Consider the following 144179-nt stretch of genomic DNA (forward strand, 5'->3'; position numbering starts at 1 on the left):
GGGTGTTTAATCTGTTGAACTGTTTGTTTTTGAAAGTTTGACTCCTTTCATTTATGATTCTAGGTGAATAGTACCTAAGAGGTTTTTGCTTAGGCAAAAAGATCAGTTCCTTAATCTCCATTTCCGTAAGTGAAATTTTCTACAGTCAGAGGCTGTCTTGAACTGGGAGGAGGGAAGCTGTAAGAATGGATTAGGTTAGACTCTTCAGTGTGTTCATATCTCCAAGCCTGGAAATCCACACCATGGCTCCTTCTCCGGCTGTCTACTGAACAAACATATTAATGCTTTCTCAAAATTATATGTAACGGGTGTTCTACTGACCTTAATGATTCACCGTGAATGTGAGACAGAGGCAGGAGCCCCAGAGAACCAAGGTCAGCTGACATGGTTGACACGTTGTATGAGATTTATGACTCTTTGCCCTCTAGAGCAGCATTTGGCCAGTGAACGTCCATCACATGCATGGACAGCGTAGTTTATTTTTGGAAAACAAAACAAATTGAATTTTTTTTTCTCCTTATCTTTTCAGTTTTCACTCTTGTCTTCCGCTCTATCCCCTCATCTTGCAATGGCCTATTTTTTCCGGGGGAGCCATGGAAGCTGAGGGCTTATGCAGTAAGTGCATAAGCTAAGCACATAAGACTATAGGGTGAAAGTCAGGGAAAGGATTGGCTTGGGTCATGTGGGAGGCCTGGACAAGGAGTATTCTGGCACCCCTTCAAATCAATGTTCTTTAAATAGCTGACGGCAGAGAGAGGCTTGTTTTCTAGTCATACAAGATGTATAGTTCTCCATGGTCAAAATGAATTCATTATATGCACTGAACATAATAACATTTTCATGTATTTGGAGTTGTCTTTCATTTCATGCTTCTTCCACCACTTATAAATTGAATAGTTAGTCACTCACTCACCAAGCACACAGGTAAATAACAGCTGCAAAATCTTGTTTGAAATATATTTACAAGCCCCCCCCCACCCCCCTCCAGTTTTAATGTCGTAAAAGTGTTTCTAACTTTTTGGAAGTTCTTGTTCTTGCTTCATTTTTCTTTGGGGAATTTCTGAGATAGACAACCTCTTGTAAGACATACTCATGGCTTTAAAAGGTAGAAAATAACCATCTGTCCCTGAAAACAGTGTTAGACATTTAGAGAAATCCAAACTCAGGTCCTACCCCCACCTCTTCTCCCTCCCGGCTTCCCTGAAACAGTGTGCACACCTGTATCCACAGCCCAGTGGGAACCCAGCGCCATTTTACTAACATGCAGGCAAATGCCCAAACTCAAAGTGAAGCTTGAGTCAAGGCTGGGTTGGAGGCCGGGAGGCATGAGTGAAACCTCTTGCTTTTCCAATTCCAAATCTAAATCTTGGAGAGTATGCCAGGAGGGAGAAGAGTGAGAATGAGGATTAGAACCAGACTCATGAATTGAGGTCTTAATAGCTGAGCATAAGTCCATTTACCTAATCAGGTGCCAGGATGAGGTTGGCCTGACAGACCCACAGAGTTGGGAAGAGGGAGAGGAGGAGGATTAGGTCCCCTTATCAGAGGTGGGGTGGTCCCCCCCGCCCCCCCCCCCGCCATCCCTTTAATTTTCTTACTACAGAGGGAGAAAATGTGCCCAACAGTCTGTTACTCCTAGGCATAGGAAATAGAAAAACATTCAGGCCTATAGGGTCCCGGGGTAGTATAAATAGTTAAACATTTGACTACTAACCAAAAGGTTGACGGTTCAAACCCACCCAGAGGTGCCTCAGAAGACTGGCCTGAAGATCACAGCCTTGAAAACCCCATGGAGCACTTCTACTCTGCATACATGGGGCCAGCGTGAGTCAGAATCAACTTGATGGCAACTAAGAACAGCAACAAGAAGGCCTTCGGGAAACTAAAGAGACCACTCTCTACTGAAGTGTCTCCAGGAGCTAATAAGAGGGTAGACAGAAGGGCAGAAGCTTGGGTGGAAGTTTCCTCCTTTACCAGCTCTGGCAGGATGCAAAGAGAAAGACTGAGCCACCCCCACCCCCACCCTACAGCCCCATTATTTTCTCTTAAATAACGAGGCTTAATAATCAAACCTTTGTTCAGCCAGGGCTGTCCAACTAGGCTGCCCCTCTTGGAGGAGGTCAGCAGGTCCCTTAGTTCCTACCACTGCTCCTCACTACAACTTCCTCAGACCAACAGGATGCATGGTTCAGCTGTTGCTCCCAAAATTTTCTGTAATGAGTCAGAATGGGTCCTTGATCAGTTTAACTTCAAGGTCACATTGCACCCTAGGCTAAATATCCACTCCCTAGTCTATTTCCCATCTAAAATCATACTTAGTCATATTATCCAAAATTGGTCAACAGAGATTACTTTTAAAAATTCAAATAAAACAACAAAGAATTGCAGAGCATTGAACAATAGAAGCCGTTCCCATTATTAAATTCTCAGAGAAATTAAAGTCCAAAACTAATTCCCCTTCCTATTGTAAACTGAACTCCAAAGACCTTAAAGTCCAGAATACTCTCCGCCCTAATACCCTGAACGTTGCCCCATAAGCCCACTTCCTTTAGCTTTCAAATTTTCCGGTCCTGGAGTAACTTGTGACGCTCCACGCATCTCTTTCTCTGCTGCAAGGGACTAAGTCGCTACTGTTCCCTTTCTTTGTTTCCATTTTTTTTTTTTTTTATTGAGGTCAAAATATAAACACCAAAACATTTGCCAGTACAACTTCCGCATTTACAATTTAATGATATTGATCACATTTTTCATGTTGTGCCCACCATTATCACTAGCCTTTTCCAAAAAGGAAACCCTGGTGGTATAGTGGTTAAGTACTACAGCTGCTAGCCAAGAGGCTTGCAGTTTGAATCCGCCGGGCACTCCTTGGAAACTCTATGGGGCAGTTCTACTCTGTCCTATAAGGTCGCTATGAGTTGGAATTGATTCGATGGCAGTGGGTTTGGTTTTTTGTGGTTTTTCTCCAAAATATTCCACCATCATTAACATAAACTCAATGCCCCCCAAACATAAAGCCCCCCATCTCTCTCCCTCCCCCGTCACCATTAATAATCTTTGCTTTCTATATATTTGCTTATTTCACATAAGTGAGATCATACAGTATTTGTCTCTTCGCGACTGATTTATTTCAAGCGGCATAATATTTTCAAGGCTTATCCATGCCGCGCCATGCATCAGAGCTTCATTCCTCTTCACGGCTACGTAACATTCCCTTGTATGTGTAAAACCGCATTTTGCTTATCCATTCATCTGTTCGTGGACATTTCTGTTGCTTCTACCTTTCGGCTATTGTGAAAAGTGATGCAATAAACATTGGTGCACAGGTTTGTTCTGTTGCTTATCATTCCACTACTCCTTTCAAGCAGGCCCAGGTTATTTCCTAAATTTTAACCTGCTACTTAAAAAAAAAAAAAAGACCACACCCATTGCAGTCCATTCCAACTCAGAGTAACCCTATGGGACAGAGTAGGACTGCCCCATAGGGGTTCCAAGGAGCGCCCGGTGGATTCAAACCTCCAACCTTTTGGTTAGCAGCTGTAGCACTTAACCACTGTGCCGCCAGGGTTTCCAACCTGCTACTTAGGTGGGTCCAATTCTTCGTCTAACACAGATAAACTTCCAACAGCTGCCTTTTTTTCCCTTTTTTGTTTTTTTATTATTATTTTTCCCCCTTGGCTCACGCATTTGTTTCCTGACTTACTCCTCAGACTCTCTCTTAAAGGGCTCCTATCATGAAAGAATGTTAGCGTGTTCTGCTTCTACCACAACACGCTCAGTTCACATATCGCCCGAGTGGAGAAATTCTGTGCAGAAGGGCCTCCTCCCTTCAGCTTCAGTCCCTGCTTGGTCACCTGTTACTGTTCTGACTCTCCTTCGGTGCCAGTTGTATTCCCTGTGTCTTAAAAAAAAAAAAAAAAGTTTAATGCCATTCATTTTCCAGGCATATTTCCATATAACAAGAATCATACCTGCTTCCCCACCTAAAATGTCTGTGTAATCTGGAAATAAATAAGGCCTGAAATCATATCCACACAACCACAAACAGTAATATAATACTGCTGTTTTCTGAGCCCTTATTATGCACCAAGCACTGGCCTAAGCATTTTATAGGTATTAATTTACTAAACCTTCACAACAATCGCACAACAGGAGTACTATTACTACCTCCATTTTACAAATGCAGAAACCAAAGCACAGAGAGGTTAAGTAATTTGTCCAAGGTCACACAGCCAATAACTGGCAGAGCCCCTTCTTGGTCTTCCACTCTCATATCTGCCTACACTTCTATTACCTACCAGTTCTTCCATAATATAACATGCTTCTATTATTTTGACATGGTCTTCTTTCAATGCTTAGAAATTGGGTTCTGTTTTTAAAATGTAAAAATAAGGATTTACGACTATCACAGCCCATCCTGCATCGTAAACATAACTAATTTCTTTTAATAGGGTTATGCCTGTACGATTCCACAGGGAAAGGTATTAATTAGAGTTAGATTCTGTAATTCCTGAAAGATAACCTCTATTATGAGCATCAATGGACTGTGTGCTTACCAGGCTTTTCCACGTATACATTAAATTTAAATCCTTAGTTCCCAGTTAATTTTTACTACCTAACTGATAAAATATTATCTGAGCATGCACTAAAGAATACATTTTTGAAGCTTAGGGAGATTAGTCATTCATACTGTAACAAGGATATTTTAAACAGAGCCAGTTATTCCTTCAGGAAAACCATATTCAGATCAAACTAATTTCCTAAATGATATAAAAGGAGTGAGCAGCTTTGAGGTGTCTTATGTAACTGAGTGCTGACGGCTTGGGACTAGGTGATGGAATGACAGAGGAAAGGGAAGCGGAATCTTTGAAATGGTAAAAATTATAATTTAAAAATCATGGTAAATATCACCTGCCAGGTATTAAAATGATTAAAGAGCTTATTTTTTTTTCCACACTCCTATTGTGATAGGTTTTATAAACAAATAGTTTGAAGTACACTAACCTGTTAAGCACCAGTAATTAGTTGAGAAAAACAAACATTTGTGACGTTCTTAAAGCGAGAGTAAACCCTGAGGGAATTCGATCCTCTGAAATTATGCTAAGTACACACTAAAATAATTCTGGGAGTCTCCTAGCCCAAACTGAAAAACAAAACAAAAAACTTTTAGATTTTTTTCCCTGTCTTTCTATCACGATAACTTCTATGACAGCTAACCGCCTGCATTATCGGCCAACAACATAGGTGGACCTGGCGATGAAGCCCTCTGCAACATTTTGGGTTTCAGCCAGAAGAATTAAGAGTCTATAATACCCGTGAATGGAAAGGGTACTGGACTGGCTGGCAGTAGCTTTGCTGCTAACTAGTTCTGAAATTTGGCTTTTCTCACCTCACCTCTTTGGACTTTAGTTTCCCAATTTGTCAAATCAGAAACGACTGATAATCTCCAAGGCCCATCCTAACAACTCCTAAATTTCACACTTCTGAATTGAGATGGCTTTGAACACTTCTGTGCAAAGGAGACTTTGACATTTAATCCCATGAAATAAACTAAAAATATGTGGAAGCCAGTGGTATGAGGATAGGGTAATATTTTTTAATACCTCTGAATAGATTTTCCATCACTGTTAGTTTCTCTCTTGTACCCCATCTGCCATCAAGACTCCGAGGAAGGAAGTAGACCAAATGTATTCTCAAGAACCAAGAGAATACAGTACATAAGGAAAGTTCCTGACAGGAAAAACCCGGGACATAGGAGAAGGGGGAAAACCCACCCTTTCTAGCCCTAGGGGAGCCCTGGTGGTCCAGCAGTTAAGAGGTCGGCTGCTATCCAAAAGGTCAGCAGTTTGAATCCACCAGCCACTCCTTGGAAACTCTTCGGGCAGTTCTACTTGGTCCTATAGGGCTGCTAGGAGTTGGAATCGGCTCGATGGCATTGAGGTTTTGTTGGTGGTGGTGGTGGTACAGCCTTAGGGGATGACGGAAAAAAGAAAAGGGGACAAGGAAGAGGTGGAGAAAGGAAATCATATCCAATGTGCTTCTTTCCCTGGAGTATTCAGAGACATGGTGAAATGCAAGAAAAATGGGGATAGAGGTTTCCTTCCCTAGGCATGCCTGCGAGAGGCTGAGACCCCTTGAAGTTCTTCTTTCAGCTTGACAGCAAGTTCCATACAATGTAGGAAGAACAGTGCAAACTGGTGCCTGGAGGTGGCTCAGCAGACAAGCCGGAAGTAAGGCTCCTGGCTCATCAAGGCCTACTTGTGGTATTCAGGGAATCGAGAAATGCCCATGTGTCTCAGTGAGAAGACAGAGAGGCACGGAGAGGATCAGTGGACCTGCAGAGACCTGGGGTCAGCACAAAGATGTTGCAGTGTGCGGGGCAAGTGGCTAAAGTTATGGACTTGAGCAAAAGGAACTAGCATGATACCTCAAAAGGACAGAAATGGCCAGTTTTACCTCTGAGGCTAGCGATCTTGCTATGGAACACACCAGCCACTAGATATCAAAGAACAAGACAGACACACAAGCCTGTGTGGCTCAGTGGCCCTCCTTTGATGTCATGTAAGCCTCCTCATCCCTCAAAGACACTACCAGCCCATTAGTCACTGTGTGAGTTTAAAAAAAGGCATACCCTTTCTCAAGAAATGTTACTTCCATCTTTCAGAAAATTGTCATAATATACTGATTTTGCTAAAACAAGGCATCTTAGCACCGCATGCCAGAGATTCATCATAGCAAGTTTAGAAATCTAGGATGCTGAAGATGTGAAAGACACCCACGTAGAATGAGCAGTATCACTGCTGATGTCAGATGGATCTTGGCTAAAGGCAGAGAATACCCGAAAGATGTTTACCTGTGTCTTATTGACTATGCAAAGGCATTTGACTGTGCAGATCATAACAAATTATGGATAACATTGCAAAGAATGGGAATTCCAGAACAGTAAATTGTGCTCATGAGGAACCTGTACATAGACCAAGAGGCAGTCATTCGAACAGAAGTGGTTTAAAATCAGGAAAGGTGTGTGTCAGGCTTGTATCCTTTCACCATACTTATTCAATCTGTACGCTGAGCAGATAATCCAAGAAGTTGGACTATATGAAGAAGAACGGGGCATCAGGATTAGAGGAAGACTCATTAAAAACTTGCAATACGCAGATGACACAACCTAGCTTACTGAAAGAGAAGAGGATTTGAAGCACTTATTGATAAAGATCCAAGACTACAGCCTTCAGTATGGATTACACCTCAGCATAAAGAAAACAAAAATCCTCACAACTGGACCAATAAACAACATCATGATAAACGGAGAAAATATTGAAGTTGTCAAGGATTTCGTTTTACCTGGATCCACAATCAATGCCCATGGAAGCCACAGTCCAGAAATCAAACGACGTATTCCAACGTGCAAATCTGCTGCAAAAGACCTCTTTAAAGTGTTGAAAATCAAAGACATCACTTTGAAGACAAAGGTGCATCTGAACCAACCCAGGATATTTTCTATGGCTTCCTATGCATGCAACACAGGAATGGACAATGAATAAGAAGACCAAGGAAGAATTGAATCATGGTATTGAATATTGAATATACCATGGACTACCAGAAGAGAGAACAAATCTATCTTGGAACAAGTACAGCCAGAATGCTCCTTAGAAGCGATGATGATGATGTATTTTGGACATGTCAGCAGGAGGGATCAGTTCCTGGAGAAGTACACCATGCTTGGTAAAGCAGAGGTTCGGCAAAAAAGATGAAGACCCTCAATGAGACGGATTGACACAGTGGCTGCATCAATGGGCTCAAACATAGTAACCATTGTGGGAATGGCACAGAACCGGGCAGTGTTTTGTTCTATTGAGCGTGGGACCACTATGAGTTGGAACCTACTCTACAGCACCTCTTTTTCACTGACACTCTACTTTACCAACCATGATGTGCTTCTCCAGGGACTGGTCCCTCCTAAAAACATGTGCAAAGTATGTGAGACTAAGTTTTGCCATCCTCACTTCTAAGGAGTATTCTGGCTATACTTCTTTTTTCTTTTTATTTACTGTGAAAGTTTACAAATCAAGTCAGCCTCTCATATGAAAAGCCATACCCACCCCACCGGGCATACCCAGCTGCTCTCCCCCTAATGAGACAGCACATTCCTCCTCTCCACCTTGTATGCCCTGTGTCCATTCAGCCAGCTCCTGTCCCCCTCTTCCTTCTCATTTCGTCACCAGACAGGAGTCACCCACATAGTCTCATGTGTCTACTTCAGCCACGAAGTTCACTCCTGACCAGCACCGACCCTGTAGAGTTGGTTTTGGGAATGGTTCCAATCTTGGGTTATCAAAGGGTCTGGGGACCATGACTGTCAGAGTCCCTGTGATCTCATTCAGGCCATTAAGCATGGTCTTTTCAAGAGAATTTAAGATCCGCATCCCACTGTTCTCCAGCTCTATCAGGGATTCTGTTGTGTTCTCCGTCAGGGCAGTGTCTGGATGCACTTCTTGCAAGACAGGTTTGTTTGTTCTTCTGGTAGTCCGTGGTATATTCAATACTCTTTGCCAATACCATAATTCAAAGGCATCAATTCTTCAGTCTTCCTTATTCATTGTTCAGCTTTTCCATGTTTATGGGAAAAAAAAAAACAAAACAAAAACCCAAACTTGCCGTCAAGTCGATCCCAACTCATAGTGATCCTATAGGACAGGGTAGAACTGCCCCATACAGTTTCCAAGGAGCACCTGGTGGATTTGAACCATCCATATTTCGGTTAGTAGCTGTAGCACTTAACCAGTATGCCACCAGGGTTTCCAGTGCATACGAGCCTATTGAAAATACCATGGCTTGGGTAGGACACATCTTAGTCCTCAAAGTGACGCTTTAAAGAGGCCTTTTGCAGCAGATTTTCCCAATGCGATACGTCGTCATTTGATTTCTTGAGTGCGATTTCCATGGGCATTGATGTGGATCCAAGTAAAATGAAATTCTTGACAGGTTCAATCTTTTCTGTTTGTCATTATGTTGCTTATTGGTCCAGCTGTGAGGATTTTTGTTTTCTTTATGTTGAGGTGTAATCCATACCAAAGGCTGCAGTCTTTGATCTTCAGCAGTCAATGCTTCAAGTCCTCTTTGCTTTCAGGGACCATAAATATTCAGAGTTTTTCAGTTGTTTTATAACAGCCCCCCTCCTCAAGTAATTTTTTTGAAGAGGAAAACTTAGATCTAAGTTTCTCCGTTATCTGGACCAAAGAGAGATCGTCTCAATCTCATAAAGCTTTTTCTAATTGAAAAGGATTAGGAAATCCAAAATAAGTTCTTCCTTAAAAGAAAAAAATTGAAATCTAGAAAGGCAAAGTAATTTTCCTATCACGTATCAGATCAGGGACTCAAACACACTACACAATACTGGCTCACCTCTCCCCCTGCACCTTTCCCCTTCCCCAAATACAGAGGTCTCTCCCTCTCAGGGTAATTTATCATTTATCTTTACAATTATCTATGTCAAAGCCAGGCAACGACTGATCAAACTCAAATGAGAGAGAAATCACTCAAAGGTCTGAAAATTATAGAAGTTGGTAAACTTTCCACATACAAAAAAATTATAAACAAAGGAGTGGGGGGAGAATTGAGAAAATATATTTTTAGTCATTACAACAGCTAGGGGGGAGATTCCTTAGCCCCCCTTGGGGAGAGATTACGCTGAAGGGACCAGATACAGATACAAAAGATAATTCCTCTTGGGGGTTTTTCTTTGAGTTTGCGGGGTCTAAAAAAAATTTTTTTAAGTCATATAATCACAACCTTAACACATTTACTTCACCCCAGTTTTTTTCAAGCATTATATAAACCACTTCTCCGAGAAGCAAACTGACCAAAGGTCTATTGCATATTGACCAAAAACCCTTTTAAACACTTGGATGACTTCTCTTAGACTACGATTAGGAACCGAGTCCAAACTTGGATCACAAGTTTACACCTCAGTAAAATAGATCTCCAAGGTTTGCAAATACCCTCAGCTTGGCTAAAGGGTACAAAATCTCTAGCGCTCCCTACAGGTCAGACTTTGAACCTACCTGCCACCAAAAAAAAAAAAAAAACCCAAACCATTGCGGTGGAGTGGCATTCCTACTCATAGCGATCCTACAGGACAGAGCAGAACCGCCCCACAGAGCTTCCAAGGCTGTAAATCTTCACGGAAGCAGACCTCCACATCTTTTTCCCACAGAACAGCTCGTGGGTTCCGACCGCTGACGTTTTGGTACCTACCACCCCCCCCCGCCCCCCCCCCCCCAAAAACCCCACTGTTGTGGAGTGGATTCCAACTCATAGCGACCGTACTGGACAGAGTAGAACCGCCCCATAGGGTTCCCAGGGCTATAAATCTTCACTCTTCCTGCCGCGTTCCTACCACAGAAAACCCGAAATACCGACGATCGACTCCTCGTTTCACTTTTCTTTTCTTAAAAATCGGGTGACGGTGGCCAAGAAAGGGCTGAAAAAGCGAACCGATGGATTAATCACTTCTCCCCATTACATCAGCAGCCCCCGCCCTTTCCTCCGAGCACCTCCTCCTTCAGAATCGTCGCTACGCACCAGCGCTCCCTTCGCCCACCCCCCGCTCTATTATATGCCCCGATACCTCCCCATTATCACCCGCCCCGCCACACTCCCCCTTTCCTCCTTCCCCCTCCTCGACCCGGAGGGAGGAAACCCGAGAGAGGAAACAGGGCGTTGAAGGAAGGGCCTTGGCGATAAGAACGGAGGCCTCATTGGCCGGCCGGCTGCACGGGCGCCTCCCGTTGGCTGCTCGGCCGGAATCCCCGCCCCTCCACTTCCCCGCCCCTCCCCCTCCCCCGCCGCCCTCCCCCGCGCCCCCGGCCAGCCCCGCGGCGGGGAGGGACCGACTGGGCCAGTGGAGGCTCCGGCAGTGTCAATGGCTCCTCCTGCCACGGAGCAGCAGCCGAAGCCGCGGCGACGGGGCTGAGGAGGAGGAGGAGGAGGAGGAGGAAAGGCTCCTTTAAGGAGGAGGAACGACGACGCCTCTTTTTCTCCGTATCTCCTCCCTTCACACTCATTTCCCCTTCGCCGAGGAGAGCAGGGGGAGGAGAGAGAAGAGACCGAAGAGAGAGAGAAAATTCCTCACAGAAATCTCTTTCAGGGGGTGTGGGGGGAGGAAGAGAGGAAAAAAGCGCCGGGCGCCCCTGCTCCCTCCCTCCCTCCCTCCTCTCCCTCCTTCTCCCTTCCTCGCCCGCCCGCCCGCCCACTCCCCCGCCGCCGGAGACGCCGCTCGGGAGTCGGCGGGCCCGGGGTCTGTCTCCTCAGCCGCCGTCGCCGCGCTTCGCCTCGGGAGCCCCAGGCGGGCGGACGCCCTTTCTTTCTTTCTCTCGCTCGGCCCGTCTCTCTGCCGCCGTCCCTCGCGGCCGCCCCGCCCGGCGGCCTCGGCCTTCCCCGCGCGTCAGGCCCGCCCGCCCGCCGCCCGCCCGCCCGCCCGCCGGCCTCGCTCGGTCCCCGTGTCTCTCGGCGGCCTCTCTCCGGACTCGGGGTCTCGCTCGCCCTCCGCCCGCGCCGTCCCCCTCCCCGGTCCCCTTCCTTCCTCCCCTCCCCGCCCCTGCCCCTGCCCCGAGCTCGCTGCGCGTGTGTGTGTGTGTCCCTCCGCCAACGCCGCCACCTCAGCCCGGCAAATGAACTCCGTCCGAGCCGCCAACCGGAGACCCAGGCGAGTGTCGCGGCCGCGCCCGGTGCAGCAACAGCAGCAGCAGCCCCCGCAGCAGCCGCCGCCGCAGCCGCCCCAGCAGCAGCCGCCGCAGCAGCCCCCGCCGCCGCCGCAGCAGCAGCCGCCGCCGCCGCCACCGCCGCCTCCGCCGCTGCCTCAGGAGCGGAACAACGCCGGCGAGCGGGGTAAGGCCGCGCTGGCTCCCGGCCGCCCGCCCGCCCGCCGCCGCCGCCTCGGGCTCCCCGCAGGCCGGGCACCGGGCGGGCAGGCACCGGGCACCGGGCACCGGGCGGGGAGTCCCGGGGCGGGCACCGGGCACCGGGCGGGGAGTCCCGGGGCAGGCACTGGGCACCGGGCACCGGGCGGGGGCGGCCTGCGCGCCCCGGGGTGGGAGACCGAGGCTGAGCGCGGGCGGCTCCCCGGTGCCGCAGTGTCAGCCCGGGCCGGGCCCCGGCCGCCAGGAAAAGCCGCGGCTTCTCCGCTCGGCCGGGCTCACGCTCAGGCCGCGCTTTGTTTGGTTTCGGGGGGCCCGGCACCCTCCGCCCCCACCCATCCCTGTGGCTTCTGGGCTCGCTCCCGGACCCCGCGGGAGCCTGTGGGCGGCTGGGGGGCAAGCGGAGGGGGGACTTCCCCCTTTTCTGGCGCCTTCCCCGGCTTCGTCTCCCCCTGCTCAGGGAGGGTGGGGAACGGCCGGGGGGACCGGCGGTGGGCTTGGCCGGGGCACTTGTTTTCCCCCTTGGCTCTGTGCTCGCCGCCCCCCTTCCCGTGGAGGAGGGGACGGGGATCCGAGTGGTCCGTGCTGTTGGCCGGGAACTTGTTTCCCCGACCCCCCCTCCCGAGTCACGGGGCAGGGGGGCAGCGACTCCCCTCCCGGCCCCACAGTGTTTGCTGCGCAGTTTGCCCGTAGTTCCAGAACCCCTGGGAAGGACCCGTTAAATCCAGACCTTCCGATAAATAAATAGAGAGCCCATCGGCCATTTCCAGCCCCCTCCCTCGCGTGCTGTGCAGTTACCCTTCCGCGCTGGCGGCACCCCTCTCGCCGTCCTCCCCAGCGACCCCCCAAGCCCCGGTGCTGCCCTCCACGTCTCCTGGTGGGCTTTGAACGCCCCTTCCTTAGAATGGGCCCCTGGGAGTGTGTGTGTGCGCGTGCGCGCCTGTGTTTGTGTGTGTGTGTGTGTGTGTGTGTGTGTGTGTGTGCGCGTGTGCGTGCGCGCGCGGTGTCCAAGGCCTAGTGAAATGTGTCATTTGGACCCAACTGTGCAGCACTGTCTGGTAACCACCATTGTCTACGGGCTGAGGCTCCCCGGGGTTGGATTGCTGCTTTAGCGAAAATCATGTTCAGTTCTACTTGGAAGATGTGGGTATCTGGGGGGGGGGGGGTTAGGAGGTGGGGGTGTTGCTCTTTGGTCTCCAAACGTAACTGTTCTCTTTATTAATTAGCTGCTCCCGGCGGGGGTGGGGGTCACTACCATATTTATGTGTACGGTTGTTGTTTGAAGGAGAAGGGGAATTGTTCGGAGACATTTTGCTTGTTTTAGTTGTCTGGTTAAGGTGAAATTTTACATGCGTTGGTTGTCACACCTTTGACGAAAGGGGTTGTGATTAAATGCCTTTTAAAAATTGTACCTTTCTTTAAACACTGTTTCATTGTTGTGCTTGACCAAAATATTTAACAAATGAAGGAGGGCGATGTTAATCAGAGAGATAGTTTAAAGGGTCTTCAGTAGTCACTGTTAGCGTCCTTGAGAAAGCAGTTTGCTGTCTGTTGCTTGAAAGAATGTGATATTTCGAGCCATTTGGGGGTCTTGTGCAACGTAATTGGTAAATGTGTTTTAATGATTCTTTGATACATTTACCTTTTTTTTTGTAAATTCGAAAATATTGTAGTTTCATCGTTTACTTTAATATGTGCATATCAAGGTTCTCTTGAATTCCATTCAAATAATATTCAAGTATCATTCAAGAATTGGCACTATATGTAAGAGAAGTGACAAAAAAATTTTGAGGAAACAATGACGCTGGGTTGAAATCCTAGCGTTTAATATTAAGGATTCTCTTGCTAGAAGTAGGGTTTTTTCAAGATGTACTGACTTGTTAATGACATTAGCGCTGAGTCAAAAGGTTTCAGCTGAACTTAATTTAGTCCCTTTGTGTATTTTTAAATGTTTATTCTGAATCTCCATTTTATGATTTGTGTGTAATTTCCAACTTAATTGAGGTAATTTTATCTTGGACACTTTTCTTCAATTGTTCAAAATTATTAGCTACCAAAGTCTTTTTCCATTTGAAGTAAAGTGATAAAATGACTTGGTTGTTGGCAGTCACGTGTGAGAGTGTCAGTTTTCTTTTCATTGATGTTCATAAACTGACTGACAAAGATGTTCAGGATTCAGAATTTCAGTATGTAGCTAACGAAATGGTAAACCAGATTCACTGTAGAATGGTTGCTTTGCTGCAACTAGTAGAAACTCTTCTGGAGACTGTGTTGGCACCGAGGGGAAAAGAACTTGCTGATTAGCCTTCAGGGAAAATAGTATGGGTCTTTTAGAGAGCAAATAAATGCCTCGAAATGAGTAAAACATTAAGACAAATTAAAAGACTAATAAAGATTTTGCCGGCTTTACGTAAAAATATCATTCCTGAAACGTTGGCATGTTGATTACTTTTTAAAAGTGTACCATTAACATAATTACCAGAAGTGAGCCAAGAAGAATGCCCTTTATTTTAGAAGTTTTATGGTGCATACCCAGTGTCAACATTTTTAGTTTGGAAAAGAGAGGTTTTGTTGTTTTATTTTTTAAGAATATGCCAGGTTTTACGATTTTGACAGAGTCATTAAGAAACTACCAATAGCTGACACATTTTTTTTTTTTTTAAACTTTTTACCAATGTGATGGATCTGTAACTCTTGCAGGAGAGTCTTGGATAGTCACATAATAGTGGATCAGACCACTTGCTGGGTTAGGGAATCGAAGTGAGACTCACTTGAGTTTGTTCAGTCTGTATATAAAACCAGTTATTTTTTTTTTTTCATATAAAGGGCGGACTTTAGACTTTTTAGTGGTGGAAAAATAGTTACAAGATAGTATTTTTTCAAGCAGAAATTCTGTCAGAGCTGCTTTTTGGTTACCTCCTCGCCCAGAGATTGTTTACTCACTGTCACTGAGTTGATTCCGACTCATAGCTACCATTTAGGACGGAATATAACTGCCCCATAGGGTTTCCAAGGCTGTAAACTGCCACATCTTGCTCCCATGGAGCGGCTGGTGGGTTCGAACCACTGGCTTTCCGATTGGCAGCCAAGTGCTTAACCACTGCACCACCCCAGGGCTCCTTAAAGGTTGTTTAATAATTGGTATCAAAACTTATTTGACATATATAAAGGTGGGGGGTTGGGTGCTGTCAAGTCAGTTTCAACTCAGAGTGAACTCTTGTGACAGTAGAACTGCCCGTAGGGTTTTCTAAGTGTAACCTTTACTGGAGTGCATCGCCAGGTCTTTTGATTAGCAGACAAGTGCTTAGCCATTGTGCAACCAGTTGTATATATATATATGTACATGTGCATGTACATGACATACAGAGAGAGAGAGCTCCTTGTGGAGCTCAGTTCTAATCTTAAATACGTGGGGTCATCATAAGTTGGAATTGACTCGAAGGCGACAAGTTAGGTTTGGAATTGGTGTATATATACATATATATATATCTTTTAGATGTAATGGCAGATATTTGAAGAAAAAAGAAACTGAACCTTAACAGCGTATAGAGTGAAATCTTGTGAGAATGCTTCGGAGACTTACATGGAGGAGGATTTCTTACCCCCGACGTAGGAAGCTATTGACCTGGGTGTTCCATGCAATGTTGTCTTCATTTATGTTATCTGAAATGGCCACTGTTTTAGGACTGAATACTGTGAGTCAGAATCGACTCCTCAGCATCGAGTTTGGTTTTTGTTTTGTTTTTACTCATCATTAGCCTTTTCAGTCTTTTAATTTAAATTCCTAAGTTTGGGATCTCACATACCACTTTGAGTTAATAGAAAGTAACTTGTGTTTCACATAGGGAAAATTTGATAATATATTCCATGACTTAATGAAACTGAAAGTAGTGTGGGGATGGATTTTTGATGTTTGTTTTGTTTAAAAATCCTAAAAGGATTTAGTTTTTGCAACCTGTTCTGCTGAATTCATCTTCTTTGACGTGGAAATCTATCTGGTAGTCTTTTTCTAAGAGAAATGTGAGAAAACGCTTACAGGTCTACAGAAGTACTGTGTATTCTGGTCAGTAGCTTTTGGTGGTTAAATTTGAATTCTTTGAATAGGTTATAGATGCATGTGATTTAAAATTCAAAAGTCCCCTCCTACTCTTATCTTCCAGCTATCAAATTATACCTGGTATCAGCCACTATTGTTAGTTACTCATTTATTATGTTGTAATTAGTAAAAGATGAAATTTGAGTTCTGAAAATAATATGGAGTTCTTGAAAATAGTTTTTTTTTTTGTTTTAGTTACTGGAAAATAGTCAGGGCTGTTTTGAAGTGCTGAGTTTTTAACTGTAATATCATTTGTAGTTTAGTAAATATGTTGTTCAATGTCCTAGTCAATAATGTAATGTATTAGTGGATCTTACTAGTAATTTCTAGCCTGAAATAATCTTATGGAGTAAAACACAGTCTCTAATCCTACATTTATGGGATAAAAATCTCACCTATGGCTCTTGAATTCTAGGGTTTTGTTTTGTTTTTAATGAACTTATTAGAAGAATTTAGTACGTGTAGTATTACATAAAATATTCCTGATGGAGCCATATAGTTATACTATACAGCAGCAAGGATACTCCTTAGTCTTGTATGCTAATTATACCTTTTCTGTGGACTGTTCTACCTTATGGTGTTTTACCCTCAGGTTCTACCTACTACTTATAGAATAAGGAACCTTTCTTTGTATCCTTTGTAGATGGAGGAGTTCTAGCCAAGGAACATGATATTTTCCTGTTTTAAGAATTAAGTACTGTGAGATTATATTAAAAAGGGGGGGGGGAATAAAAACATACTCTTCCCGTCTAGTAGCTAAACCTTAAAAAACATTAGGAAATACTTACACATTCCACCAGAGCCCTGGTAGCACAGTGGTTAGAAGCTTGGCTGCTAACCAAAAGGTCGGCAGTTTGAATCTACCAGCTGCTCCATGGAAACCGTGTGGGGCAGTTCTGCTCTGTCCTATAGGATCACTGTGAGTTGGACAGCAGTGGGTCTGGTTTTTTTTTTTTTTTTTTAATGCATTCCATCAGAGTAGAGTTGTCACCAACTTTTTTGTGAAGAGAGCCTACTTTTTTATTTTCTGAAAGCTAAGAAATTATTTGAGAGATAGAAATGAGGTAGTATCAATGCTGATGAGTCCTAAAGATGTCTGTATATTGCTTTTCTCTTTTTTATGAGAAGTCTGGTGAGGAAAGTCCAACCAGCTTAGAGACCTACCAGTTAAGGTAAGAACCACTAGTAGTAAATAGATCTTGACCTGTTAGTGAGGACCCCTGAACTTAGATTTGGCAGACAAAGGCTAGTAAACCCATTGCTGTTGAAAATGGGTTTACTTTTTTTTGACGGCAAGTAGAGAGTATTTTCTTAGTTTTTATTTTCCTGTTTGTCTTGATATTGAAAATAGCCAGACTACAATAATAAATTATTTCAACTTGAGGCCTGCTGTCTCTTACTGTTCCCCTGTTTGTCCCTAACTAATAAGTTACTCTTCCTTTGTGCCTGTCTTGCCCCACTTGTATAAGTGTCATTCAGTTTTAGACCTTCCTTTTCACTGATTTATCAGCCCTTTGAATTATATTCTGGTCTTCAAAAAACTCCAGTTAGTATGTGAGATTGTTAACAAGGTACTCCCCAAATAGTAGTCATTGCTCAAGAGGATGAAATTAGGAAGAAGTGAAATATAAAGGATGAGACAGTTGGGTAGTATAATGGAAGAGTTCAGAGTTAGGGCTAGATAACAATAGAACCTCTGAGTCTTACTTCATAAAATGGGGATAACAGTTTCCTTATAGAATAATTGTGAGGATTAGAGATAGTAAAGTATCTAGCACATGGTAGATGCTCAGTATGTGACAGCTCTTTGAAATATAAAAAATAATAATAAAGGGTGGGATCACCTGTATGTAAACTGAAGCAATAAAACATACATAAGTTACTAGTTTCTGGCATACCCCAAAATGTCATCTAGGTGGCTTGGTATAATCTCAGAGAGTCTGGTTTGTAATTGTTAATAAGTAATCTCATATCTAATGAATTGAAATATACTTAAAAGAAAGAATAAGAAAAAGAAGAAATATGGGATGTTTGGAATAAATATTGACTGTTTCTGCTGTGTGCTAGCCTGTTGCAGACCCTCTTTCTTATATTCAAACAAACAAACAAACCGGTTGCCATCAATTCTGACTCATAGTTACCCTGTAGGTTCGAACCCTCAGCCTTTTGGTTAGCAGTTGAGTCCTTAACCACTGCGCCACCAGGGCTCCATTCTTATATACTCTCTTATTTAATTGCCTTACATTGGGCAAATCTACTCCAAAAGACTTCTTTAGAGTGTTGAAAAGCAAAGATGTCACTTTGAGGACTACGATGCCCCTGACCCAAGCCATGGTATTTTCGGTTGCCTCATATGCGTGCAAAAGCTGGACAATGAATAAGAAAGAATGAAGAATTATCAATGCCTTTGAATTATGGTGTTGCCAAGAATGTTGAATTTACCGCGGACTGCCAAAAGAACAAACAAATCTGTCTTGAAAGAAGTACAGCCAGAATGCTCCTCAGGAGCAAGGATGGTGAGACTTCGTCTGTGTGTTCTTTGGACATGTTATCAGGAGAGACCCCTCCCTGGAGAAGGACACCATACTTGTTAAAGTAGAGAGTGAGTGAAAAAGAGGAACACCTTCCACAAGATGGATTGACGCAGTGGCTGCAACAATGGGCTCACACATAGCAATGATTGTGAGGATGGTGCTGGACCAGGCAGTGTTTTGTTCTGTTGTACATAGGGTCACTATGAGTTGGAACCGATTTGATGGCACTAACAACAGCATCTCATTTAATCCTTTTAGCTATTCTGTAAAGTGCATGTTGTTATGCATCTTTACAAATGAGGAAACTGAGGCTTGCAGTCACACAGCAGTGAAGATACATAGTAAGTAGCACAGAAGAAATTCAGAATTGGCTTATATCACCCAGTCTTTCTATAAACAAGGGGAGATACGGAAGTACATTTGTAAATGTCTCCATCACTTGCAAGGGAAGGAGTAACCTAGCCCTTGCAGCAGACCTGTCCCCTGTCCTATTCTGTCTGTCCTTAAGGAGATGAATACATTGGTCTGATGCCACTGATTGTTGAATCATCTGGTTTCACATTTTCTAAGTAACCATCTGCTCATAATTTTACCTCTCATGTAGATTTCTCTCGAAAAGAGACTATACTGATTGGCCAGCATGTTTTTCTAGCATGTTGATGAGATCACTAAGCTCAAAGAAGGGTAGATTTCCCCTGAATTACTCATAAGTTATGAATAAAGGGTGTTAAGTTTTCTAGCTCATGGTTATAGACTGTACTGTTTCAGGAGGGAAAAAATGTGGATTAAATTACCATTAGACTTCAGTAGTAATTTTGACTGGTTAAGGACCAAAGCTTGGTCCCTAACATGTGTAGCTTGGGGTCTTTATATACATTTGGTTAACACAAGAAATGTGCTTAAACTTAATCCTTAGAAAATAGAGAAATGAAACCAACTAACTTCCTTTACATAATTTATTTTAGTTGAAGGCAAATATTTAAAATAGTTCTTTTACTTTGAAAATGAATACATTAATTGCATTTTAAAATTTTAAAACACTCAAAATAAGATACAGTGTTAAAGCAAGTGTAAGTACTGTATGTATACACAAAATCTAATGATTTGGAATATTCTTCGAAGAATATTTTCTTACTCTTCCAATTTCTAGAATTCCAACTGTAAAATGTTTTGCCCTTGTAACTTATGGAAGACTGTGGGGCTATATGTTCAAAAAAGGAGGGGGTAAAAAACCACTCTCCCATATGGTGGCTAAACTTTAAAAAGCATTAAGGAGTACGTCCACATCTCATGAGAGGACAAGTGCCGTTCTCTTTCCCCCCCCCCTTTTTTTTTTTTTGGTGAACAGAGCCTACTCTTCTATTTTCTAAAAGTTTAGAAATTATTTGAGAAATACAAATGGAGTAAGAACCCGTGCTTTAAATTTATTTTCCTGGTAATGATGACTGTCTTAGCTTCACCGTCTTCCCCTAGTCAGCAGCAGCACTCATTTTCCAGATGGCTAAGTTGGGTTGTGGAAAAATCTTTGACTGTTGAAAGTTTTTCCTTAGTATGGAATTAACTGGCCACAATGTGGGTTCAACCTTTGGCATTGGATTCTTCAGTACTGTGATATAACCATCGGACTTGAATCAGTTTAGTCTTTCCTTATTTGCTAACTCTACTTGCGTTTAGATAGGAGAATTATTTTTTACAATAAGTATTGATTTTTAATCTGACATCCATAGTACTTAACATAGTATATATAAGAACATCTGATTTAGCAGACTCTAATGCTTAAGAGGAAGTGGGGGTATGTAACTCTTCTTTTTATTTACCTGTTACATTTTGAGATGAACAGCATTGGTGTATGTGTCATTAGTAATTGTTTCATTCCATACAATTGATCATACCTTTTTGGGAAGAAAAAAAAAAACAGACTTTAAAGAGAATTAGAAGTGAATAAAATTTAGCAAATGAGAAGTAGGAGTCATTTCAGAGTTACTATAGCAGAGGAGAAGGATCAAAGACGACATATTTGAAAGAAATGGGTGGTGAGGTGGCAAGTGTTTTATTTTGAAATCTTAACATTTTTAACAAAATGATCTTAAGATAAAGGGAATTGTGGAGTTACTCATTTCTCTGGTTCACATATAAAACCAGCTATGTGTTATGATCAGAGTACTCAGTGAACTCATTCACAATTGTGTGTGAATGACTGATACCCTCACAGTCCTCGGAAAGGCATTTGCGTTTTTTAGAGACTGATTGCTTAGCCAAATTTTGTTATTTTAGGCCCAGTAACTGGGTTTAAAAGAGAGAGGAAGAAGTCCCTGGTAAGCACTCAACTACCAACCAAAAGGTTGGTGGTTCAGACCCACCCAGAGGCTTCTCCAAAGTAGGCCTGGTGATCTTATTCCGGAAAGCCACAGCCTTGAAGACCCTGTGGAGCAGTTCTACTCCGTACAGGTGGGGTCGCCATAAGTCCTCTGGAGTTGACCGGACGGCAGTTAACGACTGAAGAGAGAGGAGAAGTTAAGCTCCTTGGAAAAAGATTGATCTCAGAAGCAGATGAGCACTTCTAGGGAGGAGGAGAGTGGAGAATTAGTGCAAGAACCACTTACCTTGCACGTTTATTACTTTTTGAAGTTTTTTTTCCCCCAAAATAACTAATTTTAGGGTAAGGATTGGGATAGAGAGAAGCAGAGTTGGAGCAAGTAGAAGTGGCAGTACGTATGGGTCATTGAATTAGTGGTCATTTGAATTAAAAACTAAACGCGCGCACACACACACACCATTGAGCGCCCTCTCAGTCACTGCCCCACCCCCATTTTCTAACTGCTTGAATTAGTTTTACCTGTTTTGAACTTCATGTGAATGGAATCATCCCATATATACTCCATTGTGCCATTGGCTTCTTTGGCTTGAAGTTTGCTTGTGAGTTTCACTCATGTTGTTGCTTGTAGCAACAGTGTGTTCATTCTTGTTACTATATAATATTACATTGTATGAATATATTACAATTTATCCATTCTAAAATTAATGGACATAGAGTGATTTTCCCTTCTTGGCTGTCAGGAAAAGGGCTGCTATGTATATTCTTACATATATATTTCGGCAAATATGTACACATTTCTGTTGAGTACACTCAGAATATAGGTCCTGGGCCCATTAATTTGTCTTTTGATTAAAGGTTTTAGCAAGGATTTTTTTAGTTCAGGTTATAGATGCTATGAGATTCTTCTCTATTTTATATGTCAACATAAATCATTGCTTATCTTTTCCCAAAAGTAAAATTTCCATTTGCTTTATAAAAAATGGAGTATAAAACAGCTCTAAGACAGATATGACTATGGCCTCTCGTAATTATGTTGTTATGCCAGTCAACCTGAAAAAAATGATTCTGTTTCAAATATTAGTGTATTAAGTGCTTGGTTAACCTTTTTCCTTTAGTCTTTTGTTATGTCTGCTCTTACATCCCTTAATGAATCTGGTGTTATGATAACAGCTAATTTTTTTTGTCTCCAAAAAACAGTATAAAGAAGGCTACCATGTTTGTTCCCATTTTCATTTTTTGCATATAGCCATATTTGGTATTAAAATTCTGAGTTATTCTATAGATATGTTATTGTAAACTTTGTTTTTGTGCTGCAGTTTTTCATATACAGATTTGATTCTCCTAAGCTTTAGAAAATACAATTTCAGTAGATTTTTTATCTTTATTTTTTGGAAGTATACGATTTCTGAATCCAGAGAACATTTTACCAGTAGTTGGAAAGTTTACCCATCAACTTAATATAATTTAATTTTCTCCCAAATTGCAAGTTGGGGTTTTTTTTTGGGGGGGGGGTGGGAGGGAGTCTTTTTTACATTTAGGAATTAAGAAAAAAAATACTGTGGACTTTAATATGTGGTTCTGAGCCTTCATTAAAAAAGCTGTTGTTTTCTTTTGCTGTTGAAGTGGCCATGAGTATTTATTTCTTCACTTTGGTTTGGAACCCCGTTTCTTACACCTTTTAATAAAGCTTATCCTTTTAACGCCTGTGGGGAGATGCTATTACTAGGTGGTTTATTTCATTTTATTCTTTCTGATTTTCTGCATGTCATTGATTACTCTTTATTGTCTTACAGTCAGCTTGTTATAAAATTGTAAAACTGTCACAGAAAAATTGGGGCACGTTTTACTCACACAGATGTTTTCCCAGTCCTTGGCCAGATCTGTCCGTTCCTGATGTATAGAAGGAAGGTATTGCCTCTGCCAGCATCCTTGATGAGTTCTTCCCCAATGAAAACTTGTACTAAAGTGCTAGTGTCTTAAAAGCTTGTATTCCCCTGAGAATGACAGATGGGACTCTCTTCTTCAGGAAGTGCTTGCGTAAAATTGATGATATAATAGCCTTAGATAGCAGAGGAGAATTTCATTATTTTATGTTTGCTCTTTTAGCCCGCACTAGTCGAGTGTTAGTTAACGGACTGGGCTTGAGTCAAGTGTTAGTGTTAACCGTTGTTGTTTCTTGTCCACAAAGAGCAGTATGGAAGAGACTTCCACCTTCTTTTTCGTTTTCTTGTCTTATACCTAGCTGCATTCAGTAAATGGGAATAGGGAGCCAGAGCTGCTTCTGAGTGGTGTTTTTTGTTTGTTTTCCTCTCCTCGGAGTGGTTTTTTAATCTCATTTCTAAATTAGAGAATTGACTAAGGCAATTTGTGAGATGCTCAAAAATTCTGTGTCATTTGAGTTGCCATTATGTATCAGTGAGGTCTGAACTTGTCAGATGTAAACTACATAGACATAGTTCTTGCCTTCATGAAATTTATGGTTGAGTTAGAGATTGAGTTAAATAACATTTAAGAGCAGGATGAATTGTGAATAAGCCTGTCAGTATGTTTTCATTGTTTTCTGCTTACACTCTTCTAACAAGTAGAAATCAACTTTTCCATTGATGAGGATAATTTTTCTTTTGAGCCCACATGTTTTTCTGCTTAGTAATTCATATACATATATATTTTCAAGGATGCGCGCGCACACACACACACGGTGGAGCGAATGGTTAAGCACTTAACTACGAGATGAATGGTTGGTGTTTGAACCCACCCAGAGGCACCTGGCAGTCTGCTTCCAAAAGGTCACACAGCTTTGAAAACCCTATGGAGCAGTTCTACTCTGCACACATGGCATCACCATCAACAACAACACATATCATAAGCTGGAGTTTTATTTGTAACCTTTTCCTTAGATTGTGTGCAGGACCAGAGAGTTTCTTAGAGAACTTTCTGTGAAATGCTGTTAAGATCAAGGTTTGTTACAACCACTCAGTAGTCTGGTATATATTCTGCCCTTTAATCATTGATTGAATTATTTTTCCTGCCACACTTCAAAAATTGTTGCAGCCCAAAGATTAAGCCAAGTTATAGTATTTTTATGTAAGTGATTAAGAAAATACATGCCTAGTGAAGGAAATTACTTGCAAAGTTGGAGCCATTTGTCATTTTCATGGTATTGTACTTAATTTAATTACATTTATTGTTTTGTTCTTATATCCAGAAATTGAAGGTAGGAGGACAAGTTTCAATTAAATTATGTTACTGGTGTCTAAGCTGCTCAATTGCAGAGATAAAACACGTTAAGTTTCCTCATAGCATCTGCTACCCTGCATACCAACTAGTTGTCGTAACTCCCAGGGTATTTTCTGTATCTTCCTGATTCTTAGTATCTCTGTTCCTACATTGCACCGGGAATCTGTCCTCTATTTCTGAGTCATTTGAGAATTAAGATTTGAGACCCTTTTAGTTGGATATTGTGAGTTTGTCCACGGTCTGTTAAGTCTCTGGTTTTGAAGGCTAGAAAAATGTCACACACCAATCACACACATGCATTAGTGAAACTGGGACTATACACTTCTGACTTGGTAGAATGTTAGTAGTGTCTTGGGATGGTGGATTTGAGGTGATTTTTGCACTTTTTCTGCATTTCATTGTTTATCAAATACTGTATATGGAATCTGGAGGGAAGGAGGCTTGTGGTTTTGAAAAAGACCTTTGATAGTTCTGATTGTGATGTGAACTCGTACTACTTGGTTTGATGATATAGTCCCCATGTCGTGTCATTTTAAATTTGAATAGAAGCTTAAAGCTTTACATTTTTCAGTGTTTTAAATGCTTATTCATTTATGGGCATTTTTAGTTTTCGTATTCATGGAAACCTTAGGATGATAATTGGCTCTATCCTGTCTACGAAATAAGGAGGATAAATGATGATAAAAATCAGAGTTCATTAAGAACAAAATTTTATATTTAGAACTTAGCTTGAGCCAGTTATCCTGCCTTTCTAGGATAAGTTTGTGAATATTTCATCAGGAAATTAGGTTACGTTATGGTAGTAAATATATACAAATAATAATTTGCTTACATGTCTGGCTGAATGATGGGAGATGGAAATTTAATATGCAAACAGACTGAATAATAAGAAAGAAAAAAGAAATTTATTGTCGGCCACAACAAGTGGTTGTTTCTTTTACAGGGTACCAGAAGTGATATGGACTCATGTCTGTTTAATAATAATTTTTTTTTTTAATTTTGCTGTGCTTTAGGTGAAAGTTTACAGTGCACATTAGCTTCTTATCCAAAAGTTTATACACAAATTGTGACATTGGTTGCAATCCCGGCATTGTGTCGGCACTCTCTCCCTTTCCCTTTCCACCCTGGGTTCCCTGTGCCTATTTGTCTGGCTCCCCTGCCCCTTCTGCCTTCTTATCTTTGCTTTTTGGACAGGTGTTGCACATGCCTCCTGTGTTGTTATTTGTTTTACAGATGTGTCTAATCTCTGGCTGAAAGGTGGACTTTGGGAGTGGCTTCATTTCTGAGTTCGCAGGGTTCTGGGGGCCATAGTCGCAGGGGTTGCTCCAGTCCCTGTCAGACCAGTAAATCTGCTCTTTTTGTGTGTGCGTGAATTTGAATTTTGTTTTACATTTTTCTCCTGCTCTGCCCAGGACTCTGTATTGGGATCCCTGTCAGAGCAGTCAGTGGTGGTAGCCGGGCACCATCTAGTTTTTCAGGGCTGAGGCTGTGGTTCATGTGGTCGATAAGTCCTTTGGACTGGTATTTTCCTTGTGTCTTTGGTTTTCTTGCTTCTCCTTTTCTCCAGATGGAATGGGACAAATAGATGTATCTTAGATGGCCGCTCACAAGCTTTTAAGACTCCAGACGCTGTTCAGCAAAGCAGGATGTAGAACTACGTTACGCCAGTTGACCTCATTGTCCCGAGTCAATGGTCTCCAGCCCTCAGCCCTAGTTACTCCGTCCCTCAGGGTTTTTGGATGTGTCTAGGAAGCATCTGACTTTGCTTTGGTCAAGTTGGGCTGAATTTCCCTAAATTGTGTGTCTTTTCCCCTTGACCAGAGCTACCACTTGTTTACTATCTAGTGATTTCCCTCCCCGCTCCCCTCCCTTGTAACTATTCAAGATTGTTTTTTTCTGTGTATAAATCTTTTCTTGGGTTTTCAAATTAGTGGTCTTATCCAATATTTGTCCTTTTGTGATTGACTTACTTCACTCAGCATAATGCCCTAGAGATTGATCCATGTTGTGAGATGTTTCACAGATTCATCATCGTTGGTTATCATTGTATGGTATTCCATTGTGTGTGTATGTACCATACCTTGTTTATCCATTCATGTGTTGATGGACATGTAGGTGGTTTTCGTCTTTTTGTTATTGTGAATAATGCTGCAGTGGATATGGGTGTGCATAAGTCTATTTGTGTGACAGCTCTTATTTCTCTAGGATGTATTCCTAGTAGTGAGATTTCTGGATCATATGGTATTTCTATTTCTAGCTTTTTAAAGAGGCCCCATATCATTTTCCGTAGTGGTTGTACCATTTTGCACTCCCATGTTGGTTTAATAATTTTGTGTGTAGGATATTCTCTTCATAAAATTGGATCTGGCTGTGAAGAAATCAACTGTTACCAGTTTATGAAGTGTTGAAACAGATTGCTAAGGGAAATCGTTTTCATCATTATCAACAAAAAACAAACTTCGCTTACTAAGCTATTATATTTCAATAAATTTTGGATTATGAGCTCTATTGTGCTTAAGAATAAATGAGAAGAAACTGCCCATGACTTTCAAAAACTTTGGGCCTTTAAAACTTAAGTTTAGTTATTAGGTATTGAATTGACTTGTCTCACACTCACTTGAATTGTCTTCTGACTATCGTGACTATTTTGCAGGCTTCTACACCAAGAGAAAACAAGCATTTTCTTAGTAGAAATACACAAAAAAAACCTTCATTAAAAGAGATTAAGTTTGCTTTTTGTTTTTTTAAGTAGAGACTACTTATGTAGTTTTAGGGCAAATCAGCCATTAAGTGTAGATTCTAGGTAGTAATCAACATAGTTTTATGAAGAGCTGATCACGTCAGATGTATTTAAGTGATTTTCTGAAACAGTGACTTTTGGTAACTGAAGAAAGAACAACAAAAGCAATATAGCCAGATTTAAATAAAGCTTTATTCTTTTATAGAGCAATAAAAACACTATTATTGGTGTTTCGCCAGTTGGGGGAGATTTTTTAAAGTTGTGTTATATGGAAGCTGTAACTTATAAAAACAGTGTTAACCATTTGCAAGTAGGCACTTGGTAAACAGCTGTTTCTGTTTGCCTTCAGCTTCCTTCTCCAGATCCAGGTTTGTTCATATGATTAATTATTTAGGTTACTGAACATATTAATTTCATAGATGATTAAAAAAAAAAAAAACAGATGAGGTTAACTACCTTAGAAGCCAAGAACAGAGATCAAATTACTTTGGATAATCTTTTTTTTTTTTTTTTTTTTTTAAGAAACCGAAACAAATAAGTAGATGCTTAGAAATGTCTAACCAGAACTAAGTACAGCAGAAACTGAGCTGGGCTGTAGTTGAATCACTATAAAGTGTGTGTGTGTGTGTGTGTGTGTGTATGTGTGTGTAAACACATGATATTGTATCAGCAATAAAACTTGTAAAATGTTAGAATACTTGGAAGGTTATGTCTAGTAGAAAATTTTAACTTACCCTCTTTCACATGGTTGAACATAATTCCTGCAAGAAAAATGTTGCTCGTTTATTGTCTGTAGGCTTAGAAGATAAAACCCAACCAGTTAGCTAGAGAAAATTAATTTAAATATCTTACTTAGACATGGTAAATTAGAAATTGAATTATAGAATATTTGAAATAAAAGGAACCCTACCTATAATTCTTGAGGTTTATTCACTTTTTGTTCAAGGTGGCATTTGGAATCAGAAGCCAGGACTTCTGACCCTGTGGCTAGCGATGATAGTGTTACCTCTTCTTCCAGACTCCTCTTATTCTGTTAATTTTTCAGAGTTCAGTGAGTTGTTGAACATACTAACCTGACAACCATTTCTGTAGTTCCCCGGGTGAACGAAACAAAAACTAATTTTGTTTAGAATACTTAAGTTATTCTGTAACTTAAAAGGAATATGCAAGTGAAATTATAGCTTCAGTTTCCTGTTAGACTGATTGAATTTTTTGCTTTGTTTTTAGCTGTGATTGATTGAAAATGGCAGCTCATTTATTCAGTGTCAGGAAATCTGTGTCGATGATGGATTCATATGATGATTCCCAGTGGAACTGATTTCACATGTTAAATGGTTAGTGCTTTTGAAGAGGTAAAGCAAAAGCTCTTTCCATTGTGAATGCAGGTGTCCATTTATGGTAATGGTGATGTTTCAGATCGATGAGGAGAGATTTACTGTTCGATAAATGATATCGAGACTATTGGTGATTCATTTGGAAGGACATTCAGTTAATTCCCTACTTTATTTAATACCAAAAAGTACATTCTAAGTGATTAAAGAGCTCAACATTAAAAAAAAAAAAAAAAAAGAATTAGAAAGTACTTCTTTCTAAGCAAGTTAAAAAAAAAAAAATCCAAAAGCCATAAAAGGAAGGTCAAGAAATTGACTACGTACATGAAACAAATTTAAAGTTCTGTGCAATGAAGAGTGCTGTAAACAAATTAAGGCACATGAGAGACTGGAAGAAGAAAATTTGCAGCTTATCTAATATACCAAAACCAAACCCGTTTCCGTCGAGTCGATTCCGACTCATAGCGATGCTATAGGACAGAGTAGAACTGCCCGATAGAGTTTCCAAGGAGCGCCTCGCGGATTTGAACTGCCGACCTCTTGGTTAGCAGCCGTAGCACTTAACCACTATGCCACCAGGGTTTCCTTGTCTAATATACAAGTGATTAATATCATATGAGTGTGTTTGTCATCTAGTGCTGCTATAACATGTGGATGGCTTTACCAAAGAAGTGTATTTCCTCACAGTGAAGTAGGCTAAAAGTCCAAATTCAAGGTGTCAGCTCCAGGAGAAGGCTTTCTCTCTCTGTTGCCCTTCTCATCAGTCTTCCGCTAGACTAGGAGCTTCTCTACGCAGGGACCCCGGGTCCAAAAGACACACTCTGCTCCGGGCACTTCTTTCTTCAAGGGATGAGGTCACCCTGTCTCTCTGCTCGCTTCTGTCTCTCTTATCTCAAGAGATTGCCTCAAGACACAGTCCAATCTTGTAGACTGAGTCCTGCCTCACTAACACAACTGCTGCCCATCCTCCCTCATTAACATCATAGAGGCAGGATTTACAACATAGAGGAAAATCACACAAAACCAGGAATCATGGCCCAGCCAAATTGATAAACACATTTTTGGGGGTCATAATTCAATCTATGACATGAGTTTTTATAACTTTTTTTTAAGAGAGAAATATTACTAATGGAGCTGAACTCCGTTTTGAAAAAGCATCCTCTGGCCCATTCTCCTCCTCACTTTCACAGTTCCTAGAAGAAGTCACTATTATGAATTTGATATGAAACTGTACATTCCGTTTTTAAATACTTCCACACCTACTTTTGCACGTGTAAACATTTAGTTTTTATAAGGAGTTATGCTTGTTGCCTTCAGTATGTTTACAGTTCAGTGGGGGTACTAGACAGGAACAGAGACTGTTCCCTCAAAAGATATTTAACATACACATGTCAAGTGAATAGTATAGACCATGCATGTCTGGCAACCTGGAAATTGTTAAGTGATTGCTAAGTGAATTAATGAATACAGAGGTATACAAAATATAAAGGGAAAAAGCGTTTTTTTGTCGTCTTCTGTCCTTTTACTCCTCAGAGGAAAATCAACTGTTGTGCATGTGTGTGTATATACCTTTTTCATTAAAAAGATATCACAGTGTAAATATTAATCTGTAACTTGAATTTTGTTTTTCACTTAAATATATCATGGCCATTTTTCTGTCAGTACATATAAGGTTACTTCATTTATTTTTACAGTTGCTGAGTAGACTATTGAATGTACTACAATTTATTAGCTATTCTATTGATTAATATTTAAGTTCTTATTTTCTGCTATTATAAGACGGCAGTGAACATCCTTGTACAAATATGTTGACATGTGTCACAATTTCGGTAAATAGGTTCATAAAAGTGGGTTATTGGGTTAAAAGGGCATTTGCATTTTAAAGTTTGGTAGATGTTACCAAGTTTGTTTTAAGAAGAAGGTTGTATGATTTATAATTTTACCATTAGTAATTTAGATTAAATGTTTCCGAGCGAATGAATAAACACATAAAATAATTCAGAGTAGAGGGGAAACAAGTTGTAGGCCTATGTGGTTTGGAAAGACTTCCCAGAGAAAATGGATACTAAAGTAGATCTTGAAGAATGACTATGCCACATATAGTGGAAAGGTAAAAGAAAGATACTTGCTATCTCATCATCTTAGGAGTTTAATCATTACTTCCCACTTATTTCCAACTATGCTAAAAAAGGCTGCAGCCCTGGTGGTGCAGTGGTGCAGCGCTACAGCTGCCGACCCAAAGGTTGACGGTCCGAACCCACCAGCCACTCCTTGGAGACCCTATGGGGCGGTTCTTCTCTGTCCTAAAGGGTCACTGTGAGTCGGAATTGACTCGATGGTTTGGTTTTTTGGGTTATGCTAAAAATGACTAAAATAATAAGAAAGCACGAATGGTGGAATCTCCTAGAAGGATGATGCAATAAAGAAATAGTCCATTTTTTTAATTGTATTTCTGTTTTCTTATTGTATTGTCCAGGTATTGCATCTTCGTTCAAGAAAGTATAAAGGAAGATAGGAGGCATTATCTTTTCAGTCAGTCTGGTTTTAGCTTTCCTTGAACACAGTTGAGAATTCAGAATTTTTTCATTTTTCTTCCATAATGCAAAAGAGAAGAAAATAGAAAGGAAGACATTTTACAATTATTAGACAAATAAAAAGATTAATGGAAAGAGAGAGATAGCATTCTAGTTCTGAGCTGCCCAGCATAGTGGTCACTAGCCACATGTAACTATTTAAATACAAATTAATTAAATAAAATTTAAAATTCAGTTTCTCAGTCACACTAGCCATGTGTCAGTTGTTCAATTAGCCTCATTTCACTATGGCTACTATATTGGATTGTGAAGATATAGAATCGTTTCCTCACTGCAGAACGTTCTGTTAGATATTACTGCACTAGATGTTAATACTGGTAGTAAAATTGATTCATATAAAGTAAAATCTCAGACCATGAGTCTTCAGATGATCGTATCCTGCATGAATTTTCTCAGACTCAAGAATCGAATACACATTTATTTCTAAGGACAAAAAGAAAATACGGTATTCTCATTCAGTCGTTTAACAGGAAGGCTCCATCGTGCAGTATTTTGCAACATAAACCTGGACCATCCCCTTTTGTTAAAAAAAATGTCCTATGGCAGTGTTCTTTTATCTTTTATGATTTTTGCATTGTAAAAATGTGCTTGATACAAAGAGGTTTGCCATGCTTAAATTCTTACTATTATTTCTGTTAAAGTTCTTCTTCACTATAGCTTTATTTTTCTATGACTTATTTGTTAAATGACCTAAAAATTTTTACAGGGGTCCATTGGGCCCAGGTAATAAATGGTATACTGAGTCTGCTAACTGAATTCTCAGCTGTGTTCAGTGGTATACCGAGTCTGCTAAGGTCGGCAGTTCGAACCCACCAGCCGCTCCTTGGAAACCCTATGGAGCAGTTCTGCTCTGTCCTACAGGGTAGCGATGAGTCGGGATCGACTCAATGCCAATGGGTTTGGGTTTTTTTTTTTTTTTTTTTTTGAGTGTTAACGTACGAGAAAAAGGCAGAAAAAGAGAGTAGGGAGTAAAGAAAAACAGGGTAAATGTAATACCAAAATAAAATATTAGAAATATAATTAATAAAAAAGAGTAGACCTGTGTTAAAAAGTTACAAGTTTTAAAAACCAGTCAAAGCAACAGCTACTTATAAGAGGTATACTCAAAGCGGGTGGGGAGGGGACACAAATTAAAAGTTAAGGAATGGAAAATTGGTAAATTGAACACATGGTTTATCTTTGCTTTCTCTTGAAACACTGTAATATTACAGTAAAATAAGTTTTTAAAGTCATAAGCCCACAAAGACAAAAAAGGGAGCAAAGAGACAAAAGAAGTCAACATTTGGGAAAGTGAAGAGTGGGGAATGAGCGGTAACTGAATTGAAGTTAAGCTTGCAGGAATGGAAGCTGTAAGAACCAAACCAAATCATGCCAAAGAACCCAAGACAGACTCAGGAATCAGAAGCAGGAGTACCTTTTACGATTGGTTGTAGACAAAAAACCAAACCGGAGAATTGGTTCCAACTCACAGCAACCCTTTAGGACAGAGTAGAACCTCCCCATAGAGTTTCCAGTGAGTGGCTGGAGGATTGGACCTTTTGGTTAGCAGCCATAGCTCTTAACCACTGCGTCACCAGGGCTCCCTGAGTACTGGTTGTAAGGCTTTAAAAAGAGCAATTAGGCTTTCCTGCATCCTGTGCAACCGGGCATTTGTTTGCTTCTTCCCCATCAAGGCAGAAAACTAAAGGTTTATTATGAGAGATAAGACACAAGTACAGATGCAGGTAGAGCTTTCAAACCTAAAATGGTGATTAAATGGAAAGCCTGCATATGAAAATTTGAGAACTCCAGCCTTTTCCCCTTTTTACCTCAGACATGAGCTTTTAGATTTACTCCTTCCAGGGAAGAGATTAGAAGACTGTTGTTGTTCTTGTTAGTTGCCTTCTCAAATTCATGGTCACCCTATGTGTGCAAAGTAGAACTACCGCATAGAGTCTTCAAGGCTGTGACCTTTCAGAAGCAGATGGTCAGGCCTCTCTTCCGAGGCATCTCTAGTGGGTTTGAACTGCCAACCTTCTGGGGAGTAGTTGAGTACTTAACCATTTGCATCACCTAGGGACTCCTGATTAGAAGATTACCATCTGGAAAAACTAACTTGTTTAAGACCATGGGCTTACCAGTACTGACACGGAAAATTAAGTAATCAGCTGCTGACTGAAAGGCTGGTGGTTTGAACTTAACCAGCAACTCAATGGATGAAAGACCTGGCAATCTGCTCCCGTGAAGATTACAGCCTAGAAAACCGTGTTGGGCAGTTACACCCTGTCACGTGGGGTCACTGCCAGTCGAAATCAACTCAACAGCACCTAATAACAGCACTTTATTATTTACAGTAGTGTTTCTCAAACTTTTTGGTCTCAGGATATCCTTTAACCACTTAAAAATTACTGAGGACACACTAAGCTTTTGTTTATGTGGGGTATATCTATCACTAAACCCTGGTGGTGTAGTGGTTCAGAGTTTGGCTGTTAAGCAAAAGGTTGGCAGTTATAATTCACCAGACCCACCTTGGAAACCCTATGGGGCAGTTCTGCCCTGTCCTATAGGGTCGCTATGAGACGGACTTGATGGCAACGGGTTTTATTTACTGTATTATAAATTGAAACAGATTGTTAAAATATTCCTTTAACGGCAGCAATAATGAACCCATTATACATGTTAACACATTGTAGGTTTACAAACAACATAGAGTTGTACAAAATAACCATTTTCCGAAGCAAAAAAATTTAGAGTGACATCGTTTTACACTTTTGTAAATCTAATGTAAGGCTTGGAAACCCTGGTGGCATAGTGGTTAAGAGCTACAGCTGCTAACCAAAAGGTTGGCAGGTCAAATCCACCAGGCGCTCCTTGGAAACCCTGTGGGGCAGTTCTACTCTGTCCGATACGATCACTGTGAGTCGAAATCAACTGAGTGGCAATGAGTTTGGTCTTTTTTTTTTTTTTAATTTAAACCTTAGTAAAAAATCAGCTAGATTTTAATATCTGCTTCTACATTTGGTCTTTTATAATATCTCATGTCATGTAGACTCTGGAAAACTCCACTGTGCACTTGTGAGAAAATGAGAGTGAAAAAGGCATATGTTAGTATTAATTATGAAAATAGTTTTGGCCTTACAGGACCCCCTGAAAGACTTGGTAATTCTCAGGAATTTTCAGCCCACATTTTGAGAAAGTTGCTCTACGCTGAAGCCCACCAGTCGTAACCTCACACAAAATTTCTACGCTGAAGCCCACCAGTCATAACCTCACACAAAATTTCTAAACAGCATTTGTTGCCTTATTCTGATACATGAATGGATAGCCAGAGATTACCATTTGTGGATAACCTATAACTGGGAGCCAAAGCAGAAAGATGGAAACAAGCAATTGGAAGAAGCAGAAATGACACAGGGAGGAAGAAAACATGAAAGAAACTAATAGTCTCAAAGAACTAAAAGAAGTTATTCTATTTATGAAACAGGAACTGGAGGCTATAAATAAGGAGTTTTAAGAGAGCACAAACTGATTTCTTGAAAATTAAAAATATCAGAGTAGATATAAAATGTGGAAGATACAACTATAAAGTAATAGAAATGTTGACAGATACCGTTGTAATGTAGGAGTGGGAAAGGACTTCATATACAAAATTTCAAAAACATTGCATAAGTTAGAAAGTGGGATGATTTGTTTACATCAGAGTTGAGTTGTGTGCATCGAAGGGACGTCATGACAGAATGCAAGAAGATATTTGTAAAATGGGAAAAACAAGGTACAACATCTAGAAAATTGAAAGAACTCTTGAAAATCAAAAGGGAAAAGACAGCCACACCATTATTAAAATACGTAAAGGCTCTAAACAAGTAGTTTATGGAAAGAAACAACCCATGGAAAGAGAAACCCTAAAACTAATAAGCCTATGAAGAGATGCTCAAAAACATTAGTTGTCAGAAAAATGTAAATTACCACAGTGAAATATGACTTTACACCTATTACATTGGGAGAACAAGAAAAAACTGAATGCATTATCTATTTCTGCTTAACAGATTACCCCAAAATTTAGTATCTTAAAACAGCAGGCATCATCTCCAGATACTGAGGATCAAGAATACGGGAGTGGCTTAGCTGGGTCATCCTAGCTCAGGGTCTGTCATGAGGCTGCAGCCAAGCTGTCAGCCAGAGCTGCAGTCATCTGATGGCTTGACTGGCTGGAAGATCTGCTTCTGAAATGGCTCACTCACACAGCTGTTGGCAAGAGGCCTCAGTTTCCTCTGGTTGTTGGAAGAAGGTCATAGTTCCCAGGTGCATGAGCCATTCCACAGGGCTGCTTGAGTGGATCCGTAAGTCTGTTCCTTATGACATGGCATCTGGCTTCCTCCAGGACGAGTGATCTTTAAGAGAGAGAGCAAGCAGGCAGCCACTGTGCCTTTTGTGACCTAGTCTTGCAAGTTGCATACTGTCTCTTCCTGTTCATTAGAAGTGAGTCATTAACCATTTCAGTCAGCTGGCCTAATATTGATCTTGGTGCTTCTGTTCTGCCATCTAGTTCATTATGTAGTGCCTGGAGTCTTAAAAGCTTGTGAGCAGCTGTCCAAGGTACAACTGGTGTCTATTTGCTGGGAGCATCAGAGGAAGAAGGAAGGTCAGGAATAGGTGGAGGAAATAGAAATGCGTTCATTCACCTCCATGAACAACTACTACTTTGCTATGAGACCAGAAGAACTGGGTGGTGCCCAGTTCCCATTACTGAACATTTAGATCAAAGATTTCATAGAAGAATCCTGATCAAAAGGGAGAAGACACAGAACAGAATTTCAAATTCTCATGGACTCTAGACTTTCTGGAGCTGTGAAGGTTGGTTGAACCCCTGAAACTCTTGCCCTGAGATAACCTTTAAACCTTAAACCAAAAATATTCCCTCAAGTCTTCTTAAAACCGAGCAAGTCTTCTTAAAACCGAGCAATAGTTTAGCTTAATTAGTAAAAAAGGCCTGCCATGAGCATTGTGCTCTTTTAAGAACTATCTATATGGGATCAAACTGACAACAGCAACTCAAAAGATTAGACAGGCACCTTAGGGGGCAGTGAGTTTATGTTAATGATAGAGGAAGAACTCAGAAAAGGAGGGTGGGAATGGTTGCACGACTCAAAGAATGTAATCAGTGTCGCTAAATGGCACATGTAGAAACTGTTGAATTAGTGTATGTTTTGCTGTATATGCTCAACAACAAAATAAAATTCAGGGGAAAAAAAGGGCAGGATTTATGGACCCTTAAAATAGCAGGCAAGTTTTTGGATAGTCTTTTCCTTCTAATGTGGAGCCGTGGTGTCACAGTGGTTAAAGCTCTCAGCTGTGAACAGAAGGATTGGATGTTTGAGTCCACCAAGAGGTGTCCTGGAAGAGAGGCCCTGTGTGGTAACCCACTTCTGAAAAATCAGGCACTGAAAACCCAGTGGGGCAGGTCCTCTGACACATGGGGGGGTGCAGTGAGTCAGAGTTCACTGTATGTAGAGCACTTCCGTTATAAACAGCGAAAAATACAAAAATATTTGATACCCAAAGTAGCCAAGGACAGTATAAGAAAAACTATAACTTAATCTTACGAACAGGGATGCAAAAATTCTTGAGTAAACTGTTAACAAATCTAGTTTATATTAATTAGTTTATATTAATGAAAGAATACATCACAATCACTTGAGGTCGATCCCAGAAATACGAAGTCAGTTTAATACTAGAAAACCTACTACTGTAACGTGTCACTTTAACAAATTAAAGGAGAAAGAAGTACTCAGTATATTCATGGAGGAGCCAGTTATTAAGCAGCTACCATGCACCGGGAGTTAGGCATGATGGTATATGAACCAAAGTTCTGTTTTCATGGAGTTTACGTTCTAGTGTAAGACAGATTACCAATAATTTTAGGTGATATGATAAACGCTATGAAGAACCATCAGTCAGGGTAAGGGAGACAGTAATAATCATTGCTGATAATTATCCACACATTAAATATAAATCCTCCATCCCCTTTTTCTTTCCGTCTCTGTACTAGTTGAATGTCTTCTGCAGTTTGCTGTTTTCCTAAGCAGAGCCCGAAGACCTTTACTGTAAAAGAATCAGGTGATTAAGTACTCTAACCCCAAAAAAAACCAAACCCATTGCCATCAAGTTGATTCCAACTCATAGTGACCCTATAGGACAGAGTAGAAGTACCCCATAGAGTTTCCTAGGAGCACCTGGTGGGTTCAAACTGTCAGCCTTTTGGTTAGCAGCTGTAGCACTTAACCACTGCGTCACCAGGGTTTCCAAGTAAGTACACTAATACAGAAAATAAGGTGATGTGGCTGAAATTGACTTACTGGCTGCAGGGTCTCTGTCATGTGATAACTCAGGTTTTGTCAGTTGGTGTTTAAAAGTTTGAAATTTCTGTTTAGGAATGATAATATAAAATGTATAGAAGCTATGTTGGCTCTTGGTAAAAACTTGAAATTTGAGGACTGCCCATATGTGTGTGTGGATGTATGTATACACACACACACACACACACACACACACACACACACACACACACAGACACGGAGGAAACCCTGGTGGCTTAGTGGCTAAGTGCTATGGCTCCTAACCAAAGGATCGGCAGTTCGAATCCTCCAGGCGCCCCTTGGAAACTCTATGGGGCAGTTCTTCTCTGTCCTGTAGGGTCGCTATGAGTCAGAGTTGACTCTGCGGCAATGGGTAATGGGTTATACACACACATACACAGAACAGATTCACTTTTATTTCTCATAAAAGAACTAAAGGAAAAAATATTTATTAATTAAATACTATAGCATAGTTCTAAAGTTGTTATGAGTATATGGTGTATGTGTTGGAGTTAAGCTCATTTTGAACATACTGCTAAATCAAGCAAAGGTTGTTTGTATTAATTTCACATAGACTCATTCTTAATTTTAGAGACGCAGTCTCACAAATGTATCCCCATTAGTCATTATTAGGGTGAACAGCAGAGAGTCTAGGCATATCTATAGTGTGCCAAAATTTCTTGTAGACTCCCCAAAACAGCTCTAAGCCATGTTTATTAGGGTTCAGTAGTATAGCTTTGTATTTAAAAGACAACAGTATTTCAGAAAAATCTCTGAACTCTTTATTTGGCTTTTGGGAGATCTTTGATATGAGTTGGAATCAACTCGATGGCAATGGGTTTGGTTTTTGAGTTGATGTAAGTCTATTGGTTCCCTTTGTTTAATCCTTACAAAGGAATTAAACTCTTATGTGTTGATTTCATTAAAATACCTCTTGAATTGGGGGCTCCTGGTAAAAATGCTTCTTATAGAAATTTTTATGTTTGTGTATTTTAAATAACTTCAAAAGCAGAATTATATAAGGTGTTTTAGGTCTGTCTCCTATTTTATCTCAACACCTTCCCTCCCCTCAAAATAAGAGAGTCTGTTTTCAAAGATCCCCTGAGTCATCTTTTGCATCTGGCTGCTTCCCTAAAGATGTGCGCACAAAGAGACTGCACAGCAGCTCTTTGATTTTGCCTAGCCTGAAGGTTTCACATTTGCAGCCAGCAAACTGATTTGGTCAATAGACATGTTTTATTTGTTCTGCGTAGTATACTTAAAAAATAAATAAAATTTGTTTCCAGCATTTTAATTATTAGATTTCACATAATCTGAATTCCCAGGTTTTGTTTTGTTTTTAATATTTCAGATCATCTGATAAATCAGATTCCAACATGGCCACGGTTTAGGACTGGGTAATGGCTGTGTGGGCCATAAACTCTCCAGTTATCTGCGCCCTCCACCGTTTCATAATGTTTCACTTCAGTTGCTTTCTTCACTTGTGTAAATCCCTTGTAGGCATTTAAGTGTGTGACCCTTGCTAATTTATTGGTCCATATTCAGAGCCTTAAACAAAAGTTTCTAATTGATCGTGGCTTAGGACACTAACAAGACTAGTTAGGAAAAATTAAATGGTTTTTTAAAAAGCTTGAATTTGGGCTATTATTGACATCTCTGTTTCTCTGGAACTGTGTACTATGTCTTTATGAGAATATGTGTATGTGTATTTATATCTAAGGAGCCCTGGTGGCACAGTGTTAAGTACACCACTGCTAACCAAAAGGTCAGTGGTTCAAACCTACCAGCTGCTCCAAGGGAGAAAAGTGTGTCAATCTGCTTCCGTAAAGATTCAGGCTTGGAAACCCTATGGGGCATTTCTTCTCTGTCCTATAGGGTCACTATGCATTGGCATTGATGTGATGGCAACAGATGTCTGTATTGATACACAGATATGTATATTGATACAATTTTGACTTAAAGCATTTGACATGGATTCCCCTGGAGTCTGGTAGTTCCTATAAGAAGAATGTGAGCTCAGTAACCTTTGTTAAGGTTCTGATTTTATTAAGTGATGATATGAGGCTTAGAATTAGTAAGTTCTCAAATCTGTATCACTAAAAAACATCTATTTAACTTCTTTCATATATGTGTCATTAGTCTGGGCTCTTGGGGCAACCATTTATACTGCTGATGACTAAATATTTTGGCTCCCTTCTGACACTTTCTGACCCCTTTGTCATTGAGCCATGTGAACAGTTGTGACAAAAGAATTGTGAGTGGAAATGTGTCACTTCCAAGACAATCATGAAATTGCCAGTACGAGACCTTCCAGAGCAGTATTCCAAAGAGTGACTGCTTCATAAGGCTGAGTTCAAGAGCCTTCACCAACCGGTGATGGACATGTAAAGTGAACGAGAAATAAATCTCTGCTGTTTTAAGCTACAGAGATCTTGGAGGCTGTTTATTTTTGCATCATCAGAGCCCTCAATTCTTAGAAATTGCAGCTCTTTTTGAGAGTACAAACAAATGATAGGCCAGAGATCATAGAACATTTTGCAGTCATCCCAAAAAAAACCAGTGCCGTCGAGTCGATTCCGACTCATAGCGACCCTGTAGGACAGAATAGACCTCCTCGTAGAGTTTCCAAGGTGCGCCTGGCGGATTCGAACTGCTGACCCTTTGGTTAGCAGCCGTAGCCCTTAACCACTTACACCACCAGGGTTTCCGCAGTCATCCCAGGGTAATGTATATAGGGATAGCCTAAAGATGAATAAGGCTTATCGTACAGAACCCCCCCGTTATCAGAGATGTGTGTGTGTGTGTTTGTGTGGCTGTTTTTTTCCTCAGAGAAATATAGAATTGGCAGTTTTTTTTAATAACATTGCTAGATACATTATATACCTGTGCCATAACAATTTTGTGATGTAATTTTAAAGCTGGAAGAACCCTTAGATATCACCTAATACAACACGCTTATTTTATAGACATTATTTGTGTTGTAAAAGATTTAAATCAAAAACGTGCTTTAATTACCTACTTTGTACGTTATTTTTAGGCTTTAAAATACCATTTTGATTTCCCTTTCCCAGTGAATGTTTTCTTAACTCTGCTTGCCAATATTTGTTTTCCTTTTTGCGTCCTCTTTTTTCCCTTCTCTGTCATATTTAATCCTCGCAGTAATTCTTAGAAGTAGATATTTTCTGCCATTTTACACTTGTGGAGCTTGAGGCTCAGGGAGGCTAAATAATATGTCCAAGATCATGTAGCTAAGTAGCAGAGCTGGGTTTGAACAAGCTCTGTTGACTCTGATAGCCCATGCTGCTTCCAGAAATTATGTTAAGATTTTTACACAAATGTAGAAAATGTTTTTACTTTGTGTGACTGTTAATTAAAACTAGATTTGTCAGAGTTGACAGGAAACCCAAAACAACATTTGTTTAAAAAGAAATTTATTTCTGTATCTGTTGTGATAGAATTCTAGAGGCAAGCATCTAGAGTTGGTATGAAGGCTCCACTATGACACTAGGGACCTAGGCCCCTATCTTATTGCTCCACTGTCCTTAAACACGTGACTTTTATGATCCAAATTCATACTGCAGCATTCTGCCTAGCTGGAAAGAGAAAGGGTGAATTAGGGCACTCTTCCTTAAGAATATATCCCAAAAGTCCTACAAGACAGTTGTGCTTATGTTCCTTTGCCCAAAACCTAGTCAGGTGGCCAGTTCAGCAGTAAGGGAGGCTGAAGAATGTGGGCTTTATTCTAGAAATTCATCTGCTCATCTAGAAAGCCAGAGAGTCTTATCACAGAAGGGGTGAATATATTTGGGGTGGTAGCAGTTTCTGTCACGTTATTTTTTTTTAATAATTTTTATTGTGCTTTAAGTGAAAGTTTACAAATCAAGTCAGTCTGTCACATATAAACTTATATACACCTTACTGCATACTCCCATTTACTCTCCCCCTAATGAGTCAGCCCACTCCCTCCTTCCAGTCTCTCCTTTCATGACCGTTTTGCCAGTTTCTAACCCTCTCTACCCTCCCCTCTCCCCTCCAGACAGGAGATGCCAACACAGTCTCAAGTGTCCGCCTGATACAAGTAGCTCACTCTTTATCAGCATCTCTCTCCAACCCATTGTCCAGTCCCTTCCATGTCTGATGAGTTGTCTTTGGGAATGGTTCCTGTCTTGGGCCAACAGAAGGTTTGGGGACCATGACCGCCAGGATTCTTCTAGTCTCAGTCAGACCATTAAGTCTGGTCTTTTTATGAGAATTTGGGGTCCGCATCCCACTGATCTCCTGCTCCCTCAGGGGTTCTCTGTTGTGCTCCCTGTCAGGGCAGTCATCGGTTGTGGCCAGGCGCCATCTAGTTCTTCTGGTCTCAGGATAATGTAAGTCTCTAGTTCAAGTGGCCCTTTCTGTCTCTTGGGCGCATAGTTATTGTGTGACCTGAGTGTTCTTCATGCTCCTTTGATCCAGGTGGGTTGAGACCAATTGATGCATCTTAGATGGCCGCTTGTTAGCATTTAAGACCGCAGACGCCACATTTCAAAGTGGGATGCAGAATGTTTTCATAATAGAATTATTTTGCCAATTGACTTAGAAGTCCCCTTAAGCCATAGTCCCCAAACCCCCGCCCTTGCTCCGCTGACCTTCGAACCATTCAGTTTATCCCAGAAACTTCTTTGCTTTTGGTCCAGTCCAGTTGAGCTGACCTTCCATGTATTGAGTATTGTCCTTCCCTTCACCTAAAGTAGTTCTTAAAAAAAAAAAAATAATCAGTAAATAACCCTCTCCCACCCTCCCTCCCTCCCCCATCTCGTAACCACAAAAGAATGTGTTCTTCTCAGTTTATACTATTTCTCAAGATCTTAATGATAGTGGTCGTATACAATATTTGTCCTTTTGCACTCAGCATAATGCTTTCCAGGTTCCTCCATGTTATGAAATGTTTCCCAGATTCATCCGTTTTGTTCATCGATGCATAGTATTCCATTGTGTGAATATACCATAATTTATTTAACCATTCATCTGTTGATGGACACCGTGGTTGCTTCCAGCTTTTTGCTATTGTAAACAGTGCTGCAATGAACATGGGTGTCTGTCACGTTATTTTAAATGGTTTTATTCAGTAGGCGTTTTATAGTGCATTTACTATGTACAAGACACTGTGGTTCATAAATATTTACAGTGGTAAACTATTAATAATAAGGAAACTATCTTCATTCACAGTTTAGGAAAATTTTACTCTGAATACGTGAAACTGAAGAGTATCCAGGTGTTTTGTTTGTACATATAGAAGAAAAATCTGGTCAAGAGTTGATATTTTACTTTAAAATATTGGTGAAATAAATGAGGAGAGGAGTGGTCTTGATTCATATAGCAAATCAAGTGTGATTAATAAAGGAGTACCGGTGGATTCATTTGGGAATCTGAAAAGTAGAATTAAATTCCAGGGCTTTGCCTCTTTCACTTTTTACTTCCATCACTTGTTGCATATCATCACTGTGCCGATCCTTGCCGTGGTGAATGTAAGTTAGTGATTTATCTAACCTATACAGGCTTTTACGCATTTTGACAGAAGCCCCTGTTGCTTGTATATAACAGTTTTTTTTTTAATGTAGGTACTTATTTAATATTTATACTGTTTATTATTGGTTTTAATTATGAGTTGTTCAAAGGTAGTTTGTCATTACCTTTATATGGTTTCTCAGGAAGTATCATCAGAACTTAATACATTTTTAATGACATTTAATGAATAGAAACATTTATTTAGGATGAATTCTGTTTTAGCTACCATAGTTATGGAAAACTGAAGACCAGTGCAGTCATATATATGTGTGCCTTTGTAAATGTGACCAAATTACCAGCTTTTTAATTGATACAAATTTAAAAGTCTAGCTAATATGCCAGTTTGTAAATTGGTTACCATTTTGTTCAAAATAGCAAGCAAAACTATAAAACCTGCTTTAGGCTTATCTTTATGACTCTAGTGGAGGATGCTGTATGCCTTCAAAGTCAGCCAGTACCTTTGAAAATTTCGTGCTACAACCTAAAAATGTTAGGTCTGTTGGAAACTGAAAATTGTGAAATAAAAGTACAACTTTTACTTAGGTCCTTCGTAACTTAGGAACTGTTTACAGATACTTTGTTTAGAACAATTTATTAAACTAATGCCCTTAGGATTTGGTTATAGGTTTCACTTTAAGTTTTCTGTGACTGGGTTGTTTCAGAGCCACGTAAATGAGCACTTTAAGAACACTTGTGGAAATAAACATTTATTTCCATTTAATTCTGTTTTGCCTTAAAGCAGAACATCTATAAAATCAACTAGTGATTATTTCTGACAATAAGTGTATAAATAGAATTCTAATTTGATAATTAGCTCATTAGCTTTCCTATGGTACCAACAGGTCTACAGCATTTTTAACTTGAGATTTTGGTTTTATTTTCTATGTATGTATATATATTGAAATAAAACTTTGGTTTTATCTTATGTATGTACTGAAAAAGGTTCGGTTCGGAGGCAAGGATGGAAATGTATTTGAAGCTAGTGTATGTCTTTGAATTATTTGTTACGGTTTTCCAGCAAATATTGAACATGTGCCATGCAACTGCACTGTGATAATCACTGTTGGAGGACGATCCAGAGAAAGAATTGTACGTTGTGTGTACTTTGAGATTTGCATGATTAGGAGTTTGCCCTGTAGATCGGGTCTTGGTTCTTATTTTCACTTTTCCTTACCACTTCTTCACATCACTTCTCTTTGTTTAACTCCTTTTGAATTTCTAGTCCAGTGGTTTTCAACCCTGGCTGTGTATCCTGGGCATTGGAGCTTTTTCAAAATTCAGGCTGCTTTTGGATGGGAGTAACATAAATCTGAATCAGACTGGCTTCAACAATAAGAAAACTTACCTCACGTATTTTGAGGTATGAGACAGTGGGTCATGGCCCTGTCTCTGATTCTTTGCAGTTGTCTTAGCTCTGCCCTCCTCGGTGTATTAACAAGGGCCTTAAGTTAGTTCCCCCTGAAAGTGCTGGAATGGCTGCCCACCATAAATAATACAGCACTTATCCTTGTTGGTATCTACCAGAAGAGAAGAGGGAAGGACCCTTTCCCAGAAGCCGAAAAAGCAAGCTGCTTCTTGTTTATCATTGGGCTGGATTGACTTGGACCTGCCCATTCTTGAGGGCGATGGAATTACCATAAAATTGCCAGACTGTTCACATGGGGTAGAGTGGATACGTCCACTCCTTGGAAAGTAAAGTCTGGGGATGCATATACAGACATATTTTTACAAAGCCTATAGGTAATTCAATGTGCAACTAGGTTTGAGAACCTCTACACGTCCCAGTTCAAGCCTTAAAAATCTTAAAATAGGGAGGAAAAAAAGTTCTTGTTTTGTTTTTTGTTTGATTTTTTCTTTTTCATTTCCTAATTTAAAAAAAAATTTTTTTTTTTAATGAAACAAAGTTACTGTGTATTACAGTTTAGTTTAACTTCTTAATCTCTGCTGACGAGGCTAAAGTTTTGATTAGCCTTGGTGAAGGCTCTGGGGTAAAACAATTCTTAATTAAGGATAAAGATTGAAAACTTAGATTTGTAATTGTCATTTAAATTTCTTATTAGCCAGCTGTGTGAAATACAGCCACTTTCTAATGCCGTGGCTGTTGTGTTGTCGAAGAGTCTTTGGCTGTGTGTTGTCTGCAGAATGAGCTTGCTGGCAGCACAGTGATAAAAAGAAGTATTTTAACTGTTTGGAATAAAGCTGCCCAGCAGTCTCCTTTATCTTAATGCTAAAAAACAAGCAAAAAGAAAGACTCTGAGCAGTATGACATGTACTCAGGTACACGATTCTTCAAAAAATCTCCCAAGTTCTCATTTAGTGCCCTTACTTTAAAAACACATGTTCAGTAAGCTTCTTTGGTTTATCATAGAAAAGGGGATTCTATGTTTGTCTCATAGACAGCTAGAAGTGACAGCTAACAACAGGATAGCAAGAAAGGGGTTGGGGTCTATAAAAAGGAGAAGTAACTCAAGAAACCCAAGAGTTTACTTATTCTAGGAAATAGCTTTATCCTGATAAATGGGTTCTAAGGGTCTCATCATATTACAATAAATGGTAGACTTTTCATGATCCTGATGATTATAGTACCAAGAAAGTTATATTATTTTAAGGCTATTCTTTTAAAAGGAAAAATTAGAATTTTTTAAAATTGTGCTTTAAGTGAAAGTTTACAGTTCAAGTCAGTCTCTCATATAAAAATTTATATACACCTTGCTATGTAATCCTAGTTGCTCTCCCCCTAATAAGACAGCACACTCGTTCTCTCCACCCTGTATTCCCCCTGTCCATTTAACCAGCTCCTGTTCCCCTCTGCCCCCTCATCTTCCCTCCAGACAGGAGCTGCCCACATAGTCTCATGTGTCTGCTTGAGCCAAGAAGCTCACTCCTCACCAGTATCATTTTCTATCTTATAGTTCAGTCCAATCCCTGTCTGAAGAGTTGGCTTCGGGAATAGTTCCAGTTTTGGGCTAACAGAAGGTCTGGAGACCATGATCTCTGGGGTCTTTCTAGTCTCAGACCATTAAGTCTGGTCTTTTTACGAGAATTTGAGGTCTGCATCCCACTGCTCTCCTGCTCCATCAGAGATTCTCTGTTGTGTTCCCTGTCAGGGCAGTCATCACTTGTAGCCGGGCACTATCTAGTTCTTCTGGTCTCAGGCTGATGGAGTCTCTGGTTTATGTGGCCCTTTCTGTCTCTTGGGCTCATAATTACCTAGTGTCTTTGGTGTTCTTCATTCTCCTTTGCTCCAGGTGGGTTGAGACCAATTGATGCATCTTAGATGGCTGCTTGCTAGCATTTAAGACCCCAGATGCCACTCACCAAAGTGGGATGCAGAATGTTTTCTTAATAGATTTTATTATGTCAAAAAATTAGAAATTTTTAAAGCTGAAATTGTTTTGTGTTTTTGAGTGTAAACCATCAGCTGTCTTGAAAACTTAGCTATGGAACACTTTCTTTGAGGGCTGCACATACGACACAGTAAAGCTTTTTAGCTATTTGTACATAGGAGATTGGATCAGAATCTTTTATAAGGTTTCATCGACGTTTATCAGGTTACAGAGTGTGCTACTTTTTCTCTGTATAAATCATCCAGGACCTGTTATTTTTAAATCTTGCCAAGTTTTTCTCCTCTTCCCTCATCCCCTATCATTGCAAATTAGTTTAATCCTAGCCTAACCCAAACCCAACCCATTGCTGTCAAGTCAATTCCAACTCACAGAACCCAGGCGTCATAAAAGTGAACCTTTTATAGGAGTGATCAGGTATCATGGTATCGGTTGACTTTGCCACAAGTTGTTTCCCAAATTCCTTTTTTTTTTTTTGGTACTTTGTTTTTACATTGAAATATTTTGAATTCTGGGTGATCTGGTATCAGTGGGTGTATTTTATTGTGGGTACTGTTCCCTGCTGACACATCTTGGAGTGGAGGAAGGAAATGTATTTCTGTGAAGAGGAGCTGTAAAGTACTGTCACTGCTGAGCAGCTCTGTTAGTGCCATTAATTGAGGGTTTACTATGTAAATGATGATATGAATCTCTTTAATTATATCTAGGTGTTAGGTAGCACTTTTCCTAGACTAGTAACTCCTTTTTAAGAAATACAGTGTACTTTTAATAAACCCAAAAGTACTTCAAATCAGTTCAGATTTTACATTTGATACAGCTGTGTGTTTTTGATTAAGTATTTATGCTTTAGAAGATTGTTACTGACATCAGTCCCTAAGTGTACCAACATGAAATTTAAAGTAGTTTGTAATTTTTTTTTTCCTGTTTTACACTCTTCATTTCTGATGTGAAGCTTTTTTTCCCCTTTGGTTTCAGTTAATCATTTATATAGTGACCTAAGCCAATAGTTTAAAAAAAAAAAATGATATTTTGGCGCCATCTGCTGTTCTGTAATGTGATATGTCGTTTACTTTAGGAAAATCTGTAGGTAAACCCAAAATCAAATCTGTTGCTGTGCAGTCAATTCTGAATCCTAGTGACCATATAGGACAGAGTAGAACCGCCCCATAGAGTTTCCTAGGGTGTCATCTTTACGGAAACTGACTGCCACATCTTTTTCCCTCAGAGCAGCTGATGGGTTTGAACTGCCCGCCTTTCGGTTAGCAGCTTAGCGCTTAACCACTGCACCGCCAGGGCACCTTAAAACCTGTAGGTAGTAGATTCAAATGTATTTTTTTTTTTCCTATTTGCCAATACAAGGCATAAAAATAATGAGGATTAAAAAATAATCAGGGAGAGAGCAGGCTGTCTCATTAGGGGGGAGAGTAGTTGGGAGTGTGTAGCAAGGTGTATATGGGTTTTTGTGTGAGAGACTGACTTGATTTGTAAACTTCCACTTAAAGCACAATAAAAATTATTTTTAAAAATCTGTTAGATTTGCCTTACGATTCCTGTATTTCCAATGGAAGGTGGAAATTACTGGAAAGAAATTACAAGGGTTATTGCCTTGTAACTTTGGTGGTCAGAAACAGGCTTGACTAAAACATGTTTCTGTACTCTTGCCTCTGCCACTTCCACATTGACCCCCTCTGACTTTCCGTGTCTTCTCGCGACAGGGGTCCTTGAGTAACCTAGGCTCGCTGGGCTCTTTATTTATCACTGTTCGTGTGTTTTACGGCCCTTCTCTCTCAACACCCAGTTTTTCATGTTCCACAGTCTATCCATATCTTATCTGCATGTCCAACCCCTGTCACGCTATGAAATCTTGCCCTGTGAGTCTAAACTACCTTTATTCTTACTGCTTTTCTATAAATCATTTGCATTATAGATATGGCATTCTTGTTTATAATTGTCTTACACCTGATATTCTAGTGTAAAACCCAACCCAGTGCCCTTGAGTCGATTCCAACTCATAGCGACCCTGTAGGACGGAGTAGAACTGCCGCATTGAGTTTCCAAGGAGCGCCTGGCGGATTTGAACTGCCGACCCTTTGGTTTGCAGCCGTAGCACTTAACCACTATGCCACCAGGGTTTCCATTCTAGTGTATATGTACCAATATAACCATTGCCGTCGGTTCAGACTCATGGCAGCCCTATAGGACAGACTAGAACCGTCCCATAGAGTTTCCAAGTAGTGGCTGCTAGATTTGAGCTGCCAACTTTTTGGTTAGCAGCGGAGCTCTTAACCACTGTGTTGTTACCAGGGATAAATGTGTATGTGTGTGTGTGTATGTATGTATGTATATGCACACACCTACTCTTTACCTGTCGACTGTCTTATCAGCCAACATTTTGTATTTACGACAATATTAAATCTATTATCTGTTTTACATATTAATGACATACATCTGACAGTAATGAATGGCAAGGTGTGAGGCGAGAGTAGTAATGCTGGCTGTGATCGTTCTGTGTCAGCTTGGCTGGGCCATGATTGTCAAAGGTTTGGAAGTTATGCAGTGATGTAATTTGGTAGTTGTGTAATGATGTAATCATTCTCCACTTTGTGATCTGATGTGATCATCTGCCAGTTTTCACATAATGACCTGGTCTTTGGAACCTAAGCATGTCAATAAGTGAGGAGTGTGTGTGTACGTATACACACACACACATACATATATATACACAAGCCTGTTTCCTTATTAATTGCCATGTAAGCCTTTTCTTCCCAAACAAATGGTATGTTCTTTGCGGACTGGGGCAATTTATATATTGATTTTAATCTTCCGGTAACAAATCTGCACGCATATTAGGTTTGCAGACTTGGAAATCTGATGTCCCAATTAAAAGAATTGTGTGCAGACTAAAAATGGATTTGGAGCAGTGGATGAGTTCCTGTGCATAAAGAGCATGATGTCTCTATTAATTTCTGTTGTGATGGTTTATAGAGCATTCCCTCCACCCCACCACATACTTAAGGCTCAATTTTATATTCCTCAACTGTGGATATCTGTAGACGCCCTACTTTCTACAAGGAGGACATTAATAGTTCTCATCTTTTACCACTGACTGTTTTACCTCTACCTTCTCATTACCAAGGTTGATAACATTTGTCTATTGTTAACAATGTTTTCTTCAGTGATTTGTTTATAGGTTATTCTAGTAGTTGAAAAATAGTGTTTACCTTACTATGAATATGGAGATAACACCTCTGTAGAGCTAAATAACATGCTAGAGTTATATTTCCTTCTCCACTAGTTAACGCTGTTATTTCTAGGCCATCGAAAAGAGATCATTTCTAGCTGTGTTGATGATTCACTTTTTTACATTCTATTTAACTGCCTTTACCACATCCTCAAGGTTTTCCAATCTCTCTACTGTCTAATCTATCAGTTACCCTATTTTTCCGGGAAATTTTGTTCCTGTAGTCTGTTCCAATCTATGCTGGTTTCTTTGGGGCTGCCTCACACCTTTTATCTTGGGTCTTCTTTCCTTTGTTGCTTTTCTTAGACATTTTCCTCTTTATCTGTTTATTTTCTAGTTTTGCAAATAACTTCCTAAGAAAAGTTATGTAGAATACAAGCTTTGTACGTTTTTACATGTCTGGAAATCTATTCTACCTTCACCCTTGTTTGGTGATTTGGTGAGGAGACTTGACTTACATTTATTGTCTCACAACAAATGCGGTTGTTTTCAGATCCGCATTTCACTGTGATCATTTGTTGTATTTTCAGAGTTCAGAGCTTCTGTGAGGTTTTGGGAGAATTGGGCGGCTTCCTCTTGTGCTGCAGCCTGTCTTACTAGGTAGCAGCTTCCCCCACTTTGCTTCACCAGTCAAAAAAAACCAAAAAGGCAGTCAACATTCCTTTATTATTGTGTCTCCCAGAAGACCATTGAAATCTCTCATCCATTGATGGCCCCCATCCTTTTCTCTTTGTTGTAGGATTTTTAAAAATCTGTTTATTTCCCTACTGATAAGGAGTCTTGGAGATAAGATGAGCCTACCTAGGCTGCCATTTTTCCCCAAGTTTTATTTTAAAAAGTTTGAAGTTGAAATATACTAAGGTAACTTGAACATTGTTGTTGTTAGGCGTCATGGAGTTAGTTCCGACTCCTAGTGACCCTACAGGATGGATTAGAACTGCCCCACAGGGTTTCCAAGGAGCAGCTGGTAGATTTGAACTGCCGACCTTTTGATTAATAGCAGAGCTCTTAACCATTATGCAAACAGGGCTTCAACTTGAACATTAGCTCCCAAAAATGACATTATCGTGACTTCACTATACCGAAAAGTAACTCCTGATATCAAGTGAATAATGGCAAAAACATTAGGAGGCGAGTGAGTGAGTCATAATATTTTGGTGTCGTTTGTTTCTAGTCTCACTGCCACCATGCTAATCCAGACCTTTCTGGCTTATTGCTGTTTTGTTTTTTTAATTGCTGCTATTTGAAGGAGTTTTTCATTGTACTGTAGTCTCTTATATGCACAGTGTTGCTTAAGCCACCTCTCACAAAAGGTTTTATAAATGCTACAACACTCCTTGAATTTTTTCCAGTTTTCTACAGAATAAAGACCAAACCCTTTACCCTGGCATTTAAGGACGTTTTAGGGCATTCTTTGGCCACTGCTGGTTCTCAAAACTGTGATCCTTGCACCAGCAGCATCAGCGTCCTTGGGAAACTTGTTAGCAATACAAATTCTCACTTCTTCATCTTTACACCCCCTTCCTGAATCAGAAGCTCTGGGGTTGGAACCCAGCAACCTGTGTTTTCACAAGACCTCCATGCAGAAGTTTGAGGACTACTGACCTAGTTCATCCTTCTCACTTCGCAGACAAGAAATTGGAGTCTAAAATGGTTAATTGGCTTGTCCAAAGTGATACAATTAGGTAGGGTTTTCTTTATAATACACACTTTGTACAAGTTGCAATGAGAACGGAGTCTGAGATGGGAAGGTTGCGAAAGGTTTTGTAGAGAATGTGAGACTTCACTGAACAGTAACTTTATGTGAGTAGAGAGAAGAGAGGTGAATATTCTAAGCAGGACAATTACAGTGGATAAAGGCATAGATACAAATGTATATAACATGTCCTGGGAACAAAAAAGAAAATTTTGACTAATAATCAATAGGTCTTTCTTTATGGGAGTATAAAGATAATGTGTGTAAAATAATGATCACAGTGCCTGGCACGGAGTAAGAACCTCATAAATGTTAGCTGCTGTTGGGTTGGCCCCCAACTCATGGTAACTCCTTGTACAGCAGAATGAAAGACCACCCAGCCCTGCACCATCCCTGTGATTGGCTGCAGATTGGACTCTTGTGATCCACAGAGTTTTCATTGGCTGATTTTTAAAAGTTTCTTGCCAGGCCTTTCTTCTTAGTCCATTTTAGTCTGGAGTTTCCACTAAAACCTGTTCAGCATAATAGCAACACACAAGCCCCGACTGGCAGATGAGTGGTGGCTGTACATGAGGTACATTGGCCGAGAATGAACTCGGGTCTCCCACATGAAAAGAGAATTCATAAATGTTAGCTGCGTATTACTCTTGTTGGCTGATGCCGTTGGTTATGTTGTTGATGGTTTTGTTGTTGTAAGGGAGGCAGTATAGAACAGAAGTTAAGACTATGTATTGGAAACCCTGGTGATGTAGTAGTTAAGTGCTACGGCTGCTAAGCAAAATGTCAGCAGTTCGAATCCAGCAGGCACTCCTTGGAAACTACGGGGCAGAGTCGGAATCGACTCAACGGCACTGGGTTTGGTGTGGGGTTTGGTATTAGTTCCTGAATCAAATCCTAGCCCTCCCACTTACTAGCTGTGTGACTTACAGAAAGTTAATCTCTCCAAACCTCAGTTTCCACATCTATAAAAATGGGAATGACAGTAACAACCTCATAAGGTGGTGGTAAGGATTAAATGAGACAACGTATGTTGACATCCTTGACACGGTTGCTGTTTCACAATAAGTACTTTAATAAATGTCAGCTATTATTGCTTCATAACTTGATAATTCATTTTATTTGACTTTGAATGATTTAAGGCTAATCTCAAATATCATATCTGTCTTTAAAGGGTGATTTTTTTTTTTTTTCGGTATGATAATCGCGTGTGTGTGTGTACTTCAGGTGAAGGCAAATTAGTTTTCCATTCAATAGTTTATACACATATTGTGCCCTGACATTGGTTGCAATCTCTGCAATGTGTCAGCATTCTTCCCATTACCATCCTGGGTCACCCATTTCCATTTGTTTGGTTTTCCTGCCCCTTCCTGCCTTTTCATCTTTGCTTCTGGGCATGTGCTGCCCTTTTGGTCTCATGTAGATGATTATTCTAAGGAGCACTTTCCTCACATGTGTTATTGTTTATTTATAGGCCTGTCTATTATTTGGCTGAAAGGTGATCTCCAGGAATGACTTCAATTCCAAGTTAGAAGGGTGTCTAAGGGCTGTAGTCCCAGGGGTTTCCCCAGTCTCTGTCAGACAAATAAATCTGTTTGTTTTTGTTTTTTTTTTAATGAAGTTCAATTTTGTTGTCCATATTTTTCCCTCCCCCTCTGTCCAGGGCCTTCTGTTGTGGCCCGGGTCAGAGTGGTCGGTAGTGGTAGCTGGGCACCATCTAGTTCTTCTGGTCTCAGGCTGGCGGAGGCTGTGGTTCCTGTGGCCCATTAGTCCTTTAGACTAATTGTTTCCTTAAAGGGTGAATTTTTGTTGTGATTGTAGAAACCCACAAGTATATGGCCTGGGAACAACTTTAAAAACAGGGCACTGGTTAAATCATGAAACACGCAGCCATTGAAAACCATGTTTCAGAAAAAATTTCATGATATGTATCATAAACATATTTCATATTCATGATGCAGTGAAAATAAAAAAGGCAGATACAAAGCAGTGCAGACAGTGTTTCAGTTAAATCACATAATTTGTATAAAGAAAATAATTAGAAGGCTGTCCCAGAACACTAACAGTGATACACTCTGAGTGCTGGGATTTTAAATAACCTGTTTTCCTTTTCTATGCTTTCTTTAACGTTCAAGTTCTCTAACTGAACATGTATTACTTTTGTAAATAGTGTGGTACATGCTTTTGAACTGTGGCAGGATTATTACAATAATTTTATAGCTTCCCAAAATGACTACTGATAATTTAAAGGGGGCAATATTCATTTTTATCTGTGGTCAACCTTTGGTGTTTGTGGATATAACATTGTATTTTCTGCAGTCAGGAATCATTCTAAACACCCATGGTGACTAATGATCATTTCTACCTCACAGAGTTCTGGGGAGATTGAATTGGATAATATTTTTAAAAGCCCCTAGCTGGAATTTGAAATATATTTTGAGTGCATCTAGCTAACTTTCAGCATCTCAGTTATGAGAATAGCTAATATTCGACTGCTATCTCTGTCAGGTACTATGTTAAGTATTATTCTCATTTAATCTTCCCAACAATTTTATGAGGTAGTCACCACGATTATCTTCATTTTATAGATGAACTGAGTCAGGTTAAGAAATTTGTCCACGATTACGAGTAAGCCAGGAATGTAAACAAGATGCCTGATACTGCCTTTCCAGAGTTTGTGTCCTTAGGCATCGTCCTGCATGGTCTCCAAATATTACTGGTATTTACAGTATGAAAAAACCTAAGGAAATACCCATTTTGAAAATAAAGGATACGTTGTGGTGTTTTCGTATAAAATGTTTTAAGTATAACATGAAAAAGTATGATTGGATTTTTTTTAAACATTTCCAAAAGGTATATGTACCATTGCATGCTTTCTTTAATAAACTAATATACTCCTAGTAATAAGTACACCGGAGTCCCTCGGTGTGGTACAAATGGTTAACACGTTTGACTGTTCACCAAAAGGTTGGAGGTTCAAGTCCACCCAGAGGTGCCTTGGAAGAAAGGCCTGGTGATCTACCTCTGAAAAAACAGCCATTGAGAACCCCGTGGAGCACACTTGTGCTCTGACGTAAATAGGGCGGCCATGAGTCAGGATCGACACGTGAAGGCAGCTGGTTTTTTAAAACATGTATCCAGTAGTATGTAGCGTAACACAGTGTGTTTGTATTAGATAACACAGTGGTTACAAGTGTGGGGTTCTGGAGCTAGGCTCTGCTTTCACGTTCTGCCACTTTCTATTCTGTGACCGTGGACAAGTTACTTGGCTTCTCTGTGCCTAGTTTCCTCATCTATAAAATAGGAAGAATAATCTCCGAGTCCATTGACTTAAAAATTATTTAGCTACCACTTACGGGTTTTTTAACCTCCAGGGCCTCGTGTGCCCCGTCAGTAAAACACCTGTCAGGTGATGTCGCGATCTGTAAAAATATTACTAGAAATCATATTGCATTTCCAGAAACAGGGTCCGACTGTGGGAGCATGAGAGAAAGAGCTGATGGTGCTCAGCCTCCCTGTCTGAGGAGGTCTGTTGTTTCCTTCTTTTAATAAAATCATTGTTTTTTGTGTGGATTCACAAAGGAAGGGTTAAGCATTTTAATGTTTAGAAGAGTATAATAACTTTATTTTCATTTTGATGTTTATACCTCGTTTTCCTAGTTTTGGCTGTTCTTTCTCATAAAGCTAAACTAAGAAAAGGCATTTCTAGGAATTTCTAAATTTTATGTGAAAATAAAATTAGGGCAGTCTAGACTGTTTTAAGCTGTGAGCATATGATGATTTAGCTATTGTCGTTTGTATTTCCATAAAACCTTTAGTTTGTCACTTATATTGCTTCACTTATTTGTTTACATGTCTCACTCTATTAGAGCAAGCCCCTCCTCAGTGGCAGATCTTTGTATTCACAGTGACTGGCTAATAAATGAAAATTACGCACTTCAGTTGATGGCTTTTATGAATCATAGGTTAGCCTAGAATTAGGTGTGAATTTATTGCTAACCTAGGATCGTGGCCATTCTGTTCTTAAATTAATGGTGCACTTGATAGTTCTGGTCGTATCAGCTTCTCCTTGGGTGGAAAGCTACTTTTGAATTAAAAAATCCAGTAGAACTTGAATTGTGCTTAAAAATAGGTAAAACTTATAGAAGTTGCTAGCTAAAAAAAATTTTTCTTGTTTGGTAAAGTAGAATGATTGTATTTATTTTATAAATTTTGTCACTTTGGAAATACTGAAAATGAGAAAATGAAGGGAAAAATAGGAGAATAGACAAGTAACTTTAAATGTTCCATTTTCAGGAAACCCTATTCTTTACTGCTGCTTTCTCTGAAAGCAGTGGGAGAAAATGTCTTAGGCCACGAGAACAGAATGTGACATGTAACAGGAAAGAGTGAAAATAAAGCCAAGCTATTCCAGAGGATGTCAAGTCCAGAATTAACCCAGTACCGTCGAGCCGATGCCGACTCATAGCGACCTGTAGGACAGAGTAGAACTGCCCCGCAGGGTTTCCAAGGAGCGCCTGGTGGATTCCAACTGCTGACCTTTTGGTTAGGAGCCGTAGCTTGTAACCACTGTGCCACCAGGGTTTCCAATTAGAGATTTGCTTTTATTTTTTTGTTAAACTAAAGTTATAAGCTGTAGTCAGTTCTGAGACTGAAAAACATTAATCTTTATATGTAGTTTGATAATTTTGACATCAACAGATAGCAATCCACTTTACCCTAGATAGCTATTTCTCAAGAGTTGGATGGCACATATGCTATGAAACATCAATATTATATGCTAGTAATTATAGCTAATCTATACTTTCTGATTCCCTACTCCTACTGTGGTATGTTTTCAGCAGTGACAGAATCTCTTAATTTTTACTTCTAACCCAGATCACTCACTGAAACTAGAAATCTTATTCATTTAGTTTTCATGTTGAGCATATCCACTTGAATGTCCCATGGATAACTCAAACTCAGAATCCAAACCTAAACTTATCTGTTTTTCCTCCCCATCCCTGTTTCAGTCTCCAAAGTTCCCTGGCACCACCATACATTGTATTGCCCAAATCAGTATTATTCCCCACTCCAGCCTGTTCTCCACCCCTATCCATATCCAGTCATTCACCAAGTTTTATGCATTTTGGCTGTGAATGTATCTCAGATGTATTTAGCTTTTCCTTTTCTAATACCATATTTCAAGCCATCTTCATTTCTCAATTGTATTACTGCTATAGCCTTTTAACTGGTCTCCCACTGGTCTTCTAATACCAGTGCTGTCCATTTCCAGTTATTTTTACATTGCTTTGGTGGTCTCCCTAAAACAGTCAGAACACTTCACTGTTCTATTTAAAACCCTCAGTGGCTGTCCATTGCCTTCAAGATAAAATCCAATTTCTTTAAAGTGTTTATAGCACCCTTTCCATGGTATAGCCAAACAGCAGTTCGCAGTAGCCTGGGACCTGTGCTATAGGTGAGCACTTTGAAGTCTTCATACACACTATCCCTTCTGTTTTTTGTTTTTTAAATAATAATTTATTGTATTTTTGGTGGAAGTGTACACAGCAAACCAGGTTCCCGTTCAAGAATTTCTACACATGTTGTTCAGTGACATTGATTACATTCTTCACATTGCGTCAACATTCTCATTACTTCCATTCTGGTTGTCCCATTCCCATTAACCTAGTCTCACAGCCCCCCAAGCTTCTTGTCTATGCATTAGAATATTAGTTGACCATTTGGTATCATGTAGATGATTTTTTAAAAGAGTGCAGTACTCAAGGGTGGTGTTCATTACTATGTAGCTAAGAGGTGACTTGAGGGGATAGTTTTTGTTCAAGGTTTAAAGAGTAACTCAGTGCAACAGTCTTGGGGATTCCTTCACTCTCGGTGGGTCCAGTAAGTCTGGATATTTTGAGAATTTGAGGTTCTGTTCTACATTTGTCTCTCTGTCAGGATTCACCTATTGTGTCCCCCATCAGAACATTGAGTAGTGGTAGCTGTATACCATCTAGTTCTGGTCTCAGAGTAGAGGAGGCCATGGTTCAGGTAGACATATTCCTTCTGTTTTACAAACTCCAAGTTATTACATTCTCAGCTTGGACTTTCTTCTTTAAGACACCTTCACTGAAATCCTGGCACCGTCTATGATTGGATTAGATGTTATTTTGTGTTCTTTAGTACTTTTTGCTTGTCCCTATTACAGTACATGACACGTTGTATTTTTATTGCCTGCTTAGTTGTCCATATCTCTCTTAAGCTGTTGAAGGGCAAGTACACTATTCTGTTTGATCTGTCTTTCACCAGTACCTAGCACAGTGCCTGGCACATTTATTCATTCATTCTTAACTCATTCATCATTATTCGTTGACCATACTTTGTGCCAGGCGATTTAGAATGGATAGGTCTAAATTTCTTCTGTTGAAATGAAACCTTACATAAGTTTTCAATAGTTCTTTATAATATCAAAGATGCAGTTTTTGAAGATTGTTATTGTTTTCTGTAGTCAAAAGTGTATATTTTCTTTGACCGCCAAAAAACAAAAACCAAACCTATTGCTGTCTTACTGATTCCAACTCATAGCAACTCTATAGGACAGAGTAGAACTGCCCTATCGGGTTTCCAAGGAGCACCTGGTGGATTTGAACTGCTGACCACTTGGTTAGCAGCTGTAGCTTTAACCACAATGCCACCAGGGTTTCCTTTCTTTGACCAGTCTTAGGTAATCCTGTAGTTCGTGTTGTAGTGAAAACTCAGCAAAAGTGTGTGTGTGTTGTAATTGAACACATTAGTGGAAGTATTATATTACAGTATCCTGAATAATTAAATTTTTAAGTTTGTAATAATATATATACAATGCAGTATAGTCAGAAACTGATTATAGCAAGCATTTTAAAAGTAGTTTTTTTTTTTTTTTTTTTTATAAAGACTACTTCTGGATTCCCTACCTTAAAAACTATATTTAAAATAAATCTTGTCTTGATTTCAGTTTATTCATGAACATTTTTAGTAGTTGGGAGAAAGCTGTGGTAATTCCCAACTGTGTTAGAAACAGTTGTCAAGTGTGGTTCTTTAGACCGTGAGACTGGGAGCTGTTTCTAAACACACAGTTGTTACTAGCACAGATTTGCCTAAGTTTCCAATCTGATCTGTGGCTATGGGTAAGTAATATAGAAGATATATAGTATTTATGGGGAAAAGATACTTCTATAAATTAAGTTTTATAAAGTAGCCTTTAACTTTAGGCTAATCTATAAGCAGAAATGTATAGACTTTAAACCTTAGCCAATCAGTAGTATAGTTTTTAGCTAATCTTCTAGTTATAAGGTATTCAATGTTGAAGTATTCTGCTAGCCTCAGAATGTATAGACCAGAGTCCCTTCTTTTACTGAAATGAATTCTAATATAAATTTTCAGTAATATTTAATATCAAGGGTTTCAAAGAGTATTTTTTAGGTAAAGAAGCATATTTATTCTCTAAAAGCCTTTACTTATCTCTGTGATTTCTGTTAGTAGTGAAGATTCTGATATGTTTATGTGGGATTTGTAGTGAGATATAGAAATTATAAAATAATTCTGATATTATATGTGTGTGTGTTCCTGAATTACATGATATTAACTTCTTTATCCTTTAAGAGGACTAATAAGAGTTTAAGGAAAGCCATATTAATATAGTCTAGAACTGCACTATCAGTAGAGTAGCCGGTAGCCACATGTGGCTAATGGGTACTTGGAATAGTCTAAATTGGGATGTACTGTGTTTTTTTTTTTTTTTTTTGTAAGTGTTAAGAATACACATTGGAATTTGAAGATTTAGTATAAAAAAAGGTGCAAAATACCTCATTAATAATTTTATATTGATTACACATTGAAATGATATTTTAGATATATTGGGTTACATAAAGCATTGTTGTTAGGTGCCATCAAGTCGGTTCCGACAAGCGACTCTATGCTCAACAGAACAAAACACTGCCCGGTCCTGAGCCGTCCTTACAATCGTTGTTTATGCTTGAGCTCATTGTTGCAGCCACTGGGTCAATCGACCTCGTTGAGGGTCTTCCTCTTTTCCACTGACCTTGTACTCTGCCAAGCATGATGTCTTTCTCCAGGGACTGATCCCTCCTGACAACATGTCCAAAGTATGTAAGACGCAGTCTCGCCATCCTTGCCTCTAAGGAGCATTCTGGCCGCACTTCTTCCAAGACAGATTTGTTCATTCTTTTGGCAGTCCATGGTATAGTCAATATTCTTCACCAACACCACAATTCAAAGGCATCAACTCTTCTTCGGTCTTCCTTATTCATTGTCCAGCTTTCACATGCATATGAGGCGATTGAAAATACCATGGCTCGGGTCAGGCGCACCTTCGTCTTCAGGGTGACATCTTTGCTCTTCAACACTTCGAAGAGGTCCTTTGCAGCAGATTTGCCCGATGCAATGCGTCCTTTGATTTCTTGACTGCTGCTTCCATGGTTGTTGATTGTGGATCCAAGTAAAATGAAATCCTTGACAACTTCAGTCTTTTCTCCGTTTATCATGATGTTGCTCTTTGGTCTAGTCGTGAGGATTTTTGTTTTCTTTATGTTGAAGTGTAATCCATACTGAAGGCTGTGGTCTTTGATCTTCATTAGCAAGTGCTTCAAGTCCTCTTCGCTTTCAGCAAGCAAGGTTGTGTCATCTGCATAACGCAGGTTGTTAATGAGTCTTCCTCCAATCCTGATGCCCCATTCTTCTTCATATAGTCCACCTTCTTGGATTATTTGTTCAGCATACAGATTAAATAGGTGTGGTGAAAGAATACAACCTTGACGCACACCTTTCCTGACTTTAAACTAATCATTATCCCCATGTTCTGTCCGAATGACTGCCTCTTGATCTATGTTAAAGTTTCCTCATGAGCACAATTAAGTGTTCTGGAATTCCCATTCTTCACAGTGTTATCCATAGTTTGTTATGATCCACACAATCGAATGCCTTTGCATAGTCAATAAAACACAGGTAAACATCCTTCTGTTATTCTCTGCTTTCAGCGAGGATCCGTCTGACATGAGCAATGATAACCCTGGTTCCACGTCCTCGTCTGAAACCGGCCTGAATTTCTGGCAGTTCCCTGTCAATATACAGCTGCAGCCGTTTTTGAATAATCTTCAGCAAAATTTTGCTTGCGTGTGATATTAATGATATTGTTCTATAATTTCCACATTCGGTTGGATCACCTTTCTTGGAAATAGGCATAAATATAGATCTCTTCCAGTCAGTTGGCCAGGAAGCTGTCTTCCATATTTCTTGGCATAGACAAGTGAGCACCTCCAGCACTGCATCCATTTGTTGGAACATCTCAGTTGATATTCCATCAATTCCTGGAGCCTTGTTTTTTGCCAATGCCTTCAGAGCACCTTAGACTTCTTCCTTCGGTACCATCGGTTCCTGATCATATGCCACCTCTTGAAATAAAGCGTTATTAAAATTAATTTCACTGGTTCTTTATATTTTTTTACTGTGGCTACTCAGAAACTTTAAATTACATACGTGAATTTCATTCTGTTTCTATTGGACAGCGCTGGTCTAGAACAACTTTTTTTTTAATTGAAAATTAAGTTTTCTGTAAGTTATGGCTGAAATTGAATGTTTTTGGTGTTGAGAGTTTTTTAGTAGGCTTCAATAACAGCTTGACATGTAAATATTTGCATTCTAAGATTAGATGTAAACTTAAGCTATGAAGTTAATATTTTTTAACAAAAAATTATTATGAGGTCTTGTTTTTAGACTTTATTGTTGGCACAGAACTATAACTAATCCTTCATGAGTTCTTGGATTTTGGATTGGAGCCAGTTTGGCAGATACCGTGGATCATTTACTAAATTCGTTATTTCATTTATTTGTTTACCAGATATTTTTTGGTTTGCTTCATATGTGGCAAGTCTGTTTTAGGGAATAGTCTGTAATTTCAGGAGGGAACACGAAAGTAATGGATGTGCATGTAAATGATTTTATATATTTGGGTAGAAAGAAGTTGAGGCAGTTCCTGTCTGGCTTTTTATCTTTTCTGTAAAGTAAGGCATGAGGTCATGATAGCCCACTTCTAGTGATGGTTTCTGGGAAAAGCTCCTTGAGGCGAGTAAAATTAGCAATTTCTCCATAGGTGGGACCTGACATTTATTGAGTACTTACCACAGGTAGGGCACCAAGGAAGAATATAAAAAAGGGCCCTTGCCCGCAGAGCTTATAATTTGTTAGAGGGATGTGGCATATACAAAAAAGTCAGTAACAACAGAGGCAGCTAAGGTGTGGTGAGGAATATGCTGTACGTACACAGTGCTTGCTACAGGAGTTCAGAAGATGAACAGTACATTAGTAACTAGAGATTGATTTTTTTTAAGCTTTCTCCTTTGCTTGTTGTCACAGCAGTAGCCAAAGTGATCGTTCCGGGATGACCCTTTTGTAAATACCTTCTAGCACTGTACCGATGCTCAGAACAGTCAGTGATTATTATTTATCATGAAAATTTAGCACGGATTCTTTACTCAACACAGAGTTTAATACAGTCTTTTTGGAACTGAGCTTTGAGCTTTGTGTACTTTAGAACAGGACAGTGTTTAGGAATGGGAAGGTGAGATTTCTGTGGCCTATGTGATTCAGATATGTAGCTTCTTGAGTTTATTTGGAGTGAACTTCAGGCTGCAGCTGAAGTAACCAGCACCTTCTCTTTTCTATTATTACTCTGAATTCCTTCTTTTTCCATCTTTAATATTTGCTGTGTTGATGGTCAGGTGGAAAGAAGGGTTCCACTGCTGGGGGTGAAGGGTGGGTATCTGTGGTAATAAGAGCTATAGATTTTAGACAGGGGTGGGGTGGGGTGAGGGTTCTGTAGGACAGAATGTTTGAGAATTACTGTCTCGTACTGTACTTTTGAGTGTAGTAAAAACTGACGAGCTACTAGCAGCATGGTAAACAGAACTGGTGGAGGTATCACCTCCACTATCATGCAAACACGGAGATGCAATATAACAAGAACAAAATTATAAATGCAAACTAAACTCTAAGGAAAGAAACAGGAAATCCCCCGGTGCCAGAAATAAAGAGAAATAAAATAAAAGCAGTAAGTGGGAGCTGGAGCTGCTACCAAACCCTTTGCCATCGAGTCGATTCCAACTCATAGTGATCCTGCAGGACAGAGTAGAACTGCCTTATAATGTTTCCAAGGAACACCTGGTGGACTTGAACTGCCGACCTTTTGGTTAGCAGCTGTAGCTCTTAAACACTACGCCACCAGGGTTTCCTGGAGCTGCTACAGGGGCCTTTTTAAAATCCTGGATATAGGTCCTAAGGGGCCTGGTGTGGAATTTTAGTGCACATACGGGAATAGGAGATAGGGCCTTGGACCTCTTCAAAATAGGAGAGCTGGCATTAAGACCCAGATGTGAGGTCTAGAACCTAAAACAATTTGCTGATAATGCATAGAGATTAGAAAAAGTGCCCACTAGTCAAGCATTTATTTATAAAAATAAATCCAGTGATAGAACTATCTAAAAGAGTATAGAAGTGTGTAAAATGATTGAAGGGAAAAAAGAAGGAAATGCAGCATGATGAAGTAACAGAACAGTATGGAAAAGGAACAATAAGACTTGAAAAAGAAAACCAAATCAGCTTTTAGAAATTAAAAATATACTTACGGAAATGAGGTTAAATAGCAGATGAGACAGAAATTCTTGCTTTGGCTAAAAGGAAAGTCTAGCAATATACGGTTGAGAAGAACCAAACCTAGAATGTAATGACACAAAAACAAACAGTAGAAAATAAAGGATTGAAATAAAAGGTAAAAAGTCTGATACAAAAAAACAAGAATAAAAACAGATCAGAAGATACTGTTACGAGACAAAAATAGATGAAGACAAAAAGCATTATTAGAGAGGAAGAGCCAGAGAGCCATTACATAGTGATGAAAGGAATAATTCACCAGGAAGAAATAATAATCTTAAATCTGTATGTCCAAAATAACATTATCTCCAAGTATAAAAAAAAAAAAAAAAGTATATAAAGCAAAAATTTATAGACTTCTAAAAATAAATAGATTACTTACATAGTGGGAGATTTAATTTCACTCAGAAAACAACAGACCACCACCACCCTCAACAAATGTAAAGGCATAGAAATTTGAACAACACGATTGACAAACCTGATCGTTTGTTGTGTTTAAACTGTCTTCTAAAAAACAGAATGTACATGTTCCCTTTCAAGTACATGTGAGACATTTATAGATACTGAGCACATACTAAACCACAAAGGAATGGCTCCACAAATGCCCAGGCATGGTACCACGTGCTCCGTTTTCTGATGACAGTTCAGTACATGGAAAACTTTTACTTGATTTTCCAAGTTTCATTTGAAAGTGATATTATTGAATAATATATAAATGACATAATAGAGGCTAAAACATTTATTGAGCACTTAATATGAGCCAGGCATACAGCTGAGTGTTTTGCGTATGTTGTTCTATTTAGTCCTTTTACCAGCCATATAAATTATAGGATACTATTACCAATTCTGGAGCCCTGGTGGCACAGTGGTTAAGTGCTACACCTGCTAACCAAAAGGTCAGCAGTTGGAATCCATCAGCTGTTCTTGGAAACCCTGTGGGCCGGTTCTGCTCTGTCCTGTGGAATCGCTATGAGTCAGAATCAACTCCACGGCAATTGGTTGGTTTGTTGGGTATTACTGTCTTTGATAGATGAGAAAATTAAGGCTTAAAAATGTTAATTAATTTGCCCAATGTTTGGTAGCTGAAAAACCTCTGCTTTTAAATATTACAATGTTACAGCGACCCCCCGTTTTATACCTTTTTATTGTAAAATATAGCCAGATACAGAACACTATGTAAAACAAATGTGTAGCTTATTGAATTATTATTACAGTATTACCCTTGTAATACCAACAGGTCAAGAAATGGAATTGTGTCAGCCATTGCAGAAACCTTTTATGTAACCCATTCCATCATAACTCCTTTCCTCCCCACTAAAAGCATTTTTATAATAATCATTTTCAGGCTTTTTTAAAAAATAACTTTAACATCGCAGTGTACATTCTTAAACAGTATGCTTTAATTTTGCTTATTTTTTTCCCCTTGCAATTTATTTGTTTTTGGTCGTAGAGTTTCCCAAAGATTTGAGTTGATGTTTTTGGCAAGAGTTCCCAGGTTGTGGTATGTTCTTTCATCAGGCGATACATAATGTTTAGTGAGTTTTGTTTTTCTAATATTAGGAACTTTGGATATTCATTGGTTAAATCAGTTAGCTTCTTGTTGTTACGTACCTGGTCTGACTCATAGCGACCTCATGTACAGCAGAAAGAAACACTGTGCGGTGGTCCTGCACAGTTGTTGCTGTGTTTGAGCCTATTGTCGCAGCTGCATATGTCAATCCATCTTGTTAAGGATCTTCGTCTTTTTTGCTGACCCTCTACCTTACCAAGCATGATGTCCTTCTCCAGGGACTGGTCCCTCCTTGATAACATTTCCAAAGAACATGTGCTTCTTCCAAAACAGGTTCGTTCGTTCTTCTGGCAGTCCGTGGTATATTCCGGATTCTTTGCCAGCACCATAATTAAAAGGCCTCAATCCTTCTTCCATCTTCTTTATTCATTTCCAGCTTTTGCATGCATATGAGGCATTTGAAAATACCATGACTTGGTTCAGGCGTACCTAAATTCTCAAAGTGACATCTTTGCTTTTCAACATTTCAAAGAGGTCTTTTGCAGTAAATTTGCCCAGTGCAATGTTGTCATTTGATTCCTGACTTCTGCTTCCATGGGTGTTGGTTGTGGATCCACGTAAAATGAAAGCCATGACAACTTGAGTATTTTCTCTTGACACTGCTTATTGGTCCAGCTGTGAGGATTTTTGTTTATGTTGAGGTGTAATCCATACTGAAGGTTGCGTGGTCTTTGATCTTCATCACTAAGTGCTTCAGGCTCTCTTCACTTTCAGCAAGCAAGGTTGTGTCATCCGCGTATCACAGGTTGTTAATGAGTCTTCCACCAATCTTGATGCCACATTTTTCTACATATAGTCCAGCTTCTTGGGTTGTTTGCTCAGCATACAGATTGAATAAGTATTATAAAAGAGTACAGTCCTGATGCACACCACGCAGTATCCCCTTGTTCTGTTCAAACGACTGCCTGTTGGACTATGTACAGGTTCCATATAAGCACAATTATGTGTTCTGGAATCCCCATTCCTTGCAGTGGTATCCATAATTTGTTATGATCCACACAGCCAAATTCCTTTGCATAGTCAATAAAACACAGGTGAACATCTTTCTGATATTCTCTGCTTTCAGCCACGATCCATCTGACATCAGCAATGATATCCCTCGTTCCATATCCTCTTCTGAATCTGGCTTGAATTTCTGGCAGTTCCCTGTCCATGTACTGCTGTAAACGTTTTTGAATTAAATCTTCAGCAAAATTTTTCTTGCGTGTAATATTAGTGATACTGCTTGATAATGTCTGCATTCTGTTGGATCAACTTTCTTTGGAATGGACACAAATGTGGCTCTCTTCCTGTCTACTGGCCAGGTAGCTGTCTTCTAAATTTCTTGGCATAGTCGAGTGAGCACCTTTAGCACAGCATCCATTTGTTGAAACATTTCGGTTGGTGTTCTGTCAATTCCTGGAGCCTTATTTTTGCCAATGCTTCAGTGCAGCTTGGACTTCCTCCTTCAATACCATTGGTTTTTGATCATATGCTACCTTCTAACGTGGTTGAACATCAACTGATTGTTTTTGGTACAGTGATTCCCTGTATTCCTTCCATCTTCTTTTGATGCTTCTTGCATCGTTCAATATTTTGTCCATTGAATACTTCAATATCTCAACTCAAGGCTTGAATTTTTATTTTTTTTTATTTTTCAGTTCTTTCCAGTTGAGAAAAGCCGAGTGTGTCTTCCCATTTTGTTTTCTAACTTCAGGTCTTTGCACATTTCATTACAATACTTTCCTTTGTCTTCTTGAGCCACTCTTTGAAATCTTCAGTTCTTTTACTTCATCATTTCTTCCATTCGCTTTAGCTACTCTACGTTCAAGAGCAAGTTCCAGAGTCTCTTCTGACATCCATTTTGGTCTTTTCTTTCTTATGACCCTTTGTTTTCTTCATGTATGATGTCCTCAATGTCATTGCACAAGTCATCTGATCTTTGGTCATTAGTGTTCAGTGTGTCAAATCTCTTCATTAAGATGGTCTCCATATTCAGGTGGGATATACTCAAGGTTGGGTTTTGGTTCTCGTGGACTTGTTTTAATTGAGCAATTGACAGTCTGTTCCACAGTCAGCTCCTGGCCTTGTTCTGGCTGATGATATTGAGCTTTTCCATCATCTCTTCCCACGGATGTAGTTGATCTGATTCCTGTGTTTTCAGTTGGTGAGGTCCACTTCTGTCCGTTATGTTGTCCATTTCTGTCACCAACTCCACATTTTCCAACTAGTGATCTTTCTTCTGCTTCCAACTTTTGCATCCCAATCACCAATAATTATCAACACATCCTGATTGCACATTTGATCAATTTCAGACTCCAGAAGTTGGTAAAAATCTTCAATTTCTTCATCTTTGGCATTAGTGGTTAGTGTGTAAAATAGTCATATTAACTGGTCTTCCTTGTATGGGTATTGTCCTATCCCTGACAGCGTTGTGCTTCAGGATAGATCTTCAAATGTTCTTTTTGACAATGGATGTGATACCATTCCTTTTCAATTTGTCATTCCCGACATAGTTGACCGTTTGATTGTCTGATTCACAATGGCCCAATACCAGTCCATTTCAGCTCACTAATGCCTAGGATATCGATCTTTATGTATTCCATTTCATTTTTGACTACTTCAAATTTTCCTAGATTCATACTTCATACGTTCTATGCTCCTGTTATTAATGGATGCTTGCAGTTGTTTCTTCTCATTTTGAGTCATGCCACATCAGCAAATGAAGGTCCGGAAAGCTTTACTCCATTCACGTTGTTAAGGTCGACTCTACTTTGAGGAGGCAGCTCTTCCCTGTCGCATTTTGAGTGCCTTCCGACCTGAGGGGCTCATCTTCCAGCACTATATGAAACAATGTTCTGCTGCTATTCATAAGGTTTTCACTGGCCACTGTTTTTAGAAGTAGATCCCCAGGTCCTTCTTCCTGGTTTGTCTTAGTCTGGAAGCCCCACTGAAACCTGTCCACCATGAGTGACCCTGCTAGTATTTTAAGTCCTGGTGGCATAGCTTCCAGCATCACAGCAATATGTGTGCAGTTCACCACAGTACAAGATACCAACTCATTAGATATTACAAAAGAGTGATTCTCTCATTTTATTATTTCTTCTTCATTTCTTGCTGAAATGTTGGAATGTTTCTGTAGAGAATCTTCCCCTCACCTAATACTGGGTTACCTTGTAGTTTAGTTTGTGTCAGAGAGGCAGAATAAAATGTTTATTTTCCGTTATTTACCAGTTTATCAAAATGATGGGTTGATTTTTTTCACTAGGAACTCTGAACAGTAACCAGTTTTTTTTTGTTCGTTTGTTTTTAAGTATCATTTTGAGCTCATGGGTTTCAATATATTTCTTTCAGTTCCTTACGGTTATCTTTATTGATGATGCACAGATTGTCCCATCTTTGGCCAGTGGGAGCCTCTTAAAGTTGGCTGTCTGCCCTTCTGGGGTTTACATTTTAATGAATATATGCATCTATAAGTATATGTATGTACAGCCTTTAAAACACATACACATACTAAACACATTGTTCTGTATACTGTGCTTTTTATACTTCTGTGTACTGGAGCCCTGGTGCACAGTGGTTATATGGCTATTAACCAAAAGGTCAGCAGTTCAAATCCACCACCCACTCCTTGGAAACTCTATGAGGCTGTTCTGCTCTGTCCTGTAGGGTCAGTTTGAGTTGGAATCGACAGCATTGGATTTTTTTTTTTTTTTTAATGTGTTGGAGATAGTTCCACATCAGTTTGTATAGAACTGCTTTATATTGTTAGTGACGATATACTACTACTACTGCCAATTGCCCTCGAGTTGATTCCAGTTCATGGCAACCTCATCTGTGTCAGAATAGCACTGTGCTCCGTAGAGTTTTCAGTGGCTGATTTTTGAGAGTTAGATTGCTAGGCCTTTCTTCAGAAATGCCTCTGGGTGTACTCAAACCACTAACCTTTAGTTTAGCAGCTGTGAGTACGTTAACTAGTTGTACCACCCGGGGACTCTGTATTTTTATTTAACAAATTCTTATTGATGGACATTTTTTGATTGTTATCTGGCAGTATTATAAACAGTGCTGCAGTGAGTATCTCGGTACGTACTACTTTATCGACATTTCATAGTACAGGATCAATTCCCAGAAATGGAATGGCTAAGTAGTAGCTACTACCAGTTACCCTCCACAGAGTAATTAAGGACATTTTTTTTCCCTTATATTATCCTTTAATAATACTAGTTTGCTATCAAACTTTTTGATCTTTGATTATCTGCTAGATGAAAAACAATATTGTAGTTTTTATTTGAATTTCATTTATATTTCCTTAATTCTTAACTGTCTATTTATGTACTTGGCCCAATTTTCTGTTGAATTGTGTTTTCGTTTTTTTTTTTTTTCCATATTGACTTGTAGGCATTCAGATATAAGAAAATTACACTTTTGTGATATGTGCTGCAGATATTTTTTCCCTAATTGTGTTGCAGCTTTTGACTGTGTGGTGCTTATTTTCTAAGCAGATTTTTAAAGATCTTTATATATTGTTCAAATTTACTAAGCTTTTTAAAGCGAACAGTCCACACACTTAGAAAACCCTTCAATCGTAGGGTGCCAACTTGATGCACCATCACCCCCTAATATTTTGTTGTGTATTTCCTACAAACAAGGATATTCTCCTAAATGATCGTACTGCAGTTACCAAAAGCAGGAAGTTAACACTGGCACGTTACTATCTTGTAATCTTTAGACCCCACTCAAGTCTGGCGGGTTGCCCTAGTAGCATTCTGTTAGCAAGAAGATCTAGTGCAGAACGACATGCTGCATTTAGTTGCTATGTCTCTTTAGTCCCCGACAGTTCCAAACAGTGTCCTTCAATCTGGGACAGTTTTGGTAACAAGCCAGTTACTTTGTAGAACAAATTAGGATTTGTTGTATGTTCCCTCATAATGAGGAGTGATTCTGTGATCTTGTTGTATGCTATCAGGTAGCATAAAATTTCAATTTGTCCTGTTAATGATGATATTCACTTTGATCACTTGATTTAAGGCACTGTGTGACATCTCTCCTATAGAATTAACTCTTTTTCCCTTTCTATTTTGTAAGTATTTTGTGGGGAGGTATTTTGGTTATCATACTCCTCACCAAACTTGCAGTTTATTCATGAATGTTATGTCTATCGCTATGGATTTATGGTTTTCTGTTTTATTCCTTGAGTTATAATCCTTTTACTATCATTATTGATTTTGGTGCTCTAATACAGTTTCGCCAGTTGAAGCCCCTTCAGGCTGACTTCTGTGTCCTTTTGACGTGATCTCATCAGCCTTTGAGCACTTTCTTACTTTCTAGCACAAGATGTTTAGGCTCATATACTTCCCGGCCCAGCCCTGGAATCAGCAATTTCTCCAAGGAGGCTTCATTCCTTTTACGGGAAATGGTTTTCAGAAGCCAAGATCCAACTGTTAGATATGCTTATCATTGTTTTCCAGGTTCTGTCAGTGAACAGAGCTAGGGAATACGTGCACACACACACTCACACACACACATGCAAACACACACACACATATCTATCTTTGTCTGTATATTGAAAACCAGAGTTCATACTGATACCTCCAGTTCCATCTAACACTACAAGGTGTATATTTTAGTGTTCTCTTCATATTTGTAACTCGCTTCTCTGAGAAACTTTGCTTTCGTTATCACATTTACTCACTCCCCTTGTTGTTCGTAACTGATCTTCCATCTTTGCCATTCCTTCTCCTGTGTGGATGTCCTCCTTTCCTTGCTCTAGCTCTGACTGCCCATTCCAGGCTTCCTTTTAACCCCTCTTAAGCTCCATCATTGCCTAACACCAGGGTTATGCTCTGCTGGTGCCCACTTCACCCACTTCAACTCCAATACCCTTTCCCTATCATTGTTTATTTGTTGTTGTTAGTCGCCATCCAATTTAGTTAGTTGTTGGCTCCAACTAAGGGTGAGCATCTGTGTGTTGTTATTGTTAGTTGTCAAGGAGTCAATTCCCGACACATGGTGATGCCATGTGTGCAGAGTAGAACTGCTCCATAGGGTTTTCAAGGCTGTGACCTTAGTCAGGCCTGTCTCCCAAGGTACCTCTGGGTGGATTCAAACCACCAACCTTTTGGCTAATAGTCTAGCACTTCACTGTTTGCACCACCCAAGGATTCCCAACTCTGATACCCCTTGTCAGGCTGCCTTCCTTACCCCTTTGAGCTCTGACAAGAAAATATCTACCCCCACCTTCCTACTCCCCATATTTAAATATAAATATGTATTTATATTAGAGTTTATTTTGCCATAAGAAGTGAAGTAGAAACCCAATATTTCCTTCAGATGGTATCTTAGTTATCTACTGCTGCTATAACAGAAATACTACAAGTGGATGGCTCTAACAACAAAAAAATTTTTTTTTCTCACAGTTTAGGAGGCTAGAAGTCCAATTTCAGGGTGCCAGCTCTAAGGGAAGGCTTGCTTTCTCTGTCGGCTCTGGAGGACATCCTCGTCTCTTCTGAGCTTCTGCTCCTGGCTAGTCTTCATGTGGCCTAGCATCTCTCTTCCCCCGTCTCTGTGTCTTTTGCTTGCTTGTTTATAATCTCTTTTGGACACCCCAGAGGCCACGGCCCCACCCTTTGAAAATGAAGTATCACTGCTTCCCATGCTACTTTCAACAGCTCTGCTGATCTCCAAGCTGCTCCAGGGTTGGTTCTTTTCTTTTCCTGGAGGACAACAGATGTAGCTCCTAGACCTGTTCCCTGCATGTGGAATTCGAAGAGGCAGACAGCGATCTCTCCTTTTGTTCTTTCTTTTCAGTCTAAGCTGATGGGTTTTCTGCTGTGGTAGTTGGTTAGATCCATCAGTCACAGGCTTCATCTCTTTAACAAAAGATTGTGTAGCCACGTCCTTGGTGAAAATTGTAGGACACACATCCTTAGTTTTTACAACAGAATTTTCCAAATCTTTGTTTTGTTTTCATTTTGCATAGTTCATTTTTAAGTCCATCTCTTCCCTTTTACATTTTACTGTAAGTAGCAAGCAGATCTTGCCTACGGATCTCATCATCTAAACACATCACTTACAGGTTCTGCCTCCTACCAAATGTTTGAACGTTACTCAGACGAGTTCTTTGCCGTTGCATAAAAAGCTTAACTCTTCCTCCATTGTCCAATTTCATGTTCATCATTTTCTCTTAAAGCCTCACAAGAAGCACGTTTAATATCCACATTTCAGCAGCATTCTGTTACCCATGCCATATGTATTCTCTAAGACGATAGATACTTTATAGCTTTCCTCACTTCCTTCTGACCCCTCACCAGAGTTGCCTTTAACATCCATAACACTACCAACACTCTCTTTGAGGCAGTGTAGGTCTTTGCTGTTAGGAACCTTAAAACTCTTGCAGCCTCCACTCATTACCCAATCCCAAAACAACTACTACATTTTAGGTTATCTGTTAGAGCAGCATCCCACTCTTCCGGTAGCAAATTCTTAGTTATCTAGTGCGGCTATAACAGAAATACCACAAGTTCAGGAGGCTAAAATTCCACGTTCAGGGTGCTTGCTCTAGGAATGTGTTCTCTCTCACTTGGCTCTGGAGGAAGGTCCTTGTCTCTTCTGAACTTCTGCTCCTGGACAGTCTTCACAGGACTTGGCATCTCTCTCCCCTGTCTCTGCTTGTTAAAAAAAGAGATTGACTTAAAACAGAAATGAACACTAATCCTGGCTCATTAACGTAACAAAGACAACCCGTTCCCAAATGGGATCATAACCACTGGCTTCAAGGTTAGGATTTACAACATGTATTTTGGGGGGACACAATTCAATCCATAACAGATGATTATCCAAGTGATTGGATTTTTTTTATAAAACTTTTATCTTCTGCAAAAAAAAGTAATCTGAATTTTTTTAAGACAGTACTGCATCCATCGAGCTTTTTTAAAAAATGGGTACCGTTTTTCTTACTGCTTTTGTTTACAACAGATGATGACGTACCTGCAGATATGGTTGCAGAAGAATCAGGTCCTGGCGCACAAAACAGTCCGTACCAACTTCGTAGGAAAACTCTTCTGCCGAAAAGAACAGCGTGTCCTACAAAGAGCAGCATGGAGGTAAGCAAAACGTAGTTGAATTGAATTGATTTCTTTCTAACGAAAGAATTTTTAGGAAACAGAAAAAGGAAATGTCGTTTTTTAAAAAAAGTAATTATGTATGGTAAAAATGTTTGTGTAATTCACTTCTGTTTTTGTAGGGGGCCTCAACTTCTACCACGGAAAACTTCGGCCATCGTGCAAAACGTGCAAGGGTATCTGGAAAATCACAAGATCTGTCAGGTATTTCCTGGGGGAAACTACCAGATAGAATAAAATAACTTAAAATTTATGTTTGATAGCAAAATACTAAGATTAAACCAGGTATAGTTGAGTATTACATTTGGGATTGAGATATACGTTAGAACCCTGACCTCTTCCTCATTGACCTTTATTGTTGTATAAAGATTCTTTTTAAATATTTATTTTAACCAGTTTTTGAGATGATACAGAGTTGCTAAAAGAATCCTTAATAAATCAAAATAAAAGCAGACAAATGTGTGTTGTTTATGAAAGAAAAGTGCTTATAAAGTGATCATATAATAAAAGCTACTACTCGTTAGATGAATGGAAATTGTGCTCCTTAATGAGAAAGTCTTTGCTAGCATGATGAGTAAATTTTTTATAATCTGTTTATTAATCTTTCTGTAGCAGCACCTGCTGAACAGTATCTTCAGGAGAAACTGCCAGATGAAGTGGTTCTAAAAATCTTCTCTTATTTGCTGGAACAAGATCTTTGTAGAGCAGCTTGTGTGTGTAAACGCTTCAGTGAGCTTGCTAATGATCCAATTTTGTGGTGAGTGAAAACCTATTCCTTATTATCTTGAGATAATATTGTTTGCTGCCCAGAATGCTAAAGACAGCAGGAAAGTTGAAGTATGAGCTGGTAAAAATACTGTTAAATGGTAGAAACAAAATGAAAATGCTTCTAAATTCTTGGTTACCTGTTTATCACAAATGTGACCTGTCAGTCCAAGCACATTTATAAAACAGTACATGAAGTACTTTCTCTGCTATTTGTCATTTAATAGCAACTGAGCAATTATGAGAAACATTTTTCATTTAATTGCTTTTTAGAAACAGGACGAGACCTAATTTATAATAGCTAATGAATTAAATATGACAGTTTAGTGGACCCAGTAATTCTATTGAAAAACTTTCTTGCCTTGTGTACAGATTTTCCTAACAGTAGCCCAGCGCCGCCCTTTGCACCGCCTAGGGACCTGTGTCATTAGTAGAGAAAAATTTGAAATCTAAACGCCGAGCAGTAAGGGAATGAACTACATAAACAACGTAATGTCTGCTTGGAGGGTTGTCATGTAGCCATGAGCAGTAATTCTTGTAGAATGTTAACAATATGGGAAAAGGCTATGTTTTAAAAAGGAAAATAGCAGAATATAAAATTTTATATACTAAGTATAATTGTATTAAATGAAACTGTATAGAAAGAGAAAAAAAAAACTGGAAGGAAATGTAAAAACACAGTTGCTGTAGGGTCAACCCAGACTCCGGGCAGCTCCGTGTGTGTCGGGATAGACCTGTGCTCTGTAGGGCTTTCAGTGGCTGTTTTTTCAGAAGTGAATCACCAGGCCTTTCTTGTGATGTGCCTCTGGGTGGACCCGAACGCCAACCTTCCAGCTATCGGCTGAGTGTATGAATCCTTTGTACCACCCAGGGACTCCCAGAAGGGAATATAGTAAACTATTAGGACTGAATATTTTGAAACTATAGAATATCTTTTTTTTTCTGTATTTTAGGACAGTTATGTAGTACCTTTATGATGATAAAAATAAAGTACACTTTATAAGGAAGAAAAATTACGCTTTGGAAGGGAGAAGTAAGAATGAAGAGCAGAGAAAGATAACTATTATAGTTACTCTTATTCTAAGGTTTGATGGTTGTTCTTGATGGGATGTAAATGGTTTGAAGATAGAGGAAAAATTAAGTTCAAAATATTTTGTTGAAAATCTTTTTAAATAATAGCTATATGGGGCTATGACAGTAGTGGTGGCATTTTTCCCCTGAGTTAAAGTCAAATTTTAAAGAAATTGTTTTTTATATGCAGTTACATTGTGTTAGCCAAAATATGTTCTTATTTTTAAAGTTTTGTATTTTGATAGTTGTCTCTTCTTATTACCTCTGTTCTTTAGTAATTCTAAGCCAGTTTCATGTTTTTGAAGACTTCAAATAATTGTTATACTTGTTTAAAGCTTTATTAATCTAAAAGGCAATTCATGAAGAAATCTTTTTAATTCACTTTCCCACTAGGAAACGATTATACATGGAAGTATTTGAGTATACCCGCCCTATGATGCACCCGGAACCTGGTAAATTCTATCAGATTAATCCAGAAGAGTATGAACAGCCAAACCCTTGGAAAGAGAGTTTCCAGCAGTTGGTATGGAGTGTAAATACAAAACACTGATTTATATTATTATTTTTAAATGAAAGTTTCTTAAAAAAAAATAAATAATAAGTTTAAATGCAAGGATGCATTTTGAAAGTAAGCTAGTGAACATTTATCAGCCAACAAAATATTCAGCGATTTTTTACACTACTTGACATGTTTATTATTTATTGAGTGGCAGTAAGTCTGGAGAGCATTTACGATTTCTGTGGGTCTATTTAAACTTTTATTTAAATTATAGTTTTCGGTATTTGTTTTAAAATTCCATGTTCAGTGTAATTTTCATGTGGTCATTCACCAGTGGTTCTGGACTAGGGATGATTTTGCTTCCCAGGGAACATGTGGTAGGGTGTCCCAACTGGAGGGGAGGGTGTGACTGGTAACTAGCGAGTGAGGGCAGGTTTGCTGTTAAACATTCTGCAGTCCACAGGACGGCACCCGCAACAAAGAGTGCGGTGCCACAAACCGTCAGTGGTGCTAAGACTGGAAATGCCTGACCTTTCATACTGGGTCTTACTGACTTATAACCTGTTCCAGATTTTACAGTGTACTATGTCATGGAATATTAGTCGGGATAATTGGGGTTTTTAAATAAAAGTTATCAATATAGTGGTAAATCAGAACTTTAGAATATATTAGTATTCAGTGGTTTTGTTATTGTTTGTTTGATTTTGACCTTTTAGTATAAAGGTGCACACGTAAAACCGGGATTTGCTGAACATTTCTACAGTAACCCTGCAAGATATAAAGGAAGAGAAAATATGTTGGTATGTTTGATTTGTGTTCTTGTAAGACTTAAAATGGGAATCTCTCAGCTCTGTACTGACAACATTTTTGTCCCCCAGTATTATGATACCATTGAAGATGCCCTTGGTGGGGTTCAAGAGGCTCATTTTGACGGGCTCATCTTTGTTCATTCTGGAATATATACTGATGAATGGATATATATTGAATCTCCAATCACCATGATTGGTGCAGGTATTTTCAAGTACATTATAATTAGAATTTTAACGTTTTATTCATATTATTTGATTTACGTGACGGGTTTTTTAATGCTAACAACTTAAAATCCAGTTGAACCTTGATAATAACCTTAATGGTAGGAAAAAAAATAGGAGTATAGATATCTTGCATATTTTATGTGAAGGAAACGAAAACGTGAGTTCAGAAATTACTGATACACACATAGTTCTTAATGTTGGTACTTTCTTCCACTGCTCCTCAATTATCCATTAAAAAAAGGAAAACTATTTGTTAATTTCATCTTTTATTTGAAAATAAAGATGTTAATGTTTTTATAGCTATGATTTTAATGGAACTGAAATGTAATATTTAAGTATATTTTGTTTTGTACTATTTTAGAAGTATTCTTATGGCCAGGTTTCTAAGAATAGTTTTTAATGAGGTACTTGTTGAGTACTCACTAGTCATTTGAAGATTCGTGCTACCTCTGATTTTTAGGAATACAGTACATAGATCATTTTAAAATAGCTAATAATTATTATTTTGTAATGAAATTTGCATTTACTGCTTCCCTCCCCCATTTCCACCATAAAGAAAAAGGGGGAGGATGGAAAATTTTATCTAAGAGATTTTCATTACTTTTCAGATCAAGGCCTCTGTTGTAAATAAATTTAAATACACATGTCTCTGCCTTTCTCTACAGTGCTGCTGCTGCTGTTGGTGAATTTGTTTCCACAAGAAACCATTTTTTAAATGTCACCTCATTTGATATCAGAAACCCTGGTAGTGTAGTGGTTAAGTGCTACAGCTGCTAACCCAAAGGTCGGCAGTTTGAATTCACCAGGTGCTCCTTAAAAACTCTATGGGGCAGTTTTACTCTGTCCTATAGGGTTGCTATGAGTTGGAATCGACTCGATGGCAATGAGTTTGGTTTGGTTTTGGTTCATTTGATATTAAATACTATTTATAATTGAACCTCATTGGAAGGTTTATTATACATGGACTTGAGTATAATGATAATCAAATAATATCCCCTTAAAGACTGATGAAACATAGTTAACTAATAAAGTGGATATTAGTCCTATCTAATCAATACTAATGTTTAAAAAAAAAAACCCAGTAAAAGTACCCAACTTAAAAACTTTAAAAAAAAAAAAAAAGTCCCACTGTATTATATTAGTTTTGTAGCAGAGTATTTTTAGTGATTGAAAAAAGTAATTTTTAAAAATTTTTCCATTTCATCTGTCTGATAAAGGTAATATGCTTTAAATTGTCTTCTCCACAGCACCTGGAAAAGTAGCAGACAAAGTTATAATTGAAAACACTAGAGATTCAACTTTCGTTTTTATGGAAGGTTCTGAGGATGCTTATGTTGGCTATATGACAATAAGGGTAAGAGATTTTAAGATGTAAAATAATATGTTTCAGAATCATTAAGGAAGGCAATGGTTGTCTATTTCAAACAAAATGTCTACGTTTCAGTTCAACCCTGATGACAAATCTGCCCAGCACCACAATGCACACCACTGTTTAGAGATTACAGTCAACTGTAGCCCTATTATTGATCACTGTATCATCCGAAGTACATGTACAGGTTAGTGTTTCATTTCTCTCTTATCATAAAATGAGTCACTGTGGTTTTGGCCATTAGGTTTTTAAATAGAGATATTTTCTTACAGTTGGTTCTGCCGTATGTGTCAGTGGTCAAGGAGCATGTCCCACCATCAAACACTGTAACATCAGCGACTGTGAAAATGTTGGACTTTATATAACAGATCATGCGCAGGTATTTTTAAGTTTTGTTTCTTGTTTCTTTTTTAATTTTTATAAAGCTCTACTAATTTTTTGTTTCTGAATAATCGTTGTAGGGAATATATGAGGATAATGAAATTTCCAATAATGCTTTAGCTGGGATTTGGGTTAAAAATCATGGAAACCCAATTATTAGACGGAATCACATTCATCATGGACGTGATGTTGGTGTGTTCACATTTGACCATGGCATGGTAAGAACATTTTTCCTGACAGAAAAACTGACTCTGTACCAGTTACATTTCAGATAGGTTTCAGCATTTATTTTCGTATTACCCAGTTAGCTAAACTGAAGAGTAAAAAGCAACTTCAGCATTATATTTTAAAATGTCCAGTGTTTCATGAATTTTTGCATTTGACATTATCTCCATGTAGAGATGATGGGGTCCTTAGGGAATTAATACCATCTTTGAGAGGAGGATGGTCTAATCCAGCAGTTCTCAAACATAAAGTGTGCATACAAATTACCCAGGATCTGTTTTAAAGTGAACATTCATGTTCTGTCGCAAACATAATAAATCAGAATTTCTGAGGATAGGGCCCAGGATATGTATTTTTAATAAGCACGATAACTGAGTCCAGTGCAGTTGCCTGTGGACTACACTTAAGAAATAGTGGTCTCATCGTTAGTTTGATTTATTTCTCTTAAAAATTTTTTTACCTAGCAGAACTTTATAATGGAGATAAAAACCAAAGCCAAACCCATTGCCACTGAGTCAAATCTGACTCACACCAACCCTGTAGGACAGAGTAGAGCTGTGTCATAGGGTTTCCATGGAGTAGCTGGTGGATTCGAACTGCTGACCTTTTGGTTAGCAGCTAAGTTCTTAACCACTGCACCATCAGGGTTCCATAATAGAGATAAACCAAAAAACCAAACCCAGTGCCATCGAGTCGATTCCAAGTCACAGCGACCCTATAGGACAGAGTAAAATTGCCCCATAGAGTTTCCAAGGAGCGCCTGGTGGATTCAAACTGCCGACCCTTTGATTAGCAGCCATAACACTTAACCACTATGCCACCAGCGTTTCCATAATAGAGATAGTAACTATAAAATACCAATCCAAAACTGTTATGGGTAGTTATGTTTGGCATCCTTCTAAATGATACTATGTTTGAAACACCATATAATTTTACAAAATTTTCTTCTGTTTCAAAATAATATCTTATTTGTCTATTCAGGTATTCATTTAATGTTTACTTTTCCTTGAGGTGGTTTTCAAGTCCTAGTACAGCATTAGCAACATTTTATTTTTTATTACTGTGGTGCCCAAGAAATTGGAGAGGATGTGGTGATACGGTGGCAGATAGTCAAAGTTATGGTGAGGTTTTCTTGTTATTATATGGCTCTAATCAGGCAGTGTTTTGTTTTTTTTTTTAATCAGGCAGTGTAGGCTTCACATGTACACATGTGGCGAAGGAAAGCTTTTTTTTCATTGTGCCTAAAACCCTAATGCAGAGCCCTTTCTTAATCTGAACCTACACTGTGAGGGGTACCCTTTGATCATGGGACTGATTAGACCTAAAGAGCTTCAGACCAAGGGCCAGTTCATCATATTAGCCAGTTTCTGAGGTAACTAACCTGGGAGAAACAGTTCCCTTACAACTCAGACCGTAGCTTCGGCCTGCAGGTAAGAAAGCAGAGAGGAGATGACCACTTACCCTTTTCCAGCGGGTATAGGGAGACTGGTATTTTGTTGTAGTTTGCAGCTCTCGTTTCTAATGAGGGGAGGAATGGAGGAATCTGGGCAAAGATGGGGAGGCTTGGAGTCTTGAGAATCTGCTTTCCCTTAGAGCCAGTAGAACTTTCCAGTGTTCATCACGCTGACACTCTCAGCGAGGATGTTTGGTTTGCCAGCAGATAACCCAGAAGTATTACAGACTTGATGTTATGGCCAAATGGGTGAAGGGGGTCCCTGGGTGGCCAGATGGGCGGCCAGATGGCTAACGAGAAAGGCTGGGGATACAGATCCATCCAGAGGCACCTCAGAAGAAAGGCCTGGTGGCCTGCTTTCAGAAAATTGGCTGCTGGAAACCCTGTGAAGCACCGTTCCGCCCGTGTACACACGGGCTTGGCCGGGAGTCGGAAACCCTGTGAAGCACCGTTCCGCCCGTGTACACACGGGCTTGGCCGGGAGTCGGAAACCCTGTGAAGCACCGTTCCGCCCGTGTACACACGGGCTTGGCCGGGAGTCGGAAACCCTGTGAAGCACCGTTCCGCCCGTGTACACACGGGCTTGGCCGGGAGTCGGAAACCCTGTGAAGCACCGTTCCACCCGTGTACACACAGGGTTGGCCGGGAGTTGGATTCTACTTGAGGACACCTGTTTTTTTATCTTCGCCCCCACCCCCTTTTTAATTGGTGGAGGTGCCCACAGAGTTTCTGACAAGTTGTTGTCATTGAAGAAAAACTAGGTAATCACACATGCTGAAAAGATTTTTAAGTCATTGGCTGTAGTTTCTAAATGGAACTGTTATTGTGTAGGGGAACTATACTATGCCAGTATTTCACTACCTGTATTGCCTTTAGGCTGTGCCCCAGAGTTACGACAATTCAAGTATTACGTTTACGCGTGCCTCTGGTTTATTCACAAATGATTTGTGGCACCAACATAATTTTGGGTACAAGTTCCTTATTTTTAAAAGACTTATGGTGGTGGTAACTTATGGAAGGTCACCATAGTAATTTACTCCTCCATCATGAACCCTGTTACAGTTTATTTTATTATAAATTTTATAGCATTTTTATAGCAATGCTATAGATAGATATTCCCATTCAAGATGAACGAGGGTGTTTGTAAAGTATTATAGATTTTTAAGAGAAGAGTGGGAACAAGCATATCTTTATCTGTGTGTCTGTTTTAGTGTTTTGACACATCCTTAAAGGCCCCTGGGGGGCGTGTTTACCTGTATTTTAACACTTATCATTAAAAGATGGGAATTTTTTTTTTCCTTTTTTTTTTTACATAATAACAATGCAAGTCTCCCTCCTTAAGAATAATTTCTTAATATCATCATCTTTCCCAAATTTACCAATCTGGTATGTCATCCCAACTTCTGGCAAAGAAAGACTAGACTAAGTGAGCTTCCCTCCTCATGGTTGGAAACCTCTAACATTAAGGTTTTTTTAGTCCAACCTTTTTTTTTTTTTTTGCTGTTCTTGTTTTTTTTCCTTTGGTGATCAGTATTGCCATAATAGTATATATACATCCAGTGTACACTTACATTTTTATTTGGTATAAAATCAAAGAAGGAAAAACTTCTTTTATATTTGAAGATGGTATTCAGTTTGATATAATTCCCTGATTTAAAAAAGAATAAGAAATTATAATCCAAATGTAGATGTGCGATTTATAGGTAATTTGCACTTTATTTGTGGAATCTGAAACCTGGAAACTATTTCTGATGCTCTTGGAGTCTGTTTTCTTGAAGAGTTAAACATGTGATTTATATTCCACTTTAACTTCTAGTAAATTCAGCAAAAAGTTCAACAAATCTTATTTGCGTACCTTTATGTATATATATAGACGCTCCAGAGGTTAGAACAGTCCTTTTTAAGGAGCTAATGATCAAGTAGAAATAGATTTAAAAAAAATGTAGTAAGTAGTACATGGAAGTGGCATAAGAAAAATAATTAGTGTTAAAGGAAATTTAAAGAGAAGAGAGCATTTTCAGTTTTTAAAGGGAGATAGGAGAATGAAATGACTTATCAAAAGTGTCATCTTGTAAATATGTTATTTTTTCCTCTTAATATTCAGTCTTAATTGACTCTTTCAACTTAGGATATCTGTATTACTCAGAACCCACAGTAACTTTTATTTCCATTATTAAAATAGAACATGTCCATTATAGAAAAGTTAGGAAATGCAGAGAAGTATGAAGAATATAAAAATCTTGCATAATCCCACTACTCAGATAATCAGCTCCCTCCTATTTTTGTTTCATCCTTCAAGTTGTTTTTAAGTTTGAGATCATACTTACTATATACTGTCCCGAAGTCTGTTCGTTTAACATGATCGCATGTATATAGCATGAGCATAAGTCTTCAAAAATATTTTACTTAGCCAGTCACCTATTACTGGACTCAGAGGAACATTTTTTATATTTTCATTTATTGAATAGATCTTTCCTGGCTTTGAATTCACTCAGACTAACTAGAGGATTTCTAGTTGTTTTATTTGTCGTCGTTGAGTCACCCCGACCCATTGCGACCCCATGCACAAGAGAACGCAGCTCTGCCAGGTCCTGTGTCGTGTCCGTGGTCGGCTGCGGATCGGACGTTAGCTCCGTAGGGCTCTCGGCGGCTGATGTTTCCGAAGTAGGTCCTCAGGCCTTTCTGCTCAGCCTGTCTGGGCCTGGAGGCTCCACCGGAAGCTCCACCGGAAGCTGCGCAGCATCGTAGCCGCGTGCAGGCCTCCGCCGACAGACAGGTGGCAGCTGCGCGAGGAGCACTGGCTGGGAGGCGAATGCAGGCGCCCCTCGTGGAAGGCGGGAGTTCTAAAACTGAACCACCCATATACCTTTCTGTGTTTTACTAAAACATTGAAATGTGTTTTCTTCTTGTTTCTCTTTTGAAATTTGGTATAAATCTGTCTATTCTTAATCTTGAACCTTTCTGATACTAAATTTTGAGGTATACTTTTTCAAAAAAAAAATTTTTTTTAATGTTCTTTTCGGAAAGTAGCATCTACCTAAGGGATTAAATTCTGTATTTTTCAGGGTTACTTTGAAAGTTGCAACATACACAGAAACAGGATAGCAGGCTTTGAAGTGAAAGCCTACGCTAACCCCACAGTGGTTCGATGTGAAATTCACCATGGGCAGACTGGAGGAATATATGTCCATGAAAAAGGAAGGGGACAGTTCATAGAGAATAAAATCTATGCAAACAACTTTGCAGGTGTATGGATTACCTCAAATAGTGACCCAACAATAAGGTATTTGCGTATAATGATGGTTAGAAATTACTTTTTTCACCTTAGGTTTTGTTTTAAGAAAAGTCAAGGTGTTTAGCCTTAACTCTTAAAAGTTTCTCCTAGGTATCTCAGTACTGTAAAATAGATTCTACTAATAAAAGTCATGAATCTGAAAGAGCATAGTTATTGCTTTGTTTTTTTTTTGTTTTGGTATTTTGTTTTTATCACTGATCTAAGCCATGCGTTATGATTTTATGAACAATTGCAAATGCTGTGATTTTTATTTTAAATTCATCAAACTGCATTATAGATGAGTAAACAGGGCTGTGACCTTTCCTTGTAACCTAAGTGATCTTTCTTCTCTTTTCTGGGAATCAGCAGGTAGAATAACTCAGGGAACTAATTATCTCAAAGATTCTTGGACAGAGAGATCAAGACTTTAAGCTCACACTTTTCTTTATTGGTTCCTGCTGTCCCCTCTGGCCACAGAAAGAAAACAAATAGATTGTCTTAAAGGCATTGATCAAGACTGTAGGTCAGAGCTATTATCATGTAATCAAAAACCATAAATTATTTTAATTGTCAAATTTTATTTTCTGATGGCTTTATAAAAGTAAATTATGGGACTTCCATGTTAATATTCAGCAAATGTTTCTAGATCAGTTAAAATTTTCTTTTTAATGTATTAGCTCTTTTGAAGGGAGTTGTTAATCATGCTGTTTTGTCTCAGATACTAGATAGCTTTTCCAAAAGCCTAAGGTCTTAGAAAGAACTAGAAGGAAACTTAGGAATCATCTAGCGTGGTTCCCTCATTTTACAGATTAGGAAATGGGACTCGTAGAAGTTAAATAATTTATCCAAGCTCACATGACCATGAGTGGTCTTACATTGTACAAAACAAGTAAGCTTTGTTGAATAGATGGGTTTTTTTTAATTATTATTTTACCTAATTATAGGGGGAATTCTATATTTAATGGAAATCAAGGGGGCGTTTATATCTTTGGTGATGGACGAGGCCTTATCGAAGGAAATGACATTTATGGTAAGCGTATGTTCTGTTTATAAAATTTTAGAGACTAATCTGTCTCTCTGACATTAGCAAAATGGACCACTTTGAAATCACCCAAGTAGGAGAATTTCTTAAAATACTCAGTAAATATTATTCTTTGGTATTATTCACTTGACAAGCATTTACAGAGTACCTGTTATTGTTGTTCTTGTTAGGTTTCATTGAGTTGGTTCCGACTCATAGAAACGCTGGGTACAAGAGAACGAAACCCTTCCCAAACCTGCACCATCTGTATAATCGTTGTTAACGCTTGTTGAGCTTATTGTTGCAGCCACTGTGTCAACCCATCTCCTTGAGGGTCTTTCTCTTCCCTGACCCTCTACCAAGCATGATGTCCTTCTCCAGTGACTGGTCCCTCCTGATAACATGTCCAAAGAGTACCTACGACATACCATTCACCCACTACTAGGTACAGAGTACCTGCTACATACCATTCACTGTGTCAGATACCTGGGATGAAAGTATAAATAAGACCTTGGTCACAGGGAGTTGCTATAGTTTCCTTATGTTCACTCCATTGCTTAAAAATTAAGAAATTATTTCTGTGGTAGTTTAATACATTTTTATACTTACTAAAAAAAAAAACTAGAGAACGAAAATACCCCATTAAAGCTTTTGAGGCATTAATTCAGCAGTTATTAGGTATCTATGTGCTAGACACCAGTATGTTCCTGGGCTTTCTCTCCTGCCAACACTTACCTGGATAACACTTACATAAGCTTTTTCAGTGCCAGGCACTGTTCTAAGCACTTTACATTTAATTTAATTATAATTCAACCTTATAACCTACACGTCAACCCTCTGAGGCACATGCTAATAAATATCCTCACTTACTGATCAGGAACTAGAGGCACGAAGAGGTTAAATAACTTATTCAGGGTCACACAGGAAGTCAGTAGAATTGCTGGGACTCAGAACTTGGCAGCCTGACTCCAGAGTCATTCTTAACTGCTGTCTTCTACTGCCTATAACCCTTTTGCGTTTATATACACCCCACTTCCCTTAGTTTTGTCTTGTGTTGTTGTTAGTTGCCATCAAATTGATCCAACTCCTGGCAACCCCGTGTGTCTTGCAGTACTCGCGAATTTTAACTAATACTGTATGTAAAACTTCCACGTGGCATTAGGCTCTAAATGCTGATGTTGTAACTTTTATTTTTAAATAGGCAATGCATTAGCTGGAATTCAAATTAGGACAAACAGTTGTCCAATTGTTCGGCATAACAAAATTCATGACGGCCAGCATGGTGGGATTTATGTGGTAAGTTAATGAGTACAATTCTAAATAGTCATACATTACAACCAGGAAAAAAAGGGGAGGTGAGGGATCATACCTGGTTTTAGGTAGGTAGGCCATATTCAAGTTTCAGAGTATGAATTTGTAACTGTCTTTAGCATTTAATAAATAAGACTTGTTCTCCCTGTTAGTAGATGTATGACTTCAAATTTTATGGCGTATATAGTGTTCTGTGGAAACCCTGGTGGCGTAGTGGTTAAGTACTATGGCTCCTAACCAAAGGGCTGGCAGTTCGAATCCACCAGGTGCTCCTTGGAAACTCTATGGGACAGTTCTACTCTGTCCTATAGGGTCGGTACAAGTCGGAATCGACTCGACAGCACTGGGTTTGGTTGTTTTGTTTTTTTTTTATCGTGTATGTAAAAATTTAATCAGCACCTAACAGACTAAATTTTGGCTGTAGGAGATAGACATTTTTATTAAAGTCCTTAATTATAAAATAATGGGCAACAGGCATTGAACTCATAAAAACAAACTAGTTGGCAGCCTAAGTCGTCGTATGTGTTACACTAGAATTTTGCTAATGTGACTATTGTATGAATCTCTTAAATTTTCCAAAAGCATTAGGTAAGCTCTCACTGGAAGTTCTACTGTTACTAGACTTGAATACCTTTATCTTCTGAAAAAGCCAAGTTTTCATTTGAATTGTTAATCATAATTGAGCATCTTGTTAAAATTTTAAAACCTGTGTATTTTTCCTATATCTTCTGTCACCATGGTATCTGAAACTATTAACAACTGATTCAATAATAGGGAATTTCAGAAAGGTTCTTGTATTGTGCCAGGTGTGATTCCAGTTTCTGCTTATAGTTCTAGAAATGGCTGTGTCTTATAAAAATAAAAATTTTAGTAACTTGAGAACTTACCACTTTTAAGTGCTTTCACTGGTGCTAAGTTTGAAATAACTGTGAACTTACTGAATGGGAGATCTTCTGTTTGTTCCATACCTTAGGATGAAGAGGTTCTTTCGTTTAAAAAAAGAAAAAACTGAATGCTACTCCTCTTAACTGTAATAGCTTTGAAAGTACAGAACCACATAAAGAATAGTAAGGGAACTTTGGAAGCTACAACTCAGGAAGAGGCTATGTAAACGAAATGTTATCAATACTCCTTGCCCAGATGAAATTAAAAAATTTGATTTTTTTTTTTCATAATTGTCTTTAACGGGGGGGAGCACTGTGCGGTTTATTAAAGGAATGTATTGTAACTGTTGTAACTTGTATTTAGCATGAGAAAGGACAAGGAGTAATAGAAGAGAATGAAGTGTATAGTAATACTCTGGCTGGAGTCTGGGTGACAACCGGCAGCACTCCAGTACTGAGGAGAAACAGGATACACAGTGGCAAGCAGGTAGGATTATCCTGGACTCTTGGATGGGAAATATATTGTTTTTTAAACACTTTTATTACTTGAAAATTTTTTTTTAATTTTAGGTTGGTGTCTATTTTTATGACAATGGACATGGCGTGCTAGAGGACAATGATATATATAATCATATGTATTCAGGGGTTCAGATAAGGTAAACATTTTCACATTTGGCCTTCTTTTGGGAGGAAATTGGGTATAAGGGGTCTGTAGAAGTGTTTCTCTTGCTTAGTGCTCAACCTTTATTTTCCCTTTTGTATGTATATTCACACACTTAGTTGCACTCTTGACGTAAATTGTCAGCATATAGCTTTCTGTAGACTAGCTGAGGACAGCAGTCTGTGGAACAAATGCCGTAAGAGCTTATTTCCACTGTTCTGTTTTCCACTATGAGAGTCAGATCAGCCGTCAGTGTGCTCCTTTGTACTTGGCGAGTGAACCCTGACTGCACTGTTGTTGTGTGAGGTACTTTGAAGTTGACTCCCACTCAGCGAGCTTATAGAAAAAAGAGTAGAATCACCCTGCAGGGTTTGCTAGGCTGTAATCTTTATGGAAGCTTACCAGGTCTTTTCTCCTGTGGAACCACTGGGAGGGTTTGAACCAGGGCTTCCAACTGTTTCTTCCCATTTGGTCATGGCTGAGGAAGTGAAACTGGAGCAGGCCTGAATTTTTTTAATTTGGGTGAATCAGGACTGATAACTAGAATGGGAAAAATGACGGGTCAGAGCCCTGCTAGAAACCTCATCTCCCTCTTAGAAAACTAAGGGCTGTGTACGTATCGCATAACAACCAAATCTCTTGCCAGTAAGATTTTGAGCAGAGTCAGAAACAGTGCCCCACTCAAAGATGACGGCCAGCCATGCCGCTTTACATGTGTGTTTCTCTCTTCACAGTCCTGTCAATAATCCAGTCTCATGCATCCAAGTCTCGTGCATCAGGCTCCTGAAAGGGCTCACTGTGCCTCTTCTGCGTCTCCCATTCCAGGACTTGGGCCCGTAATTTTTCACATCCCAGTTACCCTTCTGGATCACCCGAATTTAAAAAATTTGGGTCTGTTGTGGTTTTTTTTGCTCAGCCGTGACTGAACTGGTTCAGCCCCTTGAATTGAACCACCAGCCTTCAGTTAGCAGCAGAGTGCTTAACCATTGCATCACGAGGGCGCCTTGACTCTCTGTTCAAACCAAACCAAACCAAACCCGTTGCCATCAAGTTGATTCCAAGTCATAGAAACTCTATAGGACAACGTAAAACTCTGCCCCACAGGGTTTCCAAAGCTGTAATCTTTACGGAAGCAGACCACCACATCTTTCTCCCGCAGAGTGGCTGGCAGGTTTGAGCCACTGACTTTTCAGCTAGCAGCCAAGTGCTTTAACCTAACTCACTCATTTTAATTTACTTATTAGGAGACTCTGTCATATTAATTATAGTATTAATAGGAGGTTCCTCAGAAAATAGGCCCAGTGATCTACTTCTAAAAAATCAGCCATTGAAAACCCTTTGGAGCACAGTTGTACTGATACACATGGGGTCACTATGAGTCAGAATCGGTTCAGCAGCAGCTGGTTTGGTTTATAAAAACGATCTGTAGCAAAGTATGTTTTGTGGGAAATAGAGGGTAAAGTAAAATTAAACCAGTTTCTTTGCTGACAGACTTGTTAGAGCATCTTGAGGGACACACTGCCTAGTTAATTCTTTCTGGGATTAATGGGGCTTTCTACTGTGACTTCATGTAACATGGGAAATGGGAGTGGAAGCAATTAAAATGGCATTTTCTATTTTATCATAGGACGGGAAGCAACCCCAAAATTAGACGCAACAAAATCTGGGGAGGACAGAATGGTGGAATTCTAGTTTATAATTCTGGTAGGTTAAATCTGTCATCTTTTTCTCATTATCATCTAATGTTAATAGACATTAGAAATGAGCTTTCCAAATATCATAACCTAAATTTTTGCATTTATAGGTCTAGGCTGTATAGAAGACAATGAAATATTTGACAATGCAATGGCTGGAGTCTGGATTAAAACAGATAGTAATCCTACACTAAGAAGAAATAAAATCCATGATGGAAGAGATGGTGGCATCTGTATATTTAATGGGGGTCGAGGTATTGTTGTTAATTTTGCATTAGTGAAAAATCCAGTTTTCCATTATTCTTCTTCCATATCTTTAATGATCAATGACATTGCCAAGTAATTTATAATGGAGTGGATTTCAGTCTTTTTCCTTATGAAGTCTTGAGATGGCTTAGGAGATTAGTGCCTAGAGCTAAAGTTTACAGAACTTTTTTTTTTTTCTTTTCCTTTTGTAGCCATCTTGAATTGCAAGTTGTCAATAAGGCTTTTTTTTAAGGTAGTAGAATTTGTTTATATCCTCTCTCTGGACCTTTTATTCAGAATAGTGATAATGATTGTAATAAACTTGAAAGTCAAGTTGTAGAATTAGGTGTGAGAAATTAATTGGTCTGTAAATATATGAAAATGTCTATAGTAAACAGGTATTGATTTTGTAACTGTTTATAACTGTTTGCTGGAGAATGGAGTTAATGAAGCCAAGGTGTGTCTACTTTAGTATCCAGGGGTAACTCACATTGGATTGAGGCAAGTTTCACAGCCCCTGCCCTTGCCAAATGCTTGCTGTTCATAAAGGGAGACTAGGGAAGAGTGTCAAATGCAAATTTATCACCATTCCTAAAATGACAGTCCAACTTTGTACATATATGAATTATAGCTAGTTATCACTCATACAACATACCAAGATTCAATCAACAAAATGTACTACTACAACTAAGCACTGATAATTCATTTCATTAATGACGTAGACCCTCAAGGTGTTTAGAATCTAATAGTTCAATAAAGTGACATCTCTCTGGTAGGAGCCTTTATAGTATGAAGTGAAGAGACAAAATATAGAATGGTCAGCTTTGTTTGCAAGGTACTGGGAAAAGGGCCCTGGAGTAAATCACACTTGAGCTGTGACTTCAGAAATGAGTGGGTGTCCACTGGTAAACGGGGGAAGCTGTTTCAGGCACAGAGAGTTTAGTTAGTTCACTCTCATCTGCTCTCTACGTACTGATTGATGACCTGAGAACCACGCACTATGATACAGATGATACAGTGGTAAATAAAGTACAGTACTACATCCAGAAGGCTTATAGTCTGAGTGGCACATTGTACACAAGTCTGAAGGAAACTTAAAGTTGTTTCTTTAGTAAGGCGAGAGGTACTAAAAGTTGAGCAGGACAGGGAGTTTGGACTCTAAGCAATAGCACTTTGGGAGGCTGTAGTGACAGTAACACAAGGTTAGAGGCAGGGATGTGAAATCATCTAGGCAAGAAACGATGAGAGCCTGAACTAAAGTGACAGCATCAGTGGGAAAAGGACGGGGGCAGATATTAATCAACAGGACAGGCGGACGGACGGAGCTGTTGGTTAAATATAGGGGTTGAGAGAGGAGTGAAAAGTGATCCTCTGGATTCTGGCATCAGTGACTGCCGAGTGGCACCTTTCATGGAGATAAGGTAACAAAGACAACTGTTCTGTGGAAAACAGTAGTGTGGTCAGTTTTATGCATGCTCGATGCAAGCTATTCCTTGGGAATCCAAGTTGGTATGACCAGAACGTAATGAATTACACTAAACTAAATGACCAGACTTAAGAATTAGCGGCACTATGTATGTATGTAATAGGATAACCACAGGAGGACGTTAGATCACCCAGAGTATATACAGGGAAAAGAGAGCCAAGAACTGAGCTCTGGAATGCTAATGTCTAAGGAGTGAGCAGAAGAGGGAAGAGAGAGCCTGGCATCCAGGGGAAAAGGAATTTGGAGGTCAATACTGAGAAAATGCCAAAGAAGAGTCAAATGTCTACAGAAATAAAAACATGGTTCACATCTTTAGAAAGCAGAGAAACACCAGTACACAAGTAATTGTAATTCACTCTACATACATAGGTTTTATAGTAGTAGTATTCGCTAACACTTATTTAGGACTGTGTTTTTTTACATGTATTAACCTATTTAATCCTCGGAACACTACGTGGTAGGTGCAGCTATGCCCATTTTTACAGACTGAGATAAAGTAACCTGCCCACTGACAAGCTAAGTGGTGGATCAGTGTTTAAAGGCCTGAAGTCTGATCCCCTCAACCCACTCTTAATCATTGTATTACCAGAAAAGAGAAGTAATTACATTTGATGGAAACGGACATGACATCAGGAGGGAGGAGTGCAAGACATTCCATGAAGAGGAAATACAAACCAAAAATATTAGGGATAAAAATGTATAGCATATTCAGGAAAGAACAGGTAATGTAGTAAGACAAAGACTAGGTTGAGGGAAAATGTTTTGAAAGGCTTCAAATGGCAGGTTGATTTTTTTTTTTTTTTTCCTTTCTGAAAGTAGTTATTTTAAGCAGGGAAGCAAATCAGGTAAGTTCCAGGAAATGGACTGGAAACCATGCAGCAGATGAAGGGACTGGAGAAAGGGAAATTTATCAGGGAATGAGTATAGTAATAAATGCCAGAAATAATAAGGGCCCGAACTAAAACCAAGGATGCAGAGGTTCTAGAAATATTTGGAAGGAATTCAGTTTAATTCACCAGTATTGAGAATTCAGCAGTAGTGAACAAACTAGGCATAGTCCGTGCTGTCATGGAACTTTCAGTTTACTGTTAGAATGGTTATTTGCCAGTTTTAGCAATTTTTGGTTAATTTCTACCTTAAGTATCTCTGAATTACTAATAAACTTTGTTTTTGGCTGAGAAATGGGTCCTGTGAATTTTACGATAAGTAAACCACCAAAAGAAAGCCTAAACACCAACAACAAAGGCTAGTAAAGTTTGTATGCATTAGCCTTCATCTAATATTTTATTATAGGTCTCCTTGAAGAAAATGATATTTTCAGGAATGCTCAAGCAGGTGTTCTCATCAGCACTAATAGTCATCCAGTCTTAAGGAAAAACAGAATATTTGATGGATTTGCTGCAGGTTTGTATTTTTTCTTTTGTTACCTGTGGCTTGTTTTCTATAAACTGAGGTGTTTGGTTTTTGATATATTAGCTCTCTTTTGCTTAAGTATGCTGCCAGAGTGTCTATTAACAATTGCTTGTAAGAGCACCTAATCTAAGTTCTAGATTTTTCCACCCTAAACCAAACACACACTGCTTACTGTTCAGTAATTATGAAACATTAATTAGGACAGAATAAATGCAGACCTGTGCTACTCTAAAAGTCCCTGGGTGGGGCGAACGTTTAACTAGCTCAGCTGCTAACCAGGAGGCTGGAGGTGTAAGTCCACCTACTCAGAGGTTCCTCAGAAGGCCTGGTGATCTACTTAAGAAAACTCAGCCATTGAAAACCCTAATAGAGCACAGTTCTGCTGACACACATGGGCTCACCGTGAGTCTGAGTCAACTCTGTGACAACCGACAATAAACCATTAGGAGTACAATATTTAAAAAAAAAAAAAAAAACCTTGGTAAATGTAATCCAAGTACCACGCATATATGTTTAAACTTTTTGCCAGTGAAGAAGGCAATTACTTTGGATTATTCCAAGTAAGCAAATTTCTGGCTCCTTTTCAGTGAACTGGCTGCTACCTAAACGTACTTCTGGGCTCTGTCCCCTTCTACTTCAGTTTGCAAAGGAATTAAAAATGATGTCATTATTAATAAAACCAAAATTTTTGATGAATCTTCTGTCACTCCCTCTATTACCGAGGATAGTGGACTGTGAACAGTGAAGTTTTACTGTCAGTGATTCAAACAAACATTTGCATGGCTTTAGATATTAAGAGGGTTAATGTTATACTTTCTATATAAAAATCAATTTACTACATTTGCTACTATTTCAAGTTTCTTGTAAGAAACTATATAAAGTGATGCATCTACTGTTTATAAATTTTACTTTAGGTATTGAAATCACAAACCATGCAACTGCAACACTAGAAGGCAATCAGATTTTTAACAACCGGTTTGGAGGCTTATTTTTAGCATCTGGTGTTAATGTGACAATGAAAGGTATGTTGGGGTCTGTGTTCTGCCTAAAAATACTCAAGATAAGCCATAAAAAGATGATAATCAGAAGCCACTTGTTATTCCATAACTTAATTCCTCCCGTCACTCTACAAGTTGGCAACAGCTTTAACAGTTTTGAAGGAAACTGGTTTATTTAGACTTAGACTTATTCTAAATAGTTGGAATATCTTGACAAGGAAAACTCATTTCAATTCTTAGCTGATTTCTTACCATTACTTCATCAGTTAAAAAACTTCATCAGTTAGCCTCTTAAAATTAGCAGCTCTTCTATTAGAATAATCCTGTAATCTTTACAGGAGCTCTTTAAAATCTGAAGTCTTTGCCTTCTAGAATTTTACTTTTTTTTCTTTTATTACAGATAACAAAATAATGAACAATCAAGACGCCATAGAAAAGGCTGTTAGTAGAGGCCAGTGTTTATATAAAATATCAAGTTATACCAGCTATCCCATGCATGATTTCTACAGGTATATTTCAGAATTATTCAAGTCCTGAAAAGAGGAAGAGTCATTTTCTCTTCTATACTGGCAATGCCTGCGGTTCTTATAGATGTATTTCCCTTAAATACGTAACCAAGGACAAAGTAGAAAGACTATAACTGAAAACCTTGTCCACACTGGGGTCTGATCAGTCTACTTGAGGATCCATAAAACATGGACCATGAAACAAGGAAAACTCCTTTGAAGTAACTTTAATACTGCAGTAACTAACAACATTCACAATATGGAAGTGTTTGTTTATACCAGTGTTTTCTTAGGAGGTTCAAAGCAAAGCTGGGCCCTAAGAGTCAGATGTATCCTGGTCATGCAGCTGAGGGTTTTGACTCCCCTCTCCTGAAACCGATTCAGCACTGAAAGACTTGATAGGAACTGAAACTTTTTTAAATGTTCAAACTGCCTCTCTACAAGTTAGAAATCATTCATTTTCCTCAGAAGACACAAGAAGATAGGAAATTCTCTTACTCCGTTGAAGTCCCTTTTCAAAATTAATCTGGGCTGTAGCCACATACATTTTCAGGTTTGGTCCTCTTATAAGCCACAGATCATACGGTGATAATATATGCTATTTAAAAAGATGTTTTATCTGCAATTAATGACATGTTCAAGAAAAATAATGTGAGTTTTCGCTTTTTAGATGTCACACTTGTAACACCACAGACCGAAACGCCATATGTGTGAACTGCATTAAGAAGTGCCATCAGGGACACGACGTAGAATTCATTAGACACGATAGGTATGTAGCACACTTGATTGCTATGTCACCCAGTTATCTTGCCCCTCACTTGCCTAATTTTTGGGTTTTCATTTTGCTTTAGGTTTTTCTGTGACTGTGGCGCTGGAACACTGTCTAATCCTTGTACATTAGCTGGTGAGCCTACACATGATACAGACACACTATATGACTCTGCTCCACCTATAGAATCTAATACATTGCAGCACAACTGAATTCCTTCCCTAAAGAAAAAGTCCTGCCATTCTAACATCATAACTTAAAACTTTTTTTTGGAAGAAGATTTAAAATATTTGCCCATGCTACAGGAAGAGACTGTATTAAAAATGGAGGTCAGTTGACACTATGAAGCTCAAGCTACCAAAAAGAAAGTGGCAATATATTGACTCAGGATCTCAAAGCTGGGTGTTTTAGCATTACTGTGTAAAGACTTTTGAAGGGACAAAAGTGAAGAAAATAAGCTGCAATTTTGTACAGATACCAACTTCTGAAAAGCTGGTGTTTTTACAACTAGCATTGAATGCAGTCCAGTTGGCAGTAGTAATCTTCAGTAGACAAGCAGCTTTGTTGCTGCCCTTATGGACATGGGTACCAATTGCTTTTGTAATATGGTAAAAATGTGAGTTAGCACTTCCGCGTTTCTTTTGGTTTTTTTTGTTTGTTTGTTTGTTTTTTAACATGTATTCAGATTGAGAAATATGATTTTAATGCTTTAATCTCATGTAGTTTGTTTTTAATTTCAAGCAAAATCTTATTGTACTTGAACGTGCCCTGTTTTGTTAGCACACCTAGACTTGCTGTAACTGTACTCATGTCCCAGTATGTACGTTCTTTCTATGAAAGAGAAAACACTAATCTTAAATTATATCCAGCAATGTTTCTGGTATCCTTTAAGAAAAGTTAAGACTATTATTTCCTTCCCTTCTCTGTGCAGCATTCAGAAACCACCCCTAGAAAGAGTGTTTTCACGAGACTTCCTAGGAAGGGATGCACTGTAAAACACAAGTATTCTTGTAACTCAGTTTGTGAAAGGTAAAAACTACTATGTTTTAAAGGACACTTTAGAAAGTCTCTTCAAAACAGTCCTGTATTTGAACTCTGTTCATAGTTTTTTTTTGAACAGTTTAGACAAAACTGCTGGGAATTAAAAAAAAAAATTCCTGCATTAAGCTGAGACAAGTATATATACAGCCCTATACAGTTTCATAGCTTTTTTCCCCCCCATTTATGTGTATTGGTGACAGTGGGTATAAACAGCCTGAAAGTGTATGCATGTACCATAACATCTAGACTTAATATATTGTGGAGTATTCAATAACCATTATGTAGAAGGTAGATAAGAATTAAAAGGGTTTAATTTCCTAGAAAGAAAATGGAAAAATGGTCATTTTTAAAAAATAAAGTTTATTAGATCATAATAATGTTGTCTGAAGTTACCACCTTCGTCAAAAGCCAAACTTTCCCAATGTAGTCTATAATTCCTTAATCAAAGTCAACAACTTATGGACAGCTTCAACCTCTATAGTTGACCTTTCACTAGCCAGGCAAACTTCCCTTAAAATTAGAAAGAAAAAAAAAGTTTTTTTAGTTTACATTTTCCACAGTGCATCATCCCTCCTCCCCCTTTACTGTTTCTGCAGAAAATGTTTAATAAAGTCAGGTGTATGGTAAAATTCGACCCAGTTATAATTACCGAAATAACCGCAGTGACTTGGTCATCTTCTCAAACTCTCTTGCTTTCCTGTGTCCCTTTTGGATGACCTCCTCCGGGAGATTAGCAAGCCTGGCTGCATTAAAGCCGTAGCTTTTAGGACAGGCTCCCTTAATGAATTTATAGAGGAAGGTAATAGTCTCCTGGCTGGGGTCTTCACATTCGTTTTCTACCATGCATGCCTTTTTAAAAAAGAAAAATATTGTATTACGTTCATGTACTAGAAATGGAAGCACCCAAATTGATTGCCTCGAAAACCTGAACTGCGTACAATCTGCACATACCATGTGTCCTAGGCGCACGGCAACATTTTGAGAATAATTTTCTACTAAGGAGTGGTAGTGAGTAGAAAACAGTGTACGGCATTTTATGTTCTCAGCGAGTTCCTGAACAACTGCATCTGCTATTGCTGTCCCATCAAATGTTGCAGTACCTCTTCCTGTAAAAGTGAAATGTGCATGAGATAATACGATCTGCCTTATAACAAAAAGGATGTACCTTACAGTCGAATATGGAAGAACAGGATAGTAAGATCAAATGAGGACATCCAAAACCGGTCTGTAAATAGTCTATGCTTAGCTAAGTAAGTCTTGTTTAACTGTTCTTGGGGAATGGGGTGCCTTTTTTTTTTTTTTTTTTAAGAGGACTGCTTACGTGCCACTGGTCTTCAGAAACTTCTTAGTGAATAATAAATAATTCTCATTATTTGCATATTATAACAAGTGAATTTTAGTAAGGCTAAGATACTGAAGGGAATAAGGATGGCTCAGTGGCAACATTCTGGCCTCCCATGTGGGAGATCCACAGTTGGTTCCCTGCCAGCGCAGCGCACCTCCAGCACGGCCACTGTCAGTGAAGGCTGGCTTGTTGCTATGGCGCTGAACAGGTGTCAGTGGCATTTACAGACCGAGACGGCCAGTGACAACCCTGTGGACCGACCACAGAGGCCCAGTCTCACTGTGTGTGGGCTCGCCCTGAGTCAGGGGCCCTCAAGCAGCCCAAGGGGCTTAAAGCCTTAGTGGTTGGTAGTGGGTCTGTGGAATGACAGTGAGTGCATGCTCTAGGGGCATTTCTTCCTTTCTAGAAAGCAATTCTCTGCAGTTACGGTTTTAGAACAGCCTTCAAATGAAGACTTGAATGCCTTACCTAGTTCATCCACAAGCACCAGAGAATGTGCGGTCGCGTGTGTCAGGATGCTGGCAGTCTCACTCAGCTCAACAAAAAATGTACTTTCACCTTAAAAAAAAAAAGTCTCAAAATAGATATTCCTTTTAAGAATCATGTGACAGAACACCTTTTAGTTTCCTATCATTTTAACCTGAGTTCCCCAGTGGTGCTGGTACTATAGGCTATAAATCTCATTAAGAGATTTGTGTAATTCTTAAAATACTTGAAGTAATGTTTCTTAATCAGCTTTCCGTAACGCCAGAAAGTTTAAAAACATCAAATTTAAATGGCTCATATATAAATGAATCAAGTTTGAGATGTGTTTATCACTTAAAATATAGAAATAAACTGTCAAGCCTTAGGTGGGAAAAGAAACTCACCTGACATTATTCTATCTGAGGCACCAAGTCTAGTAAACACTCTATCAATCGGTGTGAGCCTGCACACTTCAGCAGGTACATAGCAACCCATCTGGGCCATTACAGCTAACAGGCCAGCCTGTGAATGGGGAGGAAAAGCCTTTTAGGACTAGTATTAAAATAACCTATACAAAGAATTTACCAGAACAAAGAGACAGTAAGCCAAACTAATAAACATCTGTCTTTCCAAGAAGTAGGCAGGTTCTGTTCTACATCCATTTGCTAGAATGGAGAAAAAATGAGGCTTAGAGAGGTAAGAGGCTGAAGACTTAACTGGCCTTAAAACCTAGGAGCCTGCATACTAGTGATTTCTCAACCCTGGCTACACAGTAGAACCACCTGGCAACTCTAAAATACTCATGCCTAGAACCATTTTCAGGGGGTGGAACCCTTATACTTTTTGTCCCATTCTCAAGGTGATTTTCTTGAGAGTGTTGAAATCCAGTACAGTACACTATACTCTCTTTAGCAAATTTGGTGAACAGGAGTGTAATATAGGCAAGCCGCAAACTTTTTCTGTAAATATGGCTCTGTGGGTCGTTAACTATCTCTGTCACATGTATCAAAAACAGTCACTCGAGGTCATGAATTTTATATGCTTTCCTATCTGAATATGTCTGCCATGGGTCTTTCTTAAGAAGGGTTCCTAGAAATGAGTCTGCAGAAGTATTGCTTCCTACAGACAGACCTGCCTATAAATACCACCCCCTGAATTCTGAAGATCACCTCCAACACTAAAGATATGAAGAGTTGTGGGGTCATTTTGTCTAAACCTTGATAAAATAGTCGCACCAAATTTTCATATTAGAAGAGAAACTAGATTGTAGTTCAGTCTCCCCCTTTTTTTCTTTTCATTGTTAAAATAAGAAGTATGGCTTCATAAGCATCTATATAAAACATTTGCACCTTACTTCTGTGTGACCTTTGTATTTTTATTATGAATACATCTACATTCTAGGGAAATCAATCAAGTCAAAGAACTTCTAAGGAAATCATTTTTTCACACACACTTCTGCTAACATTAGACAGGAGTTCCTGGATTGTGCAAATGGTTAAACACTTGACTAGCTGAAAGGTTAGCGGGTTTGATCCCACCCAGAGGCGCCCGGGAATCTGCTTCCAAAACGTCACAGCTTTGAAAACCCTACGGAGGGAGCACTTTTACTCAGTACACGTGGGGCCGCCGTGAGGTGAAACTGACGCAACAGCAATCAGCAACATCAGGCAGAGATATTTGAAAGCAAGTAATTCTCCATTTTATAACACAAGAAATTTCCCTTTATTTCTTAGTAAGCAACTAAATTTTATCTAACTTGGGCTGTTTGGGAAAAGATGACCTAGCTGTGTAATATATTCAGTGTTACAAATGGCCTTATGACAACAAAACCTTAAGGATCAGCTTACCTGCCTCATGAGTGTAGATTTGCCCCCCATATTTGGTCCAGTAACAAGCACACAATAAGCTTTGCCATTTCCCTCCTCTTCCTCACAGCCTATTAGAATATCATTAGGAATAAAGTCATCTCCAAAAAAGGTCTTCGTAATGCAGGGGTGGCGTGATCCTTTAAGCTCTAAGAAGGGGGGATTGTCATCTTCTGGCAACAGGATTACTGGACGACACATAGGGCCATCACCTCCTCGACTGTAGTTAGCCAGACACAACAAGACGTCTGTTGAAGAGAGGGTAAAAGGAAGTTTTCATCATTCTGGGGGTTTCTTGTTGGGTAAACTACCATACTCAACAGCCCAAAAACCAAACTTCTATAAAGTCTTCCAAAATGTATTTCATTCATGGTCATGTTCTACTTTTGACAGGTAAGTTGGCCATAATATTTTTTTTTAAAAAAAAGGAAATTTAGGAAGTGAAAAAGCTATCAAATTATAAATGCATAAATCAGGGCTTTTATATATTAATTGCAGTGACAATCTGGGCTAAAGGGAAAATTAAAATATTTTGAAATACGTATGCGTACGAATTCACTGAAATACAAAAAGAAAAAATGTGTAAAGTGCGAATGGTTAAGCACTTGATTAGCTGACAGGTTGGCAGGTTAAGTATATTAAAAAATGATGGATGAAGAGATAGTGCTGGCCTTAAATTAGTGTAGCTACAGTAATTTAAGCCTATCAAATACTAAAAAATTCGATTAAAACTTCTCATTAAGTACTAAAAATCTTTTATCACTTTTACTCAATTATTCAAGACTAAAGAAAGGCCAGGGGCCTACTAAAATCTAAAAGTTAAGTTTCAAGTGAACAACTGCAACTGCTGTGGCAATGTAGTCATTCTGCCTAGAGGGGAGGCATGTATATACTTGCCAAAATAAATACCATGTTAACTTGTATCTAGGGTTATGTGTGAACGGGGACTCTGTCCAGTGGACTTGAATCTAAGTGCCTCAATAGCACAACTGAGCAATAAGCTGTTAAAATCTTACCCAATACTGCAATACACTCTACAGCAGATTGCCAGTCCTTGTAATTTTTATCAAAGTTATAGAATAGCCGCCGCATGCAGTCCTTCAATGACACGTCTCTCCGTTCTTCAGCGTTTATCAGATTAGCCAACTTCTTCTCGATTGTTTTGGTCCAGTATCGTTTACAGCCCTTCTTGGTAGATTTCAACTCATATTCTTCTGGCAAGTTCCGGATGGTGAAACTCTCTGGAATCTCCAGCTGATAACGGTTCCTGCCAATCCCCCAGTAGACTATGGTCCTGCAGCCAATCCGACTGCGCTGTTTCTCTAAATACTCCAGGAGGCTCTGTTCATTTTCTCTTATGTCGGCAAGAGCTTGGTCATAATCTGAGTCAAATCCTGCTTTTGGAGTGATAAGTCCAGTCTTACGAGCCTTTTCATGGTCAAAGGCTGTATCCCATCGTTTCAATTCTGTAGTCAAATCAGGAAATCTGCCTTCAGGATTTTTTGTCTGGAGGGTAATGACCTGTTTAAGGAGTTTAGACTTAAAGTCATCAACAACTTCTTCCATTACCTCTATAATTTTACACATTACTTTGAATCCTTCCAGAGCAGAAAGAAAATCAATGATCTTTTTTTTGCTGTATGTAGTTTCTTCATACATTATAGCCCTGCTGTCTGGGTGGTTCTGGCTCTTCAGAGGAGACCCAACATTATGTATTTTGCTCAGCAGCCTCTCAAGGTCTGGAAGCTTCTTTAAAAGGTCTACAACCTCAGAGATTTTGTCAGGCACAACCATGAGGTCTTCTATGGCATCTAGTCGATCATTGATAGGGAAAGGGCTACAGAGTGGGGCACAAAGCCACTGCTTTAGGAGCCGCTTACCAAAAGGAGTATGGCAGGTGTCAATTCTCTCTAGCAGGGTCCCTTCAGTAGAACCATTTGTCCCATTCAGAAAAATCTCCAAGTTATTTAACGTCACTGCATCTAGCACCATTCGTTGATTGGCTTTAACAAAGATAGCACCAGGCTTTGCGGCACTGACCATGTCAGAATCCAAAGGAGTATATTCCTCAAAATTAGCCATTGATAAAAGTTCCTGGTCGATAAGGCATTTTTTGAGGTAGAAAATGCAACCACCCAGAGCAGATAGGGCCAGCTCACTCTTCTCTCCTGGTGTCAACCCAATGGAATCAGACTCTGAGGTCATACCTTTAAGCACCTGGGGTAACATCACCCCACTGCCCTCATTTAGCTTTTCTGTAAAGTATCCATCTTCGAGGAGAATTCTCAAAGTTTTGGCTGCATCCCAAAACTGGGAGCCTGGCATCAGGCCTTCCTGAAGAGAAGACGATAACGAACTCTTCAGAATCATCCTAGTTTCCGCTGAGAGATTTCCTTTCTCAAACAAGACTTGTACCGGAGGGTAGTGTGCCACTAGAGTCCTAAACCTGGAACAATGGCGATCATCTGAAAACTGACCTACGTAAAACTTTCCCAGTGAGGTATCAACAAAGCACACACCATACACACGGGTGTGGCCAGAAGAATCTTCCTCTTTTTCCTTGAGGCTAAGAAGATACTTGCTGTAGTTCTCAGAGGGGTCACCTTCCAGCACACTGTAGGTCTGTGTACCCTTGGTTATGATCCTACAGATCTCCCTCCTCACCACTCTATCATGCTTAGATATGTGTGCCATCTTCCGGCATCGTGCCTCCATCATTTCCGGGGTCTCAGTTTGTTCCACTCGCGCTACCTTGTAACCCTTCTGCACCAGGGAATCTGAGTATCGGCCAAATGCAATTTCAGGGAAACCAGAATGGGCCCAGTTGCCTTTCATGAATACCAGTCCCAGTTCATTGACTCCAATGAGAGCATCCATGTGATACAACTCATAAAATTTCCCCACCTTATAAAAGATGACAAGATCAAAATTCTGAGACTTAATTTGCCACCACTTCCTCATCCCAGGAGTACAGGAATTAAGGAAATCCTCAGGCACAAAGAGTGTGGATGCATCAAAATCAGGGTGATCGGGCCGCCTCCTGCGTTCATCTCTTCTCTTCTCCTCCTTAAGCCACTCTAAAGTCTCATGATACCAGACAGTGGGACGACTGCTGTCGTCACCTCCTCCACTAACGTGGGATTGGGATTCAGAATTTTGAGGGGCAGAGAAGGCATTCAGAGTACTCTTCGTTTCTGACAAAATGCCAGTTGCTCTTTTAGTGGCTGAGGGCATTTCCTTCCTTGAATTTTTCCTTTTGAGAGAGCCGTTTCCAGTCATTGTCTTCTTCCGCTTTGGAGCAACTTTGACGGGACTGTATAGGCCTTCACTCTCACTGTCCCCCACTCCACTGCTTATTTCATCGCTGCTTCCTTCCTCCTTAGCATCTGGTTTGAACTCCACATCAGAACCACCAACGTCACTCTCAGAGTCTGATATGACTCTGCGTTTTTTTATCTGGCGGCTACTACGCCTGGATCCTTGTGTCTTAGGCTGTACTTCCTCTTCGCTGTCAATTTCATTATTTTCTTCATGCTTATCTGATGTATTGGTTGCATCTACCTGCCAAGTAAAGAAAGAGTATTAAAAAACAAACTAAAATGTGGTTCATTACAGTACTGCTGTAGAATATCTCGGCATGCTGCAATTTCATACACAAAGAACCCTCCAGAAATGAGAAACTTTTCTTTCTCAAGGAGTATCAACTAGACAATCTGTTTCACCCAACATTAAGTGTCACACGGCAGACTAAGGGGATTGCTGTAGGGGGAGCTCTCTCCTATACAAGTGAGAAAACCATTAGCTTGACCATCCATCACAAGTACCAGTAGCTGATGTCCTCATTCAGTGTCACAGCTGTGGAAATGAGCTTTAAATCTCCTCCTACAAACAGGAGAAGTAGTTTACAATTTTACAAATTTTGGAGTAAATCACACTGGTTCTAGTCTTTGATCACCCACAAACCAGCTGTGTATCTTGGGCCAGCTCACTTACCTATCATGGCTCACCCTCATGTTCTGAATTAGGCTAAATGATCTCTGTAGTTACCCGTCCACTTCTAACCCTCTGACGAGTGTTACAATTCCTGATCTTAACCCTGAAAAATCAATACTGCAGTATGTTAACTTGCTTATTCCTATTTCATCTCCAAGACAACAGAATAAGATGTATGAAAACAATCTTAGTTATAGAAGAATCTCTTTTGGGACCTAGCTGTTTAATGGTCATGTATTCTTAAATGAGTCAGTTTATTTGTTTCCCAACAGGTTTTAATTCACTCAATTTGAAACAAAGGTTGCATTTCAGGGTTACTTAACATTTATTCTTATCAATGCAAAATACAATGAATAGTGTAAAAACTAAAAGCATAAACCTGGCTAATTGTCAGGGCCTGACTCCACCTTCATACAGAAGCCTACTACCAGACTCCCTGACCAGGCCATTGCTGTCCCTGAGTCTGCTTGCACCAAAGTGGTACTACCTCCTGTAGCATTGCCTGGCCCTCCTGCAGGACTGAGAAACTAAGTAAAAAGGAGTGCAACTATTGAGATTCTCAGAAATCAAACTTAACCTAAAATCCAGAGAAGTACAGAACCATGCATGTATGTACTAAAATATTTATATAAAAAACAAGAGGACATCATTTCAATATGCTTTTTTTTCCCCATCACCCTCCTAACACAGAAAGTCTTGGTGGTGCAGTGGTTAAAGCTCTCAGCTGCTAACCAAAAGGTCAGTAGTTCAAACCCACCAAGTGCTGCATGGGAGAAAGATGTGGCAGTCTGCTTCCAAGATTACAGCCTTGGAAACCCTACGGGGCAGTTCTACCCTGTCTTACAGGGTTGCTATAAGTCGGAATTGACAACAACAGGTCCCGACACCAATAATAATGTCCCACCTCCATCTCCTCGTCCTCTTCTGGCTCTGAGGGCTCATCACACACTGCCAATTCAAGCCTCTTAATCTTGTCTTTATTTAAGGCTTCATCTGCACTTTGCATTGCTCTGAGTATTTCAGGCTTTGCACTGTAAAAATGACCTCCCTTCTGGGCTTCCTTTGCTTTTGAACCTAGAAAAAAATGTTTTCATAAATAAAAACTGTTGGCTGGATAGCTGGTTCAAACTACATCATCTGTCTTAATAAGTAAGACTTAAGGCAATAATCAAGTATTTTTAATACCCCATTTTTCTTATTGAGATAGATCAATAAAGCACAGACGAAGAAATTTTTAGGGGAAAGCTGTGAGTGAAATGGAAATTACTTATTTTGCCTCCTTGAAGTTGTCTTAACTGCTGGGTCATCTAGGGCCACTTAGTCTCTCTTCTAATGGCCTGGGACCCTGGTGCTAAACAGGTGGGGCATACCTCTTTAAGTGAGGCACCTGGGATGTACAAGGAGTTCTGAGACCCTTTTTATAAAAAAAAAAAAAAAATATTCAGAAAGCCAAAAATTATATTGTCAGTTGAATGAAGCTATAATGTTACAAAAACAAACAAAAAAAAAAAAAACCTGTCCCAAAGGTGTAGGTAGTTAGGATATACATATATTTTTTAAACCTACTTTATAGGACCTTAACATTAAGAGGCCCTAACAGAGTAGAGGGTCATCAAAGAACACCCTCAGCGAAGCGAGATGGGCTGACACAGCGGCTGCAACAACTGGCTCAAGCATAGCAACGATTATGAGGGCGGCGGAGGACCAGGCAGTGTTTTCCTTCTGTTGTACACTGGGTCGCTATGAGTCGGAACCGCCTCAGCAGCACGTAACAAGAACAACATTGTTAGGGTAACCTAGTTCTTCAGACTTTGGGTATGTTAAAATGTTTTTAAACAGCTGCATCAAAATGTCTTGCTCTGCTTTAAAGTTCTTCCTTTGTAAATACTTATTTAGAGGAGTTCTAATATTAATGATCCTGCCATCCACTGGGCCCAAGGCAGAACAGCACAGATCTGGCGGTATTCAACGTTTATTTAGTTCTATACTAGAAGGCAGAACTAACAATGTCTTTGTTCTGTTTTTCTGCCCCAATATAAATATAATGGGAGTGAGGGGAAAGTGTCTGCATTTAACAGATCCAAAATCAGGCACTATTTCCTTCCTTTTCTACACTAAAACTAACAGGACAGCCTAAGCTTCCAAGGAATTAGCAACTTTTACGGCTGCCTAAAATAAAACTACAATTTCCCATTTCTCTAGAGAACTGCACCAAAGCTATAAACTCCAGCAAGCAAAATCAGCTTAGAGGGTGGCTCTAAACTCTTTCCGACGTGCCTGCTGCAGCATTATCCATCCACCCCCCACCATCTAGTCAGTTTCAAGGGCTCTTAATGTATAATCTCTACAAAGACAAAAGCTCAAAATAAAGGCCGGTTTTTTCTCACTATGCCTCTTTGCTGATTTAAGCATGCCTGGCGACAATCTGAGGTGATAAAAGGTAAACAGTATGCATAGGGTAAACACTATGCATAGGGTAGACTCTATAAAATAATGACAAGATAATCATTTTCTTGATCTCTTTAAATCGTTTCAGAAAATTTTGTTTAGAATCTCAATATGAGTCCTGGAAGGGACTTCCACCACACTGAGTCCCACTAACTGGCCTTAAGAGTCTGAGGATAAAGGATCAGGGCTGCTCAGGCTCAAGTGTAGAGCGTTCTGCAGTCATACTGTGCGTGCACTGCCTAACTGAGGAGACTGAAAGGTGCACCTAGCCCAGGTGAGCCTACACAGGCAGGTCCACTGATGTGTGTCTGTGAGAGCTAAGGCTGGGCCTGGGGGGAAAGAATTATGGCTCCAGAAGTCCGATGGGAAACTCCTCCTCTCGGGTGTGCTCACGGTGAGGATTCTGAAGGCCAGGTAGCGTGATGTCACACATATCCTGACCACATGGTCTTTCTTTTGGATCCTTTAAGATGAGGACACTTTAATTTCCCCTATCTGTGTCTCAATCTGGTAATTTGATTATTTATTCCAATCATGAGATAATTTTTCCTTTAAGGACATAATGCTGTTTAAGTCACTAAAGGGCCAGAAATAAAAATTCCATTTCACTGGCTAAAGACCAGCTGCATCTTATCCTTTCCCCACCCTCCCATGCCAGAAGCTTTGACAGCCACCACCCCTGCAGTAAAATGGACTTAGTTCACTGTACACAAGGGAGGATCTCTCTTCCTGCCTCTATCTCACACGCATGCGTGCGCACGCGCGCGCGCGCACACACACACACACAACAGAGTGGCTTACCTGTATATGGCTTTAACAGCCTTTTGCTAACCCAGCCCCTTGTAGGGCTGTCATCAAAAAACTGCACATGAATGCGGACGGATTTCCCTTTCTCACGGATGAATGTTCCATCAAAGGGGTGGTTGTAAACCAAGCAAGGCCACCAAGGGTAACCCTCCATCTTGGCCCAAACCAAATCACCTGGTGAAAAGTCACAAGAACTGCTGCCAAAAAGAAAAATACATAACTTGGTTAATAGTTGGTCAAACTCCCTTAAAGGCAATTACCTACAAATAAATCCAAGAAAGGTATCATTAAGACTCCTTTGAAGTGTTCTGGCACTAACATTAAAATTTATAAATTGTATAATTAATGATTCTTTTAATAAAAAAAAAAAGTCAGATGTTCAAATCATTTTTTAAAAAACAACACAAATATCACAATCCTATTAAAAGAAATGTAAATGTAATAAATTCTGGTATTAAGGTGAGAGGCTTTCTCAGAATCATTCAAAGTTTGGAAACTATGGCAGAATTCTGGTGGAATACAGACGGCAGGAAAAAGACAGAGATTCATTTTACATGCTGTCAAAATTATCAGTCACACCTGTACCATAATACGGCACCTAACAGGGACAGGATCAGACCCACAGAATTAAAATACAATACATACTATATAATTTGTTAATTATGTTACATGTTCTCATTAGACTTTGTCTGGTAGGCATTTCCAGTTAAGCTCTGATGCCTTCCAAACACTCCAAAAGCTACGGAGCACTCGACTAGTCCCTAAAAAAGACTAAGGTAAGGACTATAGAAAGGCTCAACCAGACACCAGCTAGTTACATACATGTCGTCTTAAAGGTTATAAATATTCTCGGGAATGGAATTCATTAACAAAAACACACATCTTGGCGGTACACCTTAAAGTCAGCAGGATGCCTCAGGCCACCTGGAATTCTATTTTGCCTGGTAGGAGGCCAACAAAGCACTTGAAGGAATCTGGGGCCATCTTACCCACTCCCAGAGAAACTAAATGTCTAGATCAAAATTCTTGAGCAAAAAATGAGATAGCCAAACCTACCCACTAAAAGTCCCCTTCCATCCTCGAGACTAACATCAGGTTTCTGACTGAGATCCGAAAGACATGTGAGGTGAAAAAAGTTATTGTTTTATACCTCTACAACTGTAATATATAATAAAACAGTACTGTTTTAACAGGCATAAATTAATCATTCTGGTTTTATCCCAAAGAAAAGAACTTGTGCCTTCTAGCACAGCGATTACTCTATAACTGTCAGTTGTATAAATGTAGTGCAAATTGTTTTAAAATGGTGTTCAATGGTCTTTAAAATGATTAGAAAAGATACTCCTTTCAAGTAACTAATTTTTAAAATTAACATTAATGTCTTTAAATGAATTTGGAAGACAAATGTGCAGCCTCACTAGAGAAATGTTCGTAAATTTCAAAATAAACTCCTTCTCTGTAAAGCCAAAATGCTGTCATAAGCCAAACTGGTTATACAATCATTTTGTTTTTCAACATCACCTCACCCCTCACTAGAGCTTTAGACTTACAAAGTCTTATAAACTCTCTGCGGTAGAAGAACCGGCAGTACGCTATAAAATGCTAACGCTGAAAAGCTTCGTAATGGTCACAGTTCCTCTAGTGTTAAAAAGCTGTAAGAGGGAAAAATCTGACACTTCTTGGAAGTGGTTTCCAAGCCTATAAGAAGAGGATTTAAGCAGGTAGTAAAATGTATCATGTAATGAAACTAAAAATTCTAAACATTTCTCAATTTAAATTTTTGTTTACTTAATGCTAACTGGAATTTTAAAAACCTACTGATCAGCTTCTTTAAAGGCAATGTTAAAATTTTATCTCTATTGTTCAGTTTCCAAAGAATGACAAAAATATGTATTTTAATTCAATAATATGTAATTTTTTCTACCAACACTAAATACTGTATTTAAAAATATGTAAATACAATGTAAGCATGGGATCTCATTAGACTGTGCTATAATTTAAATACCTGCTATCTATCTTTTACATACTGGTTTTTGTAAGAGCCCAGACAATCTTGGAAAGTCACATATACCTGTAAAAACAGGCTCTACTTCAAACTTTACAGCATTTTTCTTAATCATCTTATATTAATTTAATTTTACTATTTTTTTTACTTATTTGACTGACTATGTATTTGGACGATCTTAACATTTTTCTCTTTGCACTTTACTGGGACTGTGTTAACATTAACAAGGATCATCTGGGCCAAAAAAAAAAAAAAAAAGATTTATATTAACCGTAAAACACAATGGCTATCCATAAAGGCCAAACTGAAATGCCAGAATAAGTACTGGCATTATGATATATGTAAATAAGAATCAATTATGAATTTACAATTAAGTGTTTCTCAAGTTTTAAATAATATATTTTAAATGTCCAATTTGGTATTCTTAGGGATTTTAAAAACAGTGAAAAAAATTAAGACAGGAAAAGCTGACAGCTCAGAAAACTGTATTAATAAAAAAAAACAAACTCACTGCTGTCGAGTCGATTCCAACTCATAGGGACCTTACAGGACAGAGTAGAACTGCCCTATTGGGTTTCCAAGGAGTGCCTGGTGGACTCGAACTGCCAACCTTTTGGTTAGCAGCCGTAGCTCTTAACCACTACTCCACCAGGGTTTCCAGAGAACTACATATAAAAGCTTTTATACAACTAAACAAAATAAATGAATTAGAGAACAGATCTTCTAAATCACATTATTTTTGCTTTCTCTTTAGTCCATAACCTTGGTGTCCATTACTGGTTGTGCCCAAAATTTATAATAAAATTTCTGGGTATCGCCTTTTTTTTTTTTATTTGGAGCCCTGATGGCACAGTGGTTAAGAGTTACAACTTCTAATCAAAAGGTCAGCAGTTTGAATCCACCAGCCGAAACCCTACAGGGCAGTTCTCTCTGTCCTATAGGCTTGCTATGAGTAGGACTCAACTCAATAGCAACGGGTTTCGTTTTTTTTTTTTTTAACCTTTTTTTATTGTAGTAAATGTGTAACAAAACATTTGCCATCTCAATATTTTTTCACATGTACAATTCAGTGACACTGACTACATTCATCATGCTGTGCAATCATTGCCACCATACTATTCTCAATTTTTCCACCACCTTGAACAGTTCGGCGCACCGACGCTCCCCAATGACTCCCTTCTCCCCCAAACCCCTGAGAACCACTTAAACTTTGGCCCCTATACAGTTGCCTATTCTACGTATTTCATATAAGTGGAATCATACATGATTTGTCCTTTTGTGACTTGAAATTTCATTGGGTATCCACTTTTTTTAAAAAAAAAGAATCAGTAGATTCCAAAGCCTTACTAGAATTTGTTTCTGTAAACAAAAGATAAACCGAGTTTGTCTAAAAAAAAACTTGGGTATATAAACATGAGTCATCACAGATATGAAAAAACATTCTCAAATCAAACTTAGAAATCAAATACCAGTGCCTGCACCTACCTATCAAAGTAAAGGGTTCTGCTCTAATAATTAAATTCGATACTTAGAAAAGAGAAGTAACCAGAGGAGTTAGTTAATTCTTCCCATCTCCCCATCTGTACTTCTGCCCACATACCCTGCATTTTTTTCTTCAGCTATGGTGTCTCAGTCATCCAGTGCTGCTATAACAGAAATACCAGAAGTAGATAGCTTTAACAAACAGAAGTTTAATCTCTCACAGTCTAGGAGGCTACAAATCCAAATTCAGGGTGCCTAATCCAGGCTTTCTCTCTCTGTGGGCTCTGGGGGAAGGTCCTTGTCATCAATCTTCCCCTGGTCTAGGAGCTTCTAAGAGCAGGGACCCCGCGTACAAAGGATGTTCTCCCCTCCTGGTTCTTCATTCTTCGTGGCATGGGGTCCCTCCCTCTCCTCTCTGCTTCCTTCTCTCTTTTATAGCTCAAAAGAGACTGATTCAAAATATAACCTAATCCTGTAGATGAAGTCCTGCCTCATTAACGTAACTGCCTGTAACTCAATGGCACTGGGTTTTTAATCCACTCCTTAACATCACAGAGGTTAGAATTTACAACACAATGGAAAATCGCATCAGACGGCAAAATGGTAGACAATACTGGGAATCATGGCCTAGCCAAGTTGACACACATTTTGGGGGGACACAATTCAATCCATAACATTGGGGTAACTAAGGCCCATCACTTGTCCATTAAGTCTAGGGTGACCATAGAAAGTATTATCCAAACTGAACTCTAATACAATTTCCTAAATAGTATTAGATAAGAAACTGAAAGAAACCAGGGATCTTTGGAGAGCAGCTAATTCCATACCTCAGAGCAGACAGAATTGAAGGTGGGACACTTTATCATCAGAATGAAAAATGTTTCAAAAGTTCTGAGATAATGTTAAAAAAAAAGGACATAAAAGCCATCTTATAAGAGGCTCCATTGGCCAATTATGACAAGTTTAACATTTTAAAAGAAATAACTGTTTTAATTAAATAGATTTAAACAAGTTAGATCTGTAAAACTGAGTCCACAACGATACCTTTTAAAAAGCTTAGATTTTCTTTTTTCTTACTGTAATTAATATTAGGTGTTAAATTACTTGGAAAAATATATTATTCATAAGTAAGTTTAACTGTATGAAAATTCTTAGGAAAGAAAGATAAGTTAACACTCAAAACTAGGGCAGATATTTACCACCAACTAAAGACTTATTTTTTACATTAGATATATAAAGGACATCTGCTAAGTCAGCATTTTTCACATGGACAATTTAGTGACATCAATTACAGTAATCCTGTTATGCAACCATCACCAATAATCATTCCTAAATTTTCCATCACCATAAATAGAAACTCACTGCTTCCCAAACAACGACTCTCCCTTTCCCCCTGCTCCCGCCCCTGGTAACCACTAATAAAATTTTTACTATACATTTCCTTATTCTAGATACTTCATATAAGTATTTGTCCTGTTACAGTTGGCTAATTTCACTTAGCATGTTGTTTTCAAGGTTCATCTATGTTATAGCATGTATCAGGACTTCATTTCTCTTTAGAGCTGAGTGGTATTCCATTTTACGTATATACCACATTTTGTTTATCCACTCATCTGTTGAGGGACATTTAGGTTGTCTCCGTCTTTTGGCTACTGTGAACAATGCTGCAATGAACACTGGTTTACATGTGTCTGCTTTCAAGTCGCTTGTGTATATACCTAGGCGTGGAATTGCTGGTCATATGGTAGATCTGTGTTTAACGACGAAGCTTCTTTTTAAAAACATTTCACTGTCAGGTCTGACATACCATTCTTGGCTACGAATGGGGCTAGGGCATACACCGGAAAGGTCAATAGATTTTTTTATGGTCCTCATCACCCATGGACATGTTATCAGGAGGGGCCGGTCCCTGGAGAAGGACATCATGCTTGGTAAAGTAAAGGGACAGTGAAAAAGAGGACGACCCTCGACGAGATGGAATGACACAGTAGCTGCAACAATGGTCTCAAAAACAGCAACAACTGTGAGGCTGGCGCAGGGCCCGGGCAGGGTTTTGTTCTGTTGCACACAGGGTGGAGTCACTTCAAAGGTATACCAACAACATTGCCCATGATAATTACCAGTAAAATGGGATTGTGAAAAGTAAACTAGCCAAGACTGGGGGAGAAAGGAAAGGTGGATTAAAAAAGCCAGATTTCAGTGGTCACCTTGCTCACAGCTCTCTCAATTAGGACCTTGATAGATTACAGAAAAATGAAGTATTGAGAAGCAGGTGCAGAGCACAAATGTCCTGCTACTTTTTAGTGGCCATTTACTTCAAGTTGATGTCATCCGGATGCTTTCCTTCCTCATCTCCCACAATCGAAATCATCACCAACACCTGTCTGCTTCCCAGGGCTTCCTCAACTCCTCTAAATCCTCTGCGTCCCCACTCCCACTGCCCAGCAGCAATCAGCCTAACTAGTCTCCCTGCAAGCCACCACCCTTCAGGCCAGAGACGTTTCTAAGACATAAATCTCCCCAGCCGTTTCTTAAAACCCACAGAAGCATCAAACAGAAAGGAAAAACTGGCAAATCCGATGAAGTTACAATCAATGACTTCTGTTCAGCAAAAGATGCCATTGTCTGGGCCAAAGAACAATCCAGGGTAGAAGGAGACATTTGCATCATAAGCAAAAGAACTAGAAAAAAGACTTGAGCAAACACTTGAGCACAAAGGAAATGTAAATGACAAACATTAAATCCTTCTTTAAGGCTTCATCGGTCTCAGAAAAAGTCTGGGAGGCAAAGAACTACATTGGCTTGGCCTTTTGTATCTGGTTTCTGAAAACAGCCTCGGCAAACAATTAAGGTACTCTTTGTCTTTCTAAAATAGCCAGGCAGGCCCCACACCTGGTGAACTAGCTCCAGGAAAGAAGGGGGAAGGGCATGATGCAGTCATGCATATTCACTGATTGGATCGATCATAACTATGATTATGGCCCCAGTCATGCATATTCAATGAGGTCCCAAGGTCTAGGGGGCCCTGGACCTTGGAGATCTCTTTGGGGCCCCCTGAATGGGTGAGAAGATTCATAAACAAGAGAAGGTGACGTGGCCCTGAGGATAATGGAGGCCCCGTGCTGGTAACTTCCAGGCCTTGCCTGATGCATCTCTTTCCTTTTATCCTTTCTGGTTATAATAAATGGCTAACTGTTACATATAGGTAATAAACCCAAAAAAGCCAAACCCACTGCCATCGAGTCGATTCCAACTCATAGCGACCCGATAAGACAGAGTAGAACTGCCACAAAGAGTTTCCAAGGAGCACCTGGCGGATCTGAACTGCCGACCCCTTGGTTAGCAGCCGCAGCACTTAACCACTCTGCCACCAGGGTTTCCAAGTATACGTAACAGTCTCCATGAATTTTGTGAGCCATTACAGAGAATTAAAGAACCCACAGGGGGCAATGAGCAAGCAGGGGCTGAAAGTACAGAGTCAATTTGAGTAGACCCAGCTTTGGGTGGTGCGGTGATAAAGACAGACTGTACGGATTGCTGATGAAGGGCAGGGTCCTCTTAGCTTGTAACCTGGCACCAGGGCTAGAGGAAGAGAGGGGCTTGCTGGTCTCAAGTGCAGAGAGTTGTGCAGACTCCCGAATCTACACAGCTGGTTTTCAACGGCTTGGCCTCAGGTGGCCAGGAATGTTCTAACCTAACTCTGCGGTGTTTAGGGTGATAGGAAGTACCAAAGAAGTGGCTGGTGACAAGGACCTTGCAGATGTGGAAGGGAAAGCCGGGATCCATTTCCAGGAGGGAACTGGATTCATGCTGCTTCTTGCCACACAGCTAGTGATGAAGATAGGGTATACCCACCTGGCCCCTCTAGTAGTGCAGTTGGCAACTGCAACGTCACGAAGTCCAAATGTCTTTGCGATCCATCAGCCTGCTTGTGATTGGGTCTCCAAAACCCCCTCCTGCGCCCTTCATTCTAGCCAGGACCTTCCTCTTCCTCAACAGGCATCCCACCCCTACCTTTGGCTAATTCCTCCTGTTTGTCCTGGACTCAGAGAGCTGAAAGCCTAGACCCACAATGTCTAAAACTGTGCCTGGCAGGGTGTAATAAAGTACAATCCTACAAAAAATGCATCAGTTAAGCACAGATGCAGGAAAAATCATGTTCAAGTATAAACATTATAGCACATGACACATCTCCCATCCTGAAAAAGAAAACATATTCTCGGAGATGCTGGCCTTGTTCTCTACACCCAGGTTGGAAAGGGCCGCTTAAATGAGGGTAACACTTTAATTACACTGAGACTAAAAATCTGGGAATGCCTACAGAACACCTGCAAGTCAGGACATTCGAGATGGATTACTCAGAACGACTAACTGGCTCTCCTATTTTAAATGTGGTTTGCCTGGGGGGTTTCTTCCCGAATCTCTTATCTCTTCATCTGTTCTTCAAAGAACTACGGTTACACTTGGTGCCTAGAACAATGCCTGGTTTATCAAAATGTTGCTCAATGCCCCAGGAAAGGGCCAGCCAAGCCCTTCAACAGAACACAAGTGCCCATGAAGCACCTATAAAGTGAAGAGGGCTTCTCGAGGCAGGCCTCCACGCTATGGCACCATTCGCCCTCCCCCTGCCCCCAAGCCAAAACAAGGCCTTTAGAGGCCCACCCAGTGAGGGTCATCAACAGTACAAGATCAATCCTACCTACAGAGGAATCTGCGAAAGAACCAGAGTATCTAACCGAGCAGTGACCTGGGCCAGGAAAAAACACACCAAACACCTGACTTCATGGCAACGTCAATCGTAACCCACTATCCAGGATAAAAAACATCCCCATCCATCATAAACAGCAAAAACCAATCACACTGCTGTCGAGTGGATTCCGACTCATAGCGACCCTGTAGGACAGAGGAGAACTAGCGCCACAGGGTTTCCAAGGGTTTAAATCTTCATGGAAATAGGCTGCCACATCTTTCTTCTGCAGAGAGGCTAAGTGGGTTTGAACCATCAACCTCTGTTAGCAGCCAAGCGCTCAACCACTTGCGCCATCAGGGCTCCTCCATCATAGACATTTTTTTTTTCTTTCTGGTTCCCCTGTACATACCCTTACGTGTAAGCACTAAGGATATAAATTCACACCCGCACTGCCCGGCACTGACTCCTCTGCCCGGTGACTCTCGGCGCTTCATTTGTCCATTGTGAGATACTTGGCACACCGGGCTCTGTATCTAAGTTCCCTAATAAAGCCTTGTTTGATCGACTTTGTTTTTACTGGCTTTTTTTTGGAACCCGACTTGTGCACCTCGGAGACACTCCTGCAGCTGGTCCAGTGGGGTGCGACACACCCTCGACTTCCGAAAAATTTGCAGTGCCCAATTCCCCATGGAATCATCAATAAGAACTATACTATTTCATAAGACTTTTCCAATTCGACACTAAACATCCACGTGTACCAAAATCAATACAGCTTCCTTCTAAAACTCTCAGTTGTTCTAGACCATCTGCTGCCTTGCCTATGCCGTGACCCAGCTGTCCCAGCACTTGCGGCGCCCTCCCTCCACCCTCGCTCCACGCAATTCTCTCTCGGTCCAATCGCGCCTCTAGGTCCGCCCCAGACACGCCCCCGGCGCGCTCAGAACCTGGCCCACCCCCCAACAGCCCACTCACCCAGGCGGCGGGTCCACAGCACCGCAGGCGTCTCGGAGAGCGAGGCTCAAATCCACCTAGCAAGTGTGCGCCCCAAGCATCAAGTGACCTCCCAAGTGTGAACTCGGCGCCTCTCCGTCGCAGCCCGCGCCGCACGCCGCGCCCCCACGGCCCCCCGGAGGCAGGCGGTCCGCCTTCCCGCCACCCCTCCCCCGCCCCGGGAGGCACTGCCCCCTCCGCCGGCCCGGGCCTGCAGCGTCGCCTCCCGCGCCCCCCGCCCTGAGCAGGCAGCGCTCCCTTCCCTCCCCGCCCCACATCCGGTGCTCCCATCTCCCGTTTCTCCTCCCCATCCCCAGCTGCAGGCAGCTCCCTTCCCTCCACCCAGCCCCCGCCCGGCGGAACACACCTCCTCCTCTTCCCTCTGCCCGAACTCTGCGCAGCCCTCCCCTCGCCTCCCCACTCCTCCGACCCTGCCCGCACAGCCTGTTTCCTCCGGCAGCCCCCGTCCGCAGTCTACACCCCCAAACGCCCGAAGCCAGCCCCCACACTCTCCCGGGGCGACGGTGCGGCCCCAGGTCCCAGCCCAGGGCCTAGCGCGCACCCCCGCGCCCCTTCCGCGAGCCTCCCTTGCCCCGGCTCCGTGCGCCCGCCGCCGTGCCCCCGCCGTCGGCCTCCCGCCTCCTACCTGGCGGGGACCGCGGGCGCCGCCGGCCTCCGCAGCCCTCCGTTGAGCTTCTTCTGCTCGGGCGGCGACCCAGAGCCCGCCAAGGGCCCCGGCCCGGCCTCGCTCCAGGCCGCATCCCCGCTGGCAGAAGGAGAGGCCCGGGTGGCGGTGCTGCCTCCGCCTGAGGTCCTGCCTGGGGCCTTGTTGCCATTATTCAGCGAAGGCGACTTGGGGAAGAAGGTGTACAAGGTGCTCTGTCGCGACATAGCGACGGGGAGCCAGGCGCAGCCGGTACGTCGGACCGAGCGACTAGAGGCACCCCATCCACCGCGCGGCTCGGGCTGGCGGGAAACCCGGGGGGAGGTGCGCTGCGCCGGAGGAACACAGGCCCGAGCGGCCAATCAGCAGGCGCCTCGGCGGGGGGCGGTGCGCGCCGCCGGAGGAACACAAGCCCGGGCGGCCAATCAGCAGGCGCCTCGGCCTGCGCGGGCGGTGTCGCGAGCGGCGCGCGCTCCGGGCCCCGCCCCCTCGGGGCGCGAGGGCGACGTGAGGAGGGGAGGGGGCCCGCCGAGCGGCCGAGCTTCCGCCTCAGCCCCCAGGCTCCCGCGGCGCCCTCGCGTCGGGCGTCCGGCCAGGACTGGGAAAGTCCGGCCCCGAGTTAGAGGCGCCCGGCGGACTGCCCGCCTCGGAAAGGCCTCCCTCACCGGGCCGGGAGCCGGGGGCCCTGTGTGCTGTGTGCGCGCACGCGTGGGCCAGAGCGGCGGGGCGCGCCCGGCAGGCTGCCAGGCGGAGGGCCGCGGAGAAGCGCCCTTGGCCAGAACGCCTTCCCGGCGCTGTGCGCGTCCTGCCGTTAGAGCGCTTCCGCCGGGGGCCGAAGAAAGGGAGCTAGAGTCTAGTGAACGGGGGACCGAGTCTCCCTTCCATGGCGACGCACGCAGGAGACACTGGATAAACAACTGATAAATGGACTTCACCTCTCAGACCGGACTGATTGGCGGTGGGAGTTGCTGCGGCGTCCCTCACATGGCGACCCCCGCATGTGTCAGTAGAGCTGCTCCATAGCGATTTCAAGGCTGTGAACTTTTGGAAGTGGATTGCCAGGCCTGTCTTCCGAGGCACCTCTGGATGGGTCTTAACTGCCAGCCTTTGGTAGTAGGCAAGCGCTTAAGCCACCCAAACCAAACCAAATCCACTGCCCCGAGTGGATTCGACTCATCAGGACCCTATAGGACAGGGTAGAACTGCCTGGTAGCGTTTCCAAGGAGGGCCGGATGGATTTGAACTGCCGACTTTTTGGTTAGCAGCCATAGCACTTAACCGCTACACCACCAGGGCTTCCAAAAGACAGGCATAGAGGCTAGGATTTATAACACATAATTACATCGGATCACAAAATGGAGGACAACCACATAACACCGGGAATTGGGGCCTAGACAAGTAGACACGAATGGGGTGGGGGGGGACACAATTCAATCCATGACAGGGGCCAAGGATCATTTTCGGAGAATCAGCCCACCATTAAAGTCACATGCTTCTTGGAAGATCTATGCAAGCAAAACAAGGGCAAGCAACGCCACATTTTTCAGCATAATGTAGCTTTACTTTGCACAATGACTTGTAAAAATTTCCATCCTGTAGGTAAAAATTTCCATCCTGTAGTTAAAAATTAAACAGTAAAGCAGAAGTAAATCTGAAGATAAAATGGAGTCAGGCCTACACTTCAGACAGAAGCCTTTACCATGCCAAGCGCCTGAGTTTTTGAATGCTCCTACACAGTAGTCTATTCAATCCATTCCACAGATATCTATCAAATGCCATCTGTGTGCCAGGCACCATTCTAGATACTTGAGCTGTAACAGGCACAAAATAAAATTCCTGCCCTCTGGGGCTTACATTCCAGCTGGAAAAGGCCAACAATAAACATAGTACATCAGTGAATTAATCATACAGTACCTTAGAAGGTGGTGAGTGCTATGGAAAGAGAAAAAAAAACGGGAGTGCAGGATCAGGGGCTTGAGACTGGAGCTGGAGTTCAGAAACAGGCTGTAGTAGGTGAGATATGAGAAGACTTGCAGGAGATGAGCAAGTCAGCAAAGCAGAAGTCAATATACCTACAAGGCTAAAACTCTATGCTTATTTACTTTTGAACCTTCTAATGTGCGGAAAAGAGGAAGACCCTCAACGAGGTGTATTGACACAGTGGCTACAACAGCGAGCTCAAGGATAACAACGATTGTAAGGATGGCGCAGGACCGGGCAGTGTTTCGTTCTGTTGAGCGTGGGGTCACTACGAGTCGGAACCGACTTGACGGCACCTAATAACACCAACAATGTGCTCTGGTTGGAGCTGTCATTATTACCCAATTACAGTGATGCTTCAATCGCCTGGTTTTGTCTGCATGCGCTGCAAGCGTGCTCTGTTGTTTTCATTGCTTCCGGTGTTTGTAGTCACTGGTTTTGTCAAATTTTCTGGTGTTTTACCTACAATACTGTGGTAATTAGCCTGGGGGGGGGTGGCACCAACCCTAGTGATGCCACAGCAGACAGTGGCCTGACCTGACTAACTGCTATGTTGAGAATAGACTATAGTATAATACAGGTAGCCCCTGACTTACAATGGACTTCTGTTCTGACAACTCCATCGTGAGTTGGCTCTGACTGACATAAGTCAAATATTTCCTTTTTTTTTTTTAGTTTTCATTATTATTGCCTTTTATTATAAGTATCTTTATAAATCCAATCTGTTTTTGTCTTTGTAGGCTGGAAACATTACCCATAAACATACAGATATGATGACATCAGCAAATTATGGGCTGCAACGTTGTGTGTAGTACATATTACTAACGATAAGATGCACCAAAAAAAGGATGGTCGTAAGTGCAGTTCGACTTAAATATGTCATAAGTCAGGGACTACCTGTACACAGTAACTCATTTGGCTGTTTTCTACTGAGGAGTGTGGAAATGGGGAGGGTGTGGTCTCTGCATAAAGTCTAGAAAAAAGGGCTAGAAGAACAAGAACAAAGTGGTATTTTCCTCTAAGAATCTAGACACATTGACTCTGGAATGGCTTATAGCTGGGGGAGGGCAAGATACCCTTCAAGAGTCAGCTGTGCAATGCATCTCTGCACCCCAAACTCATGTAACACCTACTTCAGCTGAGTTCTTACCTGTGCCGGGCACTGATGTCAGCACTGGGGACACCACCCTCAACCAGACAGACACATGGTCCATAAGAGATAGAGGCAGCCGTGAAAGTAAGGACTTACTGTGTGCTAGTCCCAGTGGGCTCCTAGATTATGTTAGATAGCTTCGATAGGGATTATAAGCTAGTCCCAGTGGGCTCCTAGATTATGTTAGATAGCTTCGATAGGGATTATAGGCTTTTTTATCATGGTTCCCAAACTGGGCACCAAGGCACCTCAGGGTACAAATTCACAGGGACACTGAGGGGTATTTTAAAATTTCCAGGGAAACTCAGTGACACCGTGTAAAACTATTGGCTTGAGAAGGTTAGCACTTTTGATTTTAGATAATCCTACATTCCTTTTGGTGACATATCTTTTCAAAGCTGAGTTTTCAGTGGTTTCTGTGAGTAAAAGAAAGAACCAATGGAAAAAATTAATGTAGAATTGGAATGAGGGTGGTGGTACCCAAACCTGACTCCAAGGGCACACACAACAGGCACACACATGCATGAGTTATGTAAAAGTGAAATAAAAATGTTATATTTTCTTGACTCGATGGCAATGGGTTTTTTTTTTAGTTTTGGTTTATATTGGTTTTCAAACAGAGCCCTGGTGGCGCAGTGGTTAAGAGCTCAGGCTGTTAAAAAAAGATCGGTAGTTTGAATCCACCAGCTGCTCCTTGGAAACCCTATGGGGCAGTTCTACTCTGTCTCATAGAGTTGCCATGAGTCGGAATCAACTCGATGGCAACGGGAATTTTCAGATGGCTACTAAGTTGTTAGAACATAAATGCTTTATTCAGTTCTATGGACAAAACACTTAATGAATGGAACTTTGTTGTTGTTGTTGTTGTTTTTAGCTTAGGAGGCGGGTTAAGAAAGTACTAAGACACTAAGTATACCAGAGGTCTGGGTTAGTGGTTAAGACCTAGTGTTAAGACCTAGTGGTTGCCACATCTTAGTGGTTAAGACCTCTGTACTCAAACTCTGTACGCAAACTTCATGCGTTCAAATTCCACCTGAATTGCTTACTAACTGCATGACCTTGTTGGGCAAGTTATTTAACCTCTCTGGGACTCGGTTTCTTTATCTGTAAAATGGGGATGATGATAAGAGTACCTTCTTCCTGGAGTTGTTGTGCAGATTAAGTAAAGCCTTCAGCCTGACACATCATGAGCGCTCAGTAAATGGGACAGAGTTCTGTATGGAAAGCTCGAAGTTTTTCATGAAGAATGCAGCACCCTGGTTCCCTCCTCCACCCATCCAGGGAACAGGCTGACCTGGCAATTCTTGGCTTTGTTCTGGGCCTTCAGAGATAAAGTCAAGGCTGGAGACAAGGCGGGGAGCAATTGGTGAGGGTCCTAAATCACCAGAGACGAGCCTGTAGTCTGACAAAGTTAGGGTTGTTTTGTTTTGTTTTTTGGCTAGTTGCAAGGAGGAAAACCACACGGCAGAGGAACCATGGGACATCTCACCGGGTACAGGAAAACAGAGTTGTTATGTGCTTTGGGGGAGAGTGGAGTTTAGAAGAAATTGATCTGAAGCAGTGTTTTAACAGCCTCAAAACAAAGCTGTGTGTAAAGTCAAATCCAGACTGCAAAGTGGACCCAAGGTCCTGTTTCCTTGGAAACTACAAAGTCAAGATAGATGTGGAATGTTGTGCCCAAAAAATCCTTTATTAAAGCTGTACACCAGACTTGTAAATCAAAGCTGCTTTTCAGTGTCAAAGTGAGTTAGATTCTCCAGGCAAGAGTGGGAGGTTTCATTCTGGCTGATCTATTTCAAAGAGCAAAGTTTCTGACAGTCAAAGATCTTAGGGAACAGGATCTCTAAGAAACTAGTATTCCTATGACACTTTACAGCTGCAGCTTGTCCTTGGGAGAAATACTATTTCCTGTTAACTTTGTAGGAACCCTAGTGGTGCAGTGGTTAAAGCACTTCTAACCAATAGGTTGGCAGTTCAAACGCACAGCCGCTTTGCAGGAGAAAGGTTTGGCAATCTGCTTTGGTAAAGAATCACAGCCTTGGAAACCCTATGGGGCAGTTCTACTCTGTCCTGTAGGGTCACTATGAGTTGAAATCAACTCCAGGGCAGTGGGTTTGCATTAACTTTGTAGCTGGCCTTATCATTTTCCCAGCCTGATGAATGGCAGGGCATATTTTTAATTTCTCATTCCTTGCTAATTTTTACTTTGTCAACCCCCAGAAATGAGGGGAGGGACTTTGTGGCTGCCAGGTGGAAGGAAACACTAGCGGCAACCTGTCTTTGGGGGAGCGGGGGCGGGGGGGCAAAAGGAAAGACACCTGTGTATCCCACAAGTGCCCAAGATGTGGTGGAGGCTATGAATGACTGGTGTGGGGGGGCTAGGGGCGAGGAGGCCATGTAGAAAGAGGGAAGACAGAAGCTTTTTGGTCTACACAGACGCATTTAAGACTTGGGATAGAATGTAGTATGGAACAGCATCATGACCACTATGACAAGAGCAAGAACAATATCTAGTCCCTGTAAGATGCTTTGGAACCAGAAATCCTGATTGCCCAATCCAAGCCAAGAGAACAAATCCCACAGCCATAAGGATTAACCTTAGAGAGCCAAGCAGCTTTTTCCTTAAGGCAATGTATAATCTGTTGTGTCCAAATCCACCTTGCCTGTTTCATTGATCCAAGTACAACAAGAAGTATTAGCAGTGCCACAGATGCCACCAAGACTAACCCACAAGAAATCTAGAGCAATATGATTGTCCATCTCTGCTTGTGCCAATGAGTTGAGACTGATCTGTATTCCATCTAGAGCAGAGGTGGTATCAATAACATCTACCAGAGTTAGTGGTAAATTTCTTACAGTCTTTTCTATTTGTACGATTCCCACCAATGGGATCACTACTCTGGTTGTTCCCATAAACAATGAGTCAGTAATTCACCCAGAGTGTGTGCCTGAACAATCAAGACTGACCTCATTTTGGAGCTCATGTCTGAGTTGGAATTTCCAGCTTAGGTGATTTACAGAATTAGGGTCTCTGTGTACAGACATGTCTCTGAATACTATTCCTAAAAATCATAAGGTGTTAGTCTGAGGCAAACAGGACAAAAGGAACTATACCAGGAAGTTCACTAGTACCTACTACGGGCACATAGAGACCAAAAAAAACCCAGTGCCGTCACATGGAGAGCCAAGAAGAAGGGAGTTGTTCATAGCATGAGGTCGGAAATAAGGCCTTAACTTACATTAGTTGGGTTACATATTTGGGTCTCTGTTAGTCTCTCCCAGGTGGAAAGCATTTGGCCCACTGCCCTATGAAAGTTGTTGAATTCAAATTTAGAATTAACTAGGATCTGATCAATACACTGTAATAATTGGTTCTTTTTCTGGGAGAAAGATACTAGCAAAGTCACAGGTTGATTTGTTTAAGGTCAATTGTTCACGTGGGTGCAACTGGAAATGCCATCAGCCATAATTCCCTATGGTCTTATTTGATGAAACCAGAATTGTCCAGAGGTTTTCTTTTTTAATGATGGGGGTGGGGTCTGGTGTTGAGTGGCATATCCAGCAGTCAGTAAGCTTGAGGCAGTGGCTATCGTCTGGGATAATCTAAGAATGGTGTTAGAATGAGTAGGTTCTGACCTAACAATTATAGTAAGAAGGAGAAAAAAAGACCATCATGGGTGGACAACATGGGATCAGAAGGAAATGAGAAGAATGATTGTTATAAGCAAGCGAATAAAAAACAAAACAGGAATTAGATAGGAGTCTTAGTCCAAAGTCTTGAGTGGAAGCTGCCTACTGCTCATGGTCATCTGCTTGTCCCAAAGGTCTTGGGTCAGCTGTTTGCTTCTAAAGATCAGTTCCTTCTGAAGGATCCTCGGTTTGAGGTCCCCTGCTGGAGTAGTCTTCCAGTTGTGTGGAATTCTGAATTGCTTCTTTATTGTGAAACATGAACCCAAGGATTAACTCCCTGAAATTTCACTGCTGCATTTGTTGTTAACAGTACCTGATAAGGTCCCTTCCAAGAAGGTAGGAGAGCAGTTCTTCTCTGACATGTATTTCACTAGACAAAAATCTCATTGTTAAAGATCATGGAAGAGTCCCTGGGTGTCTCTTACAGTTACGTTCTTGACTACTAGGCAAAAGGTTGGCAGTTCGAAGTAACCCAGAGGCGCCTTGGAAGACAAGCCTGGAGATTTTCTTCTGAAAGTTCTTGAAAGCCCTTTGGAGCAGTTCTACTCTACCCATATGGGGATGCCGTGAGTTGGCATCAACTCAATGGTAGCTAACAACAACGAAGATCATGAAGAGACTGTTTAGGAAGATGTTGTGGGAAGGTGGCCTTAACCTATTTCTAATAGGATTGAGTATAGTACATGACCCACTTGCAATAGTTTCCCATGTCTGCATGCAGAAGGGCAGAGTCTAGTATCAGAGGTGAGATCCCTAAATACATGGGCCTTCTAGTTACCAGTTCACAGTGTGTCAACCATTGTGTCCCCAAGAGAGTGGACTGAATGACCATAAGAGCTAGTGGGAGTACCTTTGGCCAAAGGAGGTCAAAAGCTTCTGAAAGCTTTGCTAATTATTATTTAAATATGCAAGTGATCTTTCCAACCTCTCGTGAAGATTGCAAGTGGTGAGACCATTTTTTGAATAAGGGTAACACATTACGGAGTTCTTTCATAACAGTTTCTGTAAAGTGCATGTCTCGATCACTTGATATAAAAGTTGGGATGCCCCAGGTCAGAAGCACAAAATCAAGCAGCTTTTTAGTGACTATAAGGGCTGTAGCTTTTTGGCAAGGAAATGCTTCGATACAACCTAAAAATAGACATATAATAAGCATATTCAGATCGCATGGAGGGTGGAAGCTGAATAAAACTGACCTGAATTGACCAGAGAGTCTCTAGAAGAATCCTGATCATAAAAGGGGGGAAATGTAAAACAGGATTTCAAATTCTCATGGAATTCAGACTTTCTGGAGCCATTGAGGCTGGATAAACCCCAAAACTACTGCCCTGAGATAATCTTTAAACTTTAAACCAAAACTATCCCCTGGAGTCTTTTTTAAACCAAACAATAGCTTAGCTTAATTTGTGAAGAATGTCTGTCTGCCCTGACCATTGTGCTTTTTTAAAGAATTATCTATATGTGATCGAATTGACAACAGCAACTTGAAAGGTTTGATGAGACACTTAGGGGGCAGTGACTTTGTGTTAATGGTGGAGGAATAATTTGGAGAAGGACAGTGAGAATGGTTGTACAACTTGAAGAATGTAACCAATGACACTGAATTGTACATGTAGAAATTGTTGAACTGGTGCATGTTGTGCTGTGTATATTTTCATCAAAAATAAAATAAATTATTTAAAAATATGTACATGTATATATTAGGTCAAAAAAAACAGACTCATTGCCATTGAGTCAATTCTGACTCATACCAACCCTATAGGACAGAGTAGAACTGCCCCAAAGAGTTTCCAAGTTCTAATAGAATTTTCTAATAAATCTGAGTGAGGTACAGAAAGTTCCCTAACTGAGGTTAAGATAATCATGGGGTTCCTCTTTTTCTAGTAGGAACAGGAGAGCGGCAGGATTCAGCGTGTTCAGTGGTGAATAGTACTGTGAGAGGGAGAGAGTAACAGAATCTTATAAGAGATTAATGGGCTGGCTAAAAAGTGCTGTGTGTTCTCAGTCAGCAGTAATGCCTGTACTACATTAGGTCAAGTGGGAAGCCTAGAACTAGTTCGGTAAAAGCATCAAGTTTTGCAGCGGCAGCTATTGCCCTAAAACAAGGGTGATAAATCTTTGCAATGGGGTCAAGGGTAAAGCTATAGAAAGCAATGGGTTTTTTATAGTTCCCATGAAGTTGAGTTAAAACCCCAAGGGCTTGTCCAGATTGTTCATGCACAAATAGAAAATATGGTTTTTTGGGTAGGGATGTACAGGGAAGGAGGTTCTTGAAGAGCCTTCATCAGGTTGCAGAAGGCCCGTTCATGTTTGGGCTCCCAGAGGACAAGGTCTCTCACTGAGGACTTAGTCAATTCATAAAGGGGTGTTGTAATCTCAGAAAAATTTGGCACCCGTTCTCTGCAACATCCAGTTAAACCTAGAAATGCTCTCGGTTTTTGTTTTGTGAAGGGTCTAGGATAAGTTTGGAAAGCTTTTAGTGTAAAAGGTGAGAGCATTTTCCCCTCTTTAGATAGGTGATACCCTAAATAATGAACTATATTCTGGCAAAATTGTAATTTATCTTTTGAAACTGTCCCTTTTCTGCTAAGGCTGAGAGCAAGTAAATGGAATCTTCTTACGGGCTTCCTCGTTCTCTGAACAAAGAAGATCATCCACATATCGTATCAAAACTGGATCACAAAAGTAATTTAGATCCTTTAAGTCTTGATTGGGTATTCCCGGATGGTGCTAAACAGTTAATGTGCTCACGTGCAAACTGAAAGGTAGGAGGTTCGAGTCCACTCAGAGGCTCCTTGGAAGACAGTGATCTACTTCCAAAAAATCAGCCATTGAAAACACTATGGAGCACAGCTCTTCTCTGACATACATAAGGTTGGCATGAGTTGACAGCACCTGGTTTTTTTTTTTTTTTTAACGCCTGTGGCCTGCCCTATGACTCTTCTTCTTATGACAAACAACACTTTTAGACAGGAAAACACAGAGCAATAACACAAAAAAGAGCAAAAAGGATTACAAAGAATGGCTTGATTCTACCAGGTATGCCAAGTAAGTGGGAACCAATAACAAAACCTGGGTATCGAACTGAAAATTATTAGCAAAGGAACAATGTAAAGACAGCCGAGTTAAGACCCAGTGCCGACTTACCATATTGGCGTGGGCAGATCGTGAGCAGCAGGGCATAAGGGGCATTTGTAGGTACTGCACGTGGTCAAAGGCTAGCGTCTGGGGGTACAGGCAAGGCACCCGTGTCTCAATGGGTCCTCCCAAGTAACTGAGGAAATAACAGAAGACCACCCAAATGAGAATAAGAAAAAGGTCCCTGGGTGGTGCAAATGGTTTGCACTTGACTACTAACCAAAAGGTTGGCAGTTAGAACCCACCCAGTGGAACCACAAGAGAAAGGCCGGGCAATCTATTTCCATAAAGATTACAGCCAAGAAAATCCTGTGGAGCAGTTCTACTCTTTAACACGTGGAGTCACCATAAGTCAGAATTTACTCGGCAGCAACAGGTTTGGATTTCTAAATTTATTCAGAGCTTGCTGTAGCAAGGAAGTCAGCCACCATTGCCTGTGTTTGGCAGAGACTCAAAGTCATTCAGGGGAGTGAGAAAGCTTATAGTGATAAAAAGGTAATGCTTTAGGTGTGTCTTAGTCATCTAGTGCTGCTATAACAGAAATACTGTAAGTGGATAGCTTCAACAAAGAAAAATTAATTTTCTTAGAGTCTAGTAGGCTAGAAGTCCAAATTCAGGGGGTCAGCTCCAGGGGACGGCTTTCTCTCTCTGTCAGCTCTGGAGGAAAGTCCTTGTCATCAATCTTCCCCTGGACTAGGAGCTTTTCCGTGCAGGAACCGCAGGTCCAAAGGAAATGCTCTGCTCCCAGCGCTGCTTGCTTCTTTTTCCTTTGATCTCTTCTAAGATAAAAGATGGTGCAGGCCACGCCCCAGGGAAACTACGTTGGATCAGGGATGTGACCTGAGCAAGGGTGCTACATCCCACCCTAATCCTCTTTAACCACAGGCAGAAATTATGATTTGTAACACATAGGAAGATCACAAAATGGAGGACAACCACACAACACTGGGTATCATGGCCTAACCAAGTTGACACATATTTTGGGGGGACACAATTCAATCCATAACAAGGTGTGCTCTGATCGGAGGCTGCTGGCGTGGGGAAGCTGGACGCAGGCTAACCAGAAGCAGGGCACCCTATGTAGTTGGTTAGGGGAGCATATTTGGCTGTCTCTGGTTGGTCCTAAGCTGGAAATGAGGGCAAAAATTAGGGAAACTGTCAACTGCTGATCAAGTCCTGGCCATTAGGGGCTGATTGCCACAGGGGTTTTTGTTTGGCTTCCTGCACTGGGTGCCGCAAGTAGTGGTTTGGCTTCCTGGCTGGTTGCTGCAGGCTGTGGGTCAGAGTTCTATTTTTCTATGTGTTCTGGCCATTATGTGTATATTCAGTCCCTCACAATCTAAATTCCATACTACTGGCCCCTGTCACTTCTCCAATCTTATTTTATGCCATCACTTTCCTTGCTCACTACCCTCCAGCCACGCTCAGAGCCTCCTTCCCACCTCAGAGCCTCTGCATTGGCTGTGTCCTCTGTCTAGGGCTCTCTGTCCCCAACTTAGCTCTGCTGACTCCTTCTCCTCCGTTAAGTCTTCAGCAATCTAAAGCAGGTCCCACTTGTTATTGTCACTGGTAGCACCCATCACACTTTTTTTCTTCATGGACCAATCATACTTTTTAATTATATTGATTTACTTGTTCATTTATTTACTGCTTACCACTTTATTGCTTTGCCATTTATTACCTTCACCACTGTACTACAAGCTCTAAAAGATTTTTCTCCACTGTGCTCTGAACAGCCAAGACAATGTCTGTGTATATTTGGCCCATGTGGCAAACTGATTGCATGAATGGCATCAATTCAATGGCCTCCCTTCTTCCTGTATCTTTGTAGGCACCTAAATGAATAATTTCTTTTATAAGGATCAGCACAAAGCTGGTTCCTACAAGGTGGAGGTTAAAGATTTCCCAAATGTCCAACTTTTCCGAACTGTTGTACCACTCCATTATCTCTAAGATCAACTATTCCTCCTCCCCTCAGTACTCTCCCTTCTGTCTTTGGGTTCTGTAACTCGCTGCAATGTCTCACAGAACTCACAAACCATATCAAAGAAATGGCTCACATGGTTGTGGAAGCTGGCAAGTCCCAAATCCGTAGTTCAGGTGTGGGCTTCTCCTGACCCATGTGGTTGCAGGGGCTGACAAACCCAAACCGGCAGGTCGGACCACAGGTTGCTGGCTCACAAGCCTGCAGAAGCTGGCGAATCAGGTCATACGAAAGGCCACCAGCCCACGGGACTGCAGAACCTGGTGAATCCCATAATCCGCAGGTCAGACGGCAGGCTGCTGGCTCAAGTCCCCAAACTGAAGGTCAGACAGTGACAAATCAGACACAGGATCCAGATTCAGGCAGAGAGAGAAAGCCCTGCCAGACCCCCCACCTACATACCTTGGATGCAGGCCACACCCCAAGGAAGGGTGGAACTTGAGTAAAGGTGGAAATTGAATCACACCCGCCTGCAAGGCTGTATCCCCGTATACACCCTACACAAATCCTGCCTCATTAACATAGTGAGGTTAGGACTGACAACACAGAAAATGGAAGATAATGAGGATAATTACATCAGATCACAAAGTGGAAGACAACCAAACAATACTGGGAATCGTGGCCTAGCCAAGCTGACACAACCCCAACTATCATAAGTTCCATTTATCTGTGTAGTCCCACTCAATCATTGTGTGTGAATCACAAAGACTAGAAGGGCCATATTAAGTCATTTATTGTACCACAGCCCCTCTCACTTTGCCTCTGGCTTACCATGTGTCTTGCTTTGGCCAGTGGGATATTAGCAAATACGACCCAGCAGAGGCTTGAAAAGCACATGTGCACTTCCCGTTCTCCTCTTGCACAGTTGGGCTTGTTCTCTCTTAGACTCCTGTCATTGCCATGAGAATATACCCCGCTAGCCTGCTGGATGGATGTGAGAAGAATGTGGAAGAGACCTGAGTCAGTCCAGCAGAGGTCACCCATAGCCAGCTGACCTGCAAATGTGCAAGGGAGCCCAGCAAGATCAGCAGAGCCAACTTCTTGCCTTGCAGTTGACTGCAGACAAATAAGTCATCTGAGAGAACAATTGGGCCAACATATAGACTCGTGAGCAATAATAAACAGTTATTATTTTAGGTCACTATGCTATAGGGTCACTATGAGTCAGAAGCGACTCAATGACAGTACGTTTGGTTTTTGGTTTATGATTTTGGGTAATTTATTACTCAGCATTATTGGGCCAATAGATAACTGATATATATATATTAAAAAAAAAAAAAAAAACCCGTTGCTGTTGAGTCGATTCCAACTCATAGTGACCCTACAGGACAGAGGAGAACTTCTCCATGGGGAGTGCCCGGTAGATTTGAACTGCTGACCTTTTGGTTAGCAGCTGTAGCTCTTAACCACTATGCCACCAGGGTTTCTGACAACTGATATAGCACTCAACAAATATTTGTTGGCCAAATGAGTCTTGAAGGAATTTTAGACACTAGAGCCAGGCAGCAGATATGGGAGATTTCTTTGGACTTAAGGCACACCCCTTTCAGCATAACCCATATGGTAAAGTCTCTGTGAGTTCAGTTAGCTCTACTGCTCTTTCTGGCTAAGAAGGAAGCCAGGAGTGGCAGGTGTGTTCCAGAATGGAGATACCCAGGGCTAAGATGGGGCTTATAGACACTGCTTATATTAGTTTCTTATTGCTACATAACAAATTACCACAAACTCAGCACCTTAAAACAACACAAATTTATTATCTCACAGTTTCTGTGAGGAGTCTGGGCACAGGTAATCTGGGTCTCCTGGTTAGGGTCTCACCAGGCTGAAATCAAGGTGTCAGCCAAGCCTCATCTGAGGCTTGGGGCCTCTTCTAAGCTCATTCAGATTGTTGGCAGAAATCAGTTTTTTTATGGTTGTATGACTGACACCCTATTTTCACAATGTCCACTGGTCACAGTTAGCTCTTGGAGGCTGCCCTGGGGTCCTTGCCATGTAGCCCCCTCCAGAGGCCCTCTCAAAACACAGCAGCTTGCTTCTTTCCTTGAGGCTAAAAGGACAGCATCTTGCTTGTGCTTTACTTTCTGTCAAAGAACCAACCTGATTAGGTCAGTCTTCTTTTTTATTAATTCAAAGTTAACTAATTAGCAACCTAATCATGGGAGTGATATCTCATTATATTCACAGGTTCGGTCGACACTCAAGGGGAGATTATACAATGATGTGGGTGTTGGGTGTCATGTTAGAGTTCTTCACACTGCCTCTGAGGAAGTCTGGGGCTCTACCTTCACCAGGAAGGCCCTCTCCCATTCTCTCCCTGGCTTCCCCTTCCTGTTCAAAACTGCTCTCTGCATGGAGGTTCATCAGGTTAGGGAGAGAGGGGGCAGGAGTCTCAGTGGGAATTCCCCAGCCTGGGCCTCCAGGGCAGGGGGAGATGGCCTGGTGCTCCCAGCAAAGAGCCTCCACAAACTTCCTCCAGGGGAGGCAGGTGGGGAAACCAATCCCTCAGCCATTCTCCAGGGAGCTGTTCTCCATGGGAGCAGCCGGATTGGCCCCAGTCAGAACCAGCCCCGTGAGGTCACCCTCTCAAGTCCTCTCAGATCCTAGGCTGGGAGCGACACCGTTCCGCCGGCCCCCAGAGAACAAAGGTGGCAGAAGAAAGCTCACCCCGACAGCGTTTGGGTGCAGGGAGGATGGGCATGGCTGCCTCTCCCTCCCTCCAAGGCACCACCACATCCTGGGCACCTGCAGCGCTTACTTCCTGGCCTCACTTGAGCCCTTTCAAGATAGACTTTCTCTGTGTCATGGATGCTGCTCTTCCCCAGTCCGAGCAGAGATGCCCAGACAGCAGGGCCTAGCACTGGGAGCAGCACATTATCTGCCCATGGCACCCCAGGTGACCAACATTCTTCCTGATTGGGCTTCTCTGTAGCCATTTGGAATGACATCTCTGCCCTCTGAACATGCTAGTTCTTCCTGGATCTTCTACTTTCCTTGTTCTTCAGGAGGCCTCCCTGAGGCCCCAGGCAGGGCTAGGTGGCTCCCACCTTAAGTCCCCACCCCCACTGACTGGTCTCTCTTCCATTAGGCTGTGAGGGCCCTGGGGTCTTAGGTCTAGTTCAAGGTATGGCCTAGAACACCCTCGATACTGGACAGGTGTTTGAAGAGACAAGTGGAAAGAGAAATCAGAGACTGGCTTAGGCACACTACCAGTCTAGCAAGACAAACAGTTTAATGGAGGTACTGTTTTTCAAAGGTGTGGGAAGGGTTACCGGAAATCAACAATGGACAATACCAGCGTACCCCAGGGCAAACAACAGTAAGGAGCCACCACCCCCTAGGTCTGATAGGGCAAGAAGGGGTGCCCCTACCGGAATTGACGGGTCCTGCAACCATGGTCCAAAGAGGAGGAACACAGCTGGTGCCATCCTTCAGGCCAGCAGGGAGGGAGCCAATCTCTCTCACCCCCTCATCTCTTGCCAGTTATTGGCCTCCTTTTGCTGAACTCAACCTGAAGCAGGAGGGCAAGGGACCTTGGCTGAAGTAGTAGCCAGGCTTTTGGCCCAGAGCAGGGTGGAGGAGGGTGGAGAGAGGTACAGAGGGCAGGAGGAGAATGAGCAGTACCAGCACCAAGCATGGGCCCTCTGAGGTTCTGCAGGGCCCTGGGCAGTAAGCAGGGGCTGCAGGATGAGTCTCAGCTAGGCTGGCACTGCAGTGAGGCCTTTGGGGCCAAATGCACAGGTGAGGAATGCGGAAGGTCTCCTACCTCCATTCCAGCCTCTGCAGTTCTCAGAGGAAAGGGCCAACAGGTGGGATTCCTTAGGGCCGGGCTGGGAGGTGGGACGTGCCTCCTTAGCACTCTATATAGTAAAGTGTGGCTGTTTGTGTCCAGCCCTGCCCACTCAATAGCCCCAGGAAAGCGCGTTTGAGTAGAACATGTTTGCGACCCCAGCACTTGACATATCCTAGCACAGAGCAGGGACACAGTGAGCATTTGGAAAAGGAATGACTGCCCCGAGAGGATACTTGTGGGCTCTGTGGCACCAACCCAATCTACTAAAAATCTGCACAAAGGGTAACTCATGGCCTGTTCTCCACTCTAGAAATGGACTCACCACTACTGGTTTAAATGATAAGCTCCTCTCGTGTTTGCCCTTAGTTTTGATTTGACTTGGAAAGAAAGCAGCAGTGCATGCATGGCCGGTGGGAAGCAGGGGGTGGGGAGAGGGTTTCAGCAATCCCTCCTTTGGTTCTTAAAGAAGTAGGGTCCTGTCTGGGGTCTTAAACGCTAGCGAAGAGTCATCTAAGATATATCAATTGGTCTCAACCCACCTGGGGCAAAGGAGAATGAAGAGGACCAAAGACACACGGTAATTATGAGCCCAAGAGACAGAAAGGGCCACATAAACCAGAGGCTACATCAGCCTGAGACCAGAAGAACTAGATGGGCCCTGGCTACCACTGATGACAGCCCTGACAGGGAACACAACAGGGAACCCCTGAGGGAGCAGGAGAGCAGTGGGATTCAGACCTCAAATTCTCATAAAAAGACCAGACTTAATGGTCTGACTGAGACTAGAAAGACCCCGGAGGTCATGGTCCCCAGACCCTCTGTCAGCCCAAGACAGGAACCATTCCCGAAGCCAACTCTTCAGACAGGGATTGGACTGGAATATAAGATAGAAAATGATACCGGTGAAGAGTGAGTTTCTTGGCTAACATGGACACGTGAGACTATGTGGGCAGCTCCTGTCTGGAGGGGAGATGAGGGGGTGGAGGGGAACAGAAGCTGGCTGAATGGACACAGGAATGCAGAGTGGAGAGAAGGAGTGAGATGTTTCATTAGGGGGAGAGCAATTAGGAGTATATAGCAAGGTGTATATAAATTTTTGTATGAGAGACTGATTTGATTTGTAAACTTTCACTTAAAGCACAATAAAAATAATAAAAAAAAAAAGGAAGTAGGGTCCTTACTGAGTTTCTGTTTACGGTGATGGAAAAATCGCATTGATTAAGGGTTGGGTTGCACCACCATTATGGTAATTTTTGTCAATAAGGTGTACATCAGTAAAAAGCTGAATTGGCAAAAGTTGTGTGATTGATATATTTACAACAATGACAGGAAAAATAAAAAGTAGCTGCTGAGGCTATGTACAACCAAACACCTCATGGGATTTAGTTTCTTGGTTTGGAGGTTTAGTGTCAGGTTTCATGGGACACCCCAGTTAACTGGCCTAATAATGTGTTTAGTGCCTCTGTTTTACCTCCTAGTTTGTCAAGTAGTGCCTAGGATTTTAAGAGTTTGCAGGTAGCCATCCTAGGCACAACAATTGGTCTCTATTCGCCTGGAGCAATAAAGGAAGGAGAGTCAGGAATGGGGGGAGTGTATGAAATTGTGGCTAATCGCCTCCATAAACAACTGCTTCCTATGCCATGAGACCAGGAGTGGATGATGCCCGGCTGCCATCGCTGAACATTATGACTGGAGATTCTGTAGAAGAATCCTGACTGAAAGGGGGAAAATGCAGAACGTAACTTCAAATTCTCACAGACTCTAGACTTCCTGGAGCCAAGTAGGCTGGATGAATCCCTGAAACTGTTGCCTTGGGATAATTGTTAAACCTTAGACCAAAAATATCCCCTAAAATCTTCTTAAAACCAAACAATACTTTAGCTTAATTAGTAAAGAATGCCTTGAGCATTGTGCTCTTTTTAAATTCTATCTATACGGGATGAAACTGATAACAGCAACTCAAAAGCTTAGATAGAAACCTTAGGGGGCAGAGAGTTTGTGTTAAGGGGGGAGAACAACTCAGAAAAGGAGAGTGGGAACGGTTACAAAACAATGTCTCTGACTTGTACAAGTAGAAACTGTTGAATTGGTATACGTTTTGCTGTGTATACGGTCAACAACAACAACAAAATATATTTTTTAGAGCCCCACATTTCTAAGAGTAACAGAAAACTAATAAAAACACCTGGAATTCTGGAAACTGATAGCCTTAATTGCAAATAAAATATACATTTAATAAATGGTAAAAAGAAAAGAAGTAGGGTCGTGAGGAGCTGTACTTTGCAGATCAGCCGCCTGGGGGAGACAGAGTGGCTGACTCCACAGCCGAACGGTTAGTAGCAAAAGCTCAGAGGAAAAGCTCGCTTGTCCCCTGCTCAACCCCTTGGCCTTCCCCACGGTCCCTGAGCAGATTCCGCACTTGACAGAAGTCTGAACTAAAAACATGCCCGCCCTGGAAGCCTGTTCCCCTGCTGGGGCTGGGAGGGCTGCCGCTGCTGAGCGGCGTGCGGCCACCAGGGGTCACTCTTCGCCAAGCGCTCAAACCAGCTCCCGCCTGTGGCCCAGGGAGCGTGGCCTGCGGCTTCACACCCCACCTCCTCTTTCAGGAATTGTCCTGGGTTCTGGGACCTGGTCCACCGTCCCGTTCAGCCGCCAGAAGCCGCTCATGATCCTCGCCATGGCCCCAGAGTACCACGTGGAGCCAGAGAAAGTGTTTTGAAGTAGGGTCACCAGATAAAATACAGGGTGCCAACCAAATTTGAATTTCAGATAAGCAAAGAATACTGTTTTAGTATATCTCTTTCAATAGTTTGCTAAATCTGGCAACCCTAGTTTGGAGTCAGACCTTTGGATTTGAGACCGACAGGGAATCGGACTGGCTGAGATAGGGAAACTCTGGCTCAATACTCCTAACTGAGGCCTACACAAGCTTCGCCGCCCCTCCGCTCCGATGGGTTATTAGAATGCATTCCCTTCTGAGTAAATAACCTTTTCTTACATTTTGTCAGCAGCAGGTAAATGGCAACTTCCTCGGGGTTGTTTTTCGGGTTCCCCGGCCGGGTGCGGAGCGTGCACAACATCCCAGAGTGAGTCCTGTTAGACACCCCAGCAGCGACAGACTCCACCTTCGTTCCGAAAGCCCTTGGCGGGGCGGGGGTCCATCTTGAGTTCTGGCAGCAAGGGCATAAGATTTTCATAATCCCTCCCTTTATCTTGGAAGTCTCCACCCACTTCATGAATAAACATAATACCTCACCTCGCCCCCCGCCCCAACCTTTATAAACCCTAGGAGGTCCTTTGTCCGGGGAGAGAATGGAGGCTAGCATAGGCGGAAGCGCCTCTCCTTCTCTCCCTCAGGAGCCTCCGCCTTCTTTCTTTCACTAACAAAAATAAACCTTTGTTCCTGTGGGACCTTTGAGCCTCTCCTGGTCATTCTTGGCCAGGAGAAGGCAAGAACCTAAGCAGAACTTAGTTTTAAACTGGGAAATCTTAACTTGCAGCAGATTCAGATTCCAACTTCACCATTCACTGAGTGACAGGAGTAATTCTCATAGCCTTTCAGATCTGTAAAATGGGTAGTGATACCTTTTCATAGGGTAATATAAAGTGTACTGTGTTCAGGTAAAAAAGACCAAACCCCTTGTGGTCCAGTGAATTCTGACTCGCAGTAACCTTAAGGAACAGAGAGGAACTGCCTCATAGGATTTCCAAGGCTGTAATCTTTATAGAAGCAGACTGCCACGGCTTTGACCTACAGAGCAGCTGGTGGGTTTGAACCACTAACCTTTCAGTTAGCAGCCAAGCACTTAACCACTGCACCTCCAGGACGCCTTGTGTTCAGGTAAGAACTCAATAAACCTTAGAATGTTTTCTGTTGCAGCTGAGTCGATTCTGACTCATAGCGACCCTATAGGACAGAATAGAACTGCCCCATAGGGTTTCCAAGGAGCGACTAGTGGATTCGAGCTGCAGATCTTTTGGAAGCTGTCTCTTAAAAAAAGCCTGAAAACCTGTTGCTGGGGAGTCGATTCCAACTCATAAAATGGGACACTGGCAGTGGGGAGCAGGAGGATGGATGGGGGTGAGAATGGAAATCATCTACACCCGCCAAGCCAACAATCTACATTAGCATGACTTTATTCTTCCGCTGTCTTCATCAAGATGACTTTATTATTATATTTACTATTATTTCAACTCTTCAATAACCAAACCAAACGCATTGCCGTTGAGTCGATTCTGACTCATAGCAATCTTGGAGGACAGAGTTGAACTCCCCCTAGGGTTTCCAAGGAGCAGCTTGTGGATTCGAACTGCCAACCTTTTTGGTTTGCAGCTGAGCTCTTAACTACTATGCCACCAGGGCTCCAACTCTTCAGTAGGAAACATCAAACAACAGGATTTTTCTGAAGTCCTTGCTTTAAAACCCTTTCCTTGCAGCGTCCATTAATCCTGCTGTTGTGGGCCGTTGAGTGGATTGTGACTCATAGTGACACCATGTGACAGAGTAGAACTGCCCCATAGAGTTTTCTTGGCTGTAATCTCTATGGGAGCAGATCACTGGGGCTTTCTCCCTTGGAGCTGCTGGGTGGGTTCAAACTGCCAACCTTTCGATTAGCAGCCAAGCTCTTAACCATTGCGCCACCAGGGCTCCTTCCATTAATCCTAACCCATTCTAATACGATCCTTACCCAGTTATAATCAAGTCCCCACATTGAAACACCCATCTTAAACCAGGATTTGCCTCTCTTCCTCCAAGGCACTCCTAAAACTGTTAAAGTTCTCCTCACCATGGTGAGAATAAACTTAGCTTTGTCTTAAAAGTCATTTTGGTGATAATTTTGAGGAGTCAGTGTCTCTGTACAACCAAGCTGTAAGGTCTACAGCTCACAGTTCTCTCACTCCTGGTGGGGGAGTGTGATGGGAGTCCCAGTCTTCCTGGGGCTGGCCCAGCCCTCCCAGTATTGTAACTAGACTGTTCCAGGTCAGCTTGGCACAGCCATAGAGACACAAAACAGGTGAAAGTCAAAGAAGAAGTTTTATTTGGTTGTCCAGGCAAAAGAGCACACCTGGACTTGTGTAGCCAAGATGGCTCCTTGAACAATGACCAGACCAGTATTTATTAGGGGAAGGGTCCTGGTGGAAAGGAGCAAGGCCATTGATTGGTCTGGCCCCCAAAAAGATCTTCCTGGGGCAGTTCCATCATCTGCATTTGTTCGGTCCAAAGGGGGAGGGTGGGTCTCTCAAACCGGATCTTAGGCTTGGACCCCTTGCTTCTGAAAGTCTTCCCCCAATCTTGGGCCACTAAAGTTTGTTTCCGTCTGGTGGGAGAAAAGTTCCAGGGTCACCCAGAAGATGGGGTTGATGGTTCTGTGCATGTCAGGTGGGCCAGATTTGGTCTTTACTGGTTCTATTGTCTGCAGACCACAGCTTCTTGTTTTTCTTATCTTGGGCAGGAAGTTGGCCCATTGCCTAAAAAACTGGAGAAACCAGTTAGAAGGGGAGGTGGCTCATGCTAGTCTACTTACAAATTGGGGGTTGGTAATGGTGCCTGGAGGCTGGGGTCTCAGTATGAGCACACCCCTATCACCACACCCCACCTCCCATCCCTCAAGACCTGCCTGAGCATTCAGACTTTGTAGGTCAGCCAAGCAAGACCGGGGCTGAAAAACAGGAGACTTGGATCCTATCTCTGACTTTGTAATCAGTCCACTGGGTAACATTGGAAGGTTTCTTTCTCCCTGAGCCCAATCCCGGGTTGAGGATTCCTGCATTGATGAGATACAAGATGCAGGGCTGTTCTGACAATTACAGAGGCAAGGGATGACCCCCATCTTCCACTCAGTGAAGTTCCAACTCCCTGGCTCGGCTCATTTAAAAATAATAGAAAAATAGAGACAAAGAAGAAAGAAGTTTTTTAAAAAAAAAAAGTCACCCTGTTCCCAACATTTGGTAGCATCTCGGTATTTCCTTTTGCCTATTATCTATGCATATAATTTATGATCATATCCTATGTACGATTTCATATTTTATTTTTTCTGCTTATAATGAGGGCATCTCTTCCTGTTATTAAAATCTCCTTAGAAAAATCAGTTTAATAGCTCCAAAATATTGTATCAAATGGATATAACTTGGAGTTTGCTTAAGAATTCTATTACTGGACAACTGTTTCCAGTTTTTCCCTATTGTAGATAATACTGCAATGAACATCTTCGAACCTATTGCCCACATTCCCCTTCCTCCATTTATTGGTGGATGGTAAAGTCTACCATTAAACAGTTTTTTCTGGAAAGCAGTGAGTAATTCATTTTTGTACCCTTTTTGCCCCAGGACTTAGTCCAGAGCTTGACACATAGCAGGTATTCAAAACTGGTTGACTGAAATGCTGATGTGACTCTCCTAGAGTTTTCTATCCTGCCTATTCTGTGAACACTACCTCCATTTGGCAGCTGTAAGCCAAAAGACCTGAGGAGGAGGGCAGTGATGGGCACCTGGGAAGCTGGTTCCTGGGTAGCTATTGCACTTCCCTAAGGGGGAAGAAGATAGAGAGCTAAGATGTACTGAAAGGCCTCACAGAATCCAGATTGGGGGACACCAGCTCTGATCCCTTTCTGTCAGGCTTTGGTTTGACTCCCAAAGTCTAATTGCCCTAGGAGTAGGGTCCAGACTCAGTACTTGTTTCAAATGTCCCAAGAGTGACTATAAGCAGTAGCATGAGCTGAGAACCATGAATTGAAGGGTCCTGGATCTCCCTTCCAGCTCTCACCATCTATGAGCTCTGACAGCAGCAGGTTGGTGAAGCCGAAACTATCACTTTGCTCTGGGGAAAGAGAATATCTTAATAATTATTTCCAGAAGCATACAGTTTAATTCTGGATTCTCAAGGAGAAAAATGTATAAAGAGCCTTTCTTTACCTTTTGGACATGTCCTGGCTCCCCTCACCCCCTCCAATTAGTGGCCCTTCAAGGACTGCAGGCTAGCCCACCCTTTGGTTATTTCCATCTCACAGATGGAGAAGCTGAGAATAGGAAAAGCCCTAAAGACAGTCAAGAGTCCAGCTACCAAGAGAATCTAGCAGGGAGCGGGGTGTTAACAGTTCTGTGCAGCAAATGTCTTCTGTGTATGAGGCATTTCTGTAAGATGGAGAAAACCAAAAAAATAAAAAGCCAAACCCATTGCCATCGAGTCGATTCTGACTCATAGCGACCCTACAGGACAGAGTAGAACTGCCCCCATGGAGTTTCCAAGGAGCGATAAGACAGAGAGGGGTAGAAAAATTGTACATTTGAAAGCATTGGGCGTGGCAGCCGTGTGTGTGTGTGTGTGTGTGTGTGTGTGTGCGCGCGCGCGCGCGCAAAGTTAGTGCTGAGCTCATCAGGACTGGAAGCAGGAAAAATAAACCAAAGAGAGAAACCGTGCAGAGCCCCTGGAGCAACTAACTACTGCCGCAAAATACCAGCTCCACTGCCTATATCCTGTCCACCACAACTTCATCTCCTTGGTTCTTGGGTTTTCCTGTGCCTTTAATGGCACAAACCCCTAAAGGGGGTCCCACCCTCCCACTGTGGGCTCTAGTGCCTGAGTCAGTCAGCAGTTAAGACAGAAGCAACAGTGGGCATCAGCCATTAGAAGAGGCTGAGGGAAGGCCCGCCTGTCAGCCAGGCCATGCAGCCAGGACCACCTCTAGACAGAGACATTCCAGTTGAACAGCACAATGAGTTTTTCTAACAGCTCATTCCTTCTCTCATTCGGTAGTGAAATATTGCCTCGTTGTGCCAGAATCACCTTCAGGGGCTTGTAAGACACCCCTGAGGAGATTAAAGCGATTTCCCCAGAGGATCCCATGACTTAATGATGGCTGGAAAGAAAACACTACCTTACAGGAGAAAATAATCATTTCCTCCTGCTCACAGGCAGATACAGACCTTGCAAAAATAAACCAGCAAGGAATACCAAGGAGTATGGAAAATTCCCACAGGCTTCCAGACTGGAGCCTCTTCCTGATTGGCTGAGTTCCTGAGGAAATAAGGAAGGAAGCAGTGCTCCCAGCGGTTGGATGGGAGGGGGGAGGGGGTCTAGAGGTCCAGACTAGCTCCCATCCCTAAGTCACTTTGAAATGCAAACTCACTTTCTGCTTAAAAGGGTCCTATGCTCCTTCTGAAGGAGCTGCCCTGGTGGCACAGTGGTTAAAGCAACCGACTGCTAACCAAAAGGTCCGCAGTTCGAAACCACCTGTGGTTCTGTGGGAGAAAGATGTGGCAGTCTGCTTCTGTAAAGATTCACAATCTTGGGAACCCTATGGGGTCCCTATAAGTCAGAATTGACTCCAAGGCAGTAGGTGGTGGGTAAGCTTTTTGCGGGAGCCCTGGAGGTGCAGTGGTTAAGAGCTCAGCTGCAAAACAAAAGCCTGGAAGTTCAAACCCACCAGCTACTCCTTGGAAATCCTGTGGGGCAGTTCTACTTTGTCCTATAGGGCCACTATGAGTCGGAATGGACTTGACAGCAACGGGTGTGTTTTTTTGGTTTACGCTCTTTCTGAAACAACCCCAGGAACAGAAGACTAAAATGAAGCATGATGTCCAGACCATTGTTATTTTTTCTTGCACTTAACACCTAGCCTGAATTTTAAACTTTTTTTTGTGTATGTGGTAATAGAACAATTGCCATTTCTACAGTCTCCACTTGCCTAAATTTCAAACTTTTAACTATAAAAGACTCAATAGCCTCATATTTACAGAGAGCTCAGGTGCGTTTTTATATGCTATCCTGGTGGTGTAGTGGCTAAGGGCCACGGCTGCTAACCAAAAGGTCAGCAGTTTGAATCCACCAGCTGCTCCTTGGAAACTCTGGGGCAGTTCTACTCTGTCCTGTAGGGTCGCTATGAGTCAAAATTAACTCGACCGCAGTGGGGTTTTTTTGTTGTTTTTTTTTTTATCACCTTCCAAAAATGTGAGAAGTTTGCTTCCTGTTTCATAAAGGAAAGGCAATGGGTTAAATGAGAAATATGTCCCCTGAGGAAATAAAACAGTACTAGCTCATCGCAAAATTCGTTTTTATGTCTTCTAAATAATGGGGAACACTTGCTGGAAACCAAATCCATCGACATCTCAACAGCTTTATTTGTTCGCTCTATTTTGGGCTCCATTATTAAAGCAATCTCCATTGGCAGACGTTGTCCTACCAATAATTTTTTTTTAGCAGTTTAATTGTTTTTCTCCTTAATGCAATAGAACTGAGCATGTCCTCCCTCTGGATAATCTAAAGCAAGGGGGATGGGAGAGATCACATTCCTAATTAGATTTTTGTTACCCAAAATGTATAGCTCCAATTCACAAGTGATTCTTCACCTACATTTTAAAAGTAACCAGGTTTCTACAAAACATTGGGGTCTGAGGGACTTAGAAGCGTCTCAATGGCCCTGCCATCATTCCTGTAATTCTGCTTGGATTCTCCTCTTTGGACATGTCGTCAGAAAAGACCAATCGCTAGAAAAAGAGATCATGCTTGGTAGAGGGTCAGTGAATACAAGGCGTCTTAGTCATCTAGCGCTGCTATAACAGAAATACCACAAGTGGATGGCTTTAACAAAGAGAAATTTATTAGCTCACAGTCTGTTGTTGTTGTTAGGTGCTGTCGAGTCAGTTCTGACTCATAACGACTCTATGCACAACAGAATGAAACACTGCCCGGTCCTGAGCCATCCTTACAACGTTGTTATGCTTGAACTCATTATTGCAGCCACTGTGTCAATCCACCTCATTGAGTGTCTTCCTCTTTTCTGCTGACCCTGTACTCTGCCAAGCATGATGTTCTTCTCCAGGGACTGATCCCTCACAGTCTAGTAGGCTAAAAGTCCAAATTCAGGACGTCAGCTCCAGGGGAAGGCTTCCTCCCTCTGTCAGCTCTGGAGGAAGGTCCTTGTCATCAATCTTCCCCTGGACAAGGAGCTTCTCAGGCACAAGGACCCCAGGTCCAAAGGATGCACTCTGCTCCTGGTGCTGCCTTCTTAGTAGTGTGAGGTCCCCCTGTCTCTCTACTTGCTTCTCTCTTTTATATCTCAAAAGACTGCCTCAAGACACAATCCAGTCTCCTGACTGACTCACTAACCAACTGCTGCCCATCCTCCCTCATTAACATCACAGAGGCAGGATTTACAACATACAGGAAAATCACACAAAACCGGGAATCATGGCCTAGCCAAATTGATACACACATTTTGGGGGGGACATAATTCAATCCAGGACACAAGGGAAACTCTCAATGAGACGGATTGACACAATAGCCACAAAAATGGACTCACACATACTAACGATCATGAAGATACCACGGGACTGGGCAACGTTTCTTTCTGTTACACGTGAGGACGTCGTGATTACGAGCCGACCCGGCGGTAACTCATAACACGCAGAACTGTATGCTAAGGACTTATAAAGGATTTGGGCTTGTGTTAGGTGATTTTGAGGACTGTTCAAGTAAGCAAAGTTTTTCTCTGGATTAGATGCTGTCAGGAAGCAGGGGAAATTCTGTGACTGGGAATCGGAATATTTCTCATCTAGAAGATGGGAGGAATGGAACAAGGCAAAAGTAGGAGTTGATAAAGAAGCAGCAGTCACTCAGATGGAAAAGGGGAGTGTTTGGTCATTTTTGTGGTTTGGACGATGTTCTTGTTTGCTCTGTGTTCAGATATGATTATGGGGTGAGTGGTCTTGCTTTTGTCATGCCCTATTTCAGCTCACAAAGTGGCCTCATCTGATGCTGATGTTCTGTGAAATTGCTTATGTTCAAGAGCAGAACACCACGGCCCGCCTGTGAGTGCCAGGCCAGATCTCAGGGTCACTTTTGTCTTTCATATTGTTAGTGCCATTAACAATGGAATATTGTTAGCGTTCGGGTTCGTTCTCAGCTTAGAGAACCAGGGGACAGGCCCTGGGACAGATGAGCATTGACCAGAGCTCCAGGGAGAAGCCCGTACACTCAATCTGCAGGAAGGTATCTGAGACATCAAGGCAGGGTGTAAACAGCCCACGTCTCTGGAGAGCCATTTGTATACATGTTGATGGCTTTGAATTATCAAGGCAAGGTCAAATGATATCCAGTGTGTTCTTTTAAAGAAGACAAGGAAGAAGTATCCATTTTAGAACTATGACTGTAAAATCATTAATGTATTTGAAAAAATAGTATTCAGTATTGGAGTAGACATGGCCCCTACCCTTCAGCTATTCCCAGTCCAGTGGGAAGAGTATGAATGTTCCCTGGGAAACCTCTGGTAGATTAGGGACACTGAGGCTGTACTGGGGACACTGAGACTCAAGCAACTCCTGGCCCTGTGGGGGAAGTTGTTTCCACTGTTGAGGAGTCACTGATGGAACTGGGCAGTCCCTGCACTTGGGGGATATCCTAGACTAGTGAAGAAAGAAAGGAACCAGTCTGATAGGAGAGGCACAGTTCTAGGAGTCATATAAACCTGGCTTGGCCTTCATCATTGGTGGCGTGGCACATGGTTGTCAGAGCTCAGCTCTGGCCATTCACTATCAGCCAAATCGTATAGCTCACAAAGCAGACTTTCTACAAACTGCAATTTTTGAGAGCAAACGGCTAAAGTGAGACAGCAAAGAAAGTGCCTGTATATTGATCTTCCAGGAGGGCATGGCAAGGTGGCAAGCTAGCTGTTAAGTGCTTTTAAAGACTAAGCAGTGTCCTTGAAGGAAAAATCAGTAACTTAGCAGTGTGAATTTGGCAGGGATGTGGAAAGAGGGGGAAAAAATCGGATAGATAATACAAATAGGCTTACTACGTGTCAGACATGGTTCTGTTTTCCATGTTTTAACATGACCTCCACAAAAATCCTATAATAGGTATTATTATTTCCATTTTATAGAAGAAGAAATTGAGGCCCAGAGATGTCAGGTAAGTTTCCCAAGTTTTAGTAAGAATTGGATCTAGGATTTGAGTCCATCTAGTCTGGTTCCAGTGTCTCACATTCACCACCACCCTACACTAAAACTGCCTCTTGGAAAATCACAAACATTGGTGTGGATCCTGACTGGGCAGTCCTGCAGGCCTATGGTCCCTCAGAGAAAAATGGAGTCTACAAACTGATTCTACATTTTAATGGAAAGGCAAAAGAACTAGAATAGCCAAACGATTTTGAAAAAGAAATATAATGTTGGAGAACTCACACTACCTGATTTCCAGATTTACCATAGAACAACAGTAGTCAAGACAGTGTAGTGCTGGAGAAAGGAGACATGCAGATCAACAGAACAGAATAGAGAGTCTAGAATAGATCTACGGTGTATGGTCAAATTATTTTTGACAGAGATGCAAAGAGAATTCAATACAGAAATTATGGTCTTTTCAACAAATGGCGTTAGAACAGTTAGATATTCATATGCAAAAAAATGAACCTCATTCCACATGTCACATTTTATTTTTTAAAAAGTTAACTCAAAATGGACCATTTATCTCCTTGTTGTTGTTGGTAGGTGCCATGAAGTTTGTTCCAGCTCATAGCAACCGTATGTACAACAGAACGAAACACTGCCCAGTCCTGTGCCAGCCTCACAATCGTTGCTATGCTTGAGCCCATTGTTGCAGCCACTGTGTCAATCCATCTCATTGAAGGTCTTCCTCTTTTTCGATGACCCTCTACTTTACCAAGCGTGATGTCTTTCTTCAGGCACTGGTCCCTCCTGATAACATGCCCAAAATACGTGAGACAAAATCTTGCCACCCTTGCATCTAAGGAACATGCTGGCTGTACTTCTTCCAAGCCAGATTTGTTCATTCTTCTGCCAGTCCATGGCATAGTCAATGTTCTTTACCAACACCATAATTCAAAGACATCAATTCCTCAAAGTGACATCTTTGTCCCTATAGTTTAGCCTTTTCCCAAATGTCATATAGATGGAGTCGTGTAACTTTGAGTCTGGCTTCTTTCACTTAGCATAATATAATTGAGATTCATACATGTGTTGCATATATTAATAGTTCACTCTTATTTATTACAGAGTAACATTTCATTATATGTTTGTAGCACATTTTATTTATTTATTCTATAGTTGAGGGACATTTGGGGTGTTTCCAGTTTTTGGCAATTATATATAATAAAACTGCTAAGATAGTACTTTCATTTCTTTGGGGTAAATACGTATGTGTGGAACTTCTGGCTTGTATGGTAAATGCATGTATAATTTTACAAGAAATTGCCAAAGTATATTCCCAAGTGGCTGTATCATTTTGCATTCTTACTAGGAATGTAAGAATTCTTACTAGCAATGAATTATGTTGCTAGTAATTAGAAAATTAAA

The 144179-nt window shown here is 41.0% G+C and overlaps 2 protein-coding genes across 5 annotated transcripts; one reads left to right on the plus strand and one right to left on the minus strand.

Moving 5' to 3' along the window:
* The first annotated feature begins 11476 nt into the window (after positions 1-11476).
* FBXO11 (F-box protein 11) lies at positions 11477-94752 on the plus strand. The gene is made up of 23 exons (XM_049870649.1): positions 11477-11886; positions 72136-72263; positions 72404-72485; positions 72894-73038; positions 74511-74640; positions 75333-75416; positions 75495-75627; positions 76898-77004; positions 77095-77206; positions 77292-77398; positions 77481-77618; positions 82144-82361; positions 83297-83382; positions 84575-84669; positions 85933-86055; positions 86139-86224; positions 87857-87933; positions 88034-88177; positions 90949-91059; positions 91983-92090; positions 92467-92575; positions 93243-93341; positions 93424-94752. Exons 1-23 carry the CDS (start codon positions 11670-11672, stop codon positions 93551-93553), a joined length of 2769 nt encoding a protein of 922 aa, XP_049726606.1. The 5' UTR covers positions 11477-11669; the 3' UTR covers positions 93554-94752.
* MSH6 (mutS homolog 6) lies at positions 94723-115462 on the minus strand. Of its 4 annotated transcripts, none has more exons than XM_049870646.1 (10): positions 115119-115462; positions 105300-105499; positions 102955-103124; positions 99074-101618; positions 98040-98305; positions 96597-96714; positions 96196-96285; positions 95334-95488; positions 95032-95231; positions 94723-94892 (listed from the first exon to the last, which is right to left on the minus strand). In XM_049870646.1, the coding sequence occupies exons 1-10, from the start codon at positions 115361-115363 to the stop codon at positions 94811-94813; spliced, it is 4071 nt and encodes a 1356-aa protein (XP_049726603.1). In that variant the 5' UTR covers positions 115364-115462; the 3' UTR covers positions 94723-94810. The 4 variants fall into 4 exon arrangements, with proteins under 4 accessions (XP_049726603.1, XP_049726601.1, XP_049726604.1 ...); XM_049870644.1 differs by having other exon boundaries at positions 105300-105502; XM_049870647.1 differs by having other exon boundaries at positions 115130-115428.
* Between the last annotated feature and the right edge of the window lie 28717 nt (positions 115463-144179).

Source organism: Elephas maximus, chromosome 26 (genome assembly GCF_024166365.1).
Source record: "Elephas maximus indicus isolate mEleMax1 chromosome 26, mEleMax1 primary haplotype, whole genome shotgun sequence".
Classification (NCBI taxonomy): domain Eukaryota; kingdom Metazoa; phylum Chordata; class Mammalia; order Proboscidea; family Elephantidae; genus Elephas; species Elephas maximus.

Coding starts and splice junctions, on each gene's coding strand:
- FBXO11 (XM_049870649.1), top strand. CDS start 11,670: ATGAACTCCGTCCGAGCCGCCAACCGGAGACCCAGGCGAGTGTCGCGG. Junction 72,264..72,403: donor CTACAAAGAGCAGCATGGAG/GTAAGCAAAACG, acceptor CTGTTTTTGTAG/GGGGCCTCAACTTCTACCAC. Junction 93,342..93,423: donor GAATTCATTAGACACGATAG/GTATGTAGCACA, acceptor ATTTTGCTTTAG/GTTTTTCTGTGACTGTGGCG.
- MSH6 (XM_049870644.1), bottom strand. CDS start 115,363: ATGTCGCGACAGAGCACCTTGTACACCTTCTTCCCCAAGTCGCCTTCG. Junction 95,489..96,195: donor GGTGCTTGTGGATGAACTAG/GTAAGGCATTCA, acceptor TCACTTTTACAG/GAAGAGGTACTGCAACATTT. Junction 94,893..95,031: donor AAGTCACTGCGGTTATTTCG/GTAATTATAACT, acceptor TCTAATTTTAAG/GGAAGTTTGCCTGGCTAGTG.